This window comes from Pelobates fuscus, chromosome 12 (assembly GCF_036172605.1).
Source record: "Pelobates fuscus isolate aPelFus1 chromosome 12, aPelFus1.pri, whole genome shotgun sequence".
Taxonomy (NCBI): domain Eukaryota; kingdom Metazoa; phylum Chordata; class Amphibia; order Anura; family Pelobatidae; genus Pelobates; species Pelobates fuscus.
The window spans coordinates 529,002-642,250 of record NC_086328.1 but is presented as its reverse complement, the minus strand read 5'-3'; the positions used below and the strand labels follow the sequence as shown (position 1 = coordinate 642,250).

Genomic DNA, 113,249 nt, shown 5'->3' with positions numbered 1-113,249 from the left:
CCCATATTATACCATAACATTACCTCATATAATATCCTCACACCCCATATTATACCATAACATTACCTCATATAATATCCTCACACCCCATATTATACCATAACATTACCTCATATAATATCCTCACACCCCATATTATAACATAACATTACCTCATATAATATCCTCACACCCCATATTATAACATAACATTACCTCATATAATATCCTCACACCCCATATTATACCATTACATTACCTCATATAATATCCTCACACCCCATATTATAACATAACATTACCTCATATAATATCCTCACACCCCATATTATAACATCACCTCATATAATATCCTCACACCCCATATTATAACATTACCTCATTTAATATCCTCACACCCCATATTATAACATTACCTCATATAATATCCTCACACCCCATATTATAACATTACCTCATATAATATCCTCACACCCCATATTATAACATTACATTACCTCATATAATATCCACACACCCCATATTATACCATAACATTACCTCATATAATATCCTCACACCCCATATTATACCATAACATTACCTCAAATAATATCCTCACACCCCATATTATAACATTACCTCATATAATATCCTCACACCCCATATTATAACATAACATTACCTCATATAATATCCTCACACCCCATATTATACCATAACATGACCTCATATAATATCCTCACACCCCATATTATAACATAACATTACCTCATATAATATCCTCACACCCCCTATTATAACATTACCTCATATAATATCCTCACACCCCATATTATACCATAACATTACCTCATATAATATCCTCACACCCCATATTATACCATAACATTACCTCATATAATATCCTCACACCCCATATTATAACATAACATTACCTCATATAATATCCACACACCCCATATTATAACATAACATTACCTCATATAATATCCTCACACCCCATATTATAACATTACCTCATATAATATCCTCACACCCCATATTATACCATAACATTACCTCATATAATATCCTCACACCCCATATTATACCATAACATTACCTCATATAATATCCTCACACCCCATATTATACCATAACATTACCTCATATAATATCCTCACACCCCATATTATACCATAACATTACCTCATATAATATCCTCACACCCCCTATTATAACATTACCTCATATAATATCCTCACACCCCATATTATAACATTACATTACCTCATATAATATCCTCACACCCCATATTATAACATTACCTCATATAATATCCTCACACCCCATATTATACCATAACATTACCTCATATAATATCCTCACACCCCATATTATACCATAACATTACCTCATATAATATCCTCACACCCCATATTATACCATAACATTACCTCATATAATATCCTCACACCCCATATTATACCATAACATTACCTCATATAATATCCTCACACCCCCTATTATAACATTACCTCATATAATATCCTCACACCCCATATTATAACATTACATTACCTCATATAATATCCTCACACCCCATATTATAACATTACCTCATATAATATCCTCACACCCCATATTATAACATTACCTCATATAATATCCTCACACCCCATATTATAACATTACCTCATATAATATCCTCACATCCCATATTATAACATTACCTCATATAATATCCTCACACCCCATATTATAACATAACATTACCTCATATAATATCCTCACACCCCATATTATACCATAACATGACCTCATATAATATCCTCACACCCCATATTATACCATAACATTACCTCATATAATATCCTCACACCCCCTATTATAACATTACCTCATATAATATCCTCACACCCCATATTATACCATAACATTACCTCATATAATATCCTCACACCCCATATTATACCATAACATTACCTCATATAATATCCTCACACCCCATATTATACCATAACATTACCTCATATAATATCCTCACACCCCATATTATACCATAACATTACCTCATATAATATCCTCACACCCCATATTATAACATAACATTACCTCATATAATATCCTCACACCCCATATTATAACATAACATTACCTCATATAATATCCTCACACCCCATATTATACCATTACATTACCTCATATAATATCCTCACACCCCATATTATAACATAACATTACCTCATATAATATCCTCACACCCCATATTATAACATCACCTCATATAATATCCTCACACCCCATATTATAACATTACCTCATATAATATCCTCACACCCCATATTATAACATTACCTCATATAATATCCTCACACCCCATATTATAACATTACCTCATATAATATCCTCACACCCCATATTATAACATTACATTACCTCATATAATATCCACACACCCCATATTATACCATAACATTACCTCATATAATATCCTCACACCCCATATTATACCATAACATTACCTCAAATAATATCCTCACACCCCATATTATAACATTACCTCATATAATATCCTCACACCCCATATTATAACATAACATTACCTCATATAATATCCACACACCCCATATTATACCATAACATGACCTCATATAATATCCTCACACCCCATATTATACCATAACATTACCTCATATAATATCCTCACACCCCATATTATACCATAACATGACCTCATATAATATCCTCACACCCCATATTATAACATAACATTACCTCATATAATATCCTCACACCCCCTATTATAACATTACCTCATATAATATCCTCACACCCCATATTATACCATAACATTACCTCATATAATATCCTCACACCCCATATTATACCATAACATTACCTCATATAATATCCTCACACCCCATATTATAACATAACATTACCTCATATAATATCCACACACCCCATATTATAACATAACATTACCTCATATAATATCCTCACACCCCATATTATAACATTACCTCATATAATATCCTCACACCCCATATTATACCATAACATTACCTCATATAATATCCTCACACCCCATATTATACCATAACATGACCTCATATAATATCCTCACACCCCATATTATACCATAACATTACCTCATATAATATCCTCACACCCCATATTATAACATTACCTCATATAATATCCTCACACCCCATATTATAACATTACCTCATATAATATCCTCACACCCCATATTATAACATTACCTCATATAATATCCTCACACCCCATATTATACCATAACATTATCTCATATAATATCCTCACACCCCATATTATACCATAACATTACCTCATATAATATCCACACACCCCATATTATAACATTACCTCATATAATATCCTCACACCCCATATTATAACATTACCTCATATAATATCCTCACACCCCATATTATAACATTACCTCATATAATATCCTCAAACCCCATATTATAACATTACCTCATATAATATCCTCACACCCCATATTATAACATTACCTCATATAATATCCTCACACCCCATATTATAACATTACCTCATATAATATCCTCACACCCCATATTATACCATAACATTATCTCATATAATATCCTCACACCCCATATTATACCATAACATTACCTCATATAATATCCACACACCCCATATTATAACATTACCTCATATAATATCCTCACACCCCATATTATAACATTACATCATATAATATCCTCAAGAAAATCCTAAAGAAAAATAACTTTGTATCTAACATAACTAAAAAAAAGTTTAATATTAATTATTTTATTACATGTGACTCTAAAAATGTCATATTTATTGCAATGCACCTGTGGCTTACAATACATAGGTAAAAGCTCCAGACCCTTAAAGACAAGGATGTACGAACATGTTAGAAATATAAAAAATGGTTTTCTAAATCATAGCGGGTCTAATCATTTTTTGATCAAACATAATTCAAATCCTGATGAAATAGAATTTACAGCAATACAGCAGGTCCAAACCCATTGGAGAGGAGGGAATACTACATTTAATTTAAGTAAAAAGGAATCTAGTTAGATCTTTGAGCTCCAAACAGCATGTCCTAAAGGATTACATATTGACTTTGAGATAGTTTTATATTATGAAATGGGACCTATTTTTATTTTTTTATTTCTATTCCCGATTAGCTTTTACATTCTTATCTGTATGTCCTTTAAGCATTATTAGTTTAATGTATATTTTTTTATGCAATGTGTCCAATATGGCTAATGTCCAATAGACTTTTTTATTCTATTCTATTTTAGTTTTAACTGTCAGCACTTTATGTATATTTTACATCTCATCTTCTACTCTTTGTGATAATATATAATATGTTGACTGAATTAATATCTAATAATTTGATTCTTCTGTTGCCCTTATACTTCCCCTCTTCAAATATGGCCACTGTATGGACTCTAAATGATACAGGGATGCATTCCGCCTACCCCTCCCTCTGAGGAACATGAATACATCACTACGCGGCCAAGATGGACATATAGAGAATGCAGGGCGATGGTGGACATCTTGGGGGAGGCTAAGACCGTAAGTATTCTTTATATGGGAAAAGGGGAGGGATTGTTTTACACACACCTGTAATCATTTTTTAATTGTTTGTCATATAAAAATAAGAGCTATTTTAGTTGTAACCCACATACTGCACCTGAGGAAGACCCTCTATATTGGGTCGAAACGCGTTGTGCTTTTTATTGTTTTCTATTGTGTATTAATAAATTGTATTCATTATATTTACATCTTCCTGACCGAGGACTGCAGCTACCTCCTGGGGGGACCGAACACAGAGATATGCACATCTGATTGATGCATTCTGCCTGCATGGTTTAGAGCAAACTTATAAATGCTCTAAAAATTGTGAGTTTTTCCAAGCTTCTCACTTTTATATTTTATGTTTAAACATACTACCCTATGTTGGTGTTCTATATTTACAGAACCTAGGGACGTTCTACGAAACCTGTGGAGCTATATTCAACTTGCAAAATCACCTTTTTTTTTCGTTTTAAGTACCTGGCTTGCACAGAAATACTGCATGTTCCCAAAACGATTTGATTCAGTTAAAGGGACACTGTAGGCACCCAGACCATCTCGGCTCATTGACGTGGTCTGAGTGCCGTGCCCCTTTAGAATGTTTACATTGCAGCACTAAGTCTGTCTCCAGTGGCTGTCCTGGGCTGTCAATGGATGGAATGGTTTAACACTGCATGGAGGGACAGAGCCAGGGGACTCCAGGCACTATAACCACTTCAATGAGATGGAATGGTTTAACACTGAATGGAGGGACAGAGCCAGGGGACTCCAGGAACTATAACCACTTCAATGAGATGGAATGGTTTAACACTGCATGGAGGGACAGAGCCAGGGGACACCAGGCACTATAACCACTTCAATGAGATGGAATGGTTTAACACTGGATGGAGGAACAGCGCCAGGGGACACCAGGCACTATAACCACTTCAATGAGATGGAATGGTTTAACACTGCATGGAGGGACAGAGCCAGGGGACACCAGGCACTATAACCACTTCAATGAGATGGAATGGTTTAACACTGAATGGAGGGACAGAGCCAGGGGACTCCAGGAACTATAACCACTTCAATGAGATGGAATGGTTTAACACTGCATGGAGGGACAGAGCCAGGGGACACCAGGCACTATAACCACTTCAATGAGATGGAATGGTTTAACACTGCATGGAGGGACAGAGCCAGGGGACACCAGGCACTATAACCACTTCAATGAGATGGAATGGTTTAACACTGCATGGAGGGACAGAGCCAGGGGACACCAGGCACTATAACCACTTCAATGAGATGGAATGGTTTAACACTGAATGGAGAGACAGAGCCAGGGGACTCCAGGCACTATAACCACTTCAATGAGATGGAATGGTTTAACACTGCATGGAGGGACAGAGCCAGGGGACTCCAGGCACTATAACCACTTCAATGAGATGGAATGGTTTAACACTGCATGGAGGGACAGCGCCAGCGGACTCCAGGCACTATAACCACTTCAATGAGATGGAATGGTTTAACACTGAATGGAGGGACAGAGCCAGGGGACTCCAGGCACTATAACCACTTCAATGAGATGGAATGGTTTAACACTGAATGGAGGGACAGAGCCAGGGGACTCCAGGAACTATAACCACTTCAATGAGATGGAATGGTTTAACACTGCATGGAGGGACAGAGCCAGGGGACACCAGGCACTATAACCACTTCAATGAGATGGAATGGTTTAACACTGCATGGAGGGACAGAGCCAGGGGACACCAGGCACTATAACCACTTCAATGAGATGGAATGGTTTAACACTGAATGGAGAGACAGAGCCAGGGGACTCCAGGCACTATAACCACTTCAATGAGATGGAATGGTTTAACACTGCATGGAGGGACAGAGCCAGGGGACTCCAGGCACTTTAACCACTTCAATGAGATGGAATGGTTTAACACTGAATGGAGAGACAGAGCCAGGGGACTCCAGGCACTATAACCACTTCAATGAGATGGAATGGTTTAACACTGGATGGAGGAACAGCGCCAGGGGACTCCAGGCACTATAACCACTTCAATGAGATGGAATGGTTTAACACTGAATGGAGAGACAGAGCCAGGGGACTCCAGGAACTATAGCCACTTCAATGAGATGGAATGGTTTAACACTGAATGGAGGGACAGAGCCAGGGGACTCCAGGCACTATAACCACTTCAATGAGATGGAATGGTTTAACAATGAATGGAGGGACAGTGCCAGGGGACTCCAGGCACTATAACTACTTCACCGTGCCCTGTTTCCATACACAGAAAGACACGCTGGAACAAAAACAAAGAATTAGCAAAGGGATTAGACAGTACAATATCAGCACACTAAGATTAAGGAGACACAGTAACAGAGTGAGCAGTGGGATTTAATGCAGCTCGTATTACATAGAAATGGCGGACTGTAAGAAATTGTCTTTCATCTCCTTTATTTTATTTAACATTGAAGAAGATATAGCCCATATGTCCGAACAAATCCAGGCTTGGATTTACATTCTGAGTACTCGAAGAGCAGCTTCACCGTGAACAAGTCTCACAGCGTACAGCAGGAGTCAGTCTGTTTCACATGTGAAATGGTAAAAATAGGGCTGGGGCCTCAAAAACGCTTCATCTGTCTCCGCTCTTGTCGTCTTTGCCGCTTCTCATTCTGCTCCTGAGGGGCAGCTTCCGAGGAGTCAGAGGTGAACCACGGGCCAAGAACATTAACCCAAAGCAAGTACAGAGCGCGTCCTGGAGCCTGAAGAGAAGAGGGACACAGAGTGAGCGTAGTACAACGACATGTCTTCTAACAATATCGGCTGCACTTTACTTCATTCAATAAACTATTTGGAATATTCTGGGGGGTCAGGTACAAAACGTGTCTGTTCTAAAAGGGGTGGAGTCACCGATGCAATGTCACTGCGGGTTCCCCCGGTTTTAAACATAACCCCAATTAATGCAGAAGGAAGTCTGGGCTTTAGCTGTGCTATGGATAGAGCATATACATGCATCAGACCCTGAAAGCTCTTTAATGTAGAGCAACAAGGATTATTTCAAGCCACACGTCAGTCTTACCAGCAGCCAGAAGTACCAGACGTACATCGAAAAGCAGCTCAGGACCTGCACGATAGCAGTCAGCAAAACAACATCTTTAATGTGTCTGAAATGGAGTGAAAAAACTAAAACATTGTCTTACATACTTATTGTTAAATTGACAAAGGACATTAAGCTTGCCTAAAGCTCCACCCATCGGTCACAATTGTCAAGAGTAGGAAAAAAAAAAAAAAAAAAAACTGGTCCCTATGTTGTCATGTTTTAAAAGGGAAATAGATCATAAATGAAGAAAAAAAAGAACAGATTCTGAAAGATTAAGAGAGAAAAGGATACAATTTGAGAAAGGCGAGTTGGAGGGGACACTTTAAATGACCGTAAGGCATTACCCATTGCACTAAAACCATAAAATATTATCCATTACCCTAAAACTTTGCCCCTTTCTATAAAATATTATCCAGAAGTATTAACCGAAATTCCATCACAAAAAAAATTAACACGTGCCTAAAACATGGAGAATATCTAAACATTATATATTACCCTAAAACATGGAGAATATCTATACATTATACATTACCCTAAAACATGGAGAATATCTATACATTATACATTACCCTAAAACATAGAGAATATCTAAACATTATATATTACCCTAAAACATAGAGAATATCTAAACATTATATATTACCCTAAAACATAGAGAATATCTAAACATTATATATTACCCTAAAACATAGAGAATATCTAAACATTATATATTACCCTAAAACATAGAGAATATCTAAACATTATATATTACCCTAAAACACTTTCTAACGTACTACCAAAAACATTTATTAGAATCCTAGAACATCTCCCTAGTGGCCGGAGTTAGACGAGGTCAACCTATTATTGATTACCACCTGTAAAGCTTGGTGTAAAGCACAAACAATTCAAGGTCAATTCTACGGCATCTCTTCAATGTCTTTTCAGAATGGGACCCTCATTACATATTTTACACTCGCAAAGACCTACATTTTGCTCAAATTCAAGACTTTATAGACTCAGATACTTCCCGATCATATACATATATTGCTCTTTGTTCATAAGTCCAATTCCATAATTTCTATCCTTTATATTACATAAAACTGTTCTCTTATTTGAGGAGTCCTCCCCTCTCTTACATCTTCCAATTTTACCAAACGATTGGACACTTCTACCTTTCATCATACAAACAGCCTCTCATTCTACAGCTACTAAATACCATATTTTCAGACTGGTTAATGTCTATACCTCTCAGCGGAGGGTCCTGGCAGCTTGGATCCAGGTTTTTACGTACCTTACCTCAATGGCCAACATACTGGCCACACAGACCACTAACACCTGTCCCCTCTGCCTCTTATTGGGAGCAGTCATTCAGAATATTAAATAGGGCCTACTTTACTCGCCTATTACATTTTACAGCAGGATTGTCCCCAGACAGTAAATGCGGTACATGTAACCAGAGTGAGGTGGATGTGTTTCACTGTTGATGACACTGTCCTAAAGTATCCCTTTTGTGGAACACCATACACTCCTTTGGCAGAGACGTTTTAAAGTTTGATTTCACACTCACTAAGGAAAGAGACCTTAATGTGTCACATGACACAAGATGCAGAGCCCCCCCCCCCCCCCCCCCCCATGCTGAGATATCTGCCTGGCAGTTACGGTTTGATAATAAAGGTTGTGGCTGTTTGTACCAAGATATAAGCTGGTTGTCTCTTTCCTTGCTGTAACTATCCAAGATCTGCTTTAATGCGAATGCTGGTGGATAAAGGGACTCCAAACCCAGGTCATAACACTTGGTATAGTGATCGGCTGTGCAAGTTAGTGGAAGTATCCACGGACGATTTTAGTCCGTATCGCCACTCTTTGGAATTTAGTCATAGGGTTGAATGTCAAAGATCTCTCAGGGCTCTACTGGCTACAGGCCAAAAACTATCCTTACTCATTGGATTAAACAGGATTCCCCCCATTTCTGCAGTTTCCTCTTTGTGTATTAACTGTGTATTTCATAATGATTGGGTGGAGATGACCCACAATAAAGATTTCTGCTAAATGTCATCTCTTATCACACATGTCCATGCAGCGTTACAGAAAGATTTCCAGTTTACATCCTGGTATCTGGAGGCACAGGGGGTGAACCCTATAACAGGGGTCCTCCCCACAAACCAAATGGTGTATTCAGATGGGGGCATGTGCACACCGGACATCCCCAAGTTTGGTGCACACGTGGAGGACAATGCCCAGTACTGGACAGTTCTGATTGAATAGATATCCCTGTGTAATCCTGAATGGAGATAGGGTGCTTCCAAGAACCAGCACATCTCAATTGAAGCAGTTCAGGTGGTGGGAGTCATTCTGTGTAACATCTAAGGACACATGAAAGTGAACTCAAGGCTCTGCTCCTCATTGCTTCAGACACTGCAACCCCACTGAATTATTTTATATTGACAAGTTAAGGCCTGTGAAGTAGAGCTTTCATGTCACCCCCTTATATTTCCTGAGTTTGTGTGTACAATGTTTAAAACACACACAAAAACAAACAAACCTGTTTTCACACATACAGGTTTCTCCAGCTTCTATGTCCACTTCAGTTATTACAAATTAGCAAGGCGCGTTTTATTGACCTTCAATTGTTCCACATTAACACATTAGGACCTGAAAGTAGAGCCGATCAGATTATACCACCAGAATTGTACTTTGCTCTACCTAAAAGTGGAAGCTTAACTTATTTGTGACTGTTGGCTAATATATTAGGGGAGCAGAAATTAACTTGTGTATGTGAGGGGTATCCCATAGCACTGGCTGTTAGAAGGTGGTTGCCATGCTCTAGGGACACTGCCTTGTGGCCAAGAGATAGCACCCTTGGGCATTGTGGCTGGCAGTCATTCACATAATCCATTGTTTCCTGGCTCCCCTTCGCTATATACCCATCTATAACCCAGAGTGGAGAATAGGATTAGCGGGTGCATAACAACACACATTGCTGCTGTTCACCTTTTTGAGCGTACACTCACTCTGCCATTCCTTGCTCCATGTTCAAGTCTATTCCTCCATCTAGCAGGCTTCCATCTTCAGAAAACGATGCCTGGGCCATGCCACGCATTGAGCGATAAGCTGCAGCATACACTATTGCACTGAACACCAAGGATGCCTGGGCAGAAAAATAAAAACATACGTTTTACTAGAGGCTCTGAGCATGAAGACATTAACACAATGAATAACAGACTCAGACATCCCCTGCATTAGATGGATATATGCAGGCATCCAGCATGAGTGCAGCACACATACAGTATACATACTCCAGGCATTTTAGTGTCTCCACGACCTACCAACAGAGTGAACGATTATAAAGATTAACCCAATGTTAAAAAGACAGTGCTATACCTGGAATTCTCACTGCCCTTCCTGGAAACCAACTTCACAAAATGACAGTTACCCAACACAGAGCGGGAACCCATGCACATTACAGCAACACCAGCCAAGCAAACACTCACAAGGGTAATCATAAATATAACACTCGCACGTTTAATGACTGATCTCCTTACCCAAGTCCAGAAGGTGGAGGAGATGTAAAACAAGCCCAGGTTCACGGCTCCATTCAGCGCCTGTGAAGACATTTTAACAGTGTGGTGCATGCTTCAGATCATCGTTTAATAAAAGCAATGTAGCAATATTTCAAAGACTGCCATTCCCTCTCCCTAGCACATTTAGACTGGATTCTACTACATGAGAGAAACGGAGCCCTGGTTAACCAATGGCATCCATGGAAAAATCTCTAATTACCAGAGCCTTTAAACAGATCATCTTTCAAAATGCAGATCTGTTACTTCAACATTTCATAAAGATACCAGAAGACAAAGTAGGGACTACTTTAATTTATATTAAAGCCCGAGATCGACAAAAGTAAAAAAAAAAAAAAGGAGGAGCTCCTCTGTAAACGGGTCTGTCCGCGTGGGATTCAGGCTCTGTCTACGGAGGGTCTGTCCGCGTGGGATTCAGGCTCTGTCTACGGAGGGTCTGTCCGCGTGGGATTCAGTCTCTGTCTATGGTGGGTCTGACCGCGTGGGATTCAGGCTCTGTCTACGGTGGGTCTGACCGCTTGGGATTCAGGCTCTGTCTACAGAGGGTCTGACCGCGTGGGATTCAGGCCCTGTCTACGGCGGGTCTGTCCGCGTGGGATTCAGGCTCTGTGTACGGAGGGTCTGACCGTGTGGGATTCAGGCTCTGTGTACGGAGGGTCTGACCGTGTGGGATTCAGGCTCTGTCTCCGGAGGGTCTGACTGTGTGGGATTCAGGCTCTGTCTCCGGAGGGTCTGACCGTGTGGGATTCAGGCTCTGTCTCCGGAGGGTCTGACCGTGTGGGATTCAGGCTCTGTCTACGGAGGGTCTGACAGTGTGGGATTCAGGCTTGGTCTACGGAGGGTCTGTCTGTGTGGGATTCAGGCTCTGTGTACGGAGGGTCTGACAGTGTGGGATTCAGGCTTGGTCTACGGAGGGTCTGTCCGTGTGGGATTCAGGCTCTGTGTACGGAGGGTCTGACCGTGTGGGATTCAGGCTCTGTCTACGGAGGCTGACAGTGTGGGATTCAGGCTTGGTCTACGGAGGGTCTGACCGTGTGGGATTCAGGCTCTGTCTCCGGAGGGTCTGACTGTGTGGGATTCAGGCTCTGTCTACGAAGGGTCTGACAGTGTGGGATTCAGGCTCTGTCTACGGAGGGTCTGACAGTGTGGGATTCAGGCTCTGTCTACGGAGGGTCTGTCCGTGTGAGATTCATGCTCGGTCTACGGAGGGTCTGTCCGTGTGGGATTCATGCTCGGTCTACGGAGGGTCTGTCCACGAGGGATTCAGGCTCTGTCCTGATTAGCTATTGTAGAAAATGAGAAATTGATAGCCAAAGAATGCAAAACCCAACTCCAATTTTTTTTTTCCCCAAGTACATCAATTCTAAATAAAATTTAAATAAGTGTAGTGCACTGGAAACAGGGATGGGTCTGTTAATGAAGACCAGGAAAAGGCAGACATTTTAAATAATTATTTTTATTCAGTAAATATTGAGAATCCTATGGCAAATGATTGCTGCAAAATAACTTGCAGATAACTTGTGATTGGATGACTCGAGACAAGGTGCTAAAGCAGTTAACCCCTTAAGGACCAAACTTCTAGAATAAAAGGGAATCATGACAGGTCACACGTCATGTGTCCTAAAGGAGTTAAAGAAAATGAATCTAAATAAAGCTCTGGGGACTGACAGCATTCACCCACAAGTATTTAAGGAGCTAAGTGGAGAAATAAGTGAACCTCTGTATTTAATCTTTCAAGATTCTTTTATTTCAGGTGTTGTACCGGAGGATTGGAGGAAGGCAGATGTGGTTCCTATATTTTAAAAGGGTTCAAGATCCTTGCCTGGAAATTATAGACCTGCGAGCTTAACTTCTGTGACTGGGAAAATATTTGAAGGGCTATTAAGGGATAATATTCAGGACTTCATTAGGAATAACTGTTTTTAGCAATAGTCAGCATGGCTTTATAAAATATAGGTCATGTCAAACTAACCTAATTGCATTCTACGAAGAAGTAGGTAGAAGTATAGATCAGGGTGTTGCAGTGGATGTGATCTACTTGGATTTTGCCAAGGCATTTGATACGGTTCCTCACAATACGTTAGTCTTCAAACTAAAAGAAATTGGTCTAGATGAACATTCTTGTTCTTGGGTAGAACATTGGCTTAAGGATAGAGTACAACGAGTTGTCCTTAATAGTAAATTTTAAAGCTGGACAAAAGTGGTTAGTGGTGTACCTCAGGGTTCTGTTTCCATGAAGGTGTGCTATTCTAATAGCTGGCAAAGAATTATAGCAGTTGGATTTCTACAACTCCTTGGGTGTCTACCTTTTGCCCAACACTGCTCTCACGCATATTAACTGCACAGGGTAATTATCATTGACTGGCAGAAGCACACACAGATCGAATTCAAATTTCTTTGACTGGTTATTGTTACTCCAGGGAACATAACATAATAACGTTCTTACAGTGGCTCCGAGAATTATGCGCAGGTAAAACGTCAGGGTCTCCTTGTTTTCTTCATAGATCTGCTTCTTTCCCTTAGTGGCTGCTTTTCCTTTAGGCTGAGAAGGAAAGAAAAGGGTCACAACAGTTTTTAGCTAAATTTATCCAAAAATACACTGCTTGTGGGAACACTTTGTTTATTGTAGGATGTATCATCTTAGCACTGGCCCACTGTCTGCATGCTATATGTATAGCTGCCCAGTGTCCACATATACCAGCTTTGTATAGCTGGAACGTGGGGGAACTTACATATCGTGTCATCTACGTATAGCTGGAACGTGGAGGAACTGACATATCGTGTCAGCTACGTATAGCTAGAACGTGGAGGAACTGACATATCGTGTTAGCTACGTATAGCTGGAACGTGGGGGAACTTACATATCGTGTCATCTACGTATAGCTGGAACGTGGAGGAACTTACATATCGTGTCATCTACGTATAGCTGGAACGTGGAGGAACTGACATATCGTGTCAGCTACGTATAGCTAGAACGTGGAGGAACTGACATATCGTGTTAGCTACGTATAGCTGGAACGTGGGGGAACTGACATATCGTGTTAGCTACGTATAGCTGGAACGTGGGGGAACTTACATATCGTGTCATCTACGTATAGCTGGAACGTGGAGGAACTGACATATCGTGTCAGCTACGTATAGCTGGAACGTGGAGGAACTGACATATCGTGTCAGCTACGTATAGCTGGAACGTGGAGGAACTGACATATCGTGTCAGCTACGTATAGCTGGAACGTGGAGGAACTGACATATCGTGTTAGCTACGTATAGCTGGAACGTGGGGGAACTGACATATCGTGTTAGCTACGTATAGCTGGAACGTGGGGGAACTGACATATCGTGTTAGCTACGTATAGCTGGAACGTGGGGGAACTGACATATCGTGTTAGCTACGTATAGCTGGAACGTGGGGGAACTGACATATCGTGTTAGCTACGTATAGCTGGAACGTGGGGGAACTGACATATCGTGTTAGCTACGTATAGCTGGAACGTGGGGGAACTGACATATCGTGTTAGCTACGTATAGCTGGAACGTGGGGGAACTGACATATCGTGTTAGCTACGTATAGCTGGAACGTGGGGGAACTGACATATCGTGTTAGCTACGTATAGCTGGAACGTGGAGGAACTGACATATCGTGTTAGCTACGTATAGCTGGAACGTGGAGGAACTGACATATCGTGTTAGCTACGTATAGCTGGAACGTGGAGGAACTGACATATCGTGTTAGCTACGTATAGCTGGAACGTGGAGGAACTGACATATCGTGTTAGCTACGTATAGCTGGAACGTGGGGGAACTGACATATCGTGTTAGCTACGTATAGCTGGAACGTGGAGGAACTGACATATCGTGTCAGCTACGTATAGCTGGAACGTGGAGGAACTGACATATCGTGTCAGCTACGTATAGCTGGAACGTGGAGGAACTGACATATCGTGTTAGCTACGTATAGCTGGAACGTGGGGGAACTGACATATCGTGTTAGCTACGTATAGCTGGAACGTGGAGGAACTGACATATCGTGTTAGCTACGTATAGCTGGAACGTGGAGGAACTGACATATCGTGTTAGCTACGTATAGCTGGAACGTGGGGGAACTGACATATCGTGTTAGCTACGTATAGCTGGAACGTGGGGGAACTGACATATCGTGTTAGCTACGTATAGCTATAAGAGAGGCGCACGGCGCTGTACCCGCGGTATAAGAGAGGCGCACGGCGCTGTACCCGCGGGATAAGAGAGGCGCACGGCGCTGTACCCGCGGTATAAGAGGGAGACACGGCGCTGTACCCGCGGTATATGAGGGAGGCACGGCGCTGTACCCGCGGTATAAGAGGGAGGCACGGCGCTGTACCCGCGGTATAAGAGGGAGACACGGCGCTGTACCCGCGGTATAAGAGGGAGACACGGCGCTGTACCCGCGGTATGAGAGAGGCGCATGGCGCTGTACCCGCGGTATAAGAGAGGCGCACGGCGCTGTACCCGCGGTATAAGAAGGAGACACGGCGCTATACCCGCGGTATATGAGGGAGACACGGCGCTGTACCCGCGGTATATGAGGGAGGCACGGCGCTGTACCCGCGGTATAAGAGGGAGACACGGCGCTGTACCCGCGGTATATGAGGGAGACACGGCGCTGTACCCGCGGTATAAGAGGGAGACACGGCGCTGTACCCGCGGTATATGAGGGAGGCACGGCGCTGTACCCGCGGTATAAGAGGGAGACACGGCGCTGTACCCGCGGTATATGAGGGAGACACGGCGCTGTACCCGCGGTATATGAGGGAGGCACGGCGCTGTACCCGCGGTATAAGAGGGAGGCACACGGAGCTGTGCACGCGGTATAAGAGGGAGACACGGCGCTGTACCCGCGGTATATGAGGGAGGCACGGCGCTGTACCCGCGGTATAAGAGGGAGGCACACGGAGCTGTGCACGCGGTATAAGAGGGAGACGCGGATTATAAGATTTCAGACTCACCGCCATATCACCGGCTGCACCACCTCAGCACAACAACAACTTCCGGCGCCTAATGATGACATCACAGGCCGCCAACTACGTAACACAGTACTAACTACAAAATATATTAATATAATAATAACAACTTTATTATCCCCTCAACAATGACATTATTATATTAATAACACTGTATTATATTATAATGGCTTCTTTATACAGCACGCAGTGCATGATGGGTAATTACAGCAATGGGGGGTACTGATATGGGGGTATAGAGGATCTGTACCTCCTTATATATTAATAACACTGTATTATATTATAATGGCTTCTTTATACAGCACGCAGTGCATGATGGGTAATTACAGCAATGGGGGGTACTGATATGGGGGTATAGAGGATCTGTACCTCCTTATATATTAATAACACTGTATTATATTATAATGGCTTCTTTATACAGCACGCAGTGCATGATGGGTAATTACAGCAATGGGGGGTACTGATATGGGGGTATAGAGGATCTGTACCTCCTTATATATTAATAACACTGTATTATATTATAATGGCTTCTTTATACAGCACGCAGTGCATGATGGGTAATTACAGCAATGGGGATTACTGATATGGGGGTATAGAGGATCTGTACCTCCTTATATATTAATAACACTGTATTATATTATAATGGCTTCTTTATACAGCACGCAGTGCATGATGGGTAATTACAGCAATGGGGGGTACTGATATGGGGGTATAGAGGATCTGTACCTCCTTATATATTAATAACACTGTATTATATTATAATGGCTTCTTTATACAGCACGCAGTGCATGATGGGTAATTACAGCAATGGGGAGTACTGATATCGGGGTATAGAGGATCTGTACCTCCTTATATATTAATAACACTGTATTATATTATAATGGCTTCTTTATACAGCACGCAGTGCATGATGGGTAATTACAGCAATGGGGAGTACTGATATCGGGGTATAGAGGATCTGTACCTCCTTATATATTAATAACACTGTATTATATTATAATGGCTTCTTTATACAGCACGCAGTGCATGATGGGTAGTTACAGCAATGGGGGGTACTGATATGGGGGTATAGAGGATCTGTACCTCCTTATATATTAATAACACTGTATTATATTATAATGGCTTCTTTATACAGCACGCAGTGCATGATGGGTAATTACAGCAATGGGGATTACTGATATGGGGGGTATAGAGGATCTGTATCTCCTTATATATTAATAACACTGTATTATATTATAATGGCTTCTTTATACAGCACGCAGTGCATGATGGGTAATTACAGCAATGGGGATTACTGATATGGGGGTATAGAGGATCTGTACCTCCTTATATATTAATAACACTGTATTATATTATAATGGCTTCTTTATACAGCACGCAGTGCATGATGGGTAATTACAGCAATGGGGGGTACTGATATGGGGGTATAGAGGATCTGTACCTCCTTATATATTAATAACACTGTATTATATTATAATGGCTTCTTTATACAGCACGCAGTGCATGATGGGTAATTACAGCAATGGGGGGTACTGATATGGGGGTATAGAGGATCTGTACCTCCTTATATATTAATAACACTGTATTATATTATAATGGCTTCTTTATACAGCACGCAGTGCATGATGGGTAGTTACAGCAATGGGGGGTACTGATATGGGGGTATAGAGGATCTGTACCTCCTTATATATTAATAACACTGTATTATATTATAATGGCTTCTTTATACAGCACGCAGTGCATGATGGGTAATTACAGCAATGGGGGGTACTGATATGGGGGTATAGAGGATCTGTACCTCCTTATATATTAATAACACTGTATTATATTATAATGGCTTCTTTATACAGCACGCAGTGCATGATGGGTAATTACAGCAATGGGGATTACTGATATGGGGGTATAGAGGATCTGTACCTCCTTATATATTAATAACACTGTATTATATTATAATGGCTTCTTTATACAGCACGCAGTGCATGATGGGTAATTACAGCAATGGGGGGTACTGATATGGGGGTATAGAGGATCTGTACCTCCTTATATATTAATAACACTGTATTATATTATAATGGCTTCTTTATACAGCGCGCAGTGCATGATGGGTAATTACAGCAATGGGGGGTACTGATATGGGGGTATAGAGGATCTGTACCTCCTTATATATTAATAACACTGTATTATATTATAATGGCTTCTTTATACAGCACGCAGTGCATGATGGGTAATTACAGCAATGGGGGGTACTGATATGGGGGTATAGAGGATCTGTACCTCCTTATATATTAATAACACTGTATTATATTATAATGGCTTCTTTATACAGCACGCAGTGCATGATGGGTAATTACAGCAATGGGGGGTACTGATATGGGGGTATAGAGGATCTGTACCTCCTTATATATTAATAACACTGTATTATATTATAATGGCTTCTTTATACAGCACGCAGTGCATGATGGGTAATTACAGCAATGGGGGGTACTGATATGGGGGTATAGAGGATCTGTACCTCCTTATATATTAATAACACTGTATTATATTATAATGGCTTCTTTATACAGCACGCAGTGCATGATGGGTAATTACAGCAATGGGGGGTACTGATATTGGGGTATAGAGGATCTGTACCTCCTTATATATTAATAACACTGTATTATATTATAATGGCTGCTTTATACAGCACGCAGTGCATGATGGGTAATTACAGCTATGGGGGTATAGAGGATCTGTACCTCCTTATATATTAATAACACTGTATTATATTATAATGGCTTCTTTATACAGCACGCAGTGCATGATGGGTAATTACAGCAATGGGGGGTACTGATATGGGGGGTATAGAGGATCTGTACCTCCTTATATATTAATAACACTGTATTATATTATAATGGCTTCTTTATACAGCACGCAGTGCATGATGGGTAATTACAGCAATGGGGGGTACTGATATGGGGGTATAGAGGATCTGTACCTCCTTATATATTAATAACACTGTATTATATTATAATGGCTTCTTTATACAGCACGCAGTGCATGATGGGTAATTACAGCAATGGGGGGTACTGATATGGGGGTATAGAGGATCTGTACCTCCTTATATATTAATAACACTGTATTATATTATAATGGCTTCTTTATACAGCACGCAGTGCATGATGGGTAATTACAGCAATGGGGGGGTACTGATATTGGGGTATAGAGGATCTGTACCTCCTTATATATTAATAACACTGTATTATATTATAATGGCTGCTTTATACAGCACGCAGTGCATGATGGGTAATTACAGCAATGGGGGGTACTGATATGGGGGTATAGAGGATCTGTACCTCCTTATATATTAATAACACTGTATTATATTATAATGGCTTCTTTATACAGCACGCAGTGCATGATGGGTAATTACAGCAATGGGGGGTACTGATATGGGGGTATAGAGGATCTGTACCTCCTTATATATTAATAACACTGTATTATATTATAATGGCTTCTTTATACAGCGCGCAGTGCATGATGGGTAATTACAGCAATGGGGGGTACTGATATGGGGGTATAGAGGATCTGTACCTCCTTATATATTAATAACACTGTATTATATTATAATGGCTTCTTTATACAGCACGCAGTGCATGATGGGTAATTACAGCAATGGGGGGGTACTGATATTGGGGTATAGAGGATCTGTACCTCCTTATATATTAATAACACTGTATTATATTATAATGGCTGCTTTATACAGCACGCAGTGCATGATGGGTAATTACAGCAATAGGGGGTACTGATATGGGGGTATAGAGGATCTGTACCTCCTTATATATTAATAACACTGTATTATATTATAATGGCTTCTTTATACAGCACGCAGTGCATGATGGGTAATTACAGCAATGGGGGGTACTGATATGGGGGTATAGAGGATCTGTACCTCCTTATATATTAATAACACTGTATTATATTATAATGGCTTCTTTATACAGCGCGCAGTGCATGATGGGTAATTACAGCAATGGGGGGTACTGATATGGGGGTATAGAGGATCTGTACCTCCTTATATATTAATAACACTGTATTATATTATAATGGCTTCTTTATACAGCACGCAGTGCATGATGGGTAATTACAGCAATGGGGATTACTGATATGGGGGGTATAGAGGATCTGTATCTCCTTATATATTAATAACACTGTATTATATTATAATGGCTTCTTTATACAGCACGCAGTGCATGATGGGTAATTACAGCAATGGGGATTACTGATATGGGGGTATAGAGGATCTGTACCTCCTTATATATTAATAACACTGTATTATATTATAATGGCTTCTTTATACAGCACGCAGTGCATGATGGGTAATTACAGCAATGGGGGGTACTGATATGGGGGTATAGAGGATCTGTACCTCCTTATATATTAATAACACTGTATTATATTATAATGGCTTCTTTATACAGCACGCAGTGCATGATGGGTAATTACAGCAATGGGGGGTACTGATATGGGGGTATAGAGGATCTGTACCTCCTTATATATTAATAACACTGTATTATATTATAATGGCTTCTTTATACAGCACGCAGTGCATGATGGGTAGTTACAGCAATGGGGGGTACTGATATGGGGGTATAGAGGATCTGTACCTCCTTATATATTAATAACACTGTATTATATTATAATGGCTTCTTTATACAGCACGCAGTGCATGATGGGTAATTACAGCAATGGGGGGTACTGATATGGGGGTATAGAGGATCTGTACCTCCTTATATATTAATAACACTGTATTATATTATAATGGCTTCTTTATACAGCACGCAGTGCATGATGGGTAATTACAGCAATGGGGATTACTGATATGGGGGTATAGAGGATCTGTACCTCCTTATATATTAATAACACTGTATTATATTATAATGGCTTCTTTATACAGCACGCAGTGCATGATGGGTAATTACAGCAATGGGGGGTACTGATATGGGGGTATAGAGGATCTGTACCTCCTTATATATTAATAACACTGTATTATATTATAATGGCTTCTTTATACAGCACGCAGTGCATGATGGGTAATTACAGCAATGGGGGGTACTGATATGGGGGTATAGAGGATCTGTACCTCCTTGTATATTAATAACACTGTATTATATTATAATGGCTTCTTTATACAGCACGCAGTGCATGATGGGTAATTACAGCTATGGGGGGTACTGATATGGGGGTATAGAGGATCTGTATCTCCTTATATATTAATAACACTGTATTATATTATAATGGCTTCTTTATACAGCACGCAGTGCATGATGGGTAATTACAGCAATGGGGGGTACTGATATGGGGGGTATAGAGGATCTGTATCTCCTTATATATTAATAACACTGTATTATATTATAATGGCTTCTTTATACAGCACGCAGTGCATGATGGGTAATTACAGCAATGGGGGGTACTGATATGGGGGTATAGAGGATCTGTACCTCCTTAGATATTAATAACACTGTATTATATTATAATGGCTTCTTTATACAGCACGCAGTGCATGATGGGTAATTACAGCAATGGGGGGTACTGATATGGGGGTATAGAGGATCTGTACCTCCTTATATATTAATAACACTGTATTATATTATAATGGCTTCTTTATACAGCACGCAGTGCATGATGGGTAATTACAGCAATGGGGGGTACTGATATGGGGGGTATAGAGGATCTGTACCTCCTTATATATTAATAACACTGTATTATATTATAATGGCTTCTTTATACAGCACGCAGTGCATGATGGGTAATTACAGATATGGGGGGTACTGATATGGGGGGTATAGAGGATCTGTACCTCCTTATATATTAATAACACTGTATTATATTATAATGGCTTCTTTATACAGCACGCAGTGCATGATGGGTAATTACAGCAATGGGGGGTACAGCTATGGGGGTATAGAGGATCTGTACCTCCTTATATATTAATAACACTGTATTATATTATAATGGCTTCTTTATACAGCGCGCAGTGCATGATGGGTAATTACAGCAATGGGGGGTACTGATATGGGGGGTATAGAGGATCTGTACCTCCTTATATATTAATAACACTGTATTATATTATAATGGCTTCTTTATACAGCACGCAGTGCATGATGGGTAATTACAGCAATGGGGGTACTGATATGGGGGTATAGAGGATCTGTATCTCCTTATATTAATAACACTGTATTATATTATAATGGCTTCTTTATACTGCACGCAGTGCATGATGGGTAATTACAGCAATGGGGGGGTACTGATATGGGGGGTATAGAGGATCTGTACCTCCTTATATATTAATAACACTGTATTATATTATAATGGCTTCTTTATACAGCACGCAGTGCATGATGGGTAGTTACAGCAATGGGGGGTACTGATATGGGGGGTATAGAGGATCTGTACCTCCTTATATATTAATAACACTGTATTATATTATAATGGCTTCTTTATACAGCACGCAGTGCATGATGGGTAATTACAGCAATGGGGGGGTACTGATATTGGGGTATAGAGGATCTGTACCTCCTTATATATTAATAACACTGTATTATATTATAATGGCTTCTTTATACAGCACGCAGTGCATGATGGGTAATTACAGCAATGGGGGGTACTGATATGGGGGGTATAGAGGATCTGTACCTCCTTATATATTAATAACACTGTATTATATTATAATGGCTTCTTTATACTGCACGCAGTGCATGATGGGTAATTACAGCAATGGGGGGGTACTGATATGGGGGGTATAGAGGATCTGTACCTCCTTATATATTAATAACACTGTATTATATTATAATGGCTTCTTTATACAGCACGCAGTGCATGATGGGTAATTACAGCAATGGGGGGTACTGATATGGGGGGTATAGAGGATCTGTACCTCCTTATATATTAATAACACTGTATTATATTATAATGGCTTCTTTATACAGCACGCAGTGCATGATGGGTAATTACAGCAATGGGGGGTACTGATATGGGGGGTATAGAGGATCTGTACCTCCTTATATATTAATAACACTGTATTATATTATAATGGCTTCTTTATACAGCACGCAGTGCATGATGGGTAATTACAGCAATGGGGGGTACTGATATGGGGGTATAGAGGATCTGTACCTCCTTATATATTAATAACACTGTATTATATTATAATGGCTTCTTTATACAGCACGCAGTGCATGATGGGTAATTACAGCAATGGGGGGTACTGATATGGGGGTATAGAGGATCTGTATTATATTATAATGGCTTCTTTATACAGCACGCAGTGCATGATGGGTAATTACAGCAATGGGGAGTACTGATATGGGGGGTATAGAGGATCTGTACCTCCTTATATATTAATAACACTGTATTATATTATAATGGCTTCTTTATACAGCGCGCAGTGCATGATGGGTAATTACAGCAATGGGGGGGTACTGATATGGGGGTATAGAGGATCTGTACCTCCTTATATATTAATAACACTGTATTATATTATAATGGCTTCTTTATACAGCACGCAGTGCATGATGGGTAATTACAGCAATGGGGAGTACTGATATGGGGGGTATAGAGGATCTGTACCTCCTTATATATTAATAACACTGTATTATATTATAATGGCTTCTTTATACAGCACGCAGTGCATGATGGGTAATTACAGCAATGGGGAGTATAGAGGATCTGTACCTCCTTATATATTAATAACACTGTATTATATTATAATGGCTTCTTTATACAGCGCGCAGTGCATGATGGGTAATTACAGCAATGGGGGGGTACTGATATGGGGGGTATAGAGGATCTGTACCTCCTTATATATTAATAACACTGTATTATATTATAATGGCTTCTTTATACAGCACGCAGTGCATGATGGGTAATTACAGCAATGGGGATTACTGATATGGGGGGTATAGAGGATCTGTACCTCCTTATATATTAATAACACTGTATTATATTATAATGGCTTCTTTATACAGCATGCAGTGCATGATGGGTAATTACAGCAATGGGGGGTACTGATATGGGGGTATAGAGGATCTGTATCTCCTTATATATTAATAACACTGTATTATATTATAATGGCTTCTTTATACAGCACGCAGTGCATGATGGGTAATTACAGCAATGGGGGGTACTGATATGGGGGTATAGAGGATCTGTATCTCCTTATATATTAATAACACTGTATTATATTATAATGGCTTCTTTATACAGCACGCAGTGCATGATGGGTAATTACAGCAATGGGGGGGTACTGATATGGGGGGTATAGAGGATCTGTACCTCCTTATATATTAATAACACTGTATTATATTATAATGGCTTCTTTATACAGCACGCAGTGCATGATGGGTAATTACAGCAATGGGGGGTACTGATATGGGGGGTATAGAGGATCTGTACCTCCTTATATATTAATAACACTGTATTATATTATAATGGCTTCTTTATACAGCACGCAGTGCATGATGGGTAATTACAGCAATGGGGGTACTGATATGGGGGTATAGAGGATCTGTATCTCCTTATATTAATAACACTGTATTATATTATAATGGCTTCTTTATACTGCACGCAGTGCATGATGGGTAATTACAGCAATGGGGGGGTACTGATATGGGGGGTATAGAGGATCTGTACCTCCTTATATATTAATAACACTGTATTATATTATAATGGCTTCTTTATACAGCACGCAGTGCATGATGGGTAGTTACAGCAATGGGGGGTACTGATATGGGGGGTATAGAGGATCTGTACCTCCTTATATATTAATAACACTGTATTATATTATAATGGCTTCTTTATACAGCACGCAGTGCATGATGGGTAATTACAGCAATGGGGGGGTACTGATATTGGGGTATAGAGGATCTGTACTGATACCGGAGAAACTGACGGAAGCCAAGCACAGAGAGATGGACACAGGTTTCTTCAGGAAGGAAGAGATTCTTTATTGGATCACCGATCGGGACTCAGAGGGACTAGCGTCACCAAAATACAGCAAAGTCTGAGTACTGAATACATAGAGTACATTCCTTATATAGCACTGTAGCTCCTCCCACAATTAACTACACCCACACATACCCTTAACCTATTTAATGAATAGAGTCTAAACTCATCCATCCGGTCTAACCACGTGGCTCATCTGATACAAAGGAGAGGGACGCGTAATTCCAGTTCTTACATTCCTGCACCTGGTCAGTACAGTGATGACAGTATCTTAGCTACGTGTTATTAACTAACTGATACTACAAACACATATACATACATATGCCTTGTGGCAATCTTAGCCTGCTAAACTTGTATTTTACTGGAATTACATCACATTCCCCCCTTTGATGCCTCTGATATTTCACAATTACTTGAGGCATCACTTAACCTTGGTTTGCATATACCTCAGGTTACCATGAACCAGACCAGACTTATCTTATGATGTGAATCTTCAACATTCATCTTCTTGCATTGGTTCTCCCTGATCTAGAGCCTTATACTTATATATCGCCATTATCTGTGCAGCAGCCTTCCTCTCTGCTATACTTCCTATCAGGCTTTGCACAGACCTAACTACTAAGGGTATAAGACACGGTAGGAGTAGACACAACAGTAAAATCAGTAGGACTCCACCTACCACTGCCTTAAGCCCTCCAAACCACTCATACCAGCTACCAAACCAACTACTTGGATTGTACCCTTTCCATACCTGAGTAGGCACATGCGCTAGTTTAACCATATGGCTAGTAAGCTCAGCTATTGCTTGCCCTTCGTCATCTATTTGAAGACAGCAATTGCTTAGGTTAAACTTCCCACATACACCTCCCTCTACTGCCAAAAGGTAATCCAAGGCTAATCTATTTTGGTAGACTGCTGTCCTCATCCTGGTGTTATGCTTCGCTAGAAGATTGAGCGCTTGTGATGTCTCATTTGTGATAATCTCAACCACCGCCTGTAATCTTATAATACGGTTGAGCATATAAATAGGGGTTCTATAACCAAAGGTACCATCCTCAGCCCACGTGGCTGGCCCATAGTAATCTATAATACGCTGGGGAGGCCATTCATCATCTTCCCAGGCGCCTATCTCTATGGGTCCCCTTTTCTTCCTATGATTCACATCATACACTTTAACACCTAAAGTCTCACCTGTTTCAATCGGTAACAAGAAGAAGGATGGTTTGAGCATACCCAACACACATGCCCCTTCCCAGTCCTGTGGCAGCTCCGAATAGGCTTTCTTACCACAGATCCAGTACAAATTTGCTGGGGCTCTCCAGGTAGATGTGATGGATAAATCAAACCACACATCCTTTAAATTGGCATATCTAGCAAACGGGTTAGATGGTTCTGAGACATTTGAAGCCGACCACCAAGTTGTATTCTTTGTATCATCATCATAAGCTTTTTGCCCTAGACAAGTTAATTCTCCTACAGAAGTATTATACATTATTCCTTTCCTTGCTATGCAAACATAACCTATGATGGAGGTCTTTAATCTCCACTCAGATTTACCTCTAACACTCATCTGATAATCGGCTTGTGAAGATATTAATTGTTGAACTGCCTCAGAACCGGACATTACCTCCTTTGCTTCCTAAGGCCATTGGTCTCCCATGTTAGTACCTCCACACACATAGCAGTTGGTAACATTAAGACTACCGGCAATACTTTCAGCTAGATCAATGAACAGGTTTTTAGCATTATGGGGGATCTTATTATCTATACTCATCTCTTCGTAAAAGGAATGGTATACTTGATGAGTCTGGGAGGATACCGTATCAGTCTCTATTCCTATAAACAATAATGTCCCAGGATCTAAACCCGTCCCGTATATTTGAAACCCAAATAAATTGCCATACTTATCTAGGAACTTGTCGGGGTTATTAATAAGTATATGGACTGGGTTGCATTCCATAGACTTACAATAAGGGCTAGTCGGCAACTTAGTCACTATCATGTCTTTGTCTACTGTCTGTCCCCAAGTTGCCCACCCCACACAAGACCAATATGGGCAAAAGTTATAGTCTTTATTTGGGCATCTAGGACTTACATATTTATTTTTACTACTGGGACAAATATATTTATCATTCGACCCATACGTCCTCTCCCATCTAAGATCCCCACATACATTCCACGGCTTTCTACCACTCGATATCGCTTTACACGCATCAAATAGCAGAACACCCGAAGAATGTACGGATTCTAACACCGTTTTATTAATTAGGGTCCCCTGAGGATCTCCATTCCTGAGAGTCAACCAAATTGTACGAGGCTGATACTCCGGACTGAAGCACTTAGGTTCTCCTACTCCTAAATGGCACACACTATAATCTATATTTAAGTATCTACATCTCGATACATCTCCTTTACACTCGTATTGTGAATGCCAAATTAGGGTTTGGGAAATATGGTTACCTGTTCTCGTAGTCTTAATGCATACCTCACAGCTAGGAGTGTCGGTACCTCTACCTTCCTGAATATAAAAACACATGTAAATAAACACAATCAAAAGCACATCTTTCGCCGTCATCCTCAGTCTTCGTCCGTGCGATGGCGCCTCAGCTTCCAGGATGTGAGGGGCTGCAGGGAATGGAGTTCTGCTCGTCTTCACAGGTGTCCCTTCGAGACTTTCCTGGCTTATACACTATGTGATGGTAAGCGGACAGGCTTTATTATGGCCTTCTCACTCACACCTGTAACAATAAAATTTGTAATCCACAATAATTCCTCGTTACTCCGACTGAGTAGTGCGTTTTAACCGGATCTTGCAGGGATTCTCTGGATCTGCTGTAACTTGCCAAGAATCGACTGCTGCTGGTTTAACCCTGGAGTGATGTATCCACGGAGTCACTTCTGCTACTTTTATTGCTGTAGGGGTAGACAAAAGAACAACATAAGGACCTCTCCACTTGGGCCCTAACGGTACATTATTCCACTCTTTAATCCACACTTGGTCTCCTGGATGATAACTATGAACAGGGGGATAAATATTCACAGGTAATCTATCTTGTACCCATTTCTGTACCTCCTCCATAGTCTTACCCAACTCTACAACCTGCTGCCGGGTAATTCCTTCTCCCAACTGACTCAAGTCCCCCCTTAAGTTACCAAGTACGGGAGGTGGTCGCCCATACATGATTTCAAAAGGAGAGAGGCCCATCCTTCTGGTAGGGGTACTGCGGATTCGCAATAAAGCTATGGGTAAGAGAACGTTCCACTTAAGTTGGGTTTCCTGACACATTTTAGCCAACTGGTTCTTTATAGTTCTATTCATTCTCTCTACCTTACCAGAACTCTGGGGTCTATATGCAGTATGAAGCCTCCACTTTATACCAAGCATATGAGTCAGTTGTTGTAGGCACTGGTGAACAAAAGCTGGACCATTGTCCGATCCTATAGAACAGGGTAGTCCATATCGGGGTATTATTTCTCGTAGCAGGAATCTCACAACTTCTCCTGCTTTCTCTGTACGAGTAGGACATGCTTCTACCCAGCCTGAATAGGTGCACACAATTACCAGCAGGTAACGATGTCCACCCGATTTAGGCATCACTGTAAAGTCTATTTGTAGATCGGACATGGGGAGTCCCCCCATAAACTGAACTCCTGGTGGCTTTACTGGTCCTTGTCTTGCATTATTCTTAGCACACGTTACACATCTGCGTACAATGGCCTGAGTCAAGTTGGACAATCTTGGTATGTAGAAATGTTTTCTAAGAGATTCTTCAGTACTGTCTCTCCCAGAATGTGTCCCGTTGTGATAATTTTGGACAATTTCTACCGCTAGCGATGCTGGTATAACTATTCTTCCATCTTCTAGCTGATACCACTTGTTCTCCAAATACTTTCCCGGTTCAGTCTTTAACCACTCCTCTTCTTGAGCTGTATAAACTGGAGTCCATTGGGACAGTGGAGTTGGTATAAGAGCAGCTATATGCCCTACATACTCCTGTCTTCCTGATTCAGCAGCACGCTTAGCTGCACTATCTGCCATCCGATTTCCCTTGGTTACATCACCATCACCTCTCAGATGTGCTCGACAATGAATAATACCGACTTCTTTCGGCTCCCACACTGCTTCCAATAGTTGTAGGATTTCAGCTGCGTACTTGATTTCTTTGCCTTCTGAATTCAGTAGTCCTCTTTCTTTATACAAAGCTCCGTGGGCATGAGTGGTTAAAAACGCATACTTAGAGTCCGTATAGATATTCACTCTTAAACCTTCAGCCAATTGTAACGCTCGTGTTAGTGCTATTAATTCTGCCTTTTGTGCTGATGTTCCTTTCGCCAGTGGCCGAGCTTCTATCACCTTGTCTATTGTTGTCACTGCATATCCTGCATAGCGGATCCCTTCTTTCACATAACTACTGCCGTCGGTGTAATATTGAACATCGGGGTTCTGGATGGGAAAATCACGAAGATCTGGTCTACTTGAGAATACTTCATCCATTACTTCCAAACAATCATGTTGACTTTCAGTAGGTTGTGGCAAAAGGGTAGCTGGATTTAAGGTGTTTACAGTCTCTAAATGCACTCTTGGGTTTTCACACAACATTGCTTGATACTTGGTCATACGGCTATTACTAAACCAATGATTTCCTTTGTAATCCAACAACGTCTGTACTGCATGTGGGACTCGTACATAAAGTTCTTGACCCAGAGTGAGTTTATCGGCTTCAGCTACTAGCAGGGCGGCTGCAGCTACGGCTCTTAGACAAGGTGGAAGTCCGCTGGCCACTGCATCCAGTTGCTTAGACATGTAGGCAACAGGTCTTTGCCATGATCCCAAGTACTGTGTCAATACTCCCACAGCCATTCTTCTTTGCTCGTGTACATATAAGTAGAATGGTCGTGTGTGATCAGGTAGACCTAATGCTGGGGCACTCATCAAAGCCTTCTTCACATCTTCAAATGCCGTTTGCTGTTCTTGGGTCCATAAGAAGGGGTCGTGCTCTGTACCTTTGATAGCTGCGTACAGAGGTTTTGCTAGTATCGCATAGCTGGGAATCCATATCCTACAGAAGCCTGCTGCCCCCAAGAATTCTCGCACTTGTCTTCTATTCTTGGGTATTGGTATTTGGCAGACAGCTTCTTTTCTCTCTGGCCCCATAATTCTTTGACCTTCAGAGATATGGAATCCTAGATACTTGACAGTTGGCAAACACAACTGAGCCTTCTTTCTAGACACCTTGTATGCTGCCTTCCAGAGAATGTGTAGTAGATCGTGCGTTGCTTGCTGACAGATTTCTTTTGTAACTGCTGCTATCAACAAGTCATCTACATATTGTAACAATACACACTCTCCTGGGATGGACTCGAAATCCAATAGATCTTGACTTAGGGCTGAACCAAATAGGGTAGGTGAATTTTTAAACCCTTGGGGCAGTCTTGTCCAAGTCATTTGGCGTTTTGAGCCCGTTACAGCGTTCTCCCATTGGAAAGCGAAAATACATTGACTTTCTGCGGCAATTCGGAGGCAAAAGAAGGCATCTTTGAGATCTAAGACTGTGAAGTAAGTAGCCCCGCCCGGAATTAAAGCAAGCAGGTTATATGGATTGGGTACAACTGGATGTATGCTAACAACCGCATCATTGACTGCTCTTAAGTCCTGCACAGGTCGATACTCATCTGTACCGGGCTTTTGAACAGGCAGCAATGGGGTGTTCCAGGGGGAAGTACAGAATTTTAGGATACCATACCGTATGAACTTATCCAGGTAGGATTGTATGTTCTTCTTAGCCTTCTGCGGAATGTGATATTGTCTTAGGCTCACTGGATAAACCCCATGTTTCAGTTCAATTTTTATTGGTGGAATATTGCGGGCCAGTCCTGGTGGGTTGTTCTCTGCCCAAACTCCTGGTATGTTAAACAATGTCTCATCACTCCTAGGGTTTTGGCTAGTCAACACTGTATAAAGTCGCCACTCTTCTTCCTTTGGTACGGATAAAGTCATAATACCTGAAGGTCCATTAAACTTTAAAGATGTTGTTCCATCTGGTAGGAACGTAATCTGCGCTTGTAATTTGGATAGCATATCACGTCCCAGCAATTGGACTGGACATTCAGGCATATAAAGGAATTGGTGTTTTACTACGTGGCCTCCCAATGTACAGAGTCGACTTTTAAGAACCGGTCTTTCAGCACTTCTTCCAGTTGCTCCTATCACAGTAATAGTCCTTCCAGATGGAGGAGCAACTAGATTAGTCACCACTGAATGTTCAGCACCAGTGTCGATCATGAACGCACTCCTTTTCCCCCCTATTGATACATCGACCATAGGCTCCGCTCGACCAAGGGGGATGGAGCCCGGTCGGTATCAATAGTCCTCCATGACCGTGTCAGCCAATCCTACAAAGTCCCTACCTTCTCTATCGCGAGACCTTTGCGCTGCTGGAATATACCTGTCTTCCCTAACACTTCCTCTGTTCCCATTACTCCCTCTATAACCATTACTCCCTCCGGGACCTCCTCTACCTCTCGCTCTGCCTCTAAAGTTTCCGTAGCCTGCCCTGGGTTGGTCTCTCTCGTACTGCTCTCTTTGCGGACATTCGTTCCTCCAATGCCCTTCTTCCTTGCAATACGCACACTGATCCCTACTCAAAGGCTCCCTACTCCATCTATTATTGCCTCTATCTGGGCCCCGTTTATCTACGCCTGCGATCGCTACCGCTAGCATATCAGCCTTTTTACGCATCTTGCGCTCCTCCTCTTTCTTGCTTTCTGTTTCCCTATTCATATAGACCTTATTAGCTACCTCCATTAGTTGGGAGATTGACATACCTGCAAACCCTTCTAACTTTTGTAGCTTGCGCTTAATATCTCCGTATGCTTGGCTGACAAAGGCGGAGTTAACCATTCGGGAATTGTCTGCGTCTTCCGGATTAAAGGGGGTATACAAGCGGTATGCCTCCAATAATCGGTCATAAAAGACACTGGGCGCTTCATCGCTTTTCTGGATCACCTCAACTGTCTTCGACATGTTAATGGCTTTCTTTCCTCCGGCTTTCATGCCAGCAATTATAGCGTCTCTATAGGCTCTGAGTTGAACCATATCAGCACCATTTACGTTCCAATCGGGATCAGTGTTGGGATAATGTGTTGCGGCCCATGCTGCTGGATTAGCTTGGTTCAAAGCACGGGCTCTATCCTCTAATGCTTTAATGGCTGCTTGATTTATTCTTGTCCTTTCCTCATTGTTAAATAAAGTCATTAATAACTGCTGGCAATCAGCCCATATCGGATTATGTGTCTGTACTATTGAGGTGAACAGATCAGTCATGGCTTGTGGTTTCTCAGTATACGAGGAATTATGGGTCTTCCAGTTTAAAAGGTCGGTAGTGGTGAAAGGGACATATACGAAGACAGGGTCAGCGTGTGCCATTTGACCTGCGGCATCGATATAAGCTGACCCGGGATTTAAGCGAAGAGGCATCTGATAGTGCTTTAATTGTTGGGCACCAGTCAACTGTCGGGTTTGGATGGGGCTACGTAGGGAAGCGTCAGTCATGGGTTCCGGTCGGGGAGATATAGGGTATGGGGATGTGGGAGGTTGGTTTTGGGAAAAGGTAGTGAATAGAACACTTCGGGCCGAGCTAGATGAAGCTTGACCGGAAGTCTGAAGTGGCGCCAAATCAGGATATTCGTTTCTAATGGGGGTGGGTTCTGGTTCCGGAAGGGGAGATTTAGTACGAGGGGGGGTGGATCCTGTACTGGAGGAGGAAGCGGAAGTGGATGAGGGTAATGAGGGAAGGGTTACAGGACTTCCTGTATTTGCGTCACTTCCTCTTACCGGAAAGTAAGGGGGCGGCAAAGGGATCTCGGACTCAGGGGGCGTGTCCAAAATGGGCCTAACACCAGCCCTAGTGGACGAACAAGTCCTAGCTACCATGAGGCGACACTGTTCCTCGTGGCATGTCCGGAGCCATTTTGGCGAGTCATTTACGGCCTGTCTCCAACAATCAATATAAGGAAACTGGCCGTAAAGTTCAGGCCTACCTGATACAGCCACGTGTAAGCGCTGTACCAGAGTTGGATCCAAACTGCCACGTGGCGGCCATGCCGCAACCAAAGTAGGCCACTCCCTAGTGCACAAAGTGACCAAACGTACAGGGGACATCTTAACCCCAAAATCACAAACTTTGAATCCCTTTTTAAAATTCTTAACCATACATCCTAAGGGATCCGGAATCGTTGACTGCGACGCACCCATATTTAACAGTGGAACGTCGTCGACAACGATTACTATACACGCGTACTATTCAACAGTCACACCCGTTTCCTCTGGCAACAGCACCACGTGGTACGGTTATCAAGTGAAACGTACACCATAACAATAAACACTCAGGGAATTCCCGTACACACACAACTGCTACACCAGTCACTATATAATCAATATTATGCCCTTTGGCGTAACTACACAGTCACCCACGCTATAATTCTCTATATACGAATTACCCGTCTATAACACACCCCAGTAACATCGTCTTTTACAAATAGCGGTTACAGTACGGTTAGCATAGGTCAAAGCACAAGTTAAGGTCACAATACAATTATTAGTGGTTATGGTGTTAAACATGCAATGGACGACAATGATTAGTACTTATTATATAATGTCAGTAAATATACAGGGTTATGGTACCGTGCACTATAATACAGCAACACACTATTAACACTCTCGCTAGACGGCTGAGCTCGCGCTATCTAACAAGATATACACTTTACTAAAACAATCGTTAACACATTTACAATTCCCAACTAAACTATTGGCCAGTACCTTGAATGGACTACCTAAAACTATATACACCCGTTTTGGTTAGCCACACTGCCCAATCACCACATATATAGCGAGCTAGAGAACCGAATTTACACAGACGCCTCTTAGTCGCACTATACAACGAGCTAGAGAACCGAATTTACACAGGCGCCTCTTAGTCGTACTATCAAAAGTCTAGTGGGTTCCAAATTTACACGCCTTCCCACTTAGCCCAGATAGGATGAGAACTAGCGAACCGAATTTACACAGGCGCCGCTTAGTCTCCCGGTCCCTCCGACCTAGCGAACGTAATATACACCCTAGAACGCTAGTCTAGACAAGACACCGGTGTCCGGCTAGGGCTATCTTACACCAGGACCCCGCCTGACTAACCAAATCAAACGGTCTGACTAAAGAGCGTTCGATCGAGCGGTGCGCCTTCGCTCCTTCCCTCCGACAGAGGGGGCAGATACAGATTCAAAAACCCCTTTGGGCCTACCGCACAATCGGTATACCCCTAGCGGGTCCTGCCGTCTAAAACAGCAGTTATCTTACCTCCTCGTTCCTGAACCTGAGTTCACACTCATCGACGGGGACACCCCAGCACTTCTCACGTAGAGGCCGATGATCTCCTGGACAACAGACCAGTGGCGCCGAGACGAAGGGAGGTCCACGCAGAAGTTCAGGGGTGCAGCCGTAGAGAACGTGGGCAAAGATAGACCGTCTCACGCCTCTGCCTCTCAGCTACCGTTGAACGATGAGCTTCCCGGCCAATGCACCAAATGATACCGGAGAAACTGACGGAAGCCAAGCACAGAGAGATGGACACAGGTTTCTTCAGGAAGGAAGAGATTCTTTATTGGATCACCGATCGGGACTCAGAGGGACTAGCGTCACCAAAATACAGCAAAGTCTGAGTACTGAATACATAGAGTACATTCCTTATATAGCACTGTAGCTCCTCCCACAATTAACTACACCCACACATACCCTTAACCTATTTAATGAATAGAGTCTAAACTCATCCATCCGGTCTAACCACGTGGCTCATCTGATACAAAGGAGAGGGACGCGTAATTCCAGTTCTTACATTCCTGCACCTGGTCAGTACAGTGATGACAGTATCTTAGCTACGTGTTATTAACTAACTGATACTACAAACACATATACATACATATGCCTTGTGGCAATCTTAGCCTGCTAAACTTGTATTTTACTGGAATTACATCACAGTACCTCCTTATATATTAATAACACTGTATTATATTATAATGGCTTCTTTATACAGCACGCAGTGCATGATGGGTAATTACAGATATGGGGGGTATAGAGGATCTGTACCTCCTTATATATTAATAACACTGTATTATATTATAATGGCTTCTTTATACAGCACGCAGTGCATGATGGGTAATTACAGCAATGGGGGGTACTGATATGGGGGGTATAGAGGATCTGTACCTCCTTATATATTAATAACACTGTATTATATTATAATGGCTTCTTTATACAGCACGCAGTGCATGATGGGTAATTACAGCAATGGGGGTACTGATATGGGGGTATAGAGGATCTGTATCTCCTTATATTAATAACACTGTATTATATTATAATGGCTTCTTTATACAGCACGCAGTGCATGATGGGTAATTACAGCAATGGGGGGTACTGATATGGGGGGTATAGAGGATCTGTACCTCCTTATATATTAATAACACTGTATTATATTATAATGGCTTCTTTATACAGCACGCAGTGCATGATGGGTAATTACAGCAATGGGGGGTACTGATATGGGGGGTATAGAGGATCTGTACCTCCTTATATATTAATAACACTGTATTATATTATAATGGCTTCTTTATACAGCACGCAGTGCATGATGGGTAATTACAGCAATGGGGGGTACTGATATGGGGGTATAGAGGATCTGTACCTCCTTATATATTAATAACACTGTATTATATTATAATGGCTTCTTTATACAGCACGCAGTGCATGATGGGTAATTACAGCAATGGGGGGTACTGATATGGGGGTATAGAGGATCTGTATTATATTATAATGGCTTCTTTATACAGCACGCAGTGCATGATGGGTAATTACAGCAATGGGGAGTACTGATATGGGGGGTATAGAGGATCTGTACCTCCTTATATATTAATAACACTGTATTATATTATAATGGCTTCTTTATACAGCGCGCAGTGCATGATGGGTAATTACAGCAATGGGGGGGTACTGATATGGGGGGTATAGAGGATCTGTACCTCCTTATATATTAATAACACTGTATTATATTATAATGGCTTCTTTATACAGCACACAGTGCATGATGGGTAATTACAGCAATGGGGGGTACTGATATGGGGGTATAGAGGATCTGTACCTCCTTATATATTAATAACACTGTATTATATTATAATGGCTTCTTTATACAGCACGCAGTGCATGATGGGTAATTACAGCAATGGGGGGTACTGATATGGGGGTATAGAGGATCTGTACCTCCTTATATATTAATAACACTGTATTATATTATAATGGCTTCTTTATACAGCACGCAGTGCATGATGGGTAATTACAGCAATGGGGAGTACTGATATGGGGGGTATAGAGGATCTGTACCTCCTTATATATTAATAACACTGTATTATATTATAATGGCTTCTTTATACAGCACGCAGTGCATGATGGGTAATTACAGCAATGGGGAGTACTGATATGGGGGGTATAGAGGATCTGTACCTCCTTATATATTAATAACACTGTATTATATTATAATGGCTTCTTTATACAGCGCGCAGTGCATGATGGGTAATTACAGCAATGGGGGGTACTGATATGGGGGTATAGAGTATCTGTACCTCCTTATATATTAATAACACTGTATTATATTATAATGGCTTCTTTATACAGCACGCAGTGCATGATGGGTAATTACAGCAATGGGGCGGTACTGATATGGGGGTATAGAGGATCTGTACCTCCTTATATATTAATAACACTGTATTATATTATAATGGCTTCTTTATACAGCACGCAGTGCATGATGGGTAATTACAGCAATGGGGAGTACTGATATCGGGGTATAGAGGATCTGTACCTCCTTATATATTAATAACACTGTATTATATTATAATGGCTTCTTTATACAGCACGCAGTGCATGATGGGTAATTACAGCAATGGGGCGGTACTGATATGGGGGTTGTCAGGGTACCTGAGGCCTCTACCTCTAAGGGAGGTAGAGACTTGGTGGTGTATCCGTCCAGGCGAGCTGTCTCCTCCGTTCCTCGCGGTTCATCCAGTCACTTAAACACCGGCCGCGAGGAATCCACGTCCTTTTCTAGCAGGACGCTCAATACGTGACGTCATGACGCTAGCACGAGCAATCTGTCACTCAAGTGTCCGATATCCAATCGGTACTTTTCAGAGGCGTGATTTCCATCCAGAACCAGGGTATTTAAGCTTACTCCTTACTTCAGCTCATTGCCCTGTCGTGGTTCTAGCTTGTCTAGTCACTCAGTGCTCTGGTATTCTAGTTTGCTCTTTTGGTTTTGACTCGGCTCGTTGTACTACCCTGTTTCTCTGTTATCCCTTGACCCGGCTTGTCTCTCGCTATTCTGTCTTCTCGTTCCCTCGACCTCGGCTTGCCTCTGACTATTCTTTACTCTCGGTACGTTAGTCCGGCCATTCTAAGGCCCGGTATACGTACCTTTCCACTCTTTGTACTCTGCGTGTTGGATCCCTGTCCCGATCCTGACACTACGACAGGGCCAATGGATCCTGCAGGTACAAACAGTCAGCTTGGTTCTTCGGATCCCAGGTTTGACGCCATGGAACATAGGATGGATCAGATGGCTTTGGCACTACAGGCACTTTTGTCTCGTGCTAGTAATCCACCTGAGGAGACACGTACTCCTTCTATCTCTCCTGCAGTCTCAGGTCTAGAGGTAGCCACTGTAGGTGCTTCTTCCCGTATTACCCCACCAGTACGTTATGGCGGGTCACCGGAGAAGTGTCGTGGCTTTCTAAACCAGATTAGCATCCATTTCGAACTACAACCCCGCTCTTATCCTACAGATAGAGCAAAGGTTGGATTTATTATTACTCTGCTCATTGAAAAAGCTTTGAGATGGGCCAATCCTTTATGGGAGAATGATAATCCACTCGTCTATAATTATAATGCCTTTGTAGCTGCGTTTAGAAGAACTTTTGACCCTCCTGGCAGAAAGGTCAATGCAGCTAGATTAATGTTGCGCCTTAAACAGGACAATCGAACACTTGTGGATTATGCACTAGAGTTCAGATCCTTGGCGGCAGAAGTTAAGTGGAACGAACAGGCTTATATAGATGTGTTTCTGAATGGGTTATCAGATGTAATTCTTGACGAGGTCGCTACTAGAGAACTCCCTGAAAATTTGGAGGATTTAATTTCTTTTATATCTCGTATTGATGAACGCTTAAGAGAGAGGCAGAACACTCGAGATAGGACCCGTAGACCCTCCTTTAAACTAGCGCCTACCTTTCAAATATCTGAGTTCGAAGACTTACGTATTCCTGAACCTATGCAGATAGGCAGTACTCATCTCACTGAAAGGGAGAGACAGTACAGGAGAAGGGAGGGTTTATGTATGTATTGTGGAGTCAGGGGTCATTTACGCCTAAATTGTCCCAATCTTTCGGGAAACGCTCGCACCTAAGTTCCTCTAGAGGGCAGGCCTTGGGTGTTTCTACTTTGTCCTCTATTCACAACTACAAGGAGCTCAGGCTTGTGTTACCCGTTTCTTTAAAGTGGGAGAAGGGAGTAGTTAAGACTATGGCACTAATCGATTCTGGAGCTGCTGAGAGCTTTATAGATCAGGGTTTTGCTGCCAAGCATGCTATTCCATCCCAGTTAAAAGAGACACCTCTGGCTGTTGAGGCCATCGATGGTAGACCGTTACTTGAGCCTGTTATTTTTCATGAGACCATACCGATTAACTTGACTGTTGGCATCTTGCATAAAGAGGATATATCCTTGATGCTCATTTCTTCTCCGTCTATTCCCATAGTTCTGGGGTACTCCTGGCTGAGGAGACACAACCCTATTATTAATTGGGAATCAGGGGAGATAGTTTCATGGGGAGAGAATTGTCAAGAAAAATGCTTGCGGAAGGTCTTACCTCTTGGATTAACTAATACATCGAATACCTCTGACAATCCTACAGAGACACAAATTCCGCCTCAGTATCTAGATTTAAAGGCAGTATTTGACAAAAAGAAGGCCGATACCTTACCCCCACACAGGTCCTTTGATTGCAAAATTAACCTACTCCCTGGTACCATGCCTCCCAGAGGTCATGTATACCCATTATCTATAAAGGAGAACTCAGTCCTAGAGGAATATATTCACGAGAATTTAGACAAGGGATTCATCAGGAGGTCCTCCTCCCCTGCCGGGGCTGGATTTTTTTTTGTTAAAAAGAAAGATGGTTCTTTGAGACCTTGTATTGACTATCGAGGTCTGAATAAGATAACCATTAAAAATGCCTACCCGATTCCCTTGATCACCGAACTCTTCGATCGTTTGAAGGGCTCTACAATTTTCACCAAGTTAGACCTCAGAGGGGCATATAACTTGGTGAGAATCCAGCAGGGACATGAGTGGATGACGGCATTCAATACTCGATATGGCCACTATGAATATACCGTCATGCCTTTTGGGTTATGCAATGCACCAGCAGTATTCCAAGATCTGATTAATGAGGTTCTTAGGGAATTTCAGCAAGAGTGCGTCATTGTATACCTAGATGATATACTCATTCATTCTAGTGACATTGAGATTCATCACAAACAAGTCAGGAGGGTTTTGCACAAGCTTCTCCAGCATGGCTTGTACTGCAAGTTGGAGAAATGTAGCTTTGATCGAACCCAGGTAACCTTTCTCGGCTATGTGATCTCTGGGGAGGGATTTAAGATGGATCCGGATAAGCTCCAATCCATTCTAGAGTGGCCTTTACCCACAGGTCTTAAAGCCATACAGAGATTTATTGGTTTTTCCAATTATTATAGGCGCTTTATTAAGGGCTATTCTTCCATTATTGCACCTATCACTAACATGACCAAACAGGGGGCTGACACTAAGAATTGGACTACTGAAGCTCTCCTTGCGTTCAAGACTCTCAAGGAGCTTTTCGCTTCCGCTCCAATTTTAGTTCACCCTGACACTTCTCTGCCATTTTTGCTCGAGGTAGACGCATCAGAGACTGGTTTAGGTGCTGTTCTATCTCAAAGGTTGGGTGTTGATAAACCATTACATCCATGTGGATTTTTCTCTAAAAAATTGACCGGTACTGAAAGCAGGTATGACATTGGTGACAGAGAATTACTAGCGGTTATCAAGGCTTTGAAAGAATGGAGACATTTATTGGAAGGTACATTACATCCTGTTACCATCCTGACAGACCACAAAAACTTGTCTTATATCGGAGAGGCCAAGCGTCTATCCTCCAGGCAGGCTCGTTGGTCGTTGTTTCTTACCCATTTCAATTACGTTCTGACTTACAGACCTGGGTCAAAGAATTCTAAAGCCGATGCGCTATCTCGCCAATATGAACCCTCTGCTTCAGTAGAACCACTTTTGTCTTCCATTGTACCCAAATGCAATATTATTGCTAATACCAGTCTCAAAATTCATTCCCCGCTACTTGACCAGATCTTGAAGTCACAACATCTAGCTCCCGGAAACACTCCTGAGGGAAGAAACTTTGTTCCTCCTGAACTGCAACTGGAGCTCTTACAATGTTTTCATGAAAGTAAAATAGCTGGTCATCCTGGTATGCGCAAGACGTACTCTCTGATATCCAAGGATTTCTGGTGGCCTTCACTTCGTAAGGATATTGAGGAGTTCGTCGCAGCTTGTGAGACTTGTGCCAAGACTAAACTATCTCATGCATCCCCATGTGGCCTGTTACACCCCTTGGACATTCCTGAGAAACCTTGGTCCTGTTTGTCCATTGACTTTATCGTTGATTTGCCTGCTTCCAAAAGACAGACTGTTATTCTCACGGTGGTGGATAGATTTACCAAGATGGCCCATTTCGTGCCATTACCTAAACTTCCGACTTCCCCTGAATTGGCGGAGATTTTTGCGAGAGAAGTTTTTCGCCTACATGGGATCCCTTCAGAGATTGTTTCTGATAGAGGTTCTCAATTTGTCTCACGTTTCTGGAGATCCTTTTGTTCTCAAATGGGCATCAAATTGAACTTTTCCTCTGCCTATCACCCTCAGTCTAACGGAGCTGCTGAACGTACTAATCAAAAGATCGAACAGTATCTGCGTTGCTTTGTTTCCGAACACCAGGACGATTGGGTCGGTCTGATTCCTTGGGCGGAGTTCGCACACAATAACCTTGTTTGCGATTCAACTCGCTCTAGCCCTTTCTTCATGAACTATGGCTTTCATCCTTCGATTTTTCCTTCGGTTTCCTCTTCTCAGGGGATACCGTCGGTTGATGATCATGTCGCCAACCTGAAGAAATTATGGGATCAAACTCGACAAATTCTATTACATAGTTCCTCGCTGTTCAAGAAACACGCTGACAAACATAGAAGAGCGGCTCCTGTTTTTGTTCCTGGGGATAGGGTATGGTTGAGTACTAAGAATATTCGCCTAAAAGTTCCGTCCATGAAATTTGCTCCTCGTTACATAGGTCCTTACAGGGTTCTCACTCGTATCAATCCGGTTGCGTATCGCCTTGCTCTGCCACCTGCCTTACGCATTCCTAACTCTTTTCATGTCTCCTTGTTGAAACCCCTCATTTGCAACAAATTCTCCTCTAAGGTCTCCTCGCCTCGTCCTGTTCAGGTGGAGGGTCGGGAGGAGTACGAGGTCAGCTCCATCATTGACTCCAGAATTTCAAGGGGAAAATTGCAATATCTGGTCAACTGGAGGGGATATGGTCCTGAGGAGAGGAGTTGGGTACCTCAGGAGGACGTCCATGCTTCTCGCCTTCGCAGAGCATTTCACCTTCGCTTCCCATCTCGCCCCGGTTCATTCCGCCCGGTGGGCGTATCTGAGAGGGGGGGTACTGTCAGGGTACCTGAGGCCTCTACCTCTAAGGGAGGTAGAGACTTGGTGGTGTATCCGTCCAGGCGAGCTGTCTCCTCCGTTCCTCGCGGTTCATCCAGTCACTTAAACACCGGCCGCGAGGAATCCACGTCCTTTTCTAGCAGGACGCTCAATACGTGACGTCATGACGCTAGCACGAGCAATCTGTCACTCAAGTGTCCGATATCCAATCGGTACTTTTCAGAGGCGTGATTTCCATCCAGAACCAGGGTATTTAAGCTTACTCCTTACTTCAGCTCATTGCCCTGTCGTGGTTCTAGCTTGTCTAGTCACTCAGTGCTCTGGTATTCTAGTTTGCTCTTTTGGTTTTGACTCGGCTCGTTGTACTACCCTGTTTCTCTGTTATCCCTTGACCCGGCTTGTCTCTCGCTATTCTGTCTTCTCGTTCCCTCGACCTCGGCTTGCCTCTGACTATTCTTTACTCTCGGTACGTTAGTCCGGCCATTCTAAGGCCCGGTATACGTACCTTTCCACTCTTTGTACTCTGCGTGTTGGATCCCTGTCCCGATCCTGACAGGGGTATAGAGGATCTGTACCTCCTTATATATTAATAACACTGTATTATATTATAATGGCTTCTTTATACAGCACGCAGTGCATGATGGGTAATTACAGCAATGGGGGGTACTGATATGGGGGTATAGAGGATCTGTACCTCTGTGGTGGAATCTCGGTAAAAATAAATTTAGTAGGCCGAGATTACCACGTGGCATGTGTACATGCATATGCTGACGTATCGATCAGTTGGTTGCACGTGGCAAGATACGATCAGTAGTGTACGGAGCATGTGCAAGAATACCGGATGTAGTATTCCCCTCCTCCATTGTGCTGGACAGGCCATGCGGTCAAGCAGGAAGTTAATTCTTATTTGTATTGATTGGTCAAGAGAATGTGCGGGTGGAGCTTAATATGGGAGGAGTTATGTGCCTATATAAGGAGCCTGCACTATTGTCCGGGGCTCAGAACTTGTTGTATTTTGGTGACATTAGTCCCTCTGAGTCCCGATCGGTGAACCGAATAAAGAACCTGTGTCCATCTCTCTGTGCTTGGCTTCCGTCAGTTTCTCCGGTATCACCTCCTTATATATTAATAACACTGTATTATATTATAATGGCTTCTTTATACTGCACGCACTATGCGTATTAGGTCTACCCCGCCGGCTGACCTAAGCAGACCCTGACCCAGCGCCAAGGGACATCAGCGCTGGATTCCAGTAAGTGACAAGGGGTTTTAACCCCTTCAGCCCTGCAGGCGGGGGGTGCGAGGGAGGGGGGCATTGTAGGAGTCTATAGTGCCAGGAAAACAGGTTTGTTTTCCTGGCACTTTAGAATCCCTTTAACCCCTTAAGGACCAAACTTCTGGAATAAAAGGGAAGCATGACATGTCACACATGTCATGTGTCCTTAACCCCTTAAGGACCAAACTTCTGGAATAAAAGGGAATCGTGACATGTCACACATGTCATGTGTCCTTAAGGGGTTAAGGGGTTAAGGACATTGCAATCAAAAGAGCCCGACTTTGAGACGTTTAGCAGTCATTGTGTGTAATAGATAAATAAATAAAGTGAAAGGTGGGTTAAGAGCAGTGAGAACCGAGAACAGGCAAGCCTCTGTGTAGAATTAGAAAACACAGGGCGCCACAATCACTATATCGGCAATATTAAAAAGGGGTAAAAAAGGAATCTAGATAATAAGGTAAAAATAGCAAGAGTTTATTAATAACAAAATATACACACTCACAGCACAATACATGTGCAATAGGCGGGGCCTGACAGCCAAGATGGCCGGACGTGCTCTCTGTGAGCTCCTGCACCAACGGGCATAATAACGAGGTTTTTATACAACCACATAATGCAAGCAGCACATGGAGCCCATAGAGGGATGCAGCACAACACACGGAACAGTTGGATGTCTTTTCAGCAACGACAAGCAAAGCAAAAGCCTGAACCAGCCATGTGGTCTACACAGAAATGGGGCCTGCGGCATGGGGGAGGCGGCCGATCCCCCTACACGGACCCCACCTGTAAGCAAGAAGCGGACGCTGCCCCGCGGCCCCCCCCTCTGGACCGGCGGGGGATATCCCGGTCCTCGCTGGGGACGATTACCCCCACCACTCGACTTCCTCAAACGGATAGACCAACGGCTAACCAAGCCTGCCAGAGCCCAAGCAAGATGGCGGCTCGAGCGAGACCCACGACAAAATGCACCCTCACGAAACCGCCCACACTAACCCCTGAATCCTTTAATCGGCTTTGCACCATCTTATTGGCGAAACACTGCCTCAAGGGTCAGTCGTTCGAGTTAATTATGAAGGGGATGGCGGCATGGATTCGTCCAGCCACTCGGCGCCGCTTGTGCAGCTACTCAGACCGTGCCCCCAGAGCAGCCCGCAGACGGAGAACGGACTGGCGACCCAGATGGTGGGAAACGAGAACAAGCTCTGCAGGCACCCACACTTACCCTCACGCTTCGCTGAGCGGGTCCACCAAACAGACCAAATTCAACCACTGCTTGGCAGCACCGGCAACCGCTGAACATCGCAACTTACGTGCCACAGCCTGTTCGGGGAAGACCACTGCTCACAACCAAGCCGGATGCCAGCACAGCAAGATCACAGCCCTCACTCAAACCTGGCATAAACCGGAGGGCCGAGAACTGAGGAGTTGGAACCTGCCGCAAACCATCACGCGGGGTTATAGAGTGAACTACCCCCTGAAGCACACTAGCGACATCGGTGCAGCTTTCAGAGCAGACCACAAAGCTCCAGTGCCATGGCCCGGCGGACTAAACCGGCAAGGAGCCCACTTTCAGCCAGCAGAGGAAGGGATCCCAAGAGACTTTCCGGGCTGTGCCGTTCCAATACCGACCGCAGGAGTAGGATGATCCCCACTGATACACGGTGACCCGACCTGTGGCCACGCAACTACGAACCTGCAGTCACAGGGGACTTTGTCCTATGTTAAAAGCAACTTGCTTATAATTTGTGTAAAACTAAAGGCTAGTGCTTACACTGATCCCAACCCACTACACCATAATACAGATGAGTATGCAGATCTATAATGTTCACAAATAATTTGTTAGTGTTCAATACGTTCCACCTTATAGAGTTGCTTGTTTAAATCACTCAATTAATGTCCGGAATAGCAGTTAGACCTGACCAGATGGCAACCACCTCTCCTATTAATGTGATCTTGGTCAATCATAAGCGTTGTCTGCTTTGCTGTAACAGTGAGCAGACTTATATATCATGGGGTGTCTAGGCTATAGCTGTTGGCCATCGGGTGCTCTCACATGTTTTGTTTGCACTCACTCTAACACTCTAGTTGTCTAGGCTAGTTAAACTTACACGGAATATACAAATTCCCAGTCTCTCACTGCATAGGCAACAAGCGTGATTTAACACCAATAACTCAACTGTTCAAATGCTCTTGTATGTACGTTCACTGCACGAGCCATGTTTTTCCTCTTTTGTCCCTCTCCTACCTATTCCTGCATGGAATGTGCATCATGCTACCACCTTGAAAACTAAACGCCAAACTAAACTATCGTAACACTATAATAACTATAAAAATGTGCCTGAATACCGTATGACATGACCTGTATTACCTATGTTTACCGATTTTTACTGGATGCCGCTGTTGTGGCGCATACCAGCTGCCTGTTTATTCTGTGCACACCCAAAATAAAGAATTAAAAAAAAAAAAAATACATGTGCAATACATCAAAAATAAATATAAAAAGGACACAATAGGCCAAAGACCCTTAGGTACAGCAGCTTAACACAGCATAGTACTGGACTGTATGAAAAAGGTGCAAGGAAAAGTGCACAAAGTCAGTCACTTTCAAACTCTGTATGCAATAAGCCAAAGGCCAAATATTGCACAAACAGTATAAAACCAGCATATATGTAAATAAAACCGCTAATACGTCATGACGTACGTGTGACCGGCCCGCGCATGTGCAACCACGCTGGAACGCAGGATATCTTTATTGATCATGTACACAGACGCTCTACATCAAAAACGTCCAAAACTGATGCGGTCTGTGTGTACACTTCCTGCCTACCCCCCGGCTGACCCCTAACATCCATAGCGATCAGCCTAAAGAGTAATATAAATAGGACTGGTGGGGGAAAGAAACAATACAGAGAATATATAAAATATATAGAAAAAATGATAAATGTGTAAAATTAAATGAAATGCGCATTTCATTTTATTTTACACATTTATAAGTTTTTACATTTTTTTTTTATATATTCTCTTTATTGTTTCTTTCCCCCACCAGTCCTATTTATATTACCTGAGGAAGTCGCAAGACGAAACGCGTTGAGCATATCCTGTGACCCTGCACTTTGGTATTAGCGGTTTTATTTACATATATGCTGGTTTTATACTGTTTGTGCAATATTTGGCCTTTGGCTTATTGTATACGGTGTTTGAAAGTGACTGACTTTGTGCACTTTTCCTTGCACCTTTTTCATACAGTCCAGTACTATGCTGTGTTAAGCTGCTGTACCTAAGGGTCTTTGGCCTATTGTGTCCTTTTTATATTTATTTTTGATGTATTGCACATGTATTGTGCTGTGAGTGTGTATATTTTGTTATTAATAAACTCTTGCTATTTTTACCTTATTATCTAGATTCCTTTTTTACCCCTATTTAGTATTGCCGATATAGTGATTGTGGCGGCCTGTGATTTCTAATTCCTGGTGTTTACATTGTGTGTAATACCATTGATATTGGTTCATAAATAAAAAATAAAAAAAAGTATTGATTCCTCAAACCTTATTGTGAATTGTGTCCCACCCTGTAAATACATATAAAAGATTGGGTTATGTGAGCGTCTCCTCGCAGGGTGAAGATACTGATGGCGCAAAAGAGAATGTAAATGGGTCTTAATGGTTTAAATTAATTTTTTAAGAGGAAGCAATTTATTATTTTGTGCATGTTATGCTGTCATATGGATACATTGCAGTTTGAAGCAGTTGAATCGGGTACGAAATGGATTTTCTTAATGATATCACAGCTGTTGTCCTGGAAGTCCTCAGTGATGGTTACGTTTTGATGCAAACCTCCAAACTGGTCTGAGTTGTGTACATTTTCATGTGTTCAATGTCTGTTAGAAGATTCCACTTATTCTATCCTTCTATCCTTTAGAGGTTTAAATTCACACCAATACCATACAGAATGTATACATTAATCAAATACTCTCATTAGCACTAACTTTTCATAAATGGATGATTCCACTAATACCACTACTCAGGGTGCGTTCTGCTCCACTTTTTTATATATTTATTTCATTTGCAAATTATGCACATAATGCTTTGTACATTTCTTAAAAATAATATGTATACATACAGTTAAAAGATATACAAGACACTGTGGTGTTAGATGGTGGAGCCAGGTATCTGTGTTGTGGGCCAAAGCCAGGACCATGGTGGTGTTGTGGTAGGTCAAAAAGGCTGAACATCTGTGTTGGTGGCAAATGTAAGTGCTATGGATCTGCCATGCTGACAGATGGCAGAGCCGTGGATCTGTGGTGTAGGCTGAAGATCTCTAGTCAATGATAAGGTGGTGTGTCTGTAGGGGCAGATGGCATGGCTGTGAATCTGTGGGGGTCAATGGCAGAGTCGTGGGTTAGTAATGGTGGCCTATGGCAGGGCCAAAGTTCTGGGATGGTGGCCTATGGCAGGGCCATGGTTCTGGGATGGTGGCCTATGGCAGGGTCATGGTTCTGGGATGGTGGCCTATGGCAGGGCCATGGTTCTGGGATGGTGGCCTATGGCAGGGCCATGGTTCTGGGATGGTGGCCTATGGCAGGGCCAAAGTTCTGGGATGGTGGCCTATGGCAGGGCCATGGTTCTGGGATGGTGGCCTATGGCAGGGTCATGGTTCTGGGATGGTGGCCTATGGCAGGGCCATGGTTCTGGGATGGTGGCCTATGGCAGGGCCATGGTTCTGGGATGGTGGCCTATGGCAGGGCCATGGTTCTGGGATGGTGGCCTATGGCAGGGCCATGGTTCTGGGATGGTGGCCTATGGCAGGGTCATGGTTCTGGGATGGTGGCCTATGGCAGGGCCATGGTTCTGGGATGGCGGCCTATGGCAGGGCCATGGTTCTGGGATGGTGGCCTATGGCAGGGCCATGGTTCTGGGATGGTGGCCTATGGCAGGGCCATGGTTCTGGGATGGTGGCCCATGGCAGGGCCATGGTTCTGGGAGGGTGGCCCATGGCAGGGCAGTTGCTTTGGGATGATTGCCATGGCAAGGCTGTGGTTCTGGGATGGTGGCAGAGTGTATATCAAGTAGTGTGTGAGTGTTAAGCCTCGGTGGAAGCAAATTGGTAGAAATAGTCATAGTTAAGTGGCCGTGCGGGGATCGCTGGTGGGTGTTCAGGAATGGGGACATTTTCCAAATCCAATAGCCTCAGCTTGAGTTCTGCATTTAGCAATATGTCCAAATCACTTCTTTTACGTTCACTGGTCATTTCCCGGCCTTGGAGGGCATTCAGTCCGTCGAGCCAGAGGCAGAACTAATAAAAATAATAAAGAAAAACGAATTTAAAAAATGAACAATAATAATGACCTTTGAATATGCCTCACTTGGCGTACATGTTTTGCAGAGCCTGGAAAGTGGCGGAGGTTACTCAGTAAGACCTTCCTGGTCTCATTTTTATTGGACTTTGGCTAAGTGCCTTGGTGTTTTTATAGAGTCCTGGCACGTTTTGCCACCTTATTTTCTATCAGCCATTTATTTCTTACTTACATGAAGGGATTTTCTGTTAACCTTGGCTTCTATCTGTCCAGTAATAGATTGTTTCCTATTTTATTTTTGGAGCATATTAGCCAGTCAGGTTATTGATTTTTAGCCCTAATAATTGTTCTAGAAAGCCCATTTACTGTGATGAGCCGCTTCCATTTCTCCTGACATGATACAGTCTGGCAGCTGATAGAAATTTAAATATAAACAGAGTTAAAACAGCTCTGTCACCATATTTTGCAAAGACAGATGAAAATGACGTCCTATCTGGGGGTGTGGTGGCCTGGGGTCCAGCAAGGTAGATACACCACCTTCAAGCTATCACTGCCATTTTCTTACTTCAGCTCCTGGTTGGTTTGGCTGAATCATTGTGTGCAGAAAAAAATCAATAATTGAATTCAGGTAATCCAATAGTTTTCTGTGTGCCATTTTGGCTTGTCTGAATATTTTCAATGCAAAATATTCGGGAAAAGAGATTCGCACTCAACAAAAAAGAGTGATTACGGGCCAGTGTATATATTATATTATTTATACATTTTACAGGACGTTGGGAGGAGCATTCTTCTACAATTTGCTTCACAGATCAAGTGAGAAGACTTAACCAATGGAGAGAAAGTACAATAAGCGATATATAAATTGATTTTATCAGCCTTCCTGGGAGGTATATATTGCTCATTCTCGGGTCCTCTACCAGACCTGGGAGTTTGAGGGTTCTGCGCAGTATCTCCTCCTAGAACCGCACTCTTCTGGACAGCGATTTCAGATGTTTCACAAAGAATTTACTGAAGCCACTCCCCCAACGCAGGGGTCACAGCCCCGAGTGCTCCTATCACAACTGGGATAGATATATATTTATTTATTTTCTACCCCTCCTTTTACCTGCCTCTATCTTCTCACTTTATCTGGGAATAAAATCCACATTTAGAGGCTGTCCCCAGCATCAATCAGCTTTTTGTTTTACTCCAGTGATCGATCTTGAATCCCCAAACAAGCATGCTCGGGTATTGTCATGTAAAATTTGACAAATCCCAGATTGTTTAAATGAATGCACAAGTCTCCAATATTCCTATTGCTTTTTCATATAATTTTCCATTCACTTTTCTTACATCATTTGGTGAGGGGGCAAGGAAGTTTAAGAAACTCTCCACATCGTAACAAATAGAAAATGCCTGCTCCACAATGTCCTGGAGAAAGAAAAAAAAAAAAACGCTTTATTTACTTCTATTAGTCTTCATATAAACCCTCACTGCCCTAATCCCACCTTGATCTATCAGTCTTCATATAAACCCTCACTGCCCTAATCCCACCTTGTTCTATCAGTCCTCATATAAACCCACCCTGCCCAAATCCCACCTTGATCTATCAGTCTTCATATAAACCCTCACTTCCCTAATCCCACCTTGTTCTATCAGTCTTCATATAAACCCTCACTGCCCTAATCCCACCTTGTTCTATCAGTCTTCATATAAACCCTCACTGCCCTAATCCCACCTTGTTCTATCAGTCCTCATATAAACCCACCCTGCCCTAATCCCACCTTGATCTATCAGTCTTCATATAAACCCTCACTGCCCTAATCCCACCTTGTTCTATCAGTCTTCATATAAACCCTCACTGCCCTAATCCCACCTTGTTCTATCAGTCTTCATATAAACCCACTCTGCCCTAATCCCACTTTGTTCTATCAGTCTTCATATAAACCCACCCTGCCCTAATCCCACCTTGTTCTTTCAGTATTCATATAAACCCACTCTGCCCTAATCCCACCTTGTTCTATCAGTCTTCATATAAACCCACCCTGCCCTAATCCCACCTTGTTCTCAATCTACATATAAACCCACCCTGCCCTAATCCCACCTTGATCTATCAGTCTTCATATAAACCCACCCTGCCCTAATCCCACCTTGTTCTATCAGTCTTCATATAAAAACTCAGTGCTCTAATCCCACCTTGTTCTATCAGTCTTCATATAAACCCTCACTGCCCTAATCCCACCTTGTTATATCAGTCTTCGTATAAACCCACCCTGCCCTAATCCCACCTTGTTCTATCCGTCTTCATATAAACCCACCCTGCCCTAATCCCACCTTGTTCTATCAGTCTTCATATAAACCCACCGTGCCCTAATCCCACTTTGTTCTATCAGTCTTCATATAAACCCACCCTGCCCTAATCCCACCTTGTTCTATCAGTCTTCATATAAACCCACCCTGCCCTAATCCCACCTTGTTCTATCAGTCTTCATATAAACCCACCCTGCCCTAATCCCACCTTGTTCTATCAGTCTTCATATAAACCCACCCTGCCCTAGTCCCACCTTATTCTATCAGTCTTCATATAAACCCACCCTGCCCTAATCCCACCTTGTTCTATCAGTCTTCATATAAACCCACTCTGCCCTAATCCCACCTTGTTCTATCAGTCTTCATATAAACCCACCGTGCCCTAATCCCACTTTGTTCTATCAGTCTTCATATAAACCCACCCTGCCCTAATCCCACCTTGTTCTATCAGTCTTCATATAAACCCACCCTGCCCTAATCCCACCTTTTTCTAGCAGTCTTCATATAAACCCACCCTGCCCTAATCCCACCTTTTTCTAGCAGACTTCTTATAAATCCACCCTGCCCTAAACCCACCTTGTTCTATCAGTCTTCATATAAACCCACCCTGCCCTAATCCCACCTTTTTCTATCAATCTTCATATAAACCCACCCTGCCCTAATCCCACCTTGTTCTATCAGTCTTCATATAAACCCACCCTGCCCTAATCCCACCTTGATCTATCAGTCTTCATATAAACCCACCCTGCCCTAATCCCACCTTGTTCTATCAGTCTTCATATAAACCCTCACCGCCCTAATCCCACCTTGCTCTATCAGTCTTCATATAAACACACCCTGCCCTAATCCCACCTTGTTCTATCAGTCTTCATATAAACCCACCGTGCCCTAATCCCACCTTGTTCTATCAGTCTTCATATAAACCCTCACCGCCCTAATCCCACCTTGCTCTATCAGTCTTCATATAAACACACCCTGCCCTAATCCCACCTTGTTCTATCAGTCTTCATATAAACCCACCCTGCCCTAATCCCACCTTGTTCTATCAGTCTTCATATAAACCCACCCTGCTCTAATCCCACCTTGTTCTATCAGTCTTCATATAAACCCTCACCGCCCTAATCCCACCTTGTTCTATCAGTCTTCATATAAACCCACCGTGCCCTAATCCCACCTTGTTCTATCAGTCTTCATATAAACCCACCCTGCCCTAATCCCACCTTGTTCTATCAGTCTTCATATAAACCCACCGTGCCCTAATCCCACCTTGTTCTATCAGTCTTCATATAAACCCACCGTGCCCTAATCCCACCTTGTTCTATCAGTCTTCATATAAACCCACCCTGCCCTAATCCCACCTTGTTCTATCAGTCTTCATATAAACCCACCCTGCCCTAATCCCACCTTGTTCTATCAGTCTTCATATAAACCCTCACTGCCCTAATCCCACCTTGTTCTATCAGTCTTCATATAAACCCTCACTGCCCTAATCCCACCTTGTTCTATCAGTCTTCATATAAACCCACCCTGCCCTAATCCCACCTTGTTCTATCAGTCTTCATATAAACCCTCACTGCCCTAATCCCACTTTGTTCTATCAGTCTTCATATAAACCCACCCTGCCCTAATCCCACCTTGTTCTATCAGTCTTCATATAAACCCACCCTGCTCTAATCCCACTTTGTTCTATCAGTCTTCATATAAACCCACCGTGCCATAATCCCACCTTGTTCTATCAGTCTTCATATAAACCCTCACTGCCCTAATCTCACCTTGTTCTATCAGTCCTCATATAAACCCACCCTGCCCTAATCCCACCTTGTTCTATCAGTCTTCATATAAACCCTCACTGCCCTAATCCCACCTTGTTCTATCAGTCTTCATATAAACCCACCCTGCCCTAATCCCACTTTGTTCTATCAGTCTTCATATAAACCCACCCTGCCCTAATCCCACCTTGTTCTATCAGTCTTCATATAAACCCTCACTGCCCTAATCCCACCTTGTTCTATCAGTCTTCATATAAACCCACCCTGCCCTAATCCCACCTTGTTCTATCAGTCTTCCTATAAACCCACCCTGCCCAAATCCCACCTTGTTCTATCAGTCTTCATATAAACCCACCCTGCCCTAATCCCACCTTGTTCTATCAGTCTTCCTATAAACCCACCCTGCCCAAATCCCACCTTGTTCTATCAGTCTTCATATAAACCCACCCTGCCCTAATCCCACCTTGTTCTATCAGTCTTCCTATAAACCCACCCTGCCCTAATCCCACCTTGTTCTATCAGTCTTCATATAAACCCACCGTGCCCTAATCCCACTTTGTTCTATCAGTCTTCATATAAACCCACCGTGCCCTAATCTCACCTTGTTCTGCTTTTTTTCTTTCATATGAGGGCAGTCCTTTCCTGTCAGCACATACTTAATATCAGCAACTGGAACTGGAGAGAGAGAGAGAGGATAGTTCAATTATCACCATTAATCACACACAACACACAGATGGTTATTTACTAACTGGACGTATGGCTGGATTTGAGAGTTTTTTCCGTTTTTAGGTATTTTGTGCTTAGATTAGCAATTAATTTGGAATCCTGACATTCTCACTCTAAATAACAGCTAATATTCATTGCATTAATCTCTCTCCCACGTTGCTCCTTCTAATCCCAATTCCACATTACGTGTGGCGAGATGGATAATATATCCTGGTTACATTTCCTGTGCAGGCTCTAGTGTTCAATGTGGCATCCTGTGGTTGGCATGTGTTCATAGCAGCAAAATAATTTTTAATCCCAATAATCGTGCAAGAAAAAATGATAAAAGGTGTAGAGATAGACATGAAAAGTGCTCCCAGACTAATACTCGATCCTTTGGTACCCTCGTGGTTGATGGGTAGTGTCTTAGCAATAAAGGGAGCTATCCATACCTGTTTAAACCCTTTACAGGTGAAATGACGGTATGTTTGTTCTTTGAGGGCTGTTGAACTTTGGCATTTTTCCATTTTTCTTTCTAGTATGGATACTACTTGTAACCTGTCTCTCTATATTGCAGCCTGCTGCACCATTTTCTGGCCATGCGTCCTCACTCCAGTACATACCTCTTTATTAATGTATGTACATAGCTCAGGCACTGACAGCACTTACTATCAGGTTTCGTCACTAACGTGGGCATTCAGAGGGAATTCGAAATTAAGGCCAGAGTAGCTGACTTGAAGACTGCTTCCAATTTGGCTATTTTGATCTTAAAATAGAAATTCTCTTTAATGAGTAACTCACCCCATAGGTCTCCCTGGGTGTCATCTCCTTCTAATGGAGGTTAGTTTGTAGTACTGTCAGTGCCTGAGCTTAGTACATACATGTGATAAGGAAGTATTGTCCTGGAGTGAGGGGTGTAGCAAAAGAGGCCGGCTTATGATGCAGCTTTTGTAAAATCTTTATTTGTTTTTCTGTTCAAAATACAACATATTAATGAAGCCAAAACATCAAATGCATTAAAGTTCTATTTGTGCTCAGAGTCTCTAATCCAGCAGTTACATGGTTACTTCAAGTCTACATTGAACTATGGGTTGTCCGCTATTATTACTAAATGGAGATTCAGAGTTAATTTAAAAGTTAAGGCCAAACTGAAAGAAAAAAAAAAAGCAAAGGCCGCTATGTTTCAAGTTTGGCTATTTGGTCTAAAATGTAAAAATTCACTTTGAATTCACAACAATTCTCACTTTGGTAAACAACTCTGATCTAGGAGGGTGGGTGACACATCCCTAGTGGCTCTCTCTGTTCTACTCTAGGAGGGTGGGTGAAACAGCCCTAGTGGCTCTCTCTGTTCTAGTCTAGGAGGGTGGGTGACACAGCCCTAGTGGCTCTCTCTGTTCTAGTCTAGGAGGGAGGGTGACACAGCCCTAGTGACTCTCTCTGTTGTAGTCTAGGAGGGTGGATGACGAAGTTCTAGCGGTTCTCTGTTGTAGTCTAGGAGGGTGGATGATGAAGTTCTAGTGCCTCTGTATATTGTACTCTAGGATGGTGAGTGACACATCCCTAGTGGCTCTCTCTGTTCTAGTCTAGGAGGGTGGGTGACACATCCCTAGTGGCTCTCTCTGTTCTAGTCTAGGAGGGTGGGTGACACAGCCCTAGTGGCTCTCTCTGTTCTAGTCTAGGAGGGAGGGTGACACAGCCCTAGTGGCTCTCTCTGTTCTAGTCTAGGAGGGTGGGTGACACAGCCCTAGTAGTGGCTCTCTCTGTTCTAGTCTAGGAGGGAGGGTGACACATCCCTAGTGGCTCTCCCTGTTCTAGTCTAGGAGGGTGGGTGACACAGCTCTAGTGACTCTCTCTGTTCTAGTCTAGGAGGGTGGGTGACACAGCCCTAGTGGCTCTCTCTGTTCTAGTCTAGGAGGGAGGGTGACACAGCTCTAGTGACTCTCTCTGTTCTAGTCTAGGAGGGAGGGTGACACAGCCCTAGTAGTGGCTCTCTCTGTTCTAGTCTAAGAGGGAGGGTGACACATCCCTAGTGGCTCTCCCTGTTCTAGTCTAGGAGGGTGGGTGACACAGCCCTAGTGGCTCTCTCTGTTCTAGTCTAGGAGGGAGGGTGACACAGCCCTAGTGACTCTCTCTGTTCTAGTCTAGGAGGGAGGGTGACACAGCCCTAGTGGCTCTCTCTGTTCTAGTCTAGGAGGGAGGGTGACACAGCCCTAGTGGCTCTCTCTGTTCTAGTCTAGGAGGGAGGGTGACACAGCCCTAGTAGTGGCTCTCTCTGTTCTAGTCTAGGAGGGAGGGTGACACAGCCCTAGTGGCTCTCTCTGTTCTAGTCTAGGAGGGTGGGTGACACAGCTCTAGTGACTCTCTCTGTTCTAGTCTAGGAGGGTGGGTGACACAGCCCTAGTGGCTCTCTCTGTTCTAGTCTAGGAGGGAGGGTGCACAGCCCTAGTGGCTCTCTCTGTTCTAGTCTAGGAGGGTGGGTGACACAGCCCTAGTGGCTCTCTCTGTTGTAGTTTAGGAGGGAGGGTGACACAGCCCTAGTGGCTCTCTCTGTTGTAGTTTAGGAGGGAGGGTGACACAGCCCTAGTGGCTCTCTCTGTTCTAGTCTAGGAGGGTGGGTGACACAGCCCTAGTGGCTCTCTCTGTTGTAGTTTAGGAGAGTGGATGATGAAGTTCTAGCAGCTCTGTCTGTTGTAGTCTAGGAGAGTGGATGATGAAGTTCTAGTGGCTTTATTTGTTCTAGCCAAGAAACATGACTGATGGAACCCTTTCTTACACAGGAACAAAACTCATGAACTTTTCTGACTTTTAGTATTTGGACTCACTTTTTTCCTGCAGCATCTCGATTGGCGGGTTATCAATGTTATCATCCAGGTCTCCATAATGGAATACTTTATGGTTGGGAGAGAGGCGACAGTACCACAGTTTATCTGGTAGAAATAGACAGTCAGAACTTATTTATCTGTAAGGCAGACATTAAAGGAACTTTATAGATGTATACTATAGTCTGTAGCTGTATAATATACACTGTAGATGTATAACTTGATAGTGTTAGGTATACAGACCTGTATTCCTAAAACTTCAGTGTTTATGCCCCCAATTTCCCATGAAACATTTTTTTAAAAGGGTTTTAAATCAAAAATGAATGCACACCGAAAAACCTTAAGAAATCTCTATCTAGATTTATTAAATCAATAATCAGTATACATAGCTGTTACAACAGTCAGTGACACAATATAGGCTATAGATAATAAACAAAAGTATTTACCACAATTCACAAGCCTAATCGGGCAGAAACACGACTCCAACAAACCAACCCCCCAACGTTTCGGCTCCTCCTGGTAGCCTTTATCAAGGGTTTTACTCACCTTTTTCCAGCACCGAGACTCCCTCGGTGTTTCTTACCTCTTTGCCTCCGGTAATTTAATTGTGCTGGTGTCGTTGTCTCCATCGCTGGTCCAATCGAGTGGTCCTCATAGATGAACATTGGAGACATGTGCGGTGAGCGACGCGCAAGAATCAATACTTCTCATAGTAAAGCATTGAGGTAATGGGACTAAATTTTGCGGAAGTTGTCTTGGTGACTTTAGTGTACCTTTAAACTGTATAGTTGTCATAGCGCACTGGTAGGGGCTGGCGTGCCGCCCTTACTCATGGCCGCCACGTGGTACTCAACATCTTGAGATTGAGGAACGCACTCATCTCCCCCTCCCAGCCGACAGCTGGATCCGTGGCATGCCACACTTGCTCCCTGCAGCTGCTCCACATGGGTTGCGGCGTGTCTTGCCTCCCCTCTGGCGGACATGCTAGGAGGCATGTATGCTGTGTCCCCCACACTGCCCCTGAATCTCGCTGACTCTGACATCTTGTAAGTTTCATCAGAGTCTATTTCTCTTTCACATGTGGAAACTGAGAAACTTTCTCCTTCTTGTTTGCTGTGCTGATGGTGCCTGAAATTCCTCTTCCACTGCTTGAGAGGTTCCCTTGCCACAATCTGTCTGTCTGTGACAAGTCTACCGACTCGTGCAAACACATCCTGCTGACATTTTTCCCAGCTGGATGTTGCAGTCCATGTACTTATTAGTATTCTAATTTTCCTTCCTGGAAGAAAATGTGGATGAATTTCTTAAGCTGAAATTAGATGGCTGTATAATTTTATTACTATTATCTGGGTCCACAGGCTCAAAGTCTCTTAACCATCGGAGACAAAGAATGGTCTAACTCTCTATTCTGGTAACTGACCTGTGTGAGCTTGAGAACAGACTATTTGTATAAAAAAAACAAATCGGTTCCTAAGACTAAGCTCAAACAGACCTTTAAACATACCTCTCGCAGAGAAATACAACTTTTTCATACAGCTACATACAATTTTTTGTAAACGTTACAGATTTTCCCTTTGTCAATGCCAAAATGTCCTTACACAAAGAAAGCACACTCACCCGTCTCTCTGTCTATCTATCATATTTCCCAACAGAGGAGCAAAAACAAATGTTGCCACAGAAATTGAGGGGTTACTGCAGTACCCCCTTCACTGTCTCTATGTGGATTCAGATTTAGCTCTGAACACTTCCCCAGAACTAGAGAAAACTAAACAAACCGGACTTCAGAAATGAGCACAGCCTCAGCCTGTCAGAATGTGACTCTGTTCAATATCTCACGGCCCAGTTAGTTGTGACTAGCATGATGGTCACTGGGCCCTTCAAGAGAACAAGCGGCTCTCTAGGACTGCCATATCTACAATTGGTACGTAATTCACAAAACAAAAACATAGCCCCATCGAGGGCCTACCTGTGGCTGAAGCAACAGGAAGAAATATTAAAATTGGGCTACTGCGTTAATAACTTTCGGTCTTAAGACTGGGTGGAGGGATTTAACATGCTTATGCCATGATTGGCCAGGAAATATATTCTACAGGTGCTTATGGTCTGGCCTATCGATGTATAATATAGACTGTAGCTGTCAGGTTTAAAAACTGACATGTAAGACTTTTTCGTTTATTACTGGCCCTTTAAGTGAACTTCATGATTTTCTCCTCTAGTGGCCTCCCTAGCCACTAATCTATTCACTCACCTTAATAACCTCACCTGGATTAACTAATTAGGAGGCTTGATAAGTCTACTCGCGGCACACAACATGGCCTGGACATTGAAGTCTATGCTCTGATAAAGAATCTCTGTTGCTGGTAATATCCTGTATTATATCTACATTATTTCATTCTGTAGAGAACTTACCTGCAGTGCATCATCCTGTACTCATCTGCATTTCCTCATACTGAAAGACACTAACCTGCATTACTTCATCCTGAACTTGCCTGAAAGACTTTCCTTATCAGCTTCCAAGAATCCTGATTTGTGGCGTATTGCCTTCATTGAAGAATCTTAACTGCTTCAATTGCTGCATCACTGCATGATCTTGTAAGCAACCTGCATTATATTATTTTGGAATATACCTACCTGTTTCAACCTCTGCAACTCTGCATGATCCCTTTATTGCTTTATCCTAAAATGTATTTACCTAAAACTAGCTGCATTGCAAAGTATCCTGGAAATCCTTAACTACTTGGTATAACTTCAAGCCTGCTTGTATACAAAAGACTTTATTCATTTTCTTTCTAAATATCTTGTTTGTGGCATATCGCCTGAACCCTGTTTTTTCTCAAAGTATCCTGTTTGTGGCAGACTGCCCTTTATTCTTTATTTTCAGTAAATCTGTTATGTCTAATACGACAAAGTTTTAACCAATAACCCTTGCAATCGTCTCCTCTCTGACCTGCTCAGGAGCATGACAGTAGCTGTCTAATCTAGCCTGGAGATGTCTAATCTAGCCTGGAGATGTCTAATCTAGCCTGGAGATGTCTAATCTAGCCAGTTTACCCTGTCTCCGTCTGCTGCTGAGCTTGCGAAATTTAGTCCCTTCACAGAGGTAATGGAGTCTTTGCTGACGGATGAGGTTTAGAAGTTCTGGTTGTAGCTGTCTCCTCAGTTCCCTAAATAAACAGAGAAGAGCTAGTTTAGTGAAATATTTTTAAAGTAACGTAGCCATTTATCTCTGAATGGGCAGAATCGTTTTTATATCATGGTTTTTTATTTTTTAATTTTTTTAATTATAACTGACCGCTTTTAGAACGATGCAGCATCTGATCATTGTCCAAAATCTATGCTTAACACTCGATAAAACCATTTCCCCAGATTCCTTTGTGTCTGCCATTGTCAGTATTCTAAATCTATAGCTACCGAGGCATCTTAAACCCATGCTGCAGGAGTGATAAATCGGAATTATCTTCCGGAGTCTTGGGGTAAGTGCTCCCCACTAGCTAGAAGTTACACAAGAGGGGATTCACATTATTTGTAAATCTTCACCTTCCATTATGACCTCACCAGTCAGCTGGGAGACCAGGTAATAAAACCAGTGCCATGAGATCCAGGCCCGGATACAGGTTAATAAAAACAGAATACATGAGAACTTTGAGAACAGACAAAGCTTAGAGGAACTCAACAGCTTGTCATTCGGTATATCCCTGCTCTGGTCCCAAATATATTTTTTCTCACCCGGCTACTGGTGTCTGGGCTGAAACCCGGCTACTGGTGTCTGAACCGAAAGCCGGGCTACTGGTGTCTGAACCGAAAGCCGGGCTACTGGTGTCTGAACCGAAATCCGGGCTACTGGTGTCTGAACCGAAAGCCGGGCTACTGGTGTCTGAACCGAAAGCCGGGCTACTGGTGTCTGAACCGAAAGCCGGGCTACTGGTGTCTGAACCGAAAGCCGGGCTACTGGTGTCTGAACCGAAAGCCGGGCTACTGGTGTCTGAACCGAAAGCCGGGCTACTGGTGTCTGAACCGAAAGCCGGGCTACTGGTGTCTGAACCGAAAGCCGGGCTACTGGTGTCTGAACCGAAAGCCGGGCTACTGGTGTCTGAACCGAAAGCCGGGCTACTGGTGTCTGAACCGAAAGCCGGGCTACTGGTGTCTGAACCGAAAGCCGGGCTACTGGTGTCTGAACCGAAAGCCGGGCTACTGGTGTCTGAACCGAAAGCCGGGCTACTGGTGTCTGAACCGAAAGCCGGGCTACTGGTGTCTGAACCGAAAGCCGGGCTACTGGTGTCTGAACCGAAAGCCGGGCTACTGGTGTCTGAACCGAAAGCCGGGCTACTGGTGTCTGAACCGAAAGCCGGGCTACTGGTGTCTGAACCGAAAGCCGGGCTACTGGTGTCTGAACCGAAAGCCGGGCTACTGGTGTCTGAACCGAAAGCCGGGCTACTGGTGTCTGAACCGAAAGCCGGGCTACTGGTGTCTGAACCGAAAGCCGGGCTACTGGTGTCTGAACCGAAAGCTGGGCTACTGGTGTCTGAACCGAAAGCCGGGCTACTGGTGTCTGAACCGAAAGCCGGGCTACTGGTGTCTGAACCGAAAGCCGGGCTACTGGTGTCTGAACCGAAAGCCGGGCTACTGGTGTCTGAACCAAAAGCCGGGCTACCGGTGTTTGAATTTTTGACCTCTTTGGAGCCAACACCACTGGTTTACTCTTGCACATCCAAGAGTAGAGCATTGAGGTCTATGGAGGATACCGCGAGGCTATCTGGATTGGCTCATAGACTCCGCCCAGAGTCTAAAAGTCAGGCAAAGGAGAAATATAGAGACAAAGTAGTCCCTACTTTGTCTCTGTATATCTGTTGGCTGGGTTGGAAATTCAGTGAAATTCTATCTTTATAAAATACTCATTTTTCAGGGGGGAGTGACCGTACCACTTTGTTTATACAGCCCTAGGCACATCTCCCTGCATGTGACTTGCACAGCATTCCTAAACACTTCCTCTAAATAGATTTCTAATGTTTACACTTCCTTTAATAGCCTTCTAGATCCTGCAGGAGCCTCCTGTGTCTGATTAAAGTTTAATTTACAGAGCAGGAGATACATTTTTTTAAAGGGACACTATAGTCACCCAGACCACTTCACCTCAATGAAGTGGTCTGGGTGTCAGGTCCCTCTAGGGTTAACCCTGCCTGATGTAAACATAGCAGTTTCTTTCGGACAGCCACTAGAGGCGCATCGGCAATGATTGAGGCATATTATGCCTTAATCACGCAGAGCGTCCATAGGAAAGCAGCTGCAGGGAGCATGCGCATTTAGCTTTTAACCCCTTCAGCGCCGCGGGAGGGGGACTCTGAGGGTGGGGGCACCCTCAGGGTACTATAGTGTCAGGTACTATAGTGTGACCAGGGTTACATTAACAGAAACCAAATTGATTTAGCTGCTAAATGGCAGTGAATTGAAAAAGTGAGTTTTCAGGTGCATGATCTATACACCAAAACTGCTTCATTAAGACAAAGTTGTTTTTAAATCGATAGTGCCCCTTTTAATATATTACGTCCATTCTAACGTGTGTGTGTATATATAAAATGTGAAACCAAGGATTTCTAGGGCTGCACTCACCTGAACATGCATATATATCAAGGAGATCCATCAACTTATCCAGAGATGAAAGGATAAGACACCCACTACACCACCAATGAACTTCTTGGTGTTAGCCCTATTTAACCCCTTAAGGACACATGACATGTGTGACATGTCATGAATCCCTTTTATTCCAGAAGTTTGGTCCTTAAGGGGTTAAAGGAGACTGTGTGTAACAGGGATTAGGCTGCAAATGTTTTTTTTGTTTTTTTTTATAACTGTGATTGTTTGATATGTACTGGTCCCTGAGGAAGTTCTCAGACGAGAACGAAACACGTAGGACCTGTTGATTTTTTTTTTTTTTTTTTTACTTGGTAAACTTTTATTTCTCTTTTAAATTTATATGCCAATAAATATCCTTTTTTTGGAAAATAACTCTGCATTGAGTATTGGAAAACCTGTCAGTCTGATTTATGGCAAGCATTAAGGATGGCACCCCTAAGGCGTTGAAATCATCTTACATTTGGGAGTGTAATCGCAAAACCTGTTTCTCTGTTTGTTTCAGGCAATATTGCATGTGTCATATCCTTGGTTTTTAGGTACATCAGCGGGATCCCTAAATTCTGTGTTGTGTATATATCTATTTAGTTATCACCTGGAGGGTAACCTTGGGAGGCTGCGTATCTATAAGTTAAGTTCATTTACAGAAAGAAAAAAAAAGTCCTGTGCTCAAACTCCCATCACTCCTGAGCGGGAGCAATGACCACAGTACACATCAGCCCCAATACATAGAGAAAAAAAAGAATTTAAAAAAAGTTACCTGCGCTCTCTCCCAAACCCCTGTGTGTGTATATAAACAAATGGAGGTCATTTAGTTACTCTAATGGCCATTGGAGGGAATGCCCGCCTGCCACCAAGGCAGACCTCTCAGGTGGGTCCTACACTAACCTTTGCCAGAAGCTCAAGGAAGCCAGGTGAAAGGTTAGTGTAGGACCCACCTAAGAGGTCTGCCTTGGTGGCAGGTGGGCATTCCCTCTAGTGGCCATTGGAGTAACTAAATGACCTCCATTTGTTTAAATATACATAGGGTTTTGGGAGACAGCGTAGGTAACTTTTTTTTTTTTTTTTTCTGTAAGTTCATTTATGTTTATTTTTTTTCAGAATTCACTGGTGTCACAGGTGGAATTGTTATATTTGTGAAATGTTTTTTGCCCTCCCCTGGCTGTGATGAACACAGGCATGTTATTTAGATTCAGGTTCATATTTGTGTGGACTAGACCTGGTTTTGTTCCATATTTGAACTTTGCTATTTGTCTTCACCTGTTTAATTCTAAATATTGCTGATCTGTTCAACCTCCAGCATTGTCCTAGCCTAACACATACTGTGACAATCCGTCTCCTTATCCCGCCAACCTATAGGATTGGACCTCCGATGGTATACTGCACAATTACTCGCTGGGTAACCTACAATTCAATTTACGAAATGGACACTGTCTCTCTCATTGCATCTCTTGTACACACTTACATCACTGGTGGGGATAGAGCCTCATCTTGGATCAGTCTCTCTGCCTGACGCAATTTCAAAATCTCACTATAATTCAATGAGAATATTTTTGTTCGGAAAAATTCCAGAGATGTATGTGCAAAGGCAAGCGTGCGAGACATCTGCTCCTTCACCACATTCATTACCTGAGATAAAAGATGGGATTAATCACGTTTCCTGATCAAAGGCATAAAAGGAATGTCAGTCATATGTTTCCTAGTCATTTAGTGTGCCTGTGTGCTCGCCATGTGGAATTTCTGTTTGCTACTTTGGTCTTTGTATTGATAAAAACTCTATATGACAATGGTGTGGTTTTTGTTTGTTTTGTTTTTGTTTTTTTTGCTATGCAAGGATTTATATATCTTTTTACCAGTTTTTACGACAGAAAATTGTCCTATTTTTTTTATCTCACCCTAAACTTGACGGTCTTCTGAAATGGAAATTTCTGTTAAAACTGGTGGCATTTACTTTGAAAAGTGATCTAAAAAGTGATGTTTAAAGAAAAACACTTAATAAATATAAATATGATCAAGATACTACCTGTTTCAGAGCACTTTAATAACAATTCTACAGAGTGCCGTACGTTAGTCTGGTAGCTGACCTTGTCAAAGTCCTCCTGAGTAGCTCTCATCTCCTTCCAGGTTTTGTTGAGTAGCTGGATACAGACACAGAACAGTTCCTGCATGCAGTGATCCTGCGAGTAAAACAACGCCAGAAAGCTTTGTCCTGTCTCTGAGGCTGAAATAAAGGGTAACAGGTGAATCACCCCCTCATCTCTAGCTCTCTCATATCATCCACCCCCATCTCCAGCTCTGTGATATCATCCACCCCCATCTCTAGCTCTCTCATATCATCCACCCCCATCTCTAGCTCTCTCATATCATCCACCCCCATCTCCAGCTCTGTGATATCATCCACCCCCATCTCCAGCTCTGTGATTATCTGATATCATCCACCCCCACCTCCAGCTTTCTGATAGCATCCACCTCCATTTCCAGATCTCTGATAGCATCCACTACCATCTCTAGCTCTCTGATATCTCATACCCCATCACTGTTCGGCTATTTCTGTTCGTTTGGATTCATGTCCCAGTTTTGTTTAGTTTATTTGGTTCAGTTCCCGACCCAAGACCACCCCAGAGACCAATTAGAACGTGGAACGTTATGTATCTTGTACAAAAACCGCAAAGGAAATAATTAATAGAATGCTCCACTGGGTGCCCACCATTTCATGCATGCGAACACACGTGGTTGGAACAATGGATGGCGGCCATCTTGTCTCCCGAACGCTGGCAGCGGGATCTGGTCGTCAAGTGCCTGGAACACATTTCGGCCAGGCACTTCCACGAATACCATGGATCTATGTCCGGTTCTAGTTCCCGTTCACTTAGACGAACGGCGTTCGGGAGTTACAGAATACGGAACACAGGGAGCATTCTCCTTGAACCAGCTTTCCTATATCTTATGTATCTTATGTAGTTATCGTACAAAAACCTCACGGACGGAGTCCGGCTCTTGCCACAATTTCCATGAACTATTCTGGGCTTCCAAAAGAGGAAAGGAACCAAAAAGGGGCTAAATGAGATATACACATACAAATAAAAAAACACCAAATAGGTGAATAAGTGTGGAAAAAGGGAAAGAGTATTGTGCAGATGGTATTACAAATTTATTGCACAATATTGCACTTACAAGATAGCAGATAAAATCAAGCATATCTCCACAGTCAGCGAGGTAACCAGACTTCAGCGACTAGCAGGAAGCTCCGGAAATAAACATGCAGGGTGGCAGATTACAAATAAAAACAAAAAAATGAAAGCATAATCATTATCCTGAGCCATCAAGAAGATTCCTCTGAAGACCATTTATCTACACTGTAACGGACCGTTTCACTTACAAGAGGATAAAACCCAGTTTAGGCGATAATCCCCTTTCCAGATGCACAGGCAGCTACTGCAAACACCATTCTCCCGACTGGAACCACACGAACACTGGAACCGCTGAACAAGAAAAGCAGACATCGGCTTACACTCTTGGCAGTCAGCATACAATCCCATTCCCCCAAAGACCGAGACGACACATCGCTTTGAGGGTTAAGCAAGAACTCTGGACTGGGACACCCAGTCTGGCTTTTATTACAAACAAGTACATACAGGACACTCCCAGGGGGAGGATGAAATTAACCAATCACATGGATGTACCTCCCACACATTTCCTCCCCTTAGATTAACACTTAACACAATTATACCGTACACCTTTTTCCCCAATTCCTGGATGTACCCCAAATACATAGGCTACACCTCCAAAACAGATATCCCCTGATAGCCCTTATTCAGGGGGGCAACATATGCAAGAATCAGCCCATTCGGATAAACGGTTCGGGAGTTATGGGACTTTAAAGTATTGACCGACCGCATGGGTAAAGTATCCGAAAACAGTTCCATGCATTTTGGCCCTGCGGTCGGTCACAAACAAGTGAATGAAACAGACGAATTGCCTGTGTTATAGAGCATCGAGAGGGTTTGAATGAATTCCCTTGTTTGTGGGGTTCTTTCTACCGAACGGCGGGTCATTCGGTAGTTTCCATACGAATTTCTGGAAGTATGGAGGTCTCAGCGGTGTTTGCCTAGTCAAGTGTCCGATTTTAGTTCCAGACACTCGACGGCAAAACACCGCTGTTCGGTAGTTTAAGATGGCCGCCGCCACGTGTTTGTTTCCCGAATGGCGGCCACCCAGAGGACAAAGCATACATTACATGGATTGCCAATTACCCGTTTGCAACATTGTTGCAAACGGTAATTGGAGGCACACTTAGTCCTGGGTGGTCTGGTTGTTCGGTAGTTTCCTCAATACAATGAATGGAGTGATTCTACCGAACAATCAGATGAATGCTGTACATATATATAACCCAGGTTAAACTGCATACAAAAATACATACATGACATTAAAGTATTAAAGGCAGGATTACTGTACTACGCTCCACAGTCTTAAAGGTACAGTAGTCCCAAAAGTTCCAATATGTCCATCGCTGCTTTTAAAGGGCCAGCAGCAGCAATACAAATTATTACCTGCCCAAATATAGTTTCTAAAGTGCAACACGTCCAGGGGCCATAGTCAGCGGGCAGGAGGCCAGCAGCCAGGCCTCTCCAGTTCACAGTGGCGAAGCTGGTTTCGCCACATTTCTCCCCTTTGCCAATTAGACTAACAGGGTACCTGACTTTCTGCCGGTCAGTGCCCTGGTTAGTCCAGCAACCCACCCACAAAACAGAAATAACAGAGCAGCCCACCCACACTAACCGGTTACTACATCTGGGTGAGGAAGGATTTTGTCCAAGTTCTGGTGTTTCACCACTGCTGGGTGGGAGACGGGTAGGCTGCCTTGGTGGGTTGCTGAGGGGGCAGAGACCAGCGGTACTCTGTCCTGTTGCCAGCACTACCACGGGAGTAGTCTGGTGGGCGTCTGGTTGCTGGAGACTGGCTGTCTCCCCTTTAGGTGCACAGCTCGACTGCTGGAGGGGGAGACCGACTGTCTCCCCTTTGGATCCATCACACTGAGGCTGGGGAACAGGACCGACCGTCCCTACCCCTTGTGCTGTAAGTGCAGAGACTACGGTCCCATCTGCACAGTTGTGGGGCTTAACATCTCCCCTTGGTGGGTTAGGTTGCCGTGGGAGAGAGGGTGTAACAAGTTCCTCTCTCTGGATGGCAAACTGCCGCTGGGGAGAAAGGATGGCACCTTCTGCTCCCTGGGGTACACACTGCCGCTGGGGAGGAAGGACGACACCATCAGCTCCCTGGGGTACACACTGCCGCTGGGGAGGAAGGATTGCACCTTCTGCTCCCTGAGACACACCCTGCCGCTGGGGAGGGAGGACACGGCTCTCCTCTCCCTTTACTTCACACTGCCTTCCTGGCACATCACTTTGCTGCTGGGGGGCAGGAACAACAACCTCTGCCCCCTGTAACTCAGCCTGCCGCTGGGGAGGAAGGACGACACCTTCATCTCCCCGGGGGTGCACGCTGCCACTGGGGAGGAAGGACGACACCTTCATCTCCCTGGGGTACACACTGCCGCTGGGGAGGGAGGACGCTGCTCTCCTCTCCCTTCACTTCACACTGCCCTCCCGGCACATCACTTTGCTGCTGGGGGGCAGGAACAACAACCTCTGCCCCCTGTAACTCAGCCTGCCGCTGGGGAGGAAGGACGACACCTTCATCTCCCTGGGGTTGCTCACAGGACCAGTCTAAGAACTCTGCTACCTCGGGTACTGCTGGTTGCTGTTGGGCGGGAGGACCGGTTGTCTCTTCCCAGGCCTCATTGATGAGTCGCAGGTAATCCCCTTCCAGGTTCCATTCCTTGGTGACCAAATATCGTAGGTCTGCCTCGAGGTCCACAGCGCCAAAGAGACCCAGCATGTTCTCCCGGATGCCGTACAGGTCCCAAAAACGATAGTCGGCATCTTCCCCAAAGTCCTCGTCACCACTATTATCCCAAAATAGACCGGGGCCAGTGTATTCTCCGCCTTCTGGGAACTCATACTCTGCCATCCTGGGGACACACTGAGCCGCGTACCACTGTAGCGCCTGGTACGCGTTGTCGAGCGTCAGTTCTGCGTATACTAGAATCTCGAGTCTAGTCACCCACTTTTCTGTGGTCTGTTTTCTCAGGAGGGGCATCCGCTCTGCCATTCTAGCCAGAATTCGCTGCCTTCTGCTGCGGCGCCGATCCCCTCGTGAATACTGTACTTCTTCTAGGGCTTCGTCCCACAATCTGGCTCTGGCCATATCTCTGTACCTCATCATGTCCTCCTCTGGGACTACTCCAGCCCACAGGCTTACGTAACCGGACATTACATCCCGAAGCCTCCTCTCCATTTTCTGAGTTCCTTTGTAGATAGGGTCGCTGTACGGATACTAGCGTTGCCCTCAATTTGTAATCCAGAAATGGTGTTGTCTGTAGCTGTCCCTCTGTTTGTAGGAACGATCCCACCGCTGCCACCAATTGTAACGGACCGTTTCACTTACAAGAGGATAAAACCCAGTTTAGGCGATAATCCCCTTTCCAGATGCACAGGCAGCTACTGCAAACACCATTCTCCCGACTGGAACCACACGAACACTGGAACCGCTGAACAAGAAAAGCAGACATCGGCTTACACTCTTGGCAGTCAGCATACAATCCCATTCCCCCAAAGACCGAGACGACACATCGCTTTGAGGGTTAAGCAAGAACTCTGGACTGGGACACCCAGTCTGGCTTTTATTACAAACAAGTACATACAGGACACTCCCAGGGGGAGGATGAAATTAACCAATCACATGGATGTACCTCCCACACATTTCCTCCCCTTAGATTAACACTTAACACAATTATACCGTACACCTTTTTCCCCAATTCCTGGATGTACCCCAAATACATAGGCTACACCTCCAAAACAGATATCCCCTGATAGCCCTTATTCAGGGGGGCAACATATGCAAGAATCAGCCCATTCGGATAAACGGTTCGGGAGTTATGGGACTTTAAAGTATTGACCGACCGCATGGGTAAAGTATCCGAAAACAGTTCCATGCATTTTGGCCCTGCGGTCGGTCACAAACAAGTGAATGAAACAGACGAATTGCCTGTGTTATAGAGCATCGAGAGGGTTTGAATGAATTCCCTTGTTTGTGGGGTTCTTTCTACCGAACGGCGGGTCATTCGGTAGTTTCCATACGAATTTCTGGAAGTATGGAGGTCTCAGCGGTGTTTGCCTAGTCAAGTGTCCGATTTTAGTTCCAGACACTCGACGGCAAAACACCGCTGTTCGGTAGTTTAAGATGGCCGCCGCCACGTGTTTGTTTCCCGAATGGCGGCCACCCAGAGGACAAAGCATACATTACATGGATTGCCAATTACCCGTTTGCAACATTGTTGCAAACGGTAATTGGAGGCACACTTAGTCCTGGGTGGTCTGGTTGTTCGGTAGTTTCCTCAATATAATGAATGGAGTGATTCTACCGAACAATCAGATGAATGCTGTACATATATATAACCCAGGTTAAACTGCATACAAAAATACATACATGACATTAAAGTATTAAAGGCAGGATTACTGTACTACGCTCCACAGTCTTAAAGGTACAGTAGTCCCAAAAGTTCCAATATGTCCATCGCTGCTTTTAAAGGGCCAGCAGCAGCAATACAAATTATTACCTGCCCAAATATAGTTTCTAAAGTGCAACACGTCCAGGGGCCATAGTCAGCGGGCAGGAGGCCAGCAGCCAGGCCTCTCCAGTTCACAGTGGCGAAGCTGGTTTCGCCACATACACTTCCTGACCCTAACTGAAAGGGAGACATGTCTAATTATACATCTATCTAGTGCGTTCTCTACCATCCTCACCCTGACACTTCTATTGAACATACTGCACCATATATATATTTTTATTATTTTGCAGAATATTTTTTGACTATCAGTTTGTATATAACCTTTATTATTCACCTATTTGGTGTGTGTGTTTTTTTTTTGTTTGTTTGTTTTTATGTGTATATCTCATTTAGCCCCCTCTTGGTTTCTTTAAAGGTTTGGTTTTTACTTTTTTCTGGGTGTCTATCAGGGAACACTTTTTCCATAAATGGCTTATCTGTGTTTTGGAGCATATAGTGAGCTGCTTGTCTGTGTACATTGTTGGCTTCTACCTTGTGGCATACCAGTCAAAACTTACCTGCGATGACGATCAAAACTACCAAACAGATCTGGGTGATTTTTGTATATATTAATAACCCAGATCCACTGTATCCAGGGATGTAACTTTCGTGGGGTTCCCATGCATTTTGGGGGGTACTTTTGTGGTGGTGTAATATTGTTCGTTTTTCTGTGCCTTGAGATAATTGAGTTTAGCACAGTTCCTGACTCCATTATCTCACAGGTACAGAGAAGGAGTTTACTGACTATAACTTTGATGTCAGTACTGCCAATAAACAAATTTACCTGGCTCTCCAACTCTAAGAATGTCACAAAGGATCAAGCTGAGGTAGATGCTGCTTCGTGCAAAGGGACAGGCGTGCTGATCTTCCCGGCTGATGTTCTCCAGAACAAACTAATAAAAACAATGTACCCTACAATTAATACACATTACTGGAAGTCTGACACTTTAAGGGGTCTATTTAATAATTTGTAAACTGAAAAATTTGGATCAAAACAGGATTGGTGTGTGTGTATATATATATATAAATAAATAATTATATTCTCCGCTTCCGGGTACTGCTGCCTGACCAATTCAAGCTTCCAAAATTCAGTTCGACATTTACAAGAATTATTTGTTTGTGTGAGTGTTTCTAACTATGTATTTACCTAATATGTTAAGAGGATTCAATTAACTTAAGTGAAATACTGAATAACAAGATTATGAACTATATATTTACTCTGTAATGGCTTCCTGGACCGGAAGTTACTCGGTTCTCAACTATCTATCCAGGATCCAAGACATTCCTGTAGCGCTACCATGTCTGTCAGTAACTTCCTGTCTGCTACCGAGCCATTTATACAGCGCTACCATGTCTGTCCAGTAACTTCCTGTCTGCTACCGAGCCATTTATACAGCGCTACCATGTCTGTCCAGTAACTTCCTGTCTGCTACCGAGCCTTTTTTACAGCGCTACCATGTCTGTCCAGTAACTTCCTGTCTGCTACCGAGTGTCAGGATCAAGACAGGGATCCAACACGCAGTGTACTAAAACTATAAAGACGTATACCGGACCTTAGAGTGGCCGGACTAATGTCAAGCAAACAAGGAATGGTCAGGGACAAGCCGAGGTCGAGGGAACGAGAAGACAGGTAAGCGTAAGCCGGGCCGAGTATAAGGATAGGAGAGGGAAGCAAAGTCAAGAAACAAGCCAAGTCAAAACCGTAGAACACTAGGAGAATATAAACGCACTGAAGGGACAGGCAAGCTGAAACCACGACAGGGCAATGACTCACAGTAAGTGAGTACCTTTTATACCCTGTCTCTTTTAATTGATATCCACGCCCCCAGAACGTCCTGGTTTGAGATTTCCCGTGGGTCGTGACGTCATTGACGTCATGACGTCGGCGGAGTTGCGCCGAGTCATAAAAGGGGGCGGGGCTATCGCAGCCGGCATCGAAAGTGCCGAAATTGCTGGAGAAGAAGGAGGTGTTAGTGGCAGGTACCATGACAGTACCCCCCCTCTTAGGAATGCCCTTCGGGCGAAAAGGACCAGGTCGAGACGGAAAATGGGCATGAAATGCCCGAAGAAGGCGAGGAGCGCGGATATCCGCATGAGAAACCCAGGACCTTTCCTCAGGGCCATAACCTTTCTAGTCAACGAGATACTGTAAGCCCCCACGAGAGATGCGGGAGTCAAGAATAAAATTAACCTCAAATTCTTCCTGACCCTCAACCTGAACAGAAGAGGGAGGAGTCGGGGCAGAGGTGTATCTATCACAAACGAGAGGCTTCAGGAGCAAAACATGAAAAGAATCAGGAATGCGTAAACCAGGAGGAAGCAGCTGATAAGCAGCTGGGTTAATCCTCCGTAAGACTTTGTAAGGTTCAATGTAACGAGGGGCGAATTTCATGGAAGGAACTTTCAACCTTATGTGTCTGGTACTTAACCATACCTTATCCCCCGGGCAAAAAACAGGAGCAGGCCTTCTGCGTTTATCAGCATGTTGTTTTAAATAAGGCTGAAGTGTGACCAAGAGCACGGTGAATCTGATCCCACAACTTCCTCAGATTGGCAACATGGACATCGACCATCGGTATACCCTGTGAAGAGGACACTGACGGAAGAATGGTAGGATGGAAGCCATAATTCATGAAGAAGGGGCTATTATGAGTAGACTCGCAAACCAAGTTGTTGTGCGCAAACTCCGCCCAAGGAATCAAATCAACCCAATTATCTTGATGTTCAGACACAAAACAGCGCAAATATTGTTCGATCTTCTGGTTGGTACGTTCGGCAGCCCCATTAGATTGGGGATTGTAGGCCGAAGAGAAATTCAATTTAATACCCAACTAGGAACAGTTGATCTCCAAAAACGAGAGACAAACTGGGGACCTCTGTCAGAGACAATATCTGCAGGGATACCATGCAAGCGAAAGATTTCCCTAGCAAAAATTTCAGCTAATTCGGGTGCAGAAGGGAGTTTGGGTAAGGGGATAAAGTGAGACATTTTAGTAAACCATTCAACAACCTTGAGAATAACTGTTTATTGTTGAATTACCAGTATCCAATAAACAAAGTCCATAGCCAGACTGGATCATGGTGTTTTAGGAATTTCTAAAGGTTGAAGTAGACCACAAGGAAGGGCGTGAGGCTGTTTATTCTTGGCACAGACCACACAAGCCATAACATATTCCCTAACATCCTTACGCAAGGAAGGCCACCAAAAACTTTGGGAAATTAGAGAATGGGTCTTATGAATGCCCAGATGTCCGGCAATCTTACTGTCGTGAAAGCATGAAAGTAATTCGCTCGGGAGATTGGGGGGCACAAAATACTTTCCCTCCGGAGTAGGCATAGGTGTCATGCATTGAACTCCTTCAATCCTTAGTAGCAACGGAGAGTGCACTTTCAGACTGGTGTTAGCTATAATATACTGTTTGGGAACAATAGACGACATAGGGACTTCCGCGAAAGTGGCAGGTTCGTGTTGGTGTGAGAGAGCGTCAGCCTTGGTATTCTTGGAGCCCGGTCTGTAGGTAAGTATGTAATTAAAATTGGCAAGGAACAGGGACCAACGAGCCTGTCTGGCGGACAATCTTTTGACCTCTCCGATGAAAGATAGATTCTTATGATCAGTTAGAATAGCAACTGGATGTAGAGTTCCTTCTAACAGATGCCTCCATTCCTTTAAGGCCGATATTATAGCCAATAGTTCTCTGTCTCCAATGTCATATCTTCTCTCCGTGTCAGACAATTTTTTATAAAAAAAAATGCAAGGATGCAAAGGTTTGTCCAAACCTTGTCTTTGCGACAGTACAGCCCCTATACCAGTCTCAGACGCATCAACCTCTAGCAAAAAAGGTAGAGAAGTGTCAGGGTGAACCAAAATCGGGGCAGAAGCAAAAGTCTCCTTGAGAGTCTTGAAGGCAGCCAAAGCTTCCGTAGACCAAACTTTGGTATTGGCACCCTTCTTAGTCATGTTAGTAATGGATGCTATTATGGAAGAAAACCCGTTAATGAAGCGCCTATAATAGTTGGAGAATCCGATAAACCTTTGTATGGCTTTGAGTCCAGTGGTCAAAGGCCAGTTTAAAATAGACTGAAGCTTACCAGGGTCCATCTTGAAACCTTCATCGGAAATGACATAACCCAGAAAATCTATCTGGGATTGGTCAAAACTACACTTCTCCAATTTGCAGTACAACCCGTGTTGTAAAAGTTTGCGCAACACTTTTCTAACTTGTCTGTGGTGAATCTCCTTGTCTCTTGAATGTATTAGTATATCGTCCAAGTATACTATACAGTCCTCTTGGAATTCTCTCAACACCTCATTGATTAGCTCCTGAAAGACAGCTGAGGCATTACATAGCCCAAATGGCATAACTGTGTATTCATAGTGACCGTAATGGGTATTGAAAGCAGTTTTCTATTCATCACCCTGCCGGATTTTAACCAAGTCATAAGCTTCTCGTAAGTCCAACTTGGTAAAGACTTTGGAACCCTTGAGTCTATCGAATAACTCGGTAATCAGAGGAATAGGATAAGTATTTTTAATTGTTATTTTATTCAAACCCCGGTAGTCTATGCATGGCCTCAGAGTGCCATTCTTCTTAGTGACAAAGAAAAATCCAGCCCCCGCTGGTGATGTAGACCTTCTGATAAAGCCCTTGTCCAAATTTTCCTTGATATATGCCTCTAGTACTAGGTTCTCCTTAGTGGATAATGGATACAGAGTACCTCTGGGAGGCATCGTGCCAGGTAGAAGTTTATTAGTGCAGTCAAATGACCTATGGGGAGGTAAGGTGTCAGCTCTCCCCTTATCAAAGACTGTTTTAAGATCCTGGTATTGGAGAGGTATCTGTAAATCAGAGACCTGGGAAGAGTTTGTAGGTATGTCTGCTCTGGGAGCTGGAGTGATCCGTTGCAAGCATCTGCCCTTACAACCTAAACCCCATGACGTTATCTCTTCTAGTTCCCAGTCAATGACGGGATTGTGTTTTCTTATCCATGGGTACCCCAAAACTACAGGGAATGAAGGTGAAGAAATTAACAGTAAGGATATAATTTCTTCGTGTAATACGCCAATCGTAGCTTTGATTGGTATGGTCTCATGAGAAATCACGGGCTCTGATAGTGGTCTACCATCTATGGCCTCAACGGCCAAGGGTGTCTCTCTCTTAAATGAAAAGGAAGGAGTTGTTTCTTGGCAAAGGTGAGATCCATGAAGCTTTCTGCTGCTCCAGAATCTATTAGGGCAAAAGTTTTAACTGAACTCTTCTCCCAGATCAACGAGATAGGGACTAGAAGCCTATGGTCTTTCTGTTTATTTATAGAGGACGAGATTGCATCACCCAAGGCCTGTCCTCTGGAGGTACTTAGGTGCAAGCGTTTCCCGGCCTAGTGGGGCATGTAAGGCGTAGGTGACCCCTCTGTCCACAATATAAACAAAGACCCTCCCTTCTCCTGTATTGTCTCTCCTGTTCAGTTAAGCGAGTAACCCCTAACTGCATTGGCTCAGGTAGTGCTAGCGCCATAGAATCGGAATTCTGGAATGAGGGAGCTAATCTAATGGATGGTCTACGGATTCTCTCTCTGGTGTTCTGTCTTTGTCTCATACGTTCGTCTATACGAGAAATAAACAAAATCAGATCTTCCAAATTCTCAGGAAGTTCTCTAGTGGCCACCTCATCTAAAATTTCATCAGATAAGCCATTTAGAAAAACATCCGTAAAGGCTTCTTCGTTCCATATTACCTCAGAGGCCAAAGATCTGAATTCTAATGCGTAATTCACCAGAGTATTGTTTCCTTGCCTGAGACGTAGCAACGCTTTAGCGGCGTTGGCCCTTCTTCCTGGAGGATCGAAAGTTCTAAATGCTTCCACGAAAGCATTATAATTATACACTAGTGGGTTATCATTTTCCCATAACGGATTAGCCCATCTAAGCGCCCTATCTATCAGTAAGGTTATGATAAATCTGACCTTAGCTCTGTCAGTAGGATAGGCCCGTGGTTGTAATTCGAAATGAATGCTAATCTGGTTAAAAAAAAAAAAAACAAGTCTCTGGTGAACCTCCATAACGTAGTGGTGAAGTAACCCGGGAGGAAGCTCCTACCGTAGCTACTTCTAGGCCTGTGTTAACCGTAGCAATAAAAGAAGAGTCTCCTCAGGCTGCAGATTCGGCCGAGATAATAGTGACTGTAAAGCCATAGCCATTTGGTCCATTCTATGGTCCATGGCTTCAAATCTAGAGTCCTGAGAGGAGCCCTGGGAATTAGTACCTGCAGGATCCAAGGCCCTGTCGTAATGTCAGGATCAAGACAGGGATCCAACACGCAGTGTACTAAAACTATAAAGACGTATACCGGACCTTAGAGTGGCCGGACTAACGTCAAGCAAACAAGGAATGGTCAGGGACAAGCCGAGGTCGAGGGAACGAGAAGACAGGTAAGCGTAAGCCGGGCCGAGTATAAGGATAGGAGAGGGAAGCAAAGTCAAGAAACAAGCCAAGTCAAAACCGTAGAAAACTAAGCGAATATAAACGCACTGAAGGGACAGGCAAGCTGAAACCACGACAGGGCAATGACTCACAGTAAGTGAGTACCTTTTATACCCTGTCTCTTTAATTGATATCCACGCCCCCAGAACGTCCTGGTTTGAGATTTCCCGTGGGTCTTGACGTCATTGACGTCGGCGGAGTTGCGCCGCGTCATAAAAGGGGGCGGGGCTATCGTGGCCGGCGTCCAAAGTGCCGAAATTGCTGGAGAAGAAGGGGTGAGTGGCAGGTACCATGACACCGAGCCATTTATACAGCACTAACATGTCTGTCCAGTAACTTCCTGTCTGCTACCGAGCCATTTATACAGCGCTACCATGTCTGTCCAGTAACTTCCTGTCTGCTACCGAGCCATTTATACAGCGCTACCATGTCTGTCCAGTAACTTCCTGTGTGCTACCGAGCCATTCCTACAGTGCCAACATGTCTGTCCAGTAACTTGTCCTGTCCAGGATCCATGTCATTCTTAGAGCAATTATTAGTGCCGTTGATTTTGTCTGGTAAATCCCCAAAAGTTAGTGAGTCCAACACTCGTAGTGGTCATTAATGTCACTTGTACTGAGCATATACCTTGTGCCTCGCAGTATTTCTTTATCTTGGGGTTAGAGCTGCCAATTAGATGTATCTACAAAAAGTAGCTAGCACTAGGTAACACAACTGTTATATACCAAAATATAGCAGCTATTCAATTCTATATAATGGGGAACTCATACTACTTGGTAAGGGACAGAATGTGGGGCGAAATCTGGTCACTGAAGTTATAACAATTACAACAAATAAAGCTACATCTTGCAGTTGGTACACATCATGTTGGTTGGACTTACCCTGCTGTAGGCACTAGGCCAGCGAGTTGAGAAATACACCATGTTATCAAGAGCTAAGAGTCCAGGTGGGGTGAGACACAGGTCCTGCCATGGGCTTCCATTGTTCTGTAGGAAAAAGCCAATTATTCTGTCTCCACAGATAGATTTAATCAATTTAACCATTATGCTGGATCTTGCTCAGGAGACATTTCTTGCTTTGATGTTTCTTATCTAGTGCAGCTTCCATGGTCTTCCTTTACCAAATGTCTTCAAATACTACACCAAAGCCCTGATGGAGATGTGTGCAGCTAAATGACTGCTTGGCTTTTAGCTCATATTTTTATCTATCTTGTGTCAGATTAGCTTTTTAAAATCTTTGGAGATGTCTGTGCATATTTAGTAGATCGCTAGGAACATCATCTTTACATTTTTGAATGTATGGATACAGACCTGTCTCACTCCACATTTTTTTTATTCTTTTATCTCCACCATGGGTGCTGCCCTAGTTTATACTGAAGAACCTGCAAGGAGACAGGACAGGTTGTGGCAAACTTAGCCACTTCTGGACACTTAGGGTGAATATTTCGTTAACTGTTGCTATGTTCGTTTTATATGCAGTGTGTAGCATTCGTCTGAATATTATATCCGTTATGTTTTTTTATGTAAAACTGTATATTTTGCTGTACGGAGAGATAATGTGATTGACAGTACATTCTTACACAATTATCTCTCCTGTACAGCAAGGCATGCTGGGAAACAACCTTGCAGGCCAAGTTCCCCACACAGTCCACTGTAGTAAAACCCCTGCAATGTCATTCAGGAAACCCCTTGCATGGGGACTTGCATAAATACTGTGACGGTGGAATAAAATAACAGTTGGCTCCCAGACTGTGTGTCGTCTAGTCCTTGGGGAAGAGGTATTATTATTACGCTGCCTGTGTTTTACCTGCTTTATCCTGACTACCAGCGGAGATACCATGGATTATACTGCTACTCCGCTACACAGGTTTCTTATAGTATTAAGAGGTGGCAGTTATTACATTGAAACCAAGTTTGCGAAACTCCTTAGCACAGAGTGAGCGCCGTCGATCGGAGGTCAGGTGTGCGCCATCTTCACCTTCGCTTGGAAAAGCTGCAAGTCGCAATGACTGAAGATGCTGCCTTTGGATCTGTGGGAGAGGATGATTTGATTTATTGTGTGTGGAATAAAATAGCTGAGCTCATTAATTGGGTAACACAATATAAAACCTTCTCTTTGCTGAGAGATTATAATCCAACCCATCTGTCACACAGGGGGTAAAATGTACACTCAAGTGGTGACTAACAGAACTGCTGGTAGACACCGACCCATATAATGACATTTTTGTCATGATATCAAGGAATAACACTGGTTCTAAATGGTCTTATGATCATGCTAACTCATGGCTGATGGTTTTCTGGGGCAAGGTTCTTCAAGCATATTACTGCTTGTCGATCATGTTACATTTCACTTTCTAGCTCATGGGATCCATGAAATGGAACCATGTTACATGCTACATTTCAGTCACAAATACATGGAAAGCCAGACAGAGGAGGAATACATTGGTGGCTGCTCACCGGATCATTGGGGTCCATGGCGCTCTTCATTCGAGTCTCCAGGAGGCCCAAACTCAGACACTGCAATACGTACAGGTAGTGACTAATTTCATCACCCAGAGCAGCCCAGCCATGAATAATGTGCTGTAGGAAACAGGAAGTACAGATTAATAACTGGTACCTGGCCACAAAGTGGGACAAGTCACAACCTACATTACCTTATGAATAAATTGTCTCATATTCTTCTTCCAAAGATAATCCAGCATTTCCTGTAAAAAAAGACCAAGAAAGCAGCTCAGCATTTCTTATAGGCTCTGAAACTCTAACAGGTGGGAAAAGCTGATATTGATAATTACTAGACTTTCTTTAAACTTGATTACTATGCTAAATTTCAAATGTGATTATATTATTTATTTTTTATTATTATTATTTTGGATTGGTTGGTTTTTGGTTTTTTTTTTTCTCCCCCATATATCTTTAGAATGCATTTTCTATACAGTCCTTTACGCAGAAAGGAATGGGTCAGTTACAGCTTTAACTTCCTGTCAGGATCCCGCGGGCGGCTGCGAGGGGAGGCTGCAGTCCGCTCGCGGCACTCACCCTCCAGCCGTCCGCGGTCCCCTTCCTGCCATGCGCTCGGCGGGCGGCATCCTCCCAGCCACTGATGCCGCCCGCGCCTTCCTCCATGTCCCCCAGCGGCAGCATGCATGACGCTGCACGCTGGGAGACCGCCCAATTTATTACACGCCGGGGTCAGCCACCTGTGCCTCAATCACAGTGGGAGGTCTAGATATCTCCCACGTGTGATTGTTAATTCTGATTGGAAATTATCCAATCAGAATTAATCTAGGGGTTTAAATACTTACCTTTCCTGTTCCTCCCTGCCCTGTTGTGGTCTTCGCTTACTAGTATTGCTACTGAACTTGTGTTTCTGGTTACGTACTCTCTGGCTTGCTAATCTGACTTTGTGACTTTCTCCTACCCTTTGACCTCGGCTTGTTTCTCGTTATTCTGTCTTCTGGTTACCCTTACTCGGCTTGTCTCCTGACTATTCTTTGTGTGCTTAGCCTGGCCACTCTAAGGTTCGGTACTGCACCTTTTCTGTGTGTGTGTGTGTGTGTGTGTGTTAGCGTGTTTGGTTCCCAGAATCGTGACATTTCCAGCAGCACTCCAGGCTCAGTTGCATTAAAAACTTCTAACAGATAGTGATCCCCAAAATTTGAACTAATTAAATGAAAAGCATAAAACAAATGACTTTAACATGTGTAAACGATGTTTAATTATTCCCAAACCATTCATAATTTGTTTGGATCAACAGCAAAAACATATGTGAGGAAGGCTGAACTTGATGGACGCAAGTCTCTTTTCAGCTATGTAACTATAAACGAAATGTTGAAATTCCCAGAAGCTGCCCACCTTGACCCACTCCATGTTGTAATATGGCTGATGTATTGTTCCTACCTGTCTCTCCTGTTCTCCCACTCTCTGCAGCAGTGCAACAATGAGAGCCATCGCCTTTATTTGCATCTCTTGGTTCGACCTAATAAGAAACACAGATGGTTTTATTCCAACTCGGTTCTTATTGCTCAAAGAATAGTTTGAGATTACATCTTATTCTTCCTGAGAAGCTGCAAAAACGTGTGCTATTGGTTGCGGTATATCCCCTGTCTCTGTGCTATTGGTTGCGGTATATCCCCTGTCTCTGTGCTATTGGTTGCGGTATATCCCTTGTCTCTGTGCTATTGGTTGCGGTATATCCCCTGTCTCTGTGCTATTGGTTGCGGTATATCTACCCCGTCTCTGTGCTATTGGTTGCAGTATATCCCCCGTCTCTGTGCTATTGGTTTCTGTATATCCCCCGTCTCTGTGCTATTGGTTGTGGTATATCCCCCGTCTCTGTGCTATTGGTTGCGGTATATCCCCTGTCTCTGTGCTATTGGTTGCGGTATATATCCCCTGTCTCTGTGCTATTGGTTGCGGTATATATCCCCTGTCTCTGTGCTATTGGTTGCGGTATATATCCTGTCTCTGTGCTATTGGTTGCGGTATATATCCCCTGTCTCTGTGCTATTGGTTGCAGTATATCCCCCGTCTCTGTGCTATTGGTTTCTGTATATCCCCCGTCTCTGTGCTATTGGTTGTGGTATATCCCCCGTCTCTGTGCTATTGGTTGCGGTATATCCCCTGTCTCTGTGCTATTGGTTGCGGTATATATCCCCTGTCTCTGTGCTATTGGTTGCGGTATATATCCCCTGTCTCTGTGCTATTGGTTGCGGTATATATCCTGTCTCTGTGCTATTGGTTGCGGTATATATCCCCTGTCTCTGTGCTATTGGTTGCGGTATATCCCCCGTCTCTATGCTATTGGTTGCGGTATATCCCCTGTCTCTGTGCTATTGATGCCTATACATGTACATGACGTATGACGTTGATTAGGGTTACCCTATGTGTATATATTGATGTGTCATGTTGGTTGGTTAGGGTTAACCCGTGTCTAGTTGAAAATTGTTATGGGCAAATGCAAATATTACAAGTTTTAGAATGAAATGTTGTATTTCTTAAACTGTGTACTTTGTCTTTAAGAGATATTGCAAACTGACAAGGGGTTAGAAACTGAACATATTGTCTTTCCATAAATGTTTCTTTAAGCAATAACCTCTTACCTACCTTCAGTGCATAATATGTTTACGCCATTTGTCCCAGACGAATTACAATAACAATAATGCATAAACAAGCTGCAAGGCTATACTACGACTCTTTCAGTACACAATATACTCTGGTAACCCTAAATAGATAAAGATGTTCAGACTTTAAGATGCCATCTTGAACCAAGTCAGGAAAATTTCCATGACGTATACACCCTTTAGTTATGGCCTTGTATTTTTGCCAAATTAAGGGAGGTCCTAAAATGAATAAAGTAAAAGAAGTTACTTTTTCATATATGAACTACGGTGACCCTAAAATGGAGACACCTAAGGTATAAATAGGTGTACTTTTAAATGTTAATAGAGAAGTAGACCTAGATAGGTCAAACGAGGACCTCGTTTGACCTATCTAGGTCTACTTCTCTACTAACACATGTATGTGAGGGTTACCCCCTGTCTTGGTTGCCCCCAGACACACACCCAGTTGCTTCCCCTTTCTTTGGGTATCCAACTACTCCATTTCTTTTAAATGTTAAGACACAGAGGAGAGACTTGGAGACAGACACTGCTCCATCTTAAAATGACTGAGAGGCTGACATGATGACATGTTCAGAAGGGTATGTTAACCTATTAATGATATTTGCAAGCATTTAATTTAATCTTATAAACTTTGCTATTAATTATTGTAATGGGTTTTATGTCTATATTTATATTGTTATATAATAAATATCAAAAAGACAAAACTTTATTGCTTCCAAGACAATCCTTATTTTATATTGTATTCTCAATTATTTATATATGTAAATAGAGGATCTCTTACTAACTATGTAACATTATGGCTAAGATATCTGTATGGTTAGCCCTAAGTTCTATGCTTTAAGACATTATAGTGGTAATAAGGGAACCAACCGCGGTTACAAAATCCATTGATGATTTAACGTACACTTGAAGGAGGCCAAGCAATCTGTCCAAGGTAACTCCATGCCTGACCATGTCTCCCAGCTTACTGCTACTCTGTACCATGTTCTCCAGGACAGCCAGTGAAAGCTGTGTGGTTTGTGCCACCATTTGATTCATGTTGACAAATGCTACAATCTGGAAAGGATGGAAAATATAATGAAACCAGTTATGTAAATGTTAACAGAACACACGTTTTATATTAGAAAATGTTAACGGTTTCAGGCATTTGTTGGATGGGAATAAATACGATTGATCCCTCATACATAACCCTACTTCATTCACCTCAGCAATGTGTGACATCTTGATCATGTCCCAGTCAAGGGATTGGCTGCAGTTACATGTCAGCTGGACAACCATGTTGATCCAGAACTTGGGTTTTTCCTGATCAATTGGGAAAAGTCAGTACTGAGCCTGTGCAGTCGGTGGAGTTTTTGGGTTTCATGGTGGACTCTCAGGCAGTTCCTGTCCCTCCCAGACTTCAAGATGAAGGCCATAAAGAAAGAAATCAGACGGACCCTCCGGGCGGAGGATCTGTCGATGAGACATTTGACAAGGATGATCGGACTGTTCGCTGCTTCCATCCAAGCTATTTTTCCAGGGACACTTCACTATCAGGCTTTTCAACGTCTCAAGGGCTCCTGCTTCCATTTGGGTCGTTCTTATGAGGCGAGGCTGAAATTGGGCGACGGATCAAGGGAGGAGCTGATCTGGCGGCTGGCTCACAGGGAAGCCTGGAACGGCAGGGCCATCTTCGGGTCGATCCCGGACGTGGTGATCGAATGTGATGCAAACTTACATGGTTGGGGTGAGTGCTGTGGCACAGTTTCTACCGGAGACAGGTGGTCCGAGTTCGAGGAAACGTTGCACATCAACTGTCTGGAATTCTTAGCAGGGGTCTTCGCTATCCGCAGTCTTACCCCGGTCGTGCAAACTGCTGCTCTTCTATTGAAGATGGACAATGTGTCAGCGGTGTGTTACATCAACCACCTATGGGGCAAGAAGTCGTGGGTGTTGGCGATTATGGCGAAGGGTTTCTGGCAATTCTGTGTCCACAACATCAGGCTTGCACAACTTGTGGGCCAACTGGAATTTGCGATATTTGAGACTCTGAGGATTGGCGCTTGCACGCATTGGCTGTGGGGACCGTTCGAGGTGGACCTGTTTGCACCCTGACTCAACGCTCAGTTACTGAAGTTTTACAGCTGGAGGCCATATCCGGCGGCTAAGGAAATGGATGCCTTCCTTCAGACTTGGCTGGATGCTCGGGTGTATGCCTTCCCTCAGTTCAACTTGATTGGTCACATTCTCTCGAAATTGGCCCGTCACGATTGTACGATGGTGTTGATCACTCCTCTGTGGAGATCGCGAATGTGGTTCCCTCGGTTACTGGAAATGGCGCTAGTTTGCCCACGTTTGATTCCGAACTTTCAGAACCTCCTTCTGGATCCGGATGGGAACTCGCACAGTTTAGTGGACCAGGGCCTTCTACACCTGATGGCGTGGCTCCTTTCTGGGGACCTTGAACTCTCTCGGGCGTTCCGCAGACAACTTACCATCTCTTCGATAACGAATGGGCGCCAGGTACTCTATCTGCCTATCGGTCATCATGGCCTGGCTGGTGTGTGGGACAAGCACTGGATCCCGTATCTGCCCCTCTACAGATGAATTTGGAATCTCTCATTAACTTGTTGGAATCAGGGAAGGCGTATCGTGTCGTCAATTTGTTCCGCTCCGCTATCTCGGCGGGACATCGTGGTATAGATGGTTCCGCGGTCGGGAGACACCCTTTAGTGTGTCTGCTTAAAGGGATTCGCCTTACTAGACCGGCTAGAGCTAGGTTGTTTGCCTTTTGGGACATCAAGGTGGTCTTACAGTTCTTGACATCTTGGTATCCGAATCAGGATTTGATTCTTAAGCAACTGTCCGCTAAGTGGATGATGTGATGCATGATCTCCTGCTAGCGAGTGTCGGATGTCAGTGCACTTGATTGGGATGCCGTTACTTTTACGCCAGAGGGTATCTCCTTTAACATCTCCAGAAGGACGAAGTCTGCCTTGAAGCCTTGTTTACCTTAGGTTCCAGAGCATGTGATTGGTTGCTTGTGTACTATACAGTTTTTTTTTTTCTCAATTTGAGATATTTATATTAATTTCTATCTTTGCTGCTGAGAGAATTAAAAAAAGAGTTATGCATAATAGGAGCCTCAGTGTCTTTAATAAAATCATGACTTTACGTCATGTTAATAGTAAAATTTGGGAATTGTGAGTGAGTTTTTGCTAAAGTACTCTACTTCACTGTGTTAAAGACATACTGCACTATTATTGTCTTTCTCATTTTTCTTTTGAGATACCATGCACTGTATAACAGCCAAAGACTTCATAGACTTTTAACAAAAGTACGTTCATCTGATTTATATTTGACTTCACTTTTGGACATTACTGTGTTGTAAGGCGCGGTTATCGAGTATTTGATAAATGACAGTCTCTATGGTTAGTCTCTATAGTCTTCCCTGCTTCATTCCCAGCACAGAGCAGTGACATGATCACACCCAATAACTGTTCCATTCAAACACTATCTGACCCAAGGTGTACGTATATGGCGGAACCATCCTGTTATATAATGAAAGCTAGGGATGAGATTTTCTCAATAGGTGGCTGAAGTACTAGTTAAGGTATAAAAATTGATGGATGAGGGAAGTACTCAGTGGCGCACACACAACCCATGGGGCCCCGGTGCGAAAACTGATCCGTGGCCTCCTCCCCTCCTCCACCCCCTCCCCCCCCCCATGCTTACTCTGCGCGGGCTGGGGCCGCAACACATGGCGGCGGGCGCCGGGTCGCAGGGCTGCCACCCCTGCGACCGCAGTATGTACGCCAGTGCATGCAGATACACGTACACTTAAAGGACCACTACAGACACCCAGATCACATCAGCTCAATTAAGTGGTCTGGGTGCCAGGTCACTCTCGTTTTAACCCTGCAGCTGAAAACATAGCGAAACTATGTTTCACGGAGGGTTAATCCAGCCTCTAGTGAGAAGACGCTGAACGTCCATAGAAAAGCATTGAGTAATGCTTTCCTATGGGCGGTTTGAATGCGCGTGCGGCTCTTGCCACTTATGGGCATTCAGAGCTGAGAGGCGGATCGGGGCGGAGAGATCCCCAGCGCCAAGGGAGTCCGCCGCTGGAGAAAGGTAAGTGCTTAAGACACACACAAACACACACACACTCTCACGAACAGATGCATACACACTAGCTGACAGACAGACACTCACTCACTAAACACACTCAGTAACAGACACTCACTGACACACTCTAACACTAACACACACACACACTCTCTAACACACACACACTTGTTTTTTTTATTATTTAATCCCCCCAGCCTCCCTACCTTTGGGACAGCTGAGGGGATTCCCTGGGGTCCAGTGGTGTCACCTGGCGGGCGCGCGAGGGAGCACTCTCCCCTGAGTGCTTCCTGTTCAGCTCCCTCGCGCGCTGAAGGGAGCTGAAGAGGAAGCACTCAGCCAGGGAGAGTGCTCCCTCGCGCGCGCGCCAGGCTGCCGGCCGGGTGCTACCAGGGCCAGCCTCGGGGGGCCCTGAGGTGGCCGGCTCCTGGGCCCCACAGGAGAAGAAGCTCGCCACAGTGGGTACATACCGGGTCGCAGGGTGGCCGGGCCCGGTCGCAGCCGCGACCCCTGCAACCCCGGTATGTACGCCACTGGAAGTACTAGTTAAGGTAGACCTATTGATGGATGGGTAAAGTACTAGTTAAAGGGACACTGTGGGCACCCAGACCACTTCAGCTCATTCAGCCAAGTCCCATCACCATTAACCCTGAGCATGTATTTATTGCAGTTTTTATAAAGGAGGAGTTAACCCTAGAAGGTGTCTACTAGAGGGATCTACGGGCGCTTAGACGACTTTTGGTCATCTAAACAATGCATGAGGACATCCAGCGTCACCGGAATCCCCACAGGAAAGCATTAAACAATTCTTTCCTATGGGGAGATCCTAATGCGAGCGCAACCATTGCCGCTCATGCACATTCGGTCTCCCCTGCTGGCTGATATCAGCGGGGGAGGAGCCTGGGCGGAGCTGAGCCAACACCAAAGGACATTGGCGCTGGACCCAGGTAAGTGACAGAAGGAATTATTAATTCCTTCTGCTCCACGGGGTGGGCCTTGACGGAAGGGGAAGCTATAGTGCCAGGAAAATGAATTTGCTTCCCTTTAAGGTAGACATATTGATGGACGAGGGAAGTACTAGTTAAGGTGGACAGACGATTAGATGGGTGTGTGAAGTACTAGCTAAGGTTTATAGATTGTAATGTCTTACTTTGTGTATGAATGATGTGCTGAAAGTCTCCCATGATACCATTCCATGTTCCATGAGCTCCGAGATGGCTCTCAGAGTGTGAGCCATGACATCTCCCTCCCTGTAACGACATGGAAGAAACATTCAGCTGGCGTCTTTAACACAAGGAAAAAGGGCAGCTGTCCCTCGGCTCCTGTAATCTCTAGCTGCCCCCCTGCTCCTGTAATCTCTAGCTGCCCCCTGCTCATGTAATCTCTAGCTGCCCCCCTGCTCCTGTAATCTCTAGCTGCCCCCCTGCTCCTGTAATCTCTAGCTGTCCCCCTGCTCCTGTAATCTCTAGCTGCCTCCTGTAATCTCTAGTGGCCCCTCTTCTCCTGACTGTCACTGAAGGTTCTGGCTCAGGTGGAACCACAGGTGGTAGCGCACTATTTATTACAATTTGCACTGACTATTTTAATCAAAAGGATACTAGTGAAAAGCCAACTCTCACAAGTCATTGCATATCTATTCATAAAATAAATAAAAAAGTAGCGAAACCATTTTTTTAAACACCAATTTAAGACTAATTCAAAGTTGAAAAATTAAACAAAAACATTATTCATGTAATTATAAAAATCCTTATCTTCAATCAGATAATGAGTTATTTCAAGTAGGGAGATGCCAAAACTTAGGACTTTGGGGACAATCGCACCCTGATTAGGATGTGCCTGGGCACACCCCTTGTGCACTCACATGGTCACGCAGTGTGCATGGTCCCAGCTTGCACAGCGCCCAATTATTAAACACAAAGTTAATAATAAGGTTTAGACGTGTCCTCCATTACTCACTGCGTCAATATTCGATCTTCGACATCATCTGCCGCATGGACTATGTGGGTGCCAGGATACCTCAATGAAGACTGAGTTTAGCCATCTCAAGGCTTTGTCATTTTGAAATGCTATGCAGCCAGAGGCGTAACTAGAAACCACCGGGCCCTGGTGCCCCCCCCCCCCCAATGTGTCTCATTCTTCCCCCTTAGCCTCTCCATGTGTTCCACCCCCCCCCCCTTGTCCCTCCACATGTCTCATTCTCCCACCCAGTCTCTCCACGTGTCTCTCCCACACCCCATCCCTTCCTTGTGTTTCTCTCCCTCCCTACCCAGCCCCTCTATCATACTCCCTGCCCTCACCATCCCCTCCATCATACTCCGCCCTCCTCCCCAGCCCCTCAGTCATGCACGCCCTCCTCCCTAGCCCCTCAGTCATGCTCACCCTCTCCCCAGCCCCTCCATCATGCTCTCCGCCGTCTTCAGCCCCTCCATCATGCTCCCTCCCTCCATCATGCTCTACCGCATCTCCTGCCCCTCCATGATGCTCACCCCCTTCTCCAGCCCCTCATTGATGCTCTCCCCTCTCCCCTGCCCTCCATCATGCTCACCCTCTCCCCAGCCCCTCCATCATGCTCTCTTCCCTCCCCAGCCCCTCCATGATGCCCCCTCCCTCCACTGCCCCTCCATGATGCCCCTTCTCTCCCCAGCCCCTCCATTACTTTTTTTTCCCCCTCCCCTCCTTACCTGCTCGGCACATGCAGTTCCCGGGCTGCCAGGATGTGCTCTTAGTGAGCACTTCCTGTCAGACTGTGCACTGGTCGGCAATGCTACACACTGTGCTGTGTGCTCCCCTCCTGCCGGTCTCCAGGCAACCGCAGGCCCCGGGCCAGTTGCGCTTTGCATTGGGCCTGGAGTGATGTGGGTGGCCCACGGTCACAGTTGCAACCCCTGCGACTGTGGTAGTTCCCCAACTGTATGCAGCCTACTAGTGAATGGTAACTTGGTTTCTCATGCACGAGAATGCCTATTTTATAACAATCTCACAAATAAATTGAAAAAGACATGTTGATGAATGGAAAACACATTGGTCTTACTACTACAATGTATCTTCAGTAAAGCAAACCACATCAGATTCAAATCTCACCCTTCTTCCTCCTCCACAATCCTGGATAGGATGGAGAGGCCATCCCGGTTGATGAATTCTTGAGCAAATGTGACATCTCTCGATAGAATCGCCAGCTTCTTCAGAGATTCAGATTTCACATCTAGGTTATGGCTCTGTGCTCCAGTGCAAAGACTGATGGCCTCCTTGTCCTGTAAAGGGGGGCGGATAAATCCATGGATAACATGGTGTATACTGCAAGAGCAGAGGCATGAAGACAATCTCGAAATACATTGGCCAAGAGCATGATTATAAAACCACATCATTTCAACCAAGAGCATCATGAAAGACTGTGAATTAGAACCAAACTGGATGAATGAATTGATAAGTGAAGTGTGACAGACTCTCCAGTCACCTACACCGGGTCCATGTCTCCCTGACCCTCCACTTCCTCCAAAAAGACTATATCAGTATGGACTAATCCCCAACCCATGTCTTACTGCCCAGCACCCCTTTCTGGTTATCCACAAGAGCTCATTTGTCACTCCAAGGGGTGCTGAGTAGCGTATAGCAGGTTACTCAGTAGCGTATAGCAGAGTTGCTGCGGTCTGCTGCTACTTTTGAACAGAGCGCTTTCGGTCCCAGGACATTCAATCAGGCCGCTCTTTGGAGGGTAACAGAAGAGGTGGAGAGGCATTGAACAACACCAAGAACTTGGGGGAGCTCCATGTACTCACGGAAAGTGCAGTGACTTAAGGTGACCAGGAACATCTACCAATCACTCCCTGCACCGGATAGATGGCTAGCTGAAACTTTCAACTTCCACCTAATTCGGGCTAGCCATATCTGATCTGAGTGTTCTTTGGACATGATGGGTGCTCCAGAGAGAGCTTTCTGGGGATGTAGAGCATGTGTGGGTGCTTCTAATTTTTGTATGTGTGTATTTTTGGGGTTTTTCATATGTTAGTTCTCTGTGTTCTGTAGAAAATTAGTTTAACAGAGAGCTGACTCAATTATCTCCAATATACGCCTGGGTGGGTTTATGTTGTACTTAATGGAGACCCCATGCTGGGGATTTGTGTAAAGTTAGTGTGCCTGAGGGGGCGGAGTCTGACCGCCAAGCTGAACAGACCCGTGGGGAAGGAGCTCCCAGCGGACGAGCAGAAAATAAGGCGATATCAGCAGCTGTGTAGCCCAAAGACCTACTAAGGTGCTCTACCCACGCCGGGGGAGCTCCAAAGAATCTGGGGATACCCTTTTGGAACCTGTAGGGGCACATAGACCGCAACGCAAATTGAGGCCTGCAGGAGTTGGAGTCGGGAAGAGGCGGCCGCTCTCTTCGACACCGTACACCCCAGAAAGCACCACTGACCTCCTAACCCCTCCCCCCCTCTGGACCGGTGGGGGATATCCCGGTCCCCACAAGACAAGCAGGCTAACGACGAAAACAAGGGAGACAATCTTGACAACCGGCGACAGCACGAGTCAGCCAGAGTGTGTCCAAGATGGCCACCCACCGACAACTAAAGAACACAAATGTAAACACCCAGGAGCACCCTCATCCTCTGGTGGCCCTAGACCGACTCTGCTCGGCCTTCTGCGGGATACTGTGCAACAGGGGAGTGCCCTACCCTCAGGCGGCACGGGCAGTGGCCTCGGAGATCCGCCGACGCCGATATGGAGACCCACTGCAGACCTTCGGGGAGGCAGTCCGGCCACGCAGGCGTCGACCCACGACAGGGCGGGTAACGAACCTCACAGACCCGGGCATACACACCCACCTCCACAAATGGGGCAAGGTGAGGGCTGGGTGCCCCCAAGGCCACGGCAACATGCCAAAGCACAACACCACAGACCAGCAGGCTCCCACGCGGTGACCCAAGGCTGAAACCGAGCAGTGCGCTGCGGCAAGGGTAACAGACGCACCACACAGAGACGCTGCAGAAGCCGTACGGACACTTCAGACGCCAGGCACCTCCCTGCCCAGTATGGGTATCGGCTGACCACCGACTCACCATACAATAAGGCCAGCTCACAGACGCCTCCGGCAGTGAGCCTCAACACTCACCTGGAACTCTGATCAGACTGCCCATGGAACTACCCACGAGTTAGACCGCAATTGATCATATTATTTTTCCTTTTGTGGTCTCACATTCTGTTAAATCTTGTTATGGCATAATCACCTAGATATGGCTAGATGTTACTGCGATGACACACTTTAGCAACAGGGTCTAGATATACTCCCTAAACAAGCTAACTTCAATAATTGCAGGATTAGCCAGTTATTACACTACTAGAAGCTGAACCATATAGGCTTTTCGTGCAAATCTTTTTTCTCTAATAATGTAAACTGTGCCCTGACGCTCATGTTACACTATCGTTACACAATTAGCATGTACTTAATTGAACAGCCTTGTTTATATTCCGATTGTACAGGTCAGGTTTTTCCTTCTTTGTCACTCCTCAGAAAACTCTTCCCTGACATATGCATCTTGCTAACTCACTTAAACTAAACGAGAACATAAACTGTTAAAATATAGATCTCATTAACTTAAAAATGTGCCTGACTAACGACTGCCACACCCTGTATTGCAAATGTTTACCAACTTACCCTGATGTCGCTGTTGTGGCGCACCAAGGCTATTTGTTACTCTTGTGCACAACAAAAATAAAGAATAAAAAAAAAAAGTTAGTGTGCCTTGACCTAATAAAACCGTTCTTCTTCACGAAGTCTCATCTACTGTTTGGGTGAGACAGCGGTATCCTGTGCAGGAGGGTATAGTGACACAGTAACAGAGGGATTGAGGGCCCTGCTCAGTGAGTTTACATGCTAGAGGGAGTGGGGTATAGTGACACAGTAACAGAGGGATTGAGGGCCCTGCTCAGTGAGTTTACATGCTAGAGGGAGTGGGGTATAGTGACACAGTAACAGAGGGATTGAGGACCTGCTCAGTGAGCTTACATGTTAGAGGGAGTGGGGTATAGTGACACAGTAACAGAGGGATTGAGGGCCTGCTCAGTGAGTTTACATGTTAGAGGGAGTGGGGTATAGTGACACAGTAACAGAGGGATTGAGGCCCTGCTCAGTGAGTTTACATGTTAGAGGGAGTGGGGTATAGTGACACAGTAACAGAGGGATTGAGGGCCCTGCTCAGTGAGCTTACATGCTAGAGGGAGTGGGGTATAGTGACACAGTAACAGAGGGATTGAGGCCCTGCTCAGTGAGTTTACATGTTAGAGGGAGTGGGGTATAGTGACACAGTAACAGAGGGATTGAGGCCCTGCTCAGTGAGTTTACATGTTAGAGGGAGTGGGGTATAGTGACACAGTAACAGAGGGATTGAGGGCCCTGCTCAGTGAGTTTACATGCTAGAGGGAGTGGGGTATAGTGACACAGTAACAGAGGGATTGAGGACCTGCTCAGTGAGCTTACATGTTAGAGTGAGTGGGGTATAGTGACACAGTAACAGAGGGATTGAGGGCCCTGCTCAGTGAGTTTACATGCTAGAGGGAGTGGGGTATAGTGACACAGTAACAGAGGGATTGAGGCCCTGCTCAGTGAGGTTACATGTTAGAGGGATTGGGGTATAGTGACACGGTAACAGAGGGATTGAGTGCCTGCTCAGTGAGTTTACATGTTAGAGGGAGTGGGTATAGTGACAGTAACAGAAGGATTGAGGCCCTGCTCAGTGAGTTTACATGCTAGAGGGAGTGGGGTATAGTGACACAGTAACAGAGGGATTGAGGACCTGCTCAGTGAGCTTACATGTTAGAGGGAGTGGGGTATAGTGACACAGTAACAGAGGGATTGAGGGCCTGCTCAGTGAGTTGGGTATAGTGACAGTAACAGAGGGATTGAGGCCCTGCTCAGTGAGTTTACATGCTAGAGGGAGTGGGGTATAGTGACACAGTAACAGAGGGATTGAGGGCCCTGCTCAGTGAGTTTACATGCTAGAGGGAGTGGGGTATAGTGACACAGTAACAGAGGGATTGAGGCCCTGCTCAGTGAGGTTACATGTTAGAGGGATTGGGGTATAGTGACACGGTAACAGAGGGATTGAGGGCCTGCTCAGTGAGTTTACATGCTAGAGGAAGTGGGGTATAGTGACACAGTAACAGAGGGATTGAGGGCCCTGCTCAGTGAGTTTACATGCTAGAGGGAGTGGGGTATAGTGACACAGTAACAGAGGGATTGAGGGCCCTGCTCAGTGAGTTTACATGCTAGAGGGAGTGGGGTATAGTGACACAGTAACAGAGGGATTGAGGCCCTGCTCAGTGAGTTTACATGCTAGAGGAAGTGGGGTATAGTGACACAGTAACAGAGGGATTGAGGGCCTGCTCAGTGAGTTTACATGTTAGAGGGAGTGGGGTATAGTGACAGTAACAGAGGGATTGAGGGCCTGCTCAGTGAGTTTACATGTTAGAGGGAGTGGGGTATAGTGACACAGTAACACAGAGATTGAGGGCCTGCTCAGTGATCTTACATGTTAGAGGGAGTGCGGTATAGTGACACAGTAACAGAGGGATTGAGGGCCCTGCTCAGTGAGCTTACATGTTAGAGGGAGTGGGGTATAGTGACACAGTAACAGAGGGATTAAGGGCCCCGCTCAGTGAGCTTACATGTTAGAGGGAGTGGGGTATAGAGACACAGTAACAGAGGGATTGAGGGCCCTGCTCAGTGAGGTTACATGTTAGAGGGAGTGGGGTATAGTGACACAGTAACAGAAGGATTGAGGCCCTGCTCAGTGAGTTTACATGTTAGAGGGAGTGGGGTATAGTGACAGTAACAGAGGGATTGAGGCCCTGCTCAGTGAGTTTACATGTTAGAGGGAGTGGGGTATAGTGACACAGTAACAGAGGGATTGAGGGCCCTGCTCAGTGAGTTTCCATGTTAGAGGGAGTGGGGTATAGTGACACAGTAACAGAGGGATTGAGGGCCTGCTCAGTGAGGTTACATGTTAGAGGGAGTGGGGAATACTGACAGTAACAGAGGGATTGAGGGCCCTGCTCAGTGAGTTTACATGTTAGAGGGAGTGGGGTATAGTGATAGTAACAGTGGGATTGGGGGCCCTGCTCAGTGAGCTTACATGTTAGAGGGAGTGGGGTATAGTGACACAGTAACAGAGGGATTAAGGGCCCCGCTCAGTGAGCTTACATGTTAGAGGGAGTGGGGTATAGAGACACAGTAACAGAGGGATTGAGGGCCCTGCTCAGTGAGCTTACATGTTAGAGGGAGTGGGGTATTGTGACACAGTAACAGAGGGATTGAGAGCCCTGCTCAGTGAGCTTACATGTTAGAGGGAGTGGGGTATAGTGACACAGTAACAGAGGAATTAAGGGCCCCGCTCAGTGAGCTTACATGTTAGAGGGAGTGGGGTATAGAGACACAGTAACAGAGGGATTGAGGGCCCTGCTCAGTGAGGTTACATGTTAGAGGGAGTGGGGTATAGTGACAGTAACAGAGGGATTGAGGCCCTGCTCAGTGAGTTTACATGTTAGAGGGAGTGGGGTATAGTGACACAGTAACAGAGGGATTGAGGGCCCTGCTCAGTGAGTTTCCATGTTAGAGGGAGTGGGGTATAGTGACACAGTAACAGAGGGATTGAGGGCCTGCTCAGTGAGGTTACATGTTAGAGGGAGTGGGGAATACTGACAGTAACAGAGGGATTGAGGGCCCTGCTCAGTGAGTTTACATGTTAGAGGGAGTGGGGTATAGTGATAGTAACAGTGGGATTGGGGGCCCTGCTCAGTGAGCTTACATGTTAGAGGGAGTGGGGTATTGTGACACAGTAACAGAGGGATTGAGAGCCCTGCTCAGTGAGCTTACATGTTAGAGGGAGTGGGGTATAGTGACACAGTAACAGAGGGATTAAGGGCCCCGCTCAGTGAGCTTACATGTTAGAGGGAGTGGGGTATAGAGACACAGTAACAGAGGGATTGAGGGCCCTGCTCAGTGAGTTTACATGTTAGAGGGAGTGGGGTATAGTGACAGTAACAGAGGGATTGAGGCCCTGCTCAGTGAGTTTACATGTTAGAGGGAGTGGGGTATAGTGACACAGTAACAGAGGGATTGAGGGCCCTGCTCAGTGAGTTTCCATGTTAGAGGGAGTGGGGTATAGTGACACAGTAACAGAGGGATTGAGGGCCTGCTCAGTGAGGTTACATGTTAGAGGGAGTGGGGAATACTGACAGTAACAGAGGGATTGAGGGCCCTGCTCAGTGAGTTTACATGTTAGAGGGAGTGGGGTATAGTGATAGTAACAGTGGGATTGGGGGCCCTGCTCAGTGAGTTTACATGTTAGAGGGAGTGGGGTATAGTGACACAGTATCAGAGGGATTGGGGGCCCTGCTCAGTGAGTTTACATGTTAGAGGGAGTGGGGTATAGTGACACAGTAACAGAGGGATTGAGGGCCTGCTCAGTGGGTTTACATGTTAGAGGGAATGGGGTATAGTGACACAGTAACAGAGGGATTGAGGGCCTGCTCATTGAGCTTACATGTTAGAGGGAGTGGGGTATAGTGACACAGTAACAGAGGGATTGAGGGCCCTGCTCAGTGAGTTTACATGCTAGAGGGAGTGGGGTATAGTGACACAGTAACAGAGGGATTGAGGGCCCTGCTCAGTGAGCTTACATGTTAGAGGGAGTGGGGTATAGTGATAGTAACAGTGGGATTGGGGGCCCTGCTCAGTAAATTTACATGTTAGAGGGAGTGGGGTATAGTGACACAGTAACAGAGAGATTGAGGGCCTGCTCAGTGAGCTTACATGTTAGAGGGAGTGGGGTATAGTGACACAGTAACAGAGGGATTAAGGGCCCCGCTCAGTGAGCTTACATGTTAGAGGGAGTGGGGTATAGAGACACAGTAACAGAAGGATTGAGGGCCCTGCTCAGTGAGGTTACATGTTAGAGGGAGTGGGGTATAGTGACACAGTAACAGAGGGATTGAGGCCCTGCTCAGTGAGTTTACATGTTAGAGGGAGTGGGGTATAGTGACAGTAACAGAGGGACTGAGGGCCCTGCTCAGTGAGTTTACATGCTAGAGGGAGTGGGGTATAGTGACACAGTAACAGAGGGATTGAGGCCCTGCTCAGTGAGTTTACATGTTAGAGGGAGTGGGGTATAGTGACAGTAACAGAGGGACTGAGGGCCCTGCTCAGTGAGTTTACATGCTAGAGGGAGTGGGGTATAGTGACACAGTAACAGAGGGATTGAGGGCCTGCTCAGTGAGTTTACATGTTAGAGGGAGTGGGGTATAGTGACACAGTAACAGAGGGATTGAGGGCCCTGCTCAGTGAGCTTACATGTTAGAGGGAGTGGGGTATAGTGACACAAAAGGCAAGGTAAGTATTAGGGAAGTAGTTTGGTAGAATAGTATAGTAAAACTGCTACATTAAGCCAGTTGTTTTGATGCTTAGAGTGTCCCTTTAACCCCTTAAGGACACATGACGTGTGTGACACGTCATGATTCCCTTTTATTCCAGAAGTTTGGTCCTTAAGGGGTTAAGCCATGTTAATAAATCCTGGAGCGATATTAAGCCACATTAATAAAACAATTGAAAACCTGCCCAGAGCTACCCAAAACTGACAGATCTGCAAATGTAAATTTTTCTATGTAAAACAAAAGCACGTGGAGATGGGCCCAGTGACGACGTAGTTGAGCCAAGTGATGGGGAGGGAGGGATCACTGTAAAAAACGTTCCCATTCGTACCTGGCAATCCTAAATCTTGCAAGCTGGAGTACTTACCGGGGACGTGGTGAGTCTCAGGATACTGCCATTCTTAATATCCATTCTGTTCTAATAAAGCAAAACAAGACACACTGAGAAGAGCGTTACTGGCAAAGCCGATGCCTGGTCAATTATAAACCACCTCCAGAATCCATCATCTTCGTGTTGGCAAAGTGCCACAGTAATCCACGTATCTGAGCTGCTATACGTGCTATGTTTATACGACAGATATTGGACTCACCAGCTCTGTGATGTATTCCTGGTGTCCGTCCACATACTGCAGTGTGTACTGTTCAGGATTACTGATATTCCACCTGCAGGTTATAGAATGTGCATATCAGCTCCCTCTTAGATCTTCCATAGGAGAATTGTCATTTGTTTTAATGTTTTCCCATTAGAGATATTAGAGATGACAATATTTTTTCTATCTCTGCGAACCCCTCCCACTACGCCAACTCCCATAATACTTACGTATCACAAACGTCCTTCAGGACAGCTGACAAAGGTTTGCTCTGAAACAAGACGGGAATTATTGCATATACTAGAGGTATCGTGTATTAAATGAAATGACCACAAATTTAGTCTGACACTGGTAGGTTTGTGAAAAGGAAGTTAAATGCCACAGGTTTTATGAGGACATTTGCAATATAGCTAACAAAACGGAGCCAGAGATAGCACTGATATGAAAAGTTTGTGATTTCACTGAATTAGATATTTATTGAAACATTCTTGGATTCCATTATTCTCATGGGACAATGCCTCAATGTGGAGACACTGCATTTCATTTCAGTTTAGTTATTGATTTGAATTTATCCTGCATTTATTTGTGTTGTAATGTTCATTTTGTCTCACCGTGCACGTCAAATGTGATCACGGTGTCTCGCCGTGCACGTCAAATGTGATCACTGTCATGCCATGCACGTCAAATGTGATCACTGTGTCTCACCGTGCACGTCAAATGTGATCGCTGTGCACGTCAAATGTGATCACTGTGTCTCACCGTGCACGTCAAATGTGATCGCTGTGCACGTCAAATGTGATCACTGTGTCACGCTGTGCACGTCAAATGTGATCACTGTGTCACACCGTGCACGTCAAATGTGATCACTGTTTCTCGCCGTGCACGTCAAATGTGATCACTGTGTCTCGCCGTGCACGTCAAATGTGATCACTGTGTCACACCGTGCACGTCAAATGTGATCACTGTGTCACACCGTGCACGTCGTGTTAATAAAGCCACTGGCAAAGACCAGTGTCCAAAACATATATATATGTACTCAGATTGATCCACGTTATACCTGTGACACTAAAATGCATTAAAATGAGGTCACAGAAAATGACGTGGTATAGAGTGGCCGGAAGTGTTGTATCATTTTAATACAAACAAATATGGTTATTGTGTCACCGTGAATGATGTCAATTGTGGCCACTGCATTATGCCATGCACATAGAATGATTTCGCTTTGACATGCAGTCGCTGCATAACTTAATGCGCAGAGAATGCATTTATTGCATAACTCCACACATGGAAAATGCGGTCGCTGTGTTTAGCAATAGACAGAGAATGCGGTCGCTGTGTTTAGCAATAGACAGAGAATGCGGTCGCTGTGTTTAGCAATAGACAGAGAATGCGGTTGCTGTGTTTAGCAATAGACAGAGAATGCGGTTGCTGTGTTTTGCAATAGACAGAGAATGCGGTCGCTGTGTTTTGCAATAGACAGAGAATGCGGTCGCTGTGTTTAGCAATAGACAGAGAATGCGGTTGCTGTGTTTAGCAATAGACAGAGAATGCGGTTGCTGTGTTTAGCAATAGACAGAGAATGCGGTCGCTGTGTTTTGCAATAGACAGAGAATGCGGTTGCTGTGTTTCCCAATAGACAGAGAATGCGGTCGCTGTGTTTCCCAATAGACCGAGAATGCGGTTGCTGTGTTTAGCAATAGACAGAGAATGCGGTTGCTGTGTTTTGCAATAGACAGAGAATGCGGTTGCTGTGTTTTGCAATAAACAGAGAATGCGGTTGCTGTGTTTAGCAATAGACAGAGAATGCGGTCGCTGTGTTTTGCAATAGACAGAGAATGCGGTTGCTGTGTTTTGCAATAGACAGAGAATGCGGTTGCTGTGTTTTGCAATAGACAGAGAATGCGGTTGCTGTGTTTAGCAATAGACAGAGAATGCGGTTGCTGTGTTTTGCAATAGACCGAGAATGCGGTTGCTGTGTTTAGCAATAGACCGAGAATGCGGTTGCTGTGTTTAGCAATAGACAGAGAATGCGGTTGCTGTGTTTAGCAATAGACAGAGAATGCGGTCGCTGTGTTTAGCAATAGACAGAGAATGCGGTCGCTGTGTTTTGCAATAAACAGAGAATGCGGTTGCTGTGTCACGCAATAGACAGAGAATGCGGTTGCTGTGTTTAGCAATAGACAGAGAATGCGGTTGCTGTGTTTAGCAATAGACAGAGAATGCGGTCGCTGTGTTTTGCAATAAACAGAGAATGCGGTTGCTGTGTCACGCAATAGACAGAGAATGCGGTCGCTGTGTTTCGCAATAGACAGAGAATGTGGTTGCTGTGTCACGCAATAGACAGAGAATGCAGTTGCTGTGTTTAGCAATAGACAGAGAATGCGGTTGCTGTGTTTAGCAATAGACAGAGAATGCGGTTGCTGTGTTTAGCAATAGACAGAGAATGCGGTCGCTGTGTTTTGCAATAAACAGAGAATGCGGTTGCTGTGTTTAGCAATAGACAGAGAATGCGGTCGCTGTGTTTAGCAATAGACAGAGAATGCGGTCGCTGTGTTTTGCAATAAACAGAGAATGCGGTTGCTGTGTCACGCAATAGACAGAGAATGCGGTTGCTGTGTTTAGCAATAGACAGAGAATGCGGTTGCTGTGTTTAGCAATAGACAGAGAATGCGGTCGCTGTGTTTTGCAATAAACAGAGAATGCGGTTGCTGTGTCACGCAATAGACAGAGAATGCGGTCGCTGTGTTTCGCAATAGACAGAGAATGTGGTTGCTGTGTCACGCAATAGACAGAGAATGCAGTTGCTGTGTTTAGCAATAGACAGAGAATGCGGTTGCTGTGTTTAGCAATAGACAGAGAATGCGGTTGCTGTGTTTAGCAATAGACAGAGAATGCGGTCGCTGTGTTTTGCAATAAACAGAGAATGCGGTTGCTGTGTCACGCAATAGACAGAGAATGCGGTTGCTGTGTCACGCAATAGACAGAGAATGCGGTTGCTGTGTTTAGCAATAGACAGAGAATGCGGTCGCTGTGTTTTGCAATAAACAGAGAATGCGGTTGCTGTGTTTCGCAATAGACAGAGAATGCGGTTGCTGTGTTTAGCAATAGACAGAGAATGCGGTTGCTGTGTTTAGCAATAGACAGAGAATGCGGTCGCTGTGTTTTGCAATAGACAGAGAATGCAGTCGCTGTGTTTAGCAATAGACAGAGAATGCGGTTGCTGTGTTTCGCAATAGACAGAGAATGCGGTTGCTGTGTTTCGCAATAGACAGAGAATGCGGTTGCTGTGTTTAGCAATAGACAGAGAATGCGGTTGCTGTGTTTTGCAATAGACAGAGAATGCGGTTGCTGTGTTTAGCAATAGACAGAGAATGCGGTTGCTGTGGTTAGCAATAGACAGAGAATGCGGTTGCTGTGTTTAGCAATAGACAGAGAATGCGGTTGCTGTGGTTAGCAATAGACAGAGAATGCGGTTGCTGTGTTTCGCAATAGACAGAGAATGCGGTTGCTGTGTTTCGCAATAGACAGAGAATGCAGTCGCTGTGTTTAGCAATAGACAGAGAATGCAGTCGCTGTGTTTAGCAATAGACAGAGAATGTGGTTGCTGTGTTTTGCAATAGACAGAGAATGCGGTTGCTGTGTTTTGCAATAGACAGAGAATGCGGTCGCTGTGTTTAGCAATAGACAGAGAATGCGGTTGCTGTGTTTAGCAATAGACAGAGAATGCGGTTGCTGTGTTTTGCAATAGACAGAGAATGCGGTCGCTGTGTTTTGCAATAGACAGAGAATGCGGTCGCTGTGTTTAGCAATAGACAGAGAATGCGGTTGCTGTGTTTAGCAATAGACAGAGAATGCGGTTGCTGTGTTTAGCAATAGACAGAGAATGCGGTCGCTGTGTTTTGCAATAGACAGAGAATGCGGTTGCTGTGTTTCCCAATAGACAGAGAATGCGGTCGCTGTGTTTCCCAATAGACCGAGAATGCGGTTGCTGTGTTTAGCAATAGACAGAGAATGCGGTTGCTGTGTTTTGCAATAGACAGAGAATGCGGTTGCTGTGTTTTGCAATAAACAGAGAATGCGGTTGCTGTGTTTAGCAATAGACAGAGAATGCGGTCGCTGTGTTTTGCAATAGACAGAGAATGCGGTTGCTGTGTTTTGCAATAGACAGAGAATGCGGTTGCTGTGTTTTGCAATAGACAGAGAATGCGGTTGCTGTGTTTAGCAATAGACAGAGAATGCGGTTGCTGTGTTTTGCAATAGACAGAGAATGCGGTTGCTGTGTTTTGCAATAGACCGAGAATGCGGTTGCTGTGTTTAGCAATAGACAGAGAATGCGGTTGCTGTGTTTAGCAATAGACAGAGAATGCGGTCGCTGTGTTTAGCAATAGACAGAGAATGCGGTCGCTGTGTTTTGCAATAAACAGAGAATGCGGTTGCTGTGTCACGCAATAGACAGAGAATGCGGTTGCTGTGTTTAGCAATAGACAGAGAATGCGGTTGCTGTGTTTAGCAATAGACAGAGAATGCGGTCGCTGTGTTTTGCAATAAACAGAGAATGCGGTTGCTGTGTCACGCAATAGACAGAGAATGCGGTCGCTGTGTTTCGCAATAGACAGAGAATGTGGTTGCTGTGTCACGCAATAGACAGAGAATGCAGTTGCTGTGTTTAGCAATAGACAGAGAATGCGGTTGCTGTGTTTAGCAATAGACAGAGAATGCGGTTGCTGTGTTTAGCAATAGACAGAGAATGCGGTCGCTGTGTTTTGCAATAAACAGAGAATGCGGTTGCTGTGTCACGCAATAGACAGAGAATGCGGTTGCTGTGTTTAGCAATAGACAGAGAATGCGGTTGCTGTGTTTAGCAATAGACAGAGAATGCGGTCGCTGTGTTTTGCAATAAACAGAGAATGCGGTTGCTGTGTCACGCAATAGACAGAGAATGCGGTCGCTGTGTTTCGCAATAGACAGAGAATGTGGTTGCTGTGTCACGCAATAGACATAGAATGCAGTTGCTGTGTTTAGCAATAGACAGAGAATGCGGTTGCTGTGTTTAGCAATAGACAGAGAATGCGGTTGCTGTGTTTAGCAATAGACAGAGAATGCGGTCGCTGTGTTTTGCAATAAACAGAGAATGCGGTTGCTGTGTCACGCAATAGACAGAGAATGCGGTTGCTGTGTTTAGCAATAGACAGAGAATGCGGTCGCTGTGTTTTGCAATAAACAGAGAATGCGGTTGCTGTGTTTCGCAATAGACAGAGAATGCGGTTGCTGTGTTTAGCAATAGACAGAGAATGCGGTTGCTGTGTTTAGCAATAGACAGAGAATGCGGTCGCTGTGTTTTGCAATAGACAGAGAATGCAGTCGCTGTGTTTAGCAATAGACAGAGAATGCGGTTGCTGTGTTTCGCAATAGACAGAGAATGCGGTTGCTGTGTTTCGCAATAGACAGAGAATGCAGTCGCTGTGTTTAGCAATAGACAGAGAATGCAGTCGCTGTGTTTAGCAATAGACAGAGAATGTGGTTGCTGTGTTTTGCAATAGACAGAGAATGCGGTTGCTGTGTTTCGCAATAGACAGAGAATGCGGTTGCTGTGTTTTGCAATAGACAGAGAATGCGGTTGCTGTGTTTAGCAATAGACAGAGAATGCGGTTGCTGTGTTTAGCAATAGACAGAGAATGCGGTTGCTGTGTTTTGCAATAGACAGAGAATGCGGTTGCTGTGTTTCGCAATAGACAGAGAATGCGGTTGCTGTGTTTAGCAATAGACAGAGAATGCGGTTGCTGTGTTTTGCAATAGACAGAGAATGCGGTTGCTGTGTTTAGCAATAGACAGAGAATGCGGTTGCTGTGGTTAGCAATAGACAGAGAATGCGGTTGCTGTGTTTAGCAATAGACAGAGAATGCGGTTGCTGTGGTTAGCAATAGACAGAGAATGCGGTTGCTGTGTTTCGCAATAGACAGAGAATGCGGTTGCTGTGTTTCGCAATAGACAGAGAATGCAGTCGCTGTGTTTAGCAATAGACAGAGAATGCAGTCGCTGTGTTTAGCAATAGACAGAGAATGTGGTTGCTGTGTTTTGCAATAGACAGAGAATGCGGTTGCTGTGTTTTGCAATAGACAGAGAATGCGGTTGCTGTGTTTCGCAATAGACAGAGAATGCGGTTGCTGTGTTTAGCAATAGACAGAGAATGCGGTTGCTGTGTTTAGCAATAGACAGAGAATGCGGTTGCTGTGTTTTGCAATAGACAGAGAATGCGGTTGCTGTGTTTCGCAATAGACAGAGAATGCGGTTGCTGTGTTTAGCAATAGACAGAGAATGCGGTTGCTGTGTTTTGCAATAGACAGAGAATGCGGTTGCTGTGTTTTGCAATAGACAGAGAATGCGGTTGCTGTGTTTAGCAATAGACAGAGAATGCGGTTGCTGTGGTTAGCAATAGACAGAGAATGTGGTTGCTGTGTTTTGCAATAGACAGAGAATGCGGTTGCTGTGTTTCGCAATAGACAGAGAATGCGGTTGCTGTGTTTTGCAATAGACAGAGAATGCGGTTGCTGTGTTTAGCAATAGACAGAGAATGCGGTTGCTGTGTTTAGCAATAGACAGAGAATGCGGTTGCTGTGTTTTGCAATAGACAGAGAATGCGGTTGCTGTGTTTCGCAATAGACAGAGAATGCGGTTGCTGTGTTTAGCAATAGACAGAGAATGCGGTTGCTGTGTTTAGCAATAGACAGAGAATGCGGTTGCTGTGTTTTGCAATAGACAGAGAATGCGGTTGCTGTGTTTCGCAATAGACAGAGAATGCGGTTGCTGTGTTTAGCAATAGACAGAGAATGCGGTTGCTGTGTTTTGCAATAGACAGAGAATGCGGTTGCTGTGTTTTGCAATAGACAGAGAATGCGGTTGCTGTGTTTAGCAATAGACAGAGAATGCGGTTGCTGTGTTTTGCAATAGACAGAGAATGCGGTTGCTGTGTTTCGCAATAGACAGAGAATGCGGTTGCTGTGGTTAGCAATAGACAGAGAATGCGGTTGCTGTGTTTTGCAATAGACAGAGAATGCGGTTGCTGTGGTTAGCAATAGACAGAGAATGCGGTTGCTGTGTTTTGCAATAGACAGAGAATGCGGTTGCTGTGTTTAGCAATAGACAGAGAATGCGGTCGCTGTGTTTAGCAATAGACAGAGAATGCGGTTGCTGTGGTTAGCAATAGACAGAGAATGCGGTTGCTGTGTTTAGCAATAGACAGAGAATGCGGTTGCTGTGTTTAGCAATAGACAGAGAATGCGGTCGCTGTGTTTAGCAATAGACATAGAATGCGGTCGCTGTGTTTTGCAATAGACAGAGAATGCGGTTGCTGTGTTTTGCAATAGACAGAGAATGCGGTTGCTGTGGTTAGCAATAGACAGAGAATGCGGTTGCTGTGGTTAGCAATAGACAGAGAATGCGGTTGCTGTGGTTAGCAATAGACAGATAATACCTGATTCAGTTCAATAAGTTGGGGATAAGCCCCCATCATCTGGATAGCAATTTTCACAATATTCTTTGAAGGCTCCATTTTCCCTTACTTTCAAACTGCAGAAAAAAAATGTAAAAATAATTATAGTATTTTTTTTTTCTACGTAGAGTACTTGGCTTATAAAACAACACAATACAGAGAATTGTTTATAAATGCACAATGGGTAAAATAGTTTATTTCTCAAACAGTAAAAATGTTTCACTTCTTTGAAACGTTGGGAGTAAGAAACTAAAAATACAAAGAGGAGGGGGAAGGGGGATCAAACTCTCCCCCGGGGGAAAGCAGACAGACAGAACGAATGCCAGAACCAGGGGGACATTGGGGGACATTGGGGGACACCAGCAGGTTTACTAGAAGTGTTGTTTTCCTGTTTTACATGAGTTAAGAATAATAGAAATAATTACCTGCAACTTGCTTCCTGTCAGTCGGAGCAGAAAGGTGGAGTTGGGGGAGGGCCGGAGAGGTGGAGTGAATGGGAGTGAATTTAGGAGAGATGCAGTGAATGGGGAGTGAGTTCAGGAGAGATGCAATGAATGGGAGTGAGCTCAGGAGAGATGCAGTGAATGGGGAGTGAGCTCAGGAGAGATGCAGTGAATGGGGAGTGAGTGCAGGAGAGATGCAGTGAATGGGGAGTGAGCTCAGGAGAGATGCAGTGAATGGGGAGTGAGTTCAGGAGAGATGCAGTGAATGGGGAGTGAGTGCAGGAGAGATGCAGTGAATGGGGAGTGAGCTCAGGAGAGATGCAGTGAATGGGGAGTGAGTTCAGGAGAGATGCAGTGAATGGGGAGTGAGCTCAGGAGAGATGCAGTGAATGGGGAGTGAGTTCAGGAGAGATGGAGTGAATGGGGAGTGAGTTCAGGAGAGATGCAGTGAATGGGGAGTGAGTGCAGGAGAGATGCAGTGAATGGGGAGTGAGCTCAGGAGAGATGCAGTGAATGGGGAGTGAGTTCAGGAGAGATGCAGTGAATGGGGAGTGAGTGCAGGAGAGATGCAGTGAATGGGGAGTGAGCTCAGGAGAGATGCAGTGAATGGGGAGTGAGTTCAGGAGAGATGCAGTGAATGGGGAGTGAGTGCAGGAGAGATGCAATGAATGGGAGTGAGCTCAGGAGAGATGCAGTGAATGGGGAGTGAGCTCAGGAGAGATGCAGTGAATGGGGAGTGAGTGCAGGAGAGATGCAGTGAATGGGGAGTGAGCTCAGGAGAGATGCAGTGAATGGGGAGTGAGTTCAGGAGAGATGCAGTGAATGGGGAGTGAGTGCAGGAGAGATGCAGTGAATGGGGAGTGAGCTCAGGAGAGATGCAGTGAATGGGGAGTGAGTTCAGGAGAGATGCAGTGAATGGGGAGTGAGCTCAGGAGAGATGCAGTGAATGGGGAGTGAGTTCAGGAGAGATGGAGTGAATGGGGAGTGAGTTCAGGAGAGATGCAGTGAATGGGGAGTGAGTGCAGGAGAGATGCAGTGAATGGGGAGTGAGCTCAGGAGAGATGCAGTGAATGGGGAGTGAGTTCAGGAGAGATGCAGTGAATGGGGAGTGAGTGCAGGAGATATGCAGTGAATGGGGAGTGAGCTCAGGAGAGATGCAGTGAATGGGGAGTGAGTTCAGGAGAGATGGAGTGAATGGGGAGTGAGTTCAGGAGAGATGCAGTGAATGGGGAGTGAGTGCAGGAGAGATGCAGTGAATGGGAGTGAGTGCAGGAGAGATGCAGTGAATGGGAGTGAGTGCAGGAGAGATGCAGTGAACGGGAGTGAGTGCAGGAGAGATGCAGTGAATGGGGAGTGAGTTCAGGAGAGATGGAGTGAATGGGAGTGAGTTCAGGAGAGATGCAGTGAATGGGGAGTGAGTGCAGGAGAGATGCAGTGAATGGGGAGTGAGTGCAGGAGAGATGCAGTGAATGGGAGTGAGTGCAGGAGAGATGCAGTGAACGGGAGTGAGTGCAGGAGAGATGCAGTGAATGGGGAGTGAGTTCAGGAGAGATGCAGTGAATGGGAGTGAGCTCAGGAGAGATGCAGTGAATGGGAGTGAGTGCAGGAGAGATGCAGTGAATGGGGAGTGAGTTCAGGAGAGATGCAGTGAATGGGAGTGAGCTCAGGAGAGATGCAGTGAATGGGGAGTGAGCTCAGGAGAGATGCAGTGAATGGGGAGTGAGTTCAGGAGAGATGGAGTGAATGGGGAGTGAGTTCAGGAGAGATGGAGTGAATGGGGAGTGAGTTCAGGAGAGATGCAGTGAATGGGGAGTGAGTGCAGGAGAGATGCAGTGAATGTGAGTGAGCTCAGGAGAGATGCAGTGAATGGGAGTGAGTGCAGGAGAGATGCAGTGAATGGGAGTGAGCGCAGGAGAGATGCAGTGAATGGGGAGTGAGCTCAGGAGAGATGCAGTGAATGGGGAGTGAGTTCAGGAGAGATGCAGTGAATGGGGAGTGAGTGCAGGAGAGATGCAGTGAATGGGGAGTGAGCTCAGGAGAGATGCAGTGAATGGGGAGTGAGTTCAGGAGAGATGGAGTGAATGGGAGTGAGTTCAGGAGAGATGCAGTGAATGGGGAGTGAGTGCAGGAGAGATGCAGTGAATGGGAGTGAGTTCAGGAGAGATGCAGTGAATGGGGAGTGAGTGCAGGAGAGATGGAATGGGAGTGAGTGCAGGAGAGATGCAGTGAATGGGGAGTGAGTGCAGGAGAGATGCAGTGAATGGGGAGTGAGTGCAGGAGAGATGCAGTGAACGTGAGTGAGTGCAGGAGAGATGCAGTGAATGGGGAGTGAGTGCAGGAGAGATGCAGTGAATGGGGAGTGAGTGCAGGAGAGATGCAGTGAATGTGAGTGAGTGAGTGCAGGAGAGATGCAGTGAACGGGAGTGAGTGCAGGAGAGATGCAGTGAATGGGGAGTGAGTTCAGGAGAGATGCAGTGAATGGGAGTGAGTGCAGGAGAGATGCAGTGAATGGGGAGTGAGCTCAGGAGAGATGCAGTGAATGGGGAGTGAGTTCAGGAGAGATGCAGTGAATGGGGAGTGAGTGCAGGAGAGATGCAGTGAATGGGGAGTGAGTGCAGGAGAGATGCAGTGAATGGGGAGTGAGCTCAGGAGAGATGCAGTGAATGGGAGTGAGTTCAGGAGAGATGCAGTGAATGGGGAGTGAGTGCAGGAGAGATGGAATGGGAGTGAGTGCAGGAGAGATGCAGTGAATGGGGAGTGAGTGCAGGAGAGATGCAGTGAATGGGGAGTGAGTGCAGGAGAGATGCAGTGAACGGGAGTGAGTGCAGGAGAGATGCAGTGAACGGGAGTGAGTGCAGGAGAGATGCAGTGAATGGGGAGTGAGTGCAGGAGAGATGCAGTGAATGGGGAGTGAGTGCAGGAGAGATGCAGTGAATGTGAGTGAGTGCAGGAGAGATGCAGTGAATGGGGAGTGAGTGCAGGAGAGATGCAGTGAACGGGAGTGAGTGCAGGAGAGATGCAGTGAATGGGGAGTGAGTGCAGGAGAGATGCAGTGAATGGGGAGTGAGTGCAGGAGAGATGCAGTGAATGTGAGTGAGTGCAGGAGAGATGCAGTGAATGGGGAGTGAGTGCAGGAGAGGCTGAGTTTGTGATTTCACTGAATTAGATATTTATTGAAACATTCTTGGATTCCATTATTCTCATGGGACAATGCCTCAATGTGGAGACACTACATTTCATTTCAGTTTAGTTATTGATTTGAATTTATCCTGCATTTATTTGTGTTGTAATGTTCATTGTGTCTCACCGTGCACGTCAAATGTGATCACTGTGTCAAGCCGTGCATGTCAAATGTGATCACTGTTTCACGCCGTGCACGTCAAATGTGATCACTGTGGCACGCGGTGCACGTCAAATGTGATCACTGTGTCTCGCCACGCACGTCAAATGTGATCACTGTGGCACGCGGTGCACGTCAAATGTGATCACTGTGTCAAGCCGTGCACGTCAAATGTGATCACTGCGGCACGCGGTGCACGGCAAATGTGATCACTGTGGCACGCGGTACACGTCAAATGTGATCACTGTGTCACGCCGTGCACGTCAAATGTGATCACTGCGGCACGCGGTGCACGGCAAATGTGATCACTGTGGCACGCGGTACACGTCAAATGTGATCACTGTGTCACGCCGTGCACGTCAAATGTGATCACTGTGTCTCGCCGTGCACGTCAAATGTGATCACTGTGGCACGCGGTACACGTCAAATGTGATCACTGTGTCACGCCATGCACGTCAAATGTGATCACTGTGTCTCGCCGTGCACGTCAAATGTGATCACTGTGTCTCGCCGTGCACGTCAAATGTGATCACTGTGTCTCGCCGTGCATGTCAAATGTGATCACTGTGTCTCGCCGTGCACGTCAAATGTGATCACTGTGTCTCGCCACGCACGTCAAATGTGATCACTGTGGCACGCGGTGCACGTCAAATGTGATCACTGTGTCAAGCCGTGCACGTCAAATGTGATCACTGCGGCACGCGGTGCACGGCAAATGTGATCACTGTGGCACGCGGTACACGTCAAATGTGATCACTGTGTCACGCCGTGCACGTCAAATGTGATCACTATGTCACGCCGTGCACGTCAAATGTGATCACTGTGTCAAGCCGTGCACGTAAAATGTGATCACTGTGTCAAGCCGTGCACGTAAAATGTGATCACTGTGTCTCACCGTGCATGTCAAATGTGATCACTGTGTCACACCGTGCACGTCAAATGTGATCACTGTGTCACACCGTGCACGTCAAATGTGATCACTGTGTCTCACCGTGCACGTCAAATGTGGTCACTGTGTCTCGCCGTGCACGTCAAATGTGATCACTGTGGCACACCGTGCACGTCAAATGTGATCACTGTGTCAGTGCAGGAGAGGTGGCGTGAACGAAAGCCAGTATAGATCATGGGAGGAGGCTTGTATGGTTTAGAAGAGGTGAAGTGAGGGGTGTGTGTGGTTTAGGACAATGTCAGGATCCAGTGCCTCACCCAGAACCTGGATCAGCTAAACTGACAATAGCGTATGCTGGTCCTTAGAATGGCCAGGCTGGACATAAAGGATAATCAAAAATCTGAAAAAAGACCCAAAATAATCAGTGAAGTACAAGCCGAGGTTAAAGCCAGAAAATTAGAATACAAGAGAAACGCACTGACTGGAAACCAGAATGGGAACCACGACCGGGCAAAGACCAAGTGTCCAAAACCAATATATATATATATACACTTGGAAACTCTCAGATTGGTCCATGTTATTCCTCCCTATGACACCAAAATGCATTAAAACAAGGTGACAGAAATTACGTGGTATAGAGGTGTCGGAAGAGATGTCATTTTAATATAGACACACACTCAATCCCACACATACACTACCCATAAACATGCAAACCTATAACAGACACATAATACGACAAGCAGGCTCCCCCCTGCATACACAACACCGCAGTCAGCTTACCCCAACATAGGCAACTGCAAGTAATCTCTCAACACACATGCAACTCCACAAACCATGTCCCTACAAACATGTAACACAAACCATTCTTACTATATTGAATAACCCCTAAAAAGTGAATTGTGGTGAATTTGCAAGGGATTGGCAAAATCTAGCTAAACTGAAAACATTCTACAATTTCTCTACCTCAGTTACCTTGGCCTAGAATATATTGAAATTATCAGTTCAGGAGAGTTGATAAGAACGGGGGTGGATTGGAGGTAAAGTAATAGGAAAAGTGGATTAGGAGAGGTGGAGTGAGGGGTGTGCATTAGAAGAGAAGGGGGATTAGAAGAGGAGAAGGGGTTTTTATGGTTATTATGATTATTACTCAGGAGAGGTAAAGTGAGGGGTGGGTGGATTAGAAAGGGAAAGGTGTGGATTAAGGGTTGGGTTTGAAGAGGAGAAGGGGGAAGTTAGGGTTTAAAGAGGAGAAGGAGAGGTTTGGTATGAAGAGAAGGGGGAGGTTTGGGTTTAAAGAGGAGAGGTTAGGATTGAAGAGGAGAAGAGGGAGGTTTGAAAAGGAGAGGGGGGTTTGTAGCGGAACCCCTTTTAACCCAACCAGTTACCTCCGCTAATTCATTGCCTTCAGCCACTCAGGAACCACTCAGTGTTGTCCTGGAGGTACAACACAATGTTATTGGCCACACACAGCTTTTATGCATACCCTGTGCAAGAGGGGGAACACACACACATATGAAGACACATCCCACAATCCTCCCCCTCCCTAAGGTCCCAGCGTGGGTAGGGGTTCCGTTCCCTTTGTCCCCAAAGCCTGCCACTAAATCCCCGGGGGTCCCCACACCCACCACAAGGTCTCTTTGTCCTTCGGGCTCATGAGAGCCTGCCAAAACTCGCCAGTGCCCCAAAGTGCCCACAACAATCTCAGGGATCCTCGCTTCGGTCCCTCGACCGCTTGCTAGGTCCTGGTGTGAAACCAGGCAAGGGAAACATCTCCTTTTGGGGTACGAATGCTCCCCCTGGATTGTGTTCATCTGTACGAATGACGGCCACACAGGGGAGCACTCATTAATTGCGGTTTCACAAGGGAAGAGAAGGGGGAGGTTTGGGTTTGAAGAAAATAAACGTGAGGTTGGGTTTGAAGAGGAGAAGGGGGAGGTTTGGGTTTGAAGAGGAGAAGGGGGAGGTTTGGGTTTGAAGAGGAGAAGGGGGAGGTTTGGGTTTGAAGAGGAGAAGGGGGAGGTTTGGGTTTGAAGAGGAGAAGGGGGAGGTTTGGGTTTGAAGAGAAGGGGGAGGTTTGGGTTTGAAGAGAAGGGGGAGGTTTGGGATTGGAGAGGAGAAGGGGGAGGTTTGGGATTGGAGAGGAGAAGGGAAGGTTAGGATTGAAGAGGAGAAGGGAAGGTTAGGATTGAGGAGGAGAAGGGGGAGGTTTGGGATTGGAGAGGAGAAGGTGGAGGTTTGGGATTGGAGAGGAGAAGGTGGAGGTTTGGGATTGGAGAGGAGAAGGTGGAGGTTTGGGATTGGAGAGGAGAAGGGGGAGGTTTGGGTTTTAAGAGAAGAAGAGGGGTTTTGTTTGCAGAGCAGAAGGGGAGGTTAGGATTGAAGATGAGAAGGGAGAGGTTAGGATTGAAGAGGAGAAGGGAGAGGTTAGGATTGAAGAGGAGAAGGGAGAGGTTGGAATTGGAGAGGAGAAGGGAGAGGTTAGGATTGAAGAGGAGAAGGGAGAGGTTGGAATTGAAGAGGAGAAGGGAGAGGTTGGAATTGGAGAGGAGAAGGGAGAGGTTGGAATTGGAGAGGAGAAGGGAGAGGTTGGAATTGGAGAGGAGAAGGGAGAGGTTGGAATTGGAGAGGAGAAGGGAAGTTTAGGATTGAAGAGGAGAAGGGAGAGGTTGGAATTGGAGAGGAGAAGGGAGAGGTTGGAATTTGAGAGGAGAATGGAGAGGTTGGAATTGGAGAGGAGAATGGAGAGGTTGGAATTGGAGAGGAGAAGGGAGAGGTTGGAATTGGAGAGGAGAAGGGAGAGGTTGGAATTGGAGAGGAGAAGGAGAGGTTGGAATTGGAGAGGAGAAGGAGAGGTTGGAATTGGAGAGGAGAAGGAGAGGTTGGAATTGGAGAGGAGAAGGGAAGGTTGGAATTGGAGAGGAGAAGGGAAGGTTGGAATTGGAGAGGAGAAGGGAAGGTTGGAATTGGAGAAGGGAAGGTTGGAATTGGAGAGGAGAAGGGAAGGTTAGGATTGAAGAGGAGAGGTTGGAATTGGAAAGGAGAAGGGAAGGTTAGGATTGGAGAGGAGAAGGGAAGGTTAGGATTGGAGAGTAGAAGGGAGGGTTAGGATTGGAGAGTAGAAGGGAGGGTTAGGATTGGAGAGAAGAAGGGAGAGGTTGGGACTGGAGAGGAGAAGGGAAGGTTAGGATTGAAGAGGAGAAGGAGAGGTTGGAATGGGAGAGGAGAAGGGAAGGGAAGGTTAGGATTGAAGAGGAGAAGGGAAGGTTGGAATTGGAGAGGAGAAGGGAAGGTTGGAATTGGAGAGGAGAAGGGAAGGTTGGAATTGGAGAGGAGAAGGGAAGATTGGAATTGGAGAGGAGAAGGGAAGGTTGGAATTGGAGAGGAGAAGGGAAGGTTGGAATTGGAGAGGAGAAGGGAAGGTTGGAATTGGAGAGGAGAAGGGAAGGTTGGAATTGGAGAGGAGAAGGGAAGGTTGGAATTGGAGAGGAGAAGGGAAGGTTGGGATTGGAGAGGAGAAGGGAAGGTTAGGATTGGAGAGGAGAAGGGAAGGTTAGGATTGGAGAGGAGAAGGGAAGGTTAGGATTGGAGAGGAGAAGGGAAGGTTAGGATTGGAGAGGAGAAGGGAAGGTTAGGATTGGAGGGGAGAAGGGAAGGTTAGGATTGGAGAGGAGAAGAGAAGGTTAGGATTGGAGAGGAGAGGAGAAGGGAAGGTTAGGATTGGAGAGGAGAAGGGAGAGGTTGGGACTGGAGAGGAGAAGGGAAGGTTAGGATTGAAGAGGAGAAGGGAAGGTTAGGATTGAAGAGGAGAAGGGAGAGGTTTGGGTTTGAAGAGAAGGTGAGGTTTTGGTTTGAAGGGGAGAAGGATAGGTTTGGGATTGGAGAGAAGGGTAGGATTGAAGAGGAAAAGGAGGAGGTTTGGGATTGGAGAGAAGGGTAGGATTGAAGAGGAAAAGGAGGAGGTTTGGGATTGGGGAGGTTATGAAGAGAAGGGGGAGTTTTGGGTTTGAAAAGGAGAAGGGGTTTGGATTTGAAGAGGAGAAGGGGGAGGTTTGGATTTGAAGAGGAGAAGGGGGAGGTTTGGGTTTGAAGAAAAGGGGGAGGTTTGGGTTTGAAAAGGAGAAGGGGGAGGGTTGTGTTTGAAAAGGAGAAGGGGGTTGGGTTTGAAGAGGAAAGGAATCTGATCAGTTTTGACTAGTCTGAATTCCAATGCTGTCTGCTTACACTGTACAGGGGGAAGTGGTAGAAAAATATGCGATTTTTATGTTCATAACCATTTATTCACAAATGCCAAATGCCACTGCAATGCAGAGCATTGCATAATTAACGTCTAGTGCTTCACTGTGGCTCTGAAAACAAAAGCATATAGTTATGTAGATATCGAAGTATCACTTTTTTTGTTATTAGACATATAACCCTGGCAGGGTGAAGGGTTAATCTGTGCAGGTACTAAACAAGTCACTCAAAATATGCACAGGTTATAATTATCTATTGTTATTTACAAAGCACCAATATATTCCGCAGCTCTGTACAATTGTCAAAACATTAATCTGTGCCCTGCAGGTATCTGTAGATGTCCTCTCACTCACTGCGTGTAAACATTATACCTCGTGTCCTCTCACTGCGTGTAAACATTATACCTCGTGTCCTCTCACTGCGTGTAAACATTATACCTCGTGTCCTCTCCCTGCGTGTAAACATTATACCTTGTGTCCTCTCCCTGCGTGTAAACATTATACCTCGTGTCCTCTCCCTGCGTGTAAACATTATACCTCGTGTCCTCTCACTGCGTGTAAACATTATACCTCGTGTCCTCTCACTGCGTGTAAACATTATACCTTGTGTCCTCTCACTGCGTGTAAACATTATACCTTGTGTT

At 44.6% G+C, this 113,249-nt stretch overlaps 2 protein-coding genes across 2 annotated transcripts; both read right to left on the bottom strand.

Annotated features, from left to right (window-relative positions):
- Positions 1-6,910: 6,910 nt before the first annotated feature.
- TMEM208 (transmembrane protein 208) lies at positions 6,911-16,237 on the bottom strand. Its single transcript, XM_063438865.1, has 6 exons — positions 16,183-16,237; positions 13,644-13,739; positions 11,162-11,221; positions 10,631-10,767; positions 7,617-7,701; positions 6,911-7,299 (listed from the first exon to the last, which is right to left on the bottom strand). The coding sequence occupies exons 1-6, from the start codon at positions 16,186-16,188 to the stop codon at positions 7,159-7,161; spliced, it is 525 nt and encodes a 174-aa protein (XP_063294935.1). The 5' UTR covers positions 16,189-16,237; the 3' UTR covers positions 6,911-7,158.
- Positions 16,238-47,351: 31,114 nt separating this feature from the next.
- On the bottom strand, positions 47,352-104,215 carry ELMO3 (engulfment and cell motility 3). The gene is made up of 21 exons (XM_063438665.1): positions 104,127-104,215; positions 103,684-103,778; positions 96,443-96,483; positions 96,213-96,285; positions 95,990-96,040; positions 88,285-88,454; positions 86,354-86,453; positions 82,001-82,152; positions 79,874-79,952; positions 78,631-78,681; positions 78,434-78,556; positions 77,878-78,006; positions 76,859-76,963; positions 70,282-70,390; positions 63,913-64,049; positions 63,294-63,457; positions 59,252-59,364; positions 56,204-56,308; positions 53,278-53,351; positions 49,951-50,028; positions 47,352-48,617 (listed from the first exon to the last, which is right to left on the bottom strand). Exons 2-21 carry the CDS (start codon positions 103,759-103,761, stop codon positions 48,405-48,407), a joined length of 2,145 nt encoding a protein of 714 aa, XP_063294735.1. The 5' UTR covers positions 103,762-103,778; positions 104,127-104,215; the 3' UTR covers positions 47,352-48,404.
- Between the last annotated feature and the right edge of the window lie 9,034 nt (positions 104,216-113,249).

Coding starts and splice junctions, on each gene's coding strand:
- ELMO3 (XM_063438665.1), bottom strand. CDS start 103,761: ATGGAGCCTTCAAAGAATATTGTGAAAATTGCTATCCAGATGATGGGG. Junction 86,454..88,284: donor ATTGTGGAGGAGGAAGAAGG/GTGAGATTTGAA, acceptor ATGTCGTTACAG/GGAGGGAGATGTCATGGCTC. Junction 79,953..82,000: donor TTGCTTGGCCTCCTTCAAGT/GTACGTTAAATC, acceptor GTTTCTTATTAG/GTCGAACCAAGAGATGCAAA.
- TMEM208 (XM_063438865.1), bottom strand. Junction 11,222..13,643: donor GCATAATTCTCGGAGCCACT/GTAAGAACGTTA, acceptor ATGTCTTCACAG/GCGCTGAATGGAGCCGTGAA. Junction 7,702..10,630: donor ATGGAGCAAGGAATGGCAGA/GTGAGTGTACGC, acceptor ACTCCATTTCAG/ACACATTAAAGATGTTGTTT.